Source organism: Papio anubis, chromosome 4 (assembly GCF_008728515.1).
Source record: "Papio anubis isolate 15944 chromosome 4, Panubis1.0, whole genome shotgun sequence".
In the NCBI taxonomy this organism is placed as follows: Eukaryota; Metazoa; Chordata; class Mammalia; order Primates; family Cercopithecidae; genus Papio; species Papio anubis.
In genome coordinates, this window is record NC_044979.1 from 181,935,857 (window position 1) to 182,079,477 (window position 143,621).

Here is a 143,621-nt window from a genome sequence, read left to right on the forward strand (position 1 = left end):
GTTCATGTGTATGTATTTTTTCCTAAACAAATATCACACGAATATGATTGTTTTGAGACACAAAATGTAGTTGACAGCAGGTAGCTGCCTGGTCATACAAGAGATAGTTTTCTAGATTGGATCATATTAACACCAAAGAGTTATTGCCTGTGTATGTCCTTATAGACTTCTCCCCAGAATCAGATGTTGGCTCCAGTCCCAAATCTGTGTGTCTGTGTGGGGTGTGTGTGTGAGTGCATGTATGGAGTGCTGTGAGTGTGGGGTGTGTGTATATGTGTGGTGTGATGTATGGTAAGGGTGTGTGTGTGTGTGTAGTGTGGTGTGGGGTTTGTGTGTGAGTGTGGTGTGTGTGTGCTGTGATGAGTGTGGTGTGGGTGTGTGTGATGTGTGATTTGTGGGGTGATTTGTGTCTTGTCCCCGACTGACTTCTCGGGTGCCTGACTTTCACCCCACACCTGACAGCTCCCAGCCCCAGTCGACCTGTACTTTCTCATCTTTTTTCTAGCCTCTGTCCCTTTTGGATTGTGATGTCTTCCTTCAATCCAAATCCTATTTGCATCTGATATTTTAGGAATTCTAAAGGAGTTATGGACCTATTTATTGGAAGTTTTAAAAGGAAAATCTTCAGTTGAATTAAATGTAAGACTTTCATTGAGCAAAGAATGATTCGGGGATCAGGCGACCTCCCAAGCCAGAGCAGGCTCAGAGACTCCAGTGCAGGCACGTGGTGGGAGAAGATTTACAGACAGAAAGAGGAAAGTGACATACAGAAAACAGAAGTGAGGTGCAGAAACGGCTCAGTTGGTTTGCGACCAGCCTGGCCAACATGGTGAAACCCCGTTTCACTAAAAATACAAAAAGTAGGCAGGCGCGGTGGTGTGCGCCTGTAATCCCAGCTACTCAGGAGACTGAGGTACGAGAATCACTGCAGAGGTGGCAGTGAGTGGAGATCCAGCTACCGCACTCCAGCCTGGGTGAAGGGAGTGAGACTCCATCTCAAAACAACAACAACAACAACAACAACAACGACAACCACCACACAGCTGGACTGGTGATAGCTTGGCGTTTGCCTTATTTGAACATGGTTCAAACAGTTGGCCACATTTGATTGGTCAAAACTAGGTGACTGGCACAAGAGTAGGCCACGGTCTCTTTACACCTCCACTTGTTATAGTTCACAACGTACAGAAAAACCTTTAGGTCTAACTTAAAATATGTTAGGAGGCAGCGTTAGGCTGAACTTGATTTAACAAAAGCATACCTTTTCTGTCATTTGCAAGGATTTGGCCGTGAGGAGGTGGCTGCCATGCTGGCTTGTGGAGGCTCATCTATGGAGGGTTCAACTTAACAGGATATGAAATACGGCACGGACAAGGTGCTCTTCAGTACCCTGCGAGCCTGGGTTCCCCTGGGACCTCACACACGACCATGGCACTGGCAGCTCCTGGGTCTCACCCATGCCACTGCCCGGACCCTCCACCCCTAGAGCCGCATAGTGCTGCAGTCCCCTTTGAGTTTTGTGGACATTGGTGAGTCTGCCCTGTGTCTTCCGCTGAGAGCCCTGCTGAAATCTCTGCTGTGAGTCCTCCCCTCCAGGGAATGGCCACGTCCAATGTCCATGTAAGCCTCTTCCCCAGACCTGGCAAACCCTCTGTGTGAATTGCCCAAACATACCTTGAAACATGAAGTGATATTATATTGTTGAGTGAGATGATTTTTTGGATTTGAACCAACTGTAACTTTATGCTATATGCCTGAAAGTGATTTTTCTACTGAAACTCAGGCACTCTGTCATCTGCCTGTTGATTCTTGGCTTTCCTGTTTTCTCTAAACATTGCTTTTTTGTGTCTTTCCATGTCCTTGATTTCTTAAAACACAAGGCTTTTGTGTGTGCATTGGGCCTTCCTGCAGACTCGGGGCAGCAGAGGTGGCTGTCAGAGCAGCCCCTGCCACCACTGCCAGGTTTGCAGAAGCCCTCCATGCGCTCTTAGTGGGGCTCCCCTCTGTTCCTCCACTGGCTTCTCCCATTCCAAGATCATGGATATTTCTCAGACAAAGTCATTCACATCTGTTTCTCTGATTCCTTCCAACCCTCGGGAGCCACAGCTTTCACATCCAGATTAGATTATCAAATGCTTTTTTGAGACGAGTCTGTTTGTCGCCTCAGGCTGGGAGTGCAGTGGCTTATCTCGCTCACTGCAAGCTCAGCCCGGTTCACTTATTCTCCTGCCTCAGCCTCCCGGTAGCTGGGACTACAGGCGCCTGCTAATTTTTTTTCTTTATTTTAGTAGAGACGGAGTTTCACCATGGTTCCCGGGATTCTGACCTTGTGGGATCCGGCCCTGCCTTGGCCTCCCAAAGTGCTGGGATACAGGCGCAGCCACCGCCTGGCCCAAATGTTTTTATGGTTTTGTTTTTGTTGTTGTTTAGTAGGAGCAGACTAAGACGACAGCCACCTCCATGGAAGTCAAGTTTTCTTTTCTGCATACGCACACACACACACGACACACACACACACACGCACACACACACACGACACACACACATACGCACACACACACGACACACACACACATACGCACACACATACACGACACACACACACATACACACACGCACACACGACACACACATACGGTTAGAAATCAGTATCTGAGGGCCAGGTGCAGTGGCTCATACCTGTAATTCAAGTGCTTTGGGAGGCCAAGGGAAGAGGATCATTTGAGGCCAAGAGTTTGAGACCTGCCTGGGCAACTGAGCTAGACCCTGTATCTAAAAACATTTAAACAATTAGCCAGCCATGGTGATATGCACCTGTAGTCCCAGCTACTCAGGAGGCTGAGGTGGGAGGATGGCTTTAGCCCAGGAGGTGGAGGCTGCACAGTAAGCTGTGATCACACCACTACACTCCAGCCTGGGCAACAGAGAAATACACTGTCTCTGAAAAAAAACCCGATATCTGAGGCTACATCTTCACAAATGTGCAGTAACATATGCACAAAGTTATTAATTGACACCTTATTTTGTAATAGCAAAGCACTGGAGTAAGCTCGATGACCAGCCATAGGAGAATGGTTGAACTAATAGGTTCATCCCCACAATGGAGCACTATGTAGCTGTAAGGAAGCAGGAGCATTGTTATAACCTGAGAAGGCACGATTCCCAGGATACATTGTTAGGTGAAAACAGCACAGTGCAACAGAGTATACAGAAAATATGAATAAACACAGATATGGATTTTTTTAATCTTCCAAAAGAAACACATGAAGGATGCCCCAGAAACTAATGAAAATGGTCATCTGCAGAGGTGCTGGGGACAGGGTGCCCCTCGGAGCTCTGCAACTGTGGCTCCTGCGGAGGATGCGAATATAAGGGCCCATGAGGCAGACGTCACGGCACTGCCTGCACCGAATGGGCTTCTGGTTGACAGCGAAAAATATACAGGTGACCCAAATTCATAAATTTGCATCTTTAAAGACATTATTCCAAGTAGTCAAGCAAACCTGTGACTACAAGAAACAGAAGAAGTGGGAGTGCTCTTTTAAATTTTAAAAGGTATGTCTCGTACACAAGCATTTTTGATAGCTGGCTACCTTCTTCTCAAAACAGCTTCCTCAGATCGCCTGCTGAGTAACAAGAGTGTCACTTTATGTACAAGCAGAGGGAGGTAGGTCTCCCAGAATATACAACAGCTACGCCGTAGAAATGGACAGGGTTATTGGACCTCTTTCAGATTTCATTTTCCTCACTGGAATTCCCTTGAATGGAGCAATAAAATTTGAGCCATGGAGCTTAATGGGGAGCAGCAGGGGTGTTCAGCAATTCTCCAAGCTTTCTCATCATGCGAAACCTCTTTTGCCAAAAGCACAGAAGTGTATGACTGCGGGAGCCAGTACCAGATGGAGGAGTGAGTCTGAAGGTGGGGAGCCCGTGTCAGAAAAGAACATTCAAAAATTGGTGGAGCACTCATTTAGTATTTTTCCCTGTTGAGATTGTTAAATAAAAAGTTTTCCATGGCCAGGCGCGGTGGCTCACGCCTGTAATCCCAGTACTTTGGGAGGCCGAGGCGGGTGGATCACAAGGTCAGGAGATCGAGACCATCCTGGCTAACATGGTGAAACCCCGTCTCTACTAAAAGCACACACACACACACACACACACACACACAATTAGCTGGACGTGGTGGCGGGTGCCTGTGGTCCCAGCTACCCGGGAGGCTGAGGCAGGAGAATGGCGTGAACCCGGGAGGCAGAGCTTGCAGTGAGCCGAGATCGTGCCAGTGCACTCCAGCCTGGGCGACAGAGTGAGACTCTGTCTCAAAAAAGAAAAAAAACAGCTTTCCATTACACAGTCAAGGCATGACTTCTATAGTCTACTTGGGAAATACAGTGATGTCAGAGAGAAAAAGAAATCCCTGATGGTCCTGCCCCCAGAGACTCCTCCCCTCCACTTAGCCAGTCTCTAGGAAGTGGACTGCCCCATTTCACACACCTCTGTCGTCTTTGGGAGGCCCCCGTGCAGGGCTGCACCCCCACAGTCCACTGGGTCCCTCCAGTGCACCACATACTTGGTCCAGGCTGCCTCCCCAGACCCTCTCCTTCTTCCTTCCCTGTAGGGGATCTCCCGGCTTCTTGACAGCCAGCTCTTGAAGACTCTCCATACAGCCTCAGCAACCCCAAGGACCTCAGGCTTTCTCCTGAGCTCTAGGCCTACGAATCTGGTGGTCTCAGGACTGGTATCCCAAGTTCCCTGAGTGCTCCAGACTTCCTGGCTCAAGTCTTGACTCTGCCTTGAATGAGTGGCTTTGCTGCACCATGCCTCAGTTTCCCCATGTGTAAACTGGAGATGACGTACCTTCTCCAGGTGGGATTCACTGCAGTGCCGAGAACACCCACAGCCCCTACGCTCTCTGCAGCCCTGGATGTGTGGTGACATGCGGGCACCTTTCTGATGGCACTTACAGCTTGAGATCTACACCTGGGCTGAGAGGCGGAGGGGGTGCAGGACACAGCAGGCCAGGCATCCCCTTTACTCAGCCTGGAGCCTGGCTCAGAGTCCTGGTAAACCCAGGGCCTGGCTGCCCCTGAGCTAAGCCATCTGGTTGGGATGTGGTCACCTCTCCCAGAGCTCTTCAGGGACTGTGGCCAAGACTGAGTTTAGGGCATGGTGGACAGGGGAGGCCCAGTGATGCCCCCAGAAGTAGTGGACTGGGGCCCATGGTCTCTTGGGCTCTCAAGGCCACCCAGGGGCAGCTGCTTGGTGGGCCTGTTCCTGTCCTGGGCACAGCCAAGCTGTGAGGAGCTTCCTTTGGGAAGCTTCTGCACCAGGAGTGAGCGTGCTGGCTCCAGCTCTGCTGTGCCTCAGTTTCACCAATGAGACCTGTCGTGGGTAGTGACTATCTGGGGCTGGTAGTGTGGGCAGAAAAAGAATTTACCAAGACAGTTGTAGGTAAAGAAAGGCAGATTTATTACAGAAAGTAGAAAAATATATTTTAAGAAAGCAATGGGCAAGTCAGCAAGAGAGGAGCTGACAGCAAGGAGATGAAGGCTTGCTGGGGCTTTTACAGGATGGTGCTAGTGCTGGAGACGGCTTCATACAGCAGTGATAACGCCAAGGTTGCAGCAAGCTAACTTGCTGTTTCTATCAGCCAAGGGTCTGGTGATAACTGGGCACAGGAAGACTGTGGGTTATTTGTGCCGGAGGGCCATGTGTCCTGGACTATGAAGAAAGGCAGACTTACAGCTTATCTGCCTTCGCTTTTTGCTTTCTCCTGCTCCTCCAAGCCTGACTTGTTTTCCTTAATAAGGACTCCACAGGACCCACATATTTACTGTCTGTTTCAAATGATTGTTGTGGGAATGAAACGACATGTGAGTGGGCTTTGTCCATACCTGGAAAGATACACACGGGTCACCCCCACCCTCGGGCTGGGGCTGTGTCCATGCAAGAGGGACCGCCCCCCACGCCAGGTAAACTCCTGTGGCCAGGGGGCCATCTTCATGGCCACACACAGTTCTCAGGAAGCCACTGATGGGAAAGGCCCTGGGCCCTGGAGAGGGCACTACCTCATGTAGTAAGGAGGGAAGAGGGTCTGGGCAGCCTGTGGCTTGGTTTGGGTGGGCCAGGTGTGCGGTGCTCCTCTCACTGTGTGTACAGACTGGGCAGGGTGGGATCAGAGCCTGGGGAGCCCTCTGTCTGCTCATGAGCCCTGCTGTGGCCACGTGGCCCTTGGCGGCCCTACTCCAGTGCTGGACGTGTGTGGGTGGGCAAAGTATGTGTGGGGTGGTGGGGCCTATGACTTCTCCCACCCTGAGTCCCACCTGGATGGACCAGAGCCTGGTAGAAGTGTGGGCCCATCAGGGCTCTCCAAAGATATGAACCAATAGGAGATAGCTATATCCATCCATTCATCCATGCATCCATCATCCATCTGTTATCCATCTATCCATCCATCCACCATCCATCCATCCATCATCCACATCTATCCCTCCATCTATCCATCATTCATCCATCATCCACATCCATCCATCCGTCCATCCATCTATCATCCCTCCACCATGGTTGTGATATGTGACTGAGACGTTCTGAGCCCGGCTTTCTAACCTGGAATGACTGTGTCCCTCTGCTTTCCCGTGAAGTGTCCGTGGAAGGCCAGCTGCCCACAGACCCCAGGTTGGTGGGCTTGCTGACCTCCAGGTGGTGGACCTGCAGATGTCCCTCTGTCTTGTTATGATCTTTATGCCACAGAGCACAGGCAGATAAATGAGAGCCTTTGAGTAATTCTGGAAAAGGCAGGGCCATGTAGGAAGCTGGGTTAGAGTCAACGTCTTCCACCTCACAAGACAGACTTCCCCGCCCCTGTGTTTTAGGAAGTGCTCTAAGGAGAATGTGAAAGGGGCCCCACAATCATGAAGCTAAAGGAAAAAGTCAAGCCAGGAACTGCTTAGGGCAAACCTCCATCCCATTCTATTTAGTCACCCCTCTGCTCACTGAGATCAATGCATATCTGTGCCTCCTTTGGAGAGAAACTCGAAAGAATGCAACCATTTGTCTCTTATCTACCTACCTGGAAGCCCCTCCCTACTTCGAGTTATCCGCCTCTCCAGACTGAACCAATGTTCATCTTGCATATATTGATTGATGTTTCATGTCTCCCTGAAATGTATAAAACCAAACTGTGCTCTGACCACGGTGGGCACATGTCGTCAGTACCTCCTGAGGCTGTGTCAGGAGTGTGTGTCCTCAACCTTGGCAAAATAAACTTTCTAAATTGACTGAGACCTGTCTCAGATTTTGGGGGTTCATGAGAGGTTGGTGAGTCAACAAATACCCTCTTAAAAACATAAGGCTTCAGGGGAGGCTGAGGGCACAGCAGCCTTTTGTGCCTTTGTGGATTTCATTCAGTTAGGTGCTCACCTGCTGTCTTCTCTCCTGATTTCTCAGCCAGACATAGTGAGGGGCCTGGGCGAGGCTGTGGTCATGGCTGTGGCAGCAGGAGGGACCTGTGCTCTGAAGAAAGGGAGAGGCAAAGGAGACAGGAGATGTACAGGGGAGGGCCCCACAGCTCAGTTAAGCCCAGGTGAAGTTTCTCCTGAGGACTACCCTGTGTCTGGAGATGAGACAGAAGCTTCTCTCCCGACCCGTCTCGTGCTCCAGGAGCCCCTGTCCTCAAGGGTTAGCACTGCCACACCATGAGTTAAGTGGACCCTTGTAGCCTGGTTCCTAATGTAATACTCAACCTTGTTTTCCTATGAATCGACTCTCCCTGAGCTGAGACAGCCGGACGGACTCCATTTGCAAGACATCAAGGGCTCCTCACTCATCCGCTTCCTCAAGGACGTACAAGCTGCTCCCAGCACATCAGAGTGCAATTAACCGATAAGGTACATGGCAAGCTATGTCCGCAGTTCCCAGGAATTCGCCTGGGTGACAGTACCCTAAGTCCCCGCGTTTGTTTCTGGGACGTAGCACCCAAAGCCCTCGCACCTATCACCCTGTGATGGATTTAAAGCCCCTGCACCTGGAACTGTTTGTTTTCCTGTAGCCGTTTGTCTTTTTAACTTTTTTTTCTTTTTGCCTGTTTTACTTCTGTAAGATTGGTACAGCTAGGCTCCCCTTCCCCTCTCTAAACCGAAGTATAAAGGAAAATCTAGCCCCTTCTTCGGGGCCGAGAGAATTTTGAGCGCTAGTCGTCTCTCGGTCGCCGGCTAATAAAGGACTCCTGAATCAGTCTCAAAGTGTGGCATTTCTCTATAACTCGCTTGGTTACAATACTACAGCTCACGTTCAAATGTGTGTGATGGGCACCACTCACCTGGTAACCTGGAGACTGCTGTGCGGCTGCGAAGGAAAGCTGCTAGTGGGTCCTCATGAAGCTCACCTCCCAGTATTTATGACCCTGTGCACCACTCTCCACTTTGAGTCAGTGCTTAGCCCTGAGACTTGGCTTGGCCAATGGGGGTCAGCACATCTGCCCAAACAGAGGCCTGATAAGAACGTGTACACTGGGCTTGCCTTCTTGGAACATGCTGCAGACAAGAAATCCTGGATCTCTGTCTGCAGAAGCCACAAGCGAGATAACCAAGGGTCCCCCGCTGACACCAGGCTAACTGCTAGACATGTGAGTAAGGCCATCTTGGACCCTCTAGCCCCAGCTGAGGTGCTAAGTGACCACAGTCACATGAATGACTGGTGAGCCCAGCAGAACCACCAGCTGAGCCAAGCCCATACTGCAGCATGATGAACAAATGGATGACCGACGCTTTAATCCACCAAGTTCTGGGCGTGGTTTGTTACTCAGCAATATGAAACAGCGGACCTATTCGAAGAGCTGTGGGTTGACTCTCAGTGTTTTATTATGGTTCATGGCAGTAACCGAACAGCACAGAGAAATGACATGTGCGTATTAATTGTTACATACATGTCATGAATCCTCACTACACATGAAAGTTTTTGAGCAGTTTCATAAAGCTTGTGACCATATAAAAAATACCATAGGACAGCTTTTCACATTAAGACTGACTTCACAGTGTTCAGGCACAGGCACTGTTCTGTGATTAAACTGATTTTTTTGGACAGAGAGTGCTGTACCCGAGCCAGTTAGAGAAACGCCACACCTTGAGACAAATTTAAAAGTCCTTTATTAGCTGGCGACAGAGAGACGGCTAACGCTTGAAATTCTCTCCGCCCGGAGGAAGGGGCTTGATTTTCTTTTATACTTGGGGTTAGGAAGGGGAGGCGGAGCTCAGCTGCAACAATTTTACAGAAGTAAAAACATGCAAAAAAGTTAAAAAGACAAATGGTTACAGAGAAACAAAGTTTCCAGGTGCAGGGGCTCTAAATCTTTCATAAGATGTTTTATATATGTGGGCTCTGCCAGACACAAACTCAAGGTTTTATTGTTATCTCTTGAGTAAAATCAGGGAACTTCCTACCTTGCTTGCTTCAGTACCTTATCAGTTAATTGGATTCTGAAATGTTGAGAGTCAGCTTACACAAGTTAACTCCTTGAGGAAGGGGGTGGGTAAGGAGTCCCTGAAGCCTTGCAAATGACAGAGCTAAATGGAGTTCCTCCGTCCCGCTTTCTCAGCTAAGCGAGAGCTTATTCATGTGGAAACAAGGCTAGGTGATTAAGGGAGAAAGGGAGAGTCTACAAACAAAGTTAGTAAAAAACAAGGTTAGGTATTACAAGAGCAAGGCAGAGGAAAGCACAAACAGCACTCCAGTCAGACCTCTGCCTGTTAGGGCACAATGCTGCCCACATTCAGGTTCTATGTGAGATTAGAAATCTAACCTTACCTCACAATGGGACATTTTTTTCATTTGAGGGAGAAGGTTAAAGCATGACTGAGTACTGGTCATTGTTTCGGTGTTTATTTGCACCCCTCTGTGTCAAGTTGCAGGGCTTTGTTTGTTTGATGTCTCAGTGTTTTTTGGCTTAAGAGTCCAAGATAACAGACTTCCTGTCATAAAACAACATCATCAACTCCCAGGAATCCACAATTCTGTTGAAAAATGGGCAACAATGGCTTCCCTCTTCTTTCCCCTGCTGTGTGCAGCTCAACAGTCTCTAACGAGCAGTGGACGAGAGGGGTCCCCACCTGGGCTCTGCACTGGGTGAGTCCCTTGACCTCCTGGTCTTTAATTCTGTGGTTTCTTTGTCCACTCATCCACTCATTCCCTCATTCATTTGTTCACATACAGAACAAATATTCATGAAGCACCTACTGTGTGTCTGGTTTTTGGGTGACAGTCGTGAGCAGGACAAATGGTCCCTGGCCATCAGGTCATGCCTGTGGACCCATGCTAACTAAGGAGGTCTTACTGGTGATATTCAGGGCTCATTTTAGCTCCTAAACAATGAATTCTGTGGTTCTAAGTCACAGGAGTAAATGGAAGTACCTTTGCGGTTCTGAACCCTTTATGGAAGGAGAAGCAGTGGCTATCTGAGCCTCGCCAGGCTCTCTTCTTTTGCTCTGCAGTGGGACTGAGGCCCCACACACCCTGCATTTCAAGGTGTCCTGTGGCCTAAATGTTCCAATCAACCCCATCCCCGCACCCCCTTCAAACTGGACACCGTCTTCCTGTGGCCTAAATATTCCAATCAACCCTATCCCTGCACCCCCTTCAGACACCGCCTTCCTGCACACAGACTCCACAGACCACCCAGACTCCACAGACCAGCCCCTTGTCCTGTGTCCAGATAGTGAATTATGAGCCCCTTTCAGGTGTCCAGGCCAAAGGCTCACTCCTGCCTTCTCTGTCTGCGGCCGTCAGGTCAGTGCCCTACGGTGATCTGAGAACTGGGCATCCAGTGGCCTCTACCTGGCAGAAAGGAGGCCGTGTGGTCCCCCACTCATTCGATGCTGAGCCTCAGCCCTCAGCTTGGAAACATGGTCACCAGACACCACGGTTGTGGGGCCTCTTCCAGGTGAACGTCTGGGCATGTCTGCTGGTGCACACTCCTTGCGTCCCTTTCCTTTGAACATTTTTGTGGGTTCATAAATAACTTTTTAAGCAAAGAGAATTCTGCATGCATTTCCTTTAGTATAAAATGCATTGAATTAAATGAAGTCGAAAAGTATATCTTTGGAATCCGGAGATTAAGCTTTCAAATATGTGTAATTATACCCATAGAAATAAGTTAAATATTCACCCAGCAATCTGAGAGTTTAAGAAACTTTAATCTCAGGGAAAATGTCAGTAGTTAAGGCCCCAAATCTCTTGTGTAGACGTGCAAAGCACGACATCATCTTACGTCAGACCTGGGAGAAAAATGTCTTTGTGTTGGGCCTGGAACCCCCAGTGCCATCTTGCAGCCTTCGTTTTGGGAACACCGCTGTTAGGAAAACAGGAAACTGAGTATGAACAGATTTGCTGAAAAGAGAAGAGGGTTAGTTCAAGGAGTCTAAAATTCATACTTGCTTATTCAGGCTTTGATTAGGAATCTGTTTATTTTGGTTTCAGGAAAGTTGATCAAATCTGGTCTTCAGATTTTCTAACCTACAACGGATGAAAACAAAACAATGGGAAGAGAAGTGAGCAGGGACCCTAGAGATGGGCAGCCTGAGATCCCCGAAAGCAGAAGTGAGGGGTTGCAGTGTCCAATGAGAAGGGACAGAAAACCCAGCAAAGTTGGGGGAGGACCCAAGATGTGGCTATTTGGGGCCACTTAGGGTTCAGGGAAACAGCTCTACATCCCTGCTCAGTCCTGAGGGCATCACCCAGAAACCACGACAGGAGCTGAGGGAAGCAGCAGCACTCTCATGAGATTTCCATCCAAAGCTGCATTTCTGGGGGAAGTTAGTCACCTGAAGACTTCATGCCTACAGAGGGCCTCAGTTCCCAGCAGCGCCGGGCAAAGGAGAAGTGCCGGTCTCTGCATGGGGTGTTGGAAGCGGTGCATGCAGGGAGTTGCAAGAGGACCACATTCAAATCTCTATGACTAATTCAAGTTCTGGGGGTCCAAAGCTAGGCTACATTATGGGGAGCATCCAGGCTGCTCAGCAATGGCCCAGGAGACACCAAATGGGGCCCTCCAGGGGGCTGTGGCTGCCACCACTACTGGCTTCACGTGACCCACATGGCAGTAACCTGCTACCTTTGCAAAATCTCTCTGTGTCCCCACTCTGGACCCCACAGCATCCCAAGCCGAGGCTGGGCCAGCTCCATTGCCCCTCCTTGTACTGTCTCTCTGGGCTAAGGCCCTGACATGTCCACGTTTGCCAGCAGCTCTGTACTTGACCAGTGTGGTGGGGTGCCCTTCCCTGCCAGTCCCGGTTTTCCGAGGCCCTGTGTACCAACACCCACCCGGAGCCTAATGTCATAGCTGCCCTGCATGGACGTGGGAGGCCAGGCCAGGTCAGAGGGGCAGATAGGCTGGGCCAGGCTAGGTGGCACCTGTGGTCTGTCTTTGACTTGTCTCATAAGCTCTGCTGGGCTGCTGTAGTGGCTGCCACCTGAATGTGGGGAGCCGTTGGCAGAGTCAGGAGAAGGGAAGGGGTTCTGCTGAGGAGCCTGGGGAATGGCGTCTCTCAGGTGGCCAGCCTGGTGATGGACACGTGGTGCCCCTTCTCTCACCTGCCCACAGTGCTCCTGGCTCTGCAGCACCCCCTGCACCCACTGCTGCTGCTTGGTGGCTGGGTTGGGGCCTGCAGTGTAAGAGCCCCGCATGGCTGAGGATCCAGGCAGAAGTACTTGGGAAGGGCAGGCTGGACTCCTGGAAACCTGGTTTGGCCCCAGAGAGTGGGGTGGATGCTCCCCCTCTCCAGATTTTTCCTCTGGTGTCCCAGGTGCCCCCTGCACAGACGGGGGCTGACCTCTGTACAAGCTGGGACTGGGTGGCCGTGTCCATGGAAGGCAACGGTCAACCATCCATGGGCAGCTGAAGGGGTCAGGCTGGGCCTGCCCTGCTTTCTGCTCTGCCACCACCTCCATGGGGACTGCAACTGGGTGGCTCTGGATGGGGGAATCCCAAATGCTGCGCAAACGGTGGGTACCACATGGGTTGACACATAAAGTGGGGTCTGAGGGGATCAAGGACCCCTGGCCCTGACCAGTGTGTGTGGAGGTCCAGGGCATAGATTCCTTGCAAAAATTCAGAACACCAGGGCCTGCTGGAGCCAGGTGTCCAGGAACATTTTCTCCTAAAGAGAGAAGAGGTGTGTGGCTTGGCTGAAAACCCTGAGCAGGCTGGCTTGGGCTGGAGGCCTCAGGCAGTGGGCTGAGGTCAAATGTTGGCTTCTGACACATCTCAGAGTTCGAAGGCACTGCCTGGCTGTGCCGAGGCCACCACTGTGGGGGGCCCTGGCGGGGGTTCTGGAGTGTGGGGCCAGGGATAGAAGGACCAGTGATGAGACAATCCTGGGGATGTGCTTGAGGGTAGCTGGGCACCAAGCCCACGTTTGGAGGTGGAGTTACTTCTGTGGCTAGCTGGGCTGAGCCCTGAGAAGATGGTGGATTCAGGGTCTGTGGAGAAGTCATGCTGGCTGGTGGGGGCAAGCCCACGTTCCCAGTGTCATAAAACTGGGTCTCCTTCTCCCTGTGGAGTTTTCTTCCTTGGCTGGGTGGTGGCAGGTGGCAGTTCTGAGGTCCTGCAGGGCCCGAGTCAGCTCCTTGAAGCTTCTCTTCCCACAGACGCTGGTTGAGATTGGTGACAGCCAGGTGCTGGAGGGTGGAGCAAAGGTCAGGCTGTTCTTCCTTGTCCTTCTCCAGCAGGCTCTCGATGAGGGCCAGCAGGGAGCTGCCTTCCTCCTTCTCTTTCTCTTCCTTGTCCTCACATCTGTTATCAGACCCCTGCCTCTCGAAGGGTGGGCCCTGGAGGGTGGGAGCAATGCAGGACAAGTACACGGATTCATCTTGCTGCATCATGGCTCCAAGGAGAGATCCGGGGCACGAAGAGTCCTGGCCAGCTGGAAGACCCTTCCTAGCCCTGGTCCTCTTCCTGGCTGGGAGGGCAGTCAGGGCGCTTGGGAGGCTGCTCTCATACAGGACGGCCTCCCCCGTAGTGAAGGTGAACGGCAGCTGCAGGGCCCGTTTGCGCAGGTGCTCCTCCCCCTCCAAGTTCCTGTGGTTAAGGAAACACAAGCCCACATCCAGGAGCTGGTATATGAATGAGAAAGGGGCAGGACACCATCTTTTCTGTCTTTTCCAGCTAAAGAAGAAAGAAAAGCCACAATGGCAAGTTCACTTGCTTTTCTCTTGCAATTTTTGGAGTACAGTATTCTTCATAACTATTCTCTATCTTGTATTATGAAATAGTCTCAGAGAAAACTGCTTATGTGTGGGATGAGTATTCCAAAATTCCAGGTAGGAATTCCCTAAACTTCAAGTTTACTTTGAAAATAAATCATTACACAAAAATGATATATGAACCATTTATCACCGGGAAGAATGATTTCTCCCTTCATCGCTCCCTCCCTTCCAACAGACTCATGGGAATGGCTCTAGCCTGAGAGTCACTAACACTGTGACTGTAACATGACCAGCAAGGTTGGAACCTTCCTTCAGTGATCTGTCACTGCTTGGAGTTGCACATTTTGTTTGAAGTTCCACAAAGGAAAACTGGCTGAATTAAAATGTAATGTCTGGCAGAAGCTGACCAGAATGATATGGACACAGGACACTCTATCACTGGATGAACCTTTCAGGAGGCTGAAGCCCACTTCACCCCTTTTGTTATACCCTTTGTCTTTAAATTTGCTTTGTCTCATGTTGATATAGCTACTCTGGTGTTCTTGTGCTCACTGCTTACATCTTATGCTTCTTTACATCTAATTACTTTCAATCTTTTAGTGTCATTATTTAAAAATGTGTCTTGTTTAGAAGGCATACAGTTAGGTCCCGATTTTTAATCCATTCTGACAATCTGTGTCCTTTAATTGGAGTTGTCTTAGTCTGTTTCGTGTTGATATAATAAAATACCTGAGACTGGGTAAGAAAAGCTTATTTGGCTCACAATTCTGGAGGCTGGAAAGTCCAAAATCGGGCAGCCTACCTAGTGAGGGTCTTGTGCTGCTTCAATTCATGGTGAAAAGCAGAAAAGGCAAGTGTGCATGTGCACAAAGACCAAACACAAGGAAGAACAACCTGCTCTGTAGTAATGAATTCAGTCCTGCAAGAATGAGAACTCATTCTAGAGAGAGAATGAATCTATTCATGAGAGCTCCACCCCATGGCCCAAACACCTCCTATTAGGCCTCATCTCTCAGCACCACCACATTGGGAATCAAATTTCAACATGAATTTTGGCAGGGACAAACCACGTCCAAACAATAGCAGAAGTCTTTTGTCTATTAACCTGTAGATGTAATTATTGATATGGTTGAATTTGGGGCTTCTGTTTTACTGTTTGCTTTCTGTTTGTCACCTCTGCTTTTTATTCCTCTGTTCTGCAGAAAAAGTCCTGCCTAGAGAGAGGATTTTTTTTTTTTTTTAAAGAAACTCATCTCAACTTACCTACTTTTTGGCTACACCTTTTGCATTATATTTTTATGGCTGTTCTAGGAATCACTTTTCACTATTGACTTTTCATTGTCTACTTAGAATTAATACTGTGACACTTTACATAAAACATATGCACTTTGCAACTGTATAGTACACACACCCCTAATGCCTGTTCTTTATGTTAGAGTTGGCAGATTTACCACATCCACATGTTATAAATCCTGCAATATGCTATTTTTTTTTTGCTTTAAGCAGTCATTTGTACTTTAAAATAAAGGGGAAAATCATCTTTTATGTTTATCCACCTGTTTCCCAGACTCTCCATTCCTGTCTCAAGTCTCCATGTTCCACCAGGTATTCTTTCCCTTCATCTCGACAAATTTCTGTTAGCGTTTCTTGTCTATTTTTGGCAACAAATTATTAGCTTTTAAAATTCAAATGATACTGTCATTCATTACAAAATTCAGAGTTGACCATTTTTAGGCACTTTAAATCTATTGTTCTAATGTCTTCTGATCTCCATTGTTTCTGATGAGAATTCTATAATAATTGTAATCAGTGTTCCCTATGTATAATGTACTTTTCTCTCTGATTGCTTTCAAAGCTTTTCTCTTTATTTTTGGTATTTGACGGTCTGACTAGATATGCCTTTGTATAGTTTTCTTTGTATTTATCTTGTTTGGAATTTGATGATTGTTCTGATCCATAAAGTTACAACGTTCACTAAATTGGGAAAGTTTCCAGCCATTATTTCTTTAAATCTTTCTTTTCTCAGCTCCGTTTGATCTCTGCTCTTCTGGGACTCTATTTGCCCATATATTAGACCTTTTATTATTGTCCGCAGATCCCTGAAGCTGTTTATTTCTTTTTTGAATCTCTTAAAATCTTTGTTCTTCAGACTGGATAATTCTATTGCTCTATCTTCAAGTTCACAAACTCTCCTGCCATCTTCAATCTGTTATGTACACCCAGTGAATTATTTATTTGTAGATATTGTTCCAAATATTCTGTTTCTATTTTTTTCTGCTGAGATTTCTTATCTTTTCATTCATCATAAGTACATTTTCCTTTATGTCCATGAGCATAATTATAATAATTGCTATCAAATTCTTACCCAGCTGGGTGCGGTGGCTCACACCTGTAATCCCAGCACTTTGGGAGGCTGAGGCGGGTGGATCACGAGGTCAGGAGATCAAGACCCTCCTGGCTAACACAGTGAAACCCTGTCTGTACTAAAAATACAAAAAACTAGCCAGGCGTGGTGGCGGGTGCCTGTAGTCCCAGCTACTTGGGAGGCTGAGGCAGGAGAATGGCGTGAACCCAGGAGGTGGAGGTTGCAGTGAGCCGAGATTGAGCCACTCCACTCCAGCCTGGGTGACAAAGTGAGACTCTCTCTCAAAAAAAAAAAAAAAAAATTCTTATCCAATACTTGGGTCATCTTAGGATTGGTGTCTATTGGTTGCATTTTCTTTTGAGATTTTCTTTCCTGTTTCCTCATATGTCAAGTAATTTTGGATTATATCCTGGATATCATGATGACACACTGTAGATTTTGGATTCTACTCTATCCTTCCAAAGAGTATTGAATTTTTTGTTTTGTTTTGTTTAACTGGATGACTTAAAATGCAAATGCAAACTATGTTTCCCTTGTGGTGGGCAACAGTAGAAATCTCTGTTCAGTTCTTTTGATCTTAAGTTGGTTGCTGTAAGTCTATCTCAATGCTTGCATGATTCAGGGGTCAGCAGAAATTTAGATTGAGTTAATTCATAAAATATAAAGGCTCCTCTTTTTTGGATCATTCATTTCTAGCTTTGCTTCTTCATTTGCAGCTGCTGCAGTTACCATAATCTATGTTCTCTGGTTCTTGAGACATTAAGATGATGAGTCAACATTTCAGTTTTTAACTGCCCAGCACCAAGTAGAGTTTTTCTTAGACAAAAAGCAGTAAAAAGCAGGAAACTCAACAAGGGCCATTCCTTTCTTTCAAGCATTGACTCTCCAGTGCCTCGTTTTTTTTTTTTTTTTTTTTTTTTTTTTTTTTTTTGAGACGGAGTCTCGCTCTGTTGCCCAGGCTGGAGTGCAGTGGCCGGATCTCAGCTCACTGCAAGCTCCGCCTCCCGGGTTCACGCCATTCTCCGGCCTCAGCCTCCCGAGTAGCTGGGACTACAGGCGCCCGCCACCTCGCCCGGCTAGTTTTTTGTATTTCTTAATAGAGACGGGGTTTCACCGTGTTAGCCAGAATGGTCTCGATCTCCTGACCTCATGATCCGCCCGTCTCGGCCTCCCAAAGTGCTGGGATTACAGGCTTGAGCCACCGCGCCCGGCCAGTGCCTCGTTTTAAAACAATATTTTGGCCAGCCATTTCAGCTATAGTTGTTATGGCTATTACTTATGAGAGGGTTGATGCAAAAAGAGCAACTTCAACATTACCAGTAGTGGAACTGTTCCAGAAGAGTTTAACAAAAAGAGTACCATATCTGGATACATTTTTGTGGTAAAAGGCATGAGGTGGGGATTTAACTTTCCTCCCCCAACTCCCTGTAAATGGCTAAACTGTTGTCCCAACCTTACTTACAACTTTGTCCTGTCCTCATGGGTTTAAGATACTTCTTTAACAATTCAATCTTCATACTTCCACCTAGATCTGCTTCTTGACAACCTGCCTCTTCATCACTCTGTCTATCTGATGCTAGGATGATTCTGTGCTAAACCTGTATTGCATTAAGCCTGGCCAGAGAATAATTTGGTGTAGGCTCTCTGGAGAACAATTTGACAAATAGTATCAAAGAATTTTGAAATGCTTAAATCATTTGACCTAAAAGTTCCACTCCTGAGATTCTAAGGAAACTGGAATACCAGCCAGCTATTTACATATAAAATTTCCATTTATCACAATATCTTCATAGTAATTTAAAAAACCCAACCCTAAATTTCAATGTTTAATGAAAGGCCATCATGTATCTGTATGGGAGCATATGAAACAACAATAAAGGTATTTATAGATAATTTTGATATGAAAATTGCTTTCAATTTATTCTCATGTGGAAAAAGTAGGATATGAAACATACTGTATAATTTCAAATATAAAATTTAAATGTGTCAAAACTTACTTGAAGTAAATGTATTAATATACTGACAACATTTTTTTCTCTGACTAGTAGCATAATAGCTATTTCACTGTTGCAGTGTTTTCATTTTCTAAATTTTCTACAATGAGCATGTATTATTTTTGCACTTGATGAAATAAACACTATTTAACAAAACTATTGATTTATGAACTTCTTGCTTAGTAAATCCAAAGAATAGTAGAGCTGATAAGAGCCATAGAAAATGCACACACTAAAGCTCTCTCAGTTTTGCATGGCAGGAAAGTGAGGCACATTTATAAGGTGGTTTTCTGAGACCAGAGTGGAATCAAGCTCAGAATCCAAGTTATTTGACACAGTTCTGTGATTTTCCCTTGATCTAAATATTTTTCAGCAAGGTTTCTGGCTCCAAAAGCAGAAAAGTTTGTTACCTATGGCATATTTTCACATTACTGGATCTCTGATCACTGTTCATAACGTGGCACTAATGGGAATGGTCCAGATAGCTTCTCTCGGCTCACTTGTTTATACAGTTTGAATATTTTTCCCCTCCAAAGCTCATGTTGAAACAATCCCCAGTGTGGCAGTATTGAGAGGTGGGGCCTTTAAGAGGGGATTGGATCATGAGAGCTCTGTCCTTATGAATGGATTAATCCACTAATGGATTAGTGAACTGATAGGTTATCATGGTAGGGGGGCTTGGTGGCCACACTGGAACTCTACAGAGTCCCTACCAGCAAGAAGGCTGTCATCAGATGCGGCCCCTGGACCTTGGACTTCTCAGCCTCCATAAACTGTAAGAAATAAACTCCTTCTCTTTATAAATTACCGAGTTTCAGGAATTCTGTTAAAAGAAACACAAAATGGACTAAGACATTCATCATCCCCTACATTTCCCATTTTGACCATCCATTTTATAAAGACATGCCACAGATCCATACGGGGGCTGGGCCACGCTAGTTCACTAGTTGGAAGATAACATTGTGTGGTCTGATATCCTGGCAATGTAAAAATAAATAACAACAATGAAACGTTTTCTGTTAGTATGCACATTATAGTTTACAATGTTGTAGATTGACAAGACTTCAACGTTGAATCTTGGTCTTCTGGAAGTTAATGACAGACACTCTGCATCACCCAGAAAGTGTCATGGAAGCTGTTATTAGCCTGCCCTGCCCTGAGATGCGTCTACAGAGTGACAGCTTTGATTCCTTTCCTCTTAAAAGACCACATGGCACAGAATTACAGCAGAAGTGAGGAGGGTAGGTTGAAGGAATGCCATTTCTGAGGAGGCACATTTTTAGTGTAAACCAAAGAGTATATGAGACAGGTCTCAATCAGTTTAGAAGTTTATTGTGCCAAGGTTAAGGACATGCACCTAGGAGACAAGTCTCTTCTCCAAAGATGATTTTGAGGGTGTCAGTATTTAAAGGGGAAAAGCAGGCTGGAGGGGAAAGAGGGAGGGTATGGTCATATTACTGAATCCACATGTTGCAAGAGAAAGGGAGCAAGTAGGGCAATAGTCAATATATATTCGTCTCCCACTCAGTAAGATAAGGTGAACTTAGAGTAGCTACTTGTGGAGATATTTAACTTTTTATCTGTAACTATCTACTCAGGAACAAAAGGAAATGCAGCTTCTTGCATGACTCAGCTTTCAGCTTAATTTTTCCTTTGGCAGAGTGAATTGGGATCCCAAGTTTTTATTTTCATTCACATTTCATTTCTGTAGCATGCAATGGAAGACAGCAACTTCTGCTGAATATGGTTGATGGAAGATTCTAGATTAAGAGTTTGAATTCTGGGCAAATGGAGTCTTGAATTCTTTGCAGTTAGTATTCAGGGCCTCAATACTTGTAGCCATTTTGGTATAGGCCTAAGAATTTGGCATATTAGTGTCACTGAGTAATAGAGCTTCAAAATACATTAAAAATATTTTTCTTCTTTCTCCTTTTTCTCCTTTTGTTCCCCCCAGTTTCAAGGTGTAACCTTGAAGCAAATTACAGAAGCCTTTTCCTTAGTCTTAAAATATGGCCGTGAAATGCACTTTAAAACTCCACTCCCTTCTCTTTCCCACCTTACACTCCCTTGCCTTGTGCACATTTATCTAACTGAATGCTTGTTAAACTCACACCATGCACACTTATCTACCTATATGTTTGTTAAAAAGTACCAGAGGCTAATTTAAAAAGAAACAAGCATAAACACCCAGCTGTTGAATTCTCTCCTTCTTACAGACTCTCTCAAGATGAATAAACTACCGCCCAGTCACTGTCAAGACGGCATCAGCCTGAAGCTCCAGGTGGACCATAACTCAAGACAGGCACTGGGGCAAGACACACATCCACTGAATCCTGCACAACTCCTGCATGCCTCCCATATCAAGGTTCCCTTTTTAAAATCGCTTCCCTCAGCCCAAACTTTTGAAGTGGTTTCTAGAGGCATACACCAGTTGCCTCCCCACTGCTAGCTTTGGAAAATAAAGTCACTTTCCTTTCACTGCACTTGGTCCTTGTTGTTGGCTTTGCAAGCAGTGAGCAGCCGAGCCTGCAGTACAGGAGGAAGAGAATCAGTGAACTCAGAGAATGAAGTTTCCCATTCTGGATGTCAGAGGCATTCGAACCAGAGTGACTCTATCATGAGTGAGGGCGAGGAAAAATGAGGCTTGGACTTGCTGGGCTGCATTTCCAGGAGGTTAGGCATTCCTAGCCTCTATATGTTTATGGTTAAGGGAACAGATTCATAATGTTTACTAAACAGACCCAGACTCAGGAATGTCCCAATATCCCAATATCTTGAGAACAAAGACGTTCCTAATTTTGCTTTAAAGATAATAGTATTGATTCTTGCAAAATATAGTAATTAAAAAATCAATCCTTTATCACAAACCCTTGTATTAATGGTAGAGCACATCCCCACATTTTGTTATCCTATATGTAAACAAATATTGTACCTAGGGTGGGCATGTTCCTCCTCTTACTTTCAGGAATGCCCTACTCTTTCTATACAGTAGCTTTTCTTTCACCACTCCACTTTCTTAATAAATTTGCTTTCGTTTTGCACTGTGAACTCTCACTGAATTCTTTCTTGTGCGAGACTCAAGAACCCTCTCTTGGGGTCTGGATTGGGAACGCTTTCCTGGCAAACCCCATGGGGATTCTACCGAAGAGACCCTCCACCCAAAGGAAAGTCATCTGCTTGCAACATCAATTGGCCAACTTTGGGTAAGTGGGGTGCCTTTACTTGGGTAGAGGATGGGATTGGGTTAGAGGCTCAATTAGGGGAGTTAGAGTCTCTCCTAAGACAGAGAGGGTTAAAGGCCCCTCTTTAAAAAAGGTAAGTACGCTTGACTGAACCGGCATTTGAGGCCCAATGTAGGAGGTTAGAGTCCTTCCTAAGATTTAGGGGGTTGGAGTAAAGTCCCTCTCAGCTAAGAGAGGGTTTGGTATCACAGGATGTTAACTGTTATGCTCTTAGTATGAATCTGCCTTTCCCTCTTTGCTGCATGAATCAATTTCTTGGTTGGTATCTCTGTTTCACCATCATTTTCAGAAGTTTTCATTTAACTGGTCTTAGGGATTTTAACCTTTCTCTTCTCCTGTGTACCTCCTGATTTCTGCCTGTTGGCTTGTGAAACACTGGGGGAAAAAAGGCACTGCAGGATTTGGTTTTCTTTGGGTTATTTTAAGACTCTAGCTGCTTAGGCTTCACCCCTAAAATTGCTGATTGAGATCTGGTATTTAACAGCTATGAGCAATACGATTACATAGGTGCGGTTGTGTTTTGTTGGAAATCAGGGGACTTTTCTCCTTGCTGTTTTGTTCCATTTGCACACTAAAAAACTTCTTTCCTTTCCTGGATCCGGGCAAATTGTCTTCGCTTGTCCAGCCCACGCTGGCACTACTGGCCAGAGGCTGCTTGCTCTGGTCATCCCCATCTAAGTTCTCTTCATTTCCTTTGCCTTATTCAACATTTATTTTGTCAGATCCATGTTGTGGTTAATCTAAGATTCATGGCTCAGCTCATTTATGTTATTTGGATAGTGTGAATAAGAGAATTTGATTTTCAGCAGGGATCCCCTCATTAATGCAGCCGGCCTTAAAAACCTCTCTTATCCTTTTTAGTGGAACTCGGCCAGTAACAATACAATCTCGTAGGTTTGGAACTTTTCTATCAACGTCACCTGCCTCCTTCTCAGGAACCATGACATTGATCCCAAAGGACTCACTGCTGGGATGTATTCTTGAACACTGGAACTGTTTAAACTAAATGGGCTTAAGAAGAGAACACTGATATTTCTATGTAATACTTTTTGGCCTCAGTATTAGCTGGAAAAATAAGAGAAATGGCCTCCCACTGGAACTATGGCCTTTAATACTATACTTCCATTTGATTTGTTTTGTAAGAGAGACGAAAATGAGATAAAATACCATATGTTCGAATATTTTGGCTGTTCAGTCGGGATAAAACCCTGCAACAGGCATGTGCATGTTTAATGAGAGGAAATGAAGAAAATGAACTAGACATACTAGATATTAGATGATCCCTTGATACAAGCCCCCAGAGTTCAGTAAGCATTTCTGAATGGAGCAGAACCTCCTTCTGTCATCTCTGAAGGTTCAGGTGCGTTGACCCTTTCTCCCTCTAGTTGACCTGGAAGTTCTATTGAGACCTCTTTGTCCCCACCTCCTTACCCACCTAGTCCCACTCTATACCCACCACTCCCTGAGGAACCTAGCCTTGTGAGGACTACTCATAGTGGAGCCTCTTATTAACCTCCAAAGGGAAATCTTTGTCCACTTAGAGAGGTGGCAAATGGGGAAGAAGGCACTGTGAAAGTACATATCTCCGACTGGGTGCAGAGGCTCGCACCTGTAATCCCAGCACTTTGGGAGGCCGGGGCAGGTGGATCACAAGGTCAGGAGATTGAGACCATCCTGGCTAACATGGTGAAATCCCGTCTATACTAAAAATACAAAAAATTAGCTGGGCGTGGCGACGTGTGCCTGTAGTCCCAGCTGCTGGGCAGGTTGAGGCAGGAGAATGGTGTAAACCTGGGAGGTGGAGCTTGCAGTGAGCCAAGATTGTGCCATTGCACTCCAGCCTGGGCGACAGAGGGAGACTCTGTCTCAAAACAAAGCAAAACAAAACAAAACAAAACAGAGAAAACAGAAAACCAAAAAACAAACAAACAAACAAACAAAAAAGAGTACATATCCCCTTTTCTATGTCTGATTTGACTCTATGTAAAAAGAAGTTTGGTCATTTCTCTGAAGATCCAGGAAAACTCATAGACAAGTTTGAGAAATTAACTCTGACTTATAGTTTAACTTGGAAGGATCTGCATGTTCTGTTGTCTCTGTGTTGTACAGTGAAAGAGAAACAATGCATCCTGGGGACAGCTAGGATCCATGCTGCTGAGTGAGGACTTAGGGAGGAGAGATCATATGGTCACTTGTTTGTTGGAAGGGATGAAGAAGTGTATGACAAAGCCTGTTAACTATGAAAAGGTTAAGGAAGTTCCTCAGGGTAAAGATAAGAATCCAGCTTTGTTCCAACAATGTTTAGTTGGGGCTACTAGGAAATATATTAACACAGATCCTGACTCAAGGGAAGGACAGACCCTTTGGGGAGTACATTTTATAACCCAGTCTGCCTCTGATAACTGTAAGAAACTACAAAGCACAGCTATGGGTCCCCAGACACCTACAAATCAGCTTTTGAATATGGCATTTTTTGTTTTTAATAACAGGGACAGAACAGGGGAAGCAGAAAGAGCAAAAAGAACCTCCTACAAGGTGTAGCTCTTGGCTGCAGCCTTAAGCTCACCTCCAACATGAGGTTACCCTTTTGGCTCTTGACCTGAACTAGTGAAGCAAAAAGGTGGAAAGCCCAGAGCTGGGCATCTGAGTTACCATGCCTTGGATATTCATCAGTGTGTATACTGTAAGAAAACTGGCCATTGGAAAAGGGAATGCCCAGCATTCCGAAGGGAGCCATTGGCACCCAAACCAATGATGGCCAAAATAGCCAAGCAAGCCCAAGAGTGGTGGCGCCCAAGACGTTCTTACACACCTCCTGTTGGACAACTAGCCACATCTTCAGAGGAGCCTCAGGTAACCCCTGAAGTGAAGGTAAGAATATTAACTTCCTTCTGGATACAGGAGCTGCTTACTCTGTTTTGACCATTATAATGAGCTTCTGTCACCCCAAAAGTGTATGGTCATGGGGTTAGATGGACAAGCTCACCGATGCCACTTTACCTATCCTGTAAGCTGCCCATCAGGGACTTTGGTTTTCTCAGTTGCCTTTCTTATAATGCCTGACTCTTCCACCCCTTTATTGGGAAGGGATTTGTTGATCAGCTGCAAACAGTGGTACCTTTTGGAAATAACAAGGCAGAGGAAAGATTGTTCTTTCTCCTTTTCTGTGATAAGAGAGGAAAGTTAATAGGTGACTTATCTAGCTTACCTATTGAAGTAACCCCCCAAGTAAATCCTATAGTATGGGACACTGAGGTTCCAGGCAAAGCATTAAACAGTCCCCTGGTTTGCATCCAACTTAAGCCTGGTGTCCTGTACCCCTGGAAGAGACAATACCCTTTAAAGCTCGAGGCACAAAGAGGGATTGGACCATTAATAGCCAAGTTTTTGCAATTCTGGTTGTTAAGGCCCTGTGAGTCTGCTTGTAATACTCTAGTCTTGCCAGTTGGAAAGCCAAACCGTGACTATAGATTTGTTCAATAGCTTCAGGCTTTCAATGATGCTGTCATTCCCATATATCCTATAGTGCCCAATCCCTATGTGCTGTTAGCCCAGGTCCCTGGGGATGCTGACTGATTTACAATCTTAGATCTTAAAGATGCCACTTTTTTGGCATTCCATTACACCCTGATTCATAATTCATCTTTGCGTTTGAACAGACAGATCCCAAGTTAATTGAGTCATTTGGTTTCTCAGTTAACTTGGACGGTTCTTCCCAGGGAAGGCTCTCAGGCAGAGCCTTCATCTGTTTGGAAATGCATTGGCTAGAAAATTAAGGCTATTACAATTGAATAAGGTCACTATTATCCAATATGTGGACGATTTGTTGGTTGCTAGCACAACCAAAAGAGACTCGGAAGAAAACACCATTAAGTTGGTAAATTTTCTGGGAGCTAACGGGTATAGGACCTTGCTGCATAAGGTCCAGGTTTCCTCTCAAGAGGTTAAACACTTAGGATATATATCAACCCCTGGCACCTGGGCAATAGCCCCAGCATGAAGGGAAGCTATCCTGGGCATTCCAGAACCCAAAACCAGAAAGCAGCTGCAGGCTTTCCTAGGGCTGGCAGGATTCTGCTGTTTATGGGTGCCTGGATTTGAGCGTATGGCCAAGCCATTATATGAGGCCCTGAAAGGAGCAGATGTAGATCCTCTTGAATGGGATAGCAATTGTAAACAAGCTTTTAATCCTTTCAAGGAGAAATTCAGATCAGCTCCAGCCCTGGAGATCCCTAATCTTGATAAGCCATTTTTCCTTTATGTGGCTGAAAAACAAGGAACTGCTTTGGGTATCCTTGTCCAGAAGCTGGGAGATATCTCCTTACAAGTGGCATATTTTTCTACAATTAGACCAGGAAGCTTCAGGATGGCCTGGATGCCTCAGGGCAGTTGCAGCAGCTGCTCTTTTGGTAGATGAAGCCAATAAACTGATTTTAAGACAACATGTGGAGGTTTTTAACCCCACATCAAGTACAAGGAATCCTAGAAGCTGAAGGACACCACTGGATGACAGGGGGGTACTTAGTGAAATATTAGGCTTTGTTGCTAGACACTCCTGCTGTAACTCTTAAAGAATGCCAGATTTTGAATCCAGCTACCTATGTGCCTGATCCCACAGGCACTCTAGATCATTCTTGTATACGAGTTATGGAGCAAGTTTATTCCAGCTGGCCAGATTTAAAGGATGAACCTCTAGATAATCCGGAGCTAGAATGGTTTACAGATGGAAGTTGCTTTATGCACCAGGTAAGCAGAAAAGGTGGGCATGCAGTTGTCAGTCAACACGAGGTAATTGAATCTTAGGCCTTACCGGCTTCTATCTTGGCTCAAAAGGTGGAATTAATAGCTCTTATTAGAGCCTTGTAATTGGGAAGGGACTTAAGAATTAACATTTACACTGATTTTAGTTATGCCTTTCTTCATGCTCAAGCTGCTATCTGGAAGGAATGGGGACTCTGTCTCAAAAAAAAAAAAAAAAAAGCCACAGACACTTTCTCCAGCGGCACTCGGCCTCCAAGGCTCTGCACGCCAAGCCTGGAAAAAGGGACCCATCCCGCTGGCTCCACATCGGGAAACCCCCCGGAGGGTGCACTCTCCCTAGTCTACAGGAGTACCCGAGGCCGTGAGGGGTTCAGCCTTCCCTCCAAGGTCAAACAACTAGACAAGAGGGGCCCCGCGGCCATCGGCTCAGGCCTGGAGGCCACTGAGGGACTTCTGGGGTGGCGGTCTCACGGTGCTCGCCGCCATCAGCCCGCCTTACGTCCGGCTCTCATTTCCGACCCTCAGGACAAGGCCCGGACTAACAGCGCGGCCTGCGGGGCTTCACTTACATCCCGCCTGGCAACGGCCCTTACATCGGAACCTCACTTCCGACGGCGACCAGGCCAAGGGATCTTCCTGTACTACCGGCCGGCGGAAGCTCACTGGGGACCCGGCTCTCACAGGGAGCCGCCAGGGGGCTCCGCTTCCGCCAGGGGGCTCCGCTTCCGCCAGGGGCTCCACTTCCGCCAGGGGCTCCACTTCCGTCAGGGTGTGCCTGGGAGATGCTACCGTGGCTTCCGCCAGGGCGCGCTGGCCACTTACGTGAGGGCCCGCTGTCGGGCGACGATGCACTCGGGCCGGCCGCCGCGGAACACCAGGCGCGCGTTGGACTGCACCCACAGCCAGCGCCCCTGCTTGGTGAGCAGCCGGAACACCGTGAGCCCGCTCTCGCCCGTCCTCATCACTGCAGGAAGAGAGACGAGGCTCGTGTCCGACGCCGCCGCCCACCACCCCGCTCGGAGCCCTCAGGAGCCGGCCCCGCGGGAGGTGGGGAGGAGCCCCGGGCAGGGTGCAAGGGTCTAGCCCGCCTCCCACAGGGCAGTGTGAGGCCCGCAGGGCGCCTCTGGAACTCACTTCGCACGTGGTTCTCGGCGCAGTACATCATGTCTGCCGCGTGGATGAACTGGTAGCCAGATCCCCTTCTGCAGAGCTCGCTGTCCGTGTAGCCCAGAATCACCTTCCCTCTGTGTAGAGGAGACATCGCACATGCTTTTATTTCAGCCCGGAAGCGGAATGCCAGAAGGAATGAAGAGTCACTGGCCCACCCCACGCTTTGCACAGCTCCCCCCAGTTCTCATGCACAGTTCTCACCGAGCCAAGGAGGAACCTTAGGGCCCCCTCTGGAAACCCAGGTCTGGGAAGGGCACCCCTCCCCCCATCAGCACGGCTGGGGCGAGAACTTTAAGGGGCTGCCACACTGAAAAGATTGTGGTGTCGTCTCGGACACTTCTGCCACACATGCAGTTTCAGAATTCTGCTTTAAGCCTGTTTTTATTTGCCTGTGGTGTAGAGCAAGTGTTCTTGTCCTGGAGTAAAGAGAATCCCTGAAACTGTACACAAAAGTGTGCTTGTGGGAGAAAAATTGGAATTCTTGTTTAGAAGTTCCACAGCTTTCATCAAACGGGTGAACATTATCTTAGCAGAAAAGGTAAACCTTGCAAGTCATACTACTTGCTCTTAAGCCAGTGTTTTCTAGACTATGTTCTAAGAAACACTGATATTGTTGCATGTTAGTTGATGTTCGCCCAAGAAGGCTTCCATTGTTAAGTAAGTTTGAAAAAAAAAAAAATGAATCGAACTAATTAGATTTCTTCCTAGTGGGACTTCTTGGGGCTTTGCTATGATCTGTTAATGGAAGTCTCCAAGAAGGAGATAAACTTTTCCGAAGATTTACTCTCCGTATCACACTCTCACTCAAATGCCGTATCTTACATGGAAGATTTGGTACATTGTCTCTATAAACACAGCATATTTTCTACTGACTCATTTCACGAAACCTATTTGGACAGGACTAGCTAATTATTCGTGCTTTGCTTTGGTTCTAGGCTCAGGATTTGCGCCATAACTAGTCTTGAAGCACTACTCTAAGAGTCATGATTTTCAGTCAGAGGGATATACCTGGAATCACAGGCTATAGGTGTGAAATCCAATTTGTGTTTTGTTTGGAAAATAAATGTTTTGTTTTGGAGCTCCAGGATGGTGAGAGGCTGACGAGGTGTTGCAGTGGCAAACAGGGTAAGGTGAGGAGACAAGAAGGTGCCGTCTTCTGACTTAGTGTTCTGCCCAGGGAGGAATTTGAGATGGCCCTGGAAATTCAATTCCTGGAAAAAGAAAACCACAAACATAATGAGCAGAGAAGGTAAGAGGATGTTAAGTAGCTAAAACTGTATAGAACTTGCCCCCTTATGGAATTCAGAGGAGTCCAGTATCCTGCTGGGAGCCAAACAGGCAGAGCTCTCCTTGAACCCCCAACATAGCACAGGTGTTTACAGGCCTAGAATCTAATTCTTCTGGCCTGCCCAGCAGGCACTCATCATTTTTCATGGCTCCTCAGCCCTCCCTCAGGGCCCTGCCCCATACAGCCCTTTTCCCAAAGCTGCAGAGCATAGTGTTAGTTACACTGTGAGGGGATATACAATTCCAGGTGATGGTGAAGAAGATGAATGTTTACATCCTAAGTTCACCAGGGACTCCCCATGTAGGGCTGTACCAGAGGTAACAGGTGTATCTGAATCCTAAGTAAACATATCCCAAGTCTTAACTAGGCAGAGGAAGTTTCAAAAGACAACTGCATCTTCAACAGGCTGACCCTCTGAAATGTTAGTGAGCCGAAGGCCTGCAGACCCTTCCTGGGGTGGTGAGGAGGCTAGGCCCAACCCTTGGGCAGTGTTCCACCTGAGCAGACTTACATACTGGTTTTGCGAGTCCTGACCCTGTAAAGACAATATGTTTACCAGAAACCCAGAAGAATTGTCCAGCAGGCAGCGGAACCGACAGACAAAGCTTCTCTCCAGGTAGGAAGGGTCTTCCAAGGGCAGATGCTGAACGCTGGCAGGAGGGGTGCCACTAAGTGGGAGGGAACTCTCTCTAGGCAGAGCTGGAAGGACAGAGACACACACTGAGGAGACTCCACCAGTGCAGCCATCGTCACAGAGGTGAAATACTATAGCTATGGAAGCAGCTGGTGGGTCAAAAAATGGGTCACAAGCCCTGTGGCCAAGTGAACTGTGACCTTCACTTGGCTGGATAACTTTGATCAGCCACTCAGGCTGGATTTCTCACACATCACATGATGCTAGTAGTCCTTCCTGCCTGCCTTCCTTCGCCATGTCATGAGGACCAAGATAAAAATGGGATGATGCACTGTAACATATATATCCATCCATTGGTTACCCTGTTGGCTCCACTGTTGAGCTATAGCATAGAGCCAACCACTTGTCATCCCCTTCACCTCTACTGTGCTGGTCAGTTTCCTTGTCATGAGACGAGCAGAACATTATGGTGAACCTGGACCCAGACTGGAGCCTCACTTGTTTTGTGACTCTGGTTAGGTTATTTAACCTCTCTATGGGCCTCAGTTTTCTCATCTGACTTAATAAGGTTGCTAGGAGAATTAGACAACTTTACATACGTAAAGCACTTGGAATAGTACCTAGTACATTATAACCTCTATAAGACTTGGCTGTTACTATCATTTTTTTTCTTGTCTTAACTTTGCCATTGCATTCTAACTGGTATCCCTGCATCCAGCCTTGCACCCTACCATCTGTCCTTCACTCAGCTGCCATAGCGACATAAAATATGTCACATCATGTCATTTATCTGCTTAGAACTCTCCAGTTACTTCCCACCTGAGAGTCTTCATAGTGGCCTGAGAGGCTAACCTAATATGCACTCTCAACCCTGCAATCTCTTACCAGTCTTCCCTTCACTTTGTGACCTCCCTGCACTCCTTGGTATTCCATAGCTATGCTAAGTGCACTTCTGCCTTAGGGCCTTTGCGCCCTTGCCAGTCCTTCCACCTGCATTGCTCTCCCCCAATTTATCCATACCTCTTTATTTTTAATTGACAAGTAAAATATGTATATATTTATGGTGTAAAACTTTTGATATATATACACATTGTAGAATGGCTAAAGGAAGCTATTTAACATATGCATTACCTCACATACCTATTTTTGTGGCTATCCATACCTCTTCAAATGATAGTGTGCCCATCCGGTAACTTTTCTCTTTCCTTAATTTAGTTTCTTCTTGGCACTTCCCCACCAGAAACATTACATATTTATTCATGTCTTTATTTTTGGCCCCCTTACCCCATTGAAATTTAAGATCCATCAGAATAGGCACTTGGTCTATTTTTCTCTCTACACTGTGCCTAGAACATAACCTGGCACATAATAGGTGCTCAGTAAACATTAAATGGAAAACTGAACCAAGTGTGGTAGAAGTGATAATTTTCTCCTCCTCATTTTCTAGAGTGAATGTCAGTTACTGCTACTTCAGCAGGAAAAGAAAACATTAGGCACAGAAAAGTGACTGGATAGTCTCTCTTACCAGGAAAAAAACACTTTTGTGGAGAATGCTACTTTCATCTTTTTTGGAGTGCTGGTTCAGCCTCCTCTCTTTCCCATCCGAGGAATTTGTAGAGAAGTCCTCTCAGAGAGTAATAAGAGGAAAGTCAAATTCTTGGGGTTAAAAATGAAAGTCTCATTTATGCCTCATTAGAAAGTCAAGGACTCAAAACCCAAATTGTTTTGCTACAATTCTCAATGTGACAAGTCTGATTATATGTACACCGATGGTTCTCCCTGTGTCACATAAAAATTTAATTCATCTAGACTCAAGTTTTGTGGAAGAATAAGATGAAAGCAAGCTTGTAATAGATTAGCAATCCTAAATGTTTTCATGGGAGGGATGAAGGGAAGAATTTAATCAGAGTCTGGTAAGTTTTACTACTGTTTCTTCTTAATCTGATTTAATAAGGCCCCTAGCACAGTGCCTGGCATGTGGTAGACCCTCAGTAAATGTTGGAACATATACACGTGTGCATAAAGTGTACATCAACTGGAATTTGGGTTAGATGGAGTGGTCTTTAGATGTTTTCTGGCATGTTTATAGCACTGTGATGAAGGTTTTACTTGTATTTCGAGGACTTGTTTATAGCACTGTGATGAAGGTTTTACTTGTATTTCAAGGACTTGTCATGCACACATAGACATGGAGGTAGATTACTGCGTAGTTTCTACGACTGTGGCAGCATAAGGGTATAAAAGGAATTAAAAATGTGAAATTCTATGTAAAATTTCAGAATATTCACTGTTAAGGACGTAATTCAAACTTGCTGTTGTCAGGATGTGTGCAAATTGTGACATTCACAAATGTATTTTGACTATGGTTTAAAATCCAGGAAACTCTTCTTAAATGGGGATGAAAATTCCAATTAATATTTGGGGTGGAAAAAAGAATGAAAGATTCCAGAGAAGTGAAATCAAGGATTATAATGGTACATTGTAAATTTACCTTAGGGCTTGCTGCCTCAGAGTATATTTATACCTTACATATAAAATAAGGCATAAACAAAAGTGATAGTATTTCGTACTTGACTTCAAAGTGCTAGGAATGAAGTGAGATAATTTGGAGTATTGTTGACCTCACTATCTTTTGAACAAATGCCAGAACTCTTAGGGCATAGCTATTCAATTTATTTAACAGAAAACCTGTTGAGTTATTACTAACAGGTTTTACTATAAGGAACCACTAAGTTAGACACAGTAACAATGTAGGACCTAGTGAGGGGTGAGGATACTGGACTGTTGGTGTTGTGTCTTGGCCTTAGACTACTTGGGTGGCAAAGATCCCCACTCTGCTCCGATGTTTTGTTTCTAGAACTCTAACACAGAGGAGTTGGAGTAGGTGCCCACTCCACTCCCACAGCCCAGGCTGGACTTCAGACCTCTGTTCCTTCCCCTCAGACCCCTGACCAGTCAATGTGGACAGGGTGGGACACAGAATGAGTCATCACACAGAGGTGCAAAGCTCAATGCTGAGGATAAGGATCCTGACTGACTTCAAGGAGCTGAAAATCTGATGGGGGGTGAGGAGGAAGAAAGTAAAGATCTATTTTGTGATAAGTAACCACCCAGTTGACCTTAGGCTGGTTGAGAGAGTCTTGTGTGGAACTTCTAGAGAGGAAGCGGCTTTGGAGAAAGATGGATTAAAATTTTCACAGTAGCCAAAGTTGATCTGAATTAAAGCCAAGTCTCCAGAAGTCACACAACTATACTTATAGGGAGCGTTGTAAGTTCATTTTTGTTTAATATTTTAGACTCCCTACCATGAAAAGGACATCGTTAGTGTGCAGATATTGGCCCATGGCTTCATTATCTTTCTTCATCAAACCTCCAGTTTTGAGTATTCTTTTCTGATTATCATTCGCAACAAAACAGCGAAGAGCCTTTCCTTCCGTCCGTGTGGGTGCATTAAATGCACTCTAAATCCCTGGAGAAGGGACCTGTGTCTGTGCTTACAAAATGGCATTTACCTGTAAATAACAATATTGCCTGTTGGTGAGTGTCTGTGGTTTCCCACCAGCCAACGGAGTAACACACATCTAGGGCATAATGGCCACCCACCTGTGTGCTCATCAGATACACAGATGTGAGACTCTTGGCCACTTGAATGCGATTTAGGGGATGCAGGGCATTTCCTCCAGTGCGAGTCCTGCCAGATGGACCCATATGGGCAGCCTCAATCTCCTCATCTGCACATTCATTCATTCAAGCAACTAATATTTACTGAGTCACTGTGTGTCAGGTACCCTGCTAGGCACTGAGGATCTATCAGTAAACAAGACATCAAAAATCCCTTCCTGCATCCTATTGGTAGTAAAAACAACAGAAATTCATGCCACATGTATGTTTTCCAGTTAACAGAGGACCAGATGAGTTCAGAGATATGAGAGATTCTAAAAGATGCAGAGTCCTGTGTCAGCACATACTACATTCTTGGTTCATCTCGTCATCAAGGACATGGAACTGAGCCAGTGTTGTTACGCTTTCTGAAATAGACCCTCCAGCTGAGAATGTCCAGCTCCCTAGTCTACTTTCCTTCTCATGGACTTCAAAGGTTGAAACATAGGTACACGGTTGATTTCATTTCCACCCCCGTTTCCTCTGAGATGGTGACTTACGGCTGGTGTCCGGATCTGCTTCTCTGCTGACTGATGCTGTGTCTGGAGGCCAGCGTAACTGGCTCTGGAACATGGCTCTGTCCTCCTTGTGGATCAGCTCGAACACACTCTGGTAGATGACATCTGACTACAAAGACCAAGGGGCAGAGTCATACTCCTAAAGATTTCTTTCTTTCTTTTTTGTTTTTTTAATTTTTTAATTTTTTGAGACGGAGTCTCGCTCTGTCGCCCGGGCTGGGGTGCAGTGGCCGGATCTCAGCTCACTGCAAGCTCCGCCCCCTGGGTTCCCGCCATTCTCCTGCCTCAGCCTCCCGAGTAGCTGGGACTACAGGTGCCCGCCACCTCGCCCAGCTAGTTTTTTGTATTTTTTAGTAGAGACGGGGTTTCACCGTGTTAGCCAGGATGGTCTCGATTTCCTGACCTCGTGATCCGCCCATCTCGGCCTCCCAAAGTGTTGGGATTACAGGCTTGAGCCACCGCGCCTGGCCTCACTGAGTTTCTTTAAGATCATTATTTTGAAATCCATTTTAGACATTTCTAGATTTACTTTTCTTCAAGCTCTATTACTGGAGAATTATTGTGTGTCTTTGGAGGGGTCAGTTTTCTTGCTTTTTAATGCATCTTGTGTCCCTACATTGATATCTGTGCATCTGGTATAACAGTTGCTTCTTCGAATTTTATAGAGTAGCTTGGGGGAAGACTTTTTTCTGTAGATGTATCTATAGTATCATTTGGGTAGGACACATTGGCTTTGGTTCTGGTTGGGCACGGTAGCATAATCTCTATATTTCTTTGGCTGCAATCAATGTCAGTGGTGTCTATGAGTTCCTCAGTGGCTTACAAAGGTTGTTTCTGAAGGCTGTGGCAAGGCTTTACTGGTGGTGGGGATGCTAGTGTCCAGACCTCTGGGTCCTGGTGGGCACTGGTAGTGGTAGTGGTCAACTTTGGGTGGGCCATTCCTTGGGCTCCTGGGTGATGAGTGCAGGCACATGGCAGCTCCACTGTTAGAGTGGACAGGATTGCTGGTGGTGGTGATAGTGGGCCCCAGAAAGACCAGTTCTGGGCCCCCCAGGTGGTGCATGTGGGTGCCAATTGTCGTGGTGGTGGTGGGCCCTGAGCAGGTTGGTTTTCTGGCCCCCAGCAGCCCATGTGGACACCAGCTATGGTGGCAGCTGGCCCTAGGCAGGCTAGTCCTTGGGCCCCTTGGCTGTTGCACAGGTGGTGGCTATGGTGGCAGTGAGCCCCGGAAGGGGTGGTCCTTGAACCCCAGATAGTGTGCATGGGGAGCTGGTGGTGGCAGTGGTGGGCCTGGATGAGTCAGTTCTTGGGCCCCCTGGTGCCCATGCTGGCACCAGTGGTTCTGACAGCAGGCCCTAGGTGGTCCAGTCCTCAGCCCCCAGGTGGTACGCATGGGTGTGCAGTAGGCCCACTGCTGGACATTGTGGGATGGCTGCTGGTGGCAGCAGCCTTGAGCAGATGGCTCCCAGGCTTTGGGGATTGCCTTTTTGGCTGTGTATGAACTGAGAGTAGCCCTTCTGATGTGCTGGACTGCCTGTTCCCCAGTGTGTAGGGTGCTGATAGGTTCAGGTGCCAGGGATGTGGCCCACCTCTGCGTCTAGCTAGTATTGCAACACTGCAGCCCTCTGGGTGGATACAGGGGGAAGTTAGTGGGGCCTGTGATGTGGAGATGCAGAGGCAACTGGGCCCCAGGGCAGGATGTGGTCTGGTAGTGGCTCTGCTCTCAAAATGGTGCTGGGTTATAGCAGCTTGGGTTCCAGGGGTAGGTGGGACCCAGAATGAATTCCTTCTCTGGAACGATGCGGTTGTGTGGACTCCAAGCAGCTCCCTATACTAGGCTAAGGGCCTGTGAGGGTTGAGGGGCTTTCCTGTAGCTAGGATTGCCAATATCTGTGGTGGGAATGCAGACTGCTGTGGATCTCCTGCTTACCTTTTCCTGGCAATGGAGAATCCCCCCTTTGTCTGAGACCATCCCAGCTGGGTGCTTTACTTACCTCTCCGTGCTGCTGTTTTGAGTTTCTGCGCTTCAGAGGGTCACTGTCACTTTCCTGCTGAATTCCATTGTTCTCCCTTAGGTATTTTATTCAGTATGTGATTATCTTCTTGCTGTTTTGGTCTTTCTTTGTGGAGGAGGTGAGTGGTGAGTGCCTCTAGTCAGCCAACTTGATGATATCTCCTATTGCTATAGAATTTTAATAAATCCTTTCCACTGCATGGCATTCTTGGTGTATAAGGTGCTTGCATATGCCTTGCTGTTATTCAGTCTGCACAACAGTACTGTGAGGTATGGAATATCTTCCCTCAGTGGTGGTAGTTAAAATGCAGATTTCCAGCTGCAGGGAGTATAACTAAGTCACGCCCTCAGCTGCTGCACTCTGAAATGCTGTGGCTTTAAGACAAGCATGGTCCTGGTAGACACAGGACTTCTCTATGGGAACTCTGGCTTGAGGGCTCCCCTTTGGCCTTGTCAAACTTCCTTAGAGCTGTACTACAGTCTAAGACTTTCCCATGTAACCTTCCTCTTCCATCCCTCCTTCCTTCACAAGGGCCAGATCTGCACTTCTCAGGACTCAGGATTTCACACCCTAGTGAGGACCCCAGAAAATGGGGCAAACTCATTGCTGGGGTAGCTGCTAGAGTTCTGGGAAAAGCCAACGGTTGGCAACATGGTAGTACCTGAGTTGTCCTGGCAGATGGCAGAAGAAGGAATAAAGGGGCTGAGAGAAAGGTGTGTGCTGGAATAAATGCATTTTATGACTCCAGAAGACCCATCAGAAATTATGTTCCATGGAAAGGCCCAGGAGCCACACCACTCTCCAAGGCCGTCAGGAGTGCAACGGGAAGGATACCAGCGTCACTGTGAGGTCTGGTGGCAGGCAGCTCTTCTGTGCAGCTCAGCACTTTGGCACGAGAAGAAGCCACAGAGTTGGGCTCATTAATATCCATAGAGACAGTGGAGCCCTAAAGTAATAGAGGCCAGGTGGTGGCACTTGCCCAGCAGAAGCCAGCAGCTGCAATTACAGTGACAACTGGCAAGGCTGAGGCACAGCCAAGAGGCTTGGCCCATAGGGAGTGGTGGAGCTGGTTAACAGAGAGCGGGGCCCCTAGGGGCAGAAGAGATGGCAGCCAGCAATAATGCTGCTTAACAGAAAAAGAGCCAGCATGGACGTTAGAAGGCTGAGGGCTTTTGCCTCAGTGAAAAGTGGTAATCTCTTGCTCAGTTTTGAATCTGAGACAATTTCCAGACCTGTAATTCATTGACTGAAGATCTGGCAGGGTCCCTAGGAGTAAGAGCACTGGCATGGCAAGACATTCACTCAGGTGACCACACCTTCTGTCCAATAGATGAAAATGTCTGGATATTCTCCTTCCCCCCACTGTACGGTCACCTGAGTAATATCTGCAGGTGCATTTAGGGAATCCTCACAGTACATAGCTGCCACTGTAGCTACTCTGCCTACTGTCCATCGTGCTAGTTCTGGGGCAGCCAGTGATGGAGGTGGGCTCATGCCACGTGGCCCAGTCATCCTGTCTGCTTGGCTGAGTAGTGCCTTTTCTACGGGGGCTTCTTTCTGTGAACACTGATGAGTGAAACAAAAATCTTCACCCTTGGCACCCACTCTCATACATTCAGCAACATGCTCTATTTCAGACATCGTTGTCTCTGATCTTCCTGCTTTTTCCTTCCAGGCCCCAACATGACAGACAGACCACTGGCCACTGCTGAAGAATCTAGATACATTTGCATTGTGGCTCACATCTCCCTCCACATGAGGCTGACGGCCAGGTGCTCTCACCTCTGTCCCTTCAAAGCCGGCAGCCTTCTTTCACTTTGGAGGAGACCTGACCACTGGACCCTGAAAAACTTCCCCAAAGTGCAGCTCTCTGCATTTTAATAGGCTCATCTCCCTCCCACAGGGGCAACCATGTCTCAAGGCCTGCCCTCCCTAATCTCCTCTTGCTCCTCCTGCCCAATCAGCATATCATTGTCACTGTAAATGGTCAGTGTCATTCATATGGTATGTCCAGGTCTCCTCAGATTGTGTGAGAACACAGGGGAAGGGTTAACATGGCCTTGAAGCAAATGTTTAAATGAATATTTTCTGTCCCACATGAACATGGTTTTTTTCGGATTTCTCTTTAACTGTAATGGGAAAGAATACATTTGCCAAATCACTGGCCACATACCATGCACCTGAGGGCCTGTTAATCTGTTTGAGCAGTGATAGTATGTTCTGCTCACAGCTGAAATCAGGCCCACGGTTTGGTTACATCTAAGCAGTCTAAAGTAATCACTGGGAACCTTCCGTTTCTTTAGGGCCCACACGGGGGAATCCAATGGAAACACTATGGGTCCAGGAACTCTGCGTTGTTTAGGCTTTCATGATGGCCTGCTTTCTGCCACCTCCCTGGGCATGACTTACTATCTTGGTTTCAGAGATTCCCCTTGGCTTTGTCCACTATGATGCTTCTGACTCCACAGGCCAAGGATCCAGTGTGGAAGTCAGTCCAACTGTCAGTCAACTATATTGATCCCAATGATAAGTGCAGGGAATAGGTCGGTGACCACTGGGTGGGTCCAGGGACTCTGTGGGTTTGTGTTGGCCAGACTGTAGCTGGCATTTCATTTATTTTCTGGCCCCCAGCAGCCCCCACCCTGATGTGGGGGCCACAATGACGCTTTGAGTGTCTGTGCTCAGACCCACAGGAATGAACATTTGGGTCACACCCAGGGGAGCCATCAGCACATGCTGACGTGAGGCTGAGGGTAGGTGGGTTCAGAACAGGGGTTGGGGAGGGAAAGTTTGCTACCCCGAGATCAACTGCACTGACTGGGGGCTGCAGTTTGCCCCACTAACCTCTCCTTTTTGGGCTTCCCTCAGGAAGAGAGACTCACGGGAACCAAGGAGGGAGGAGCTGCTCCGCACACCCACAGGGAGAACTCGCTCTCAGTCGCGGAAATGTGCCCTAGGCTCTGACTGCGGGGCTCGTGCCTACTACACCTCATGGCTCCACCACCGTGTTCAGGGCCATGATCCTGCAGTGTCCCCAGCCAGTGACTGAGTGTGGCAGGGACACCAAGGCCGGCCTGTTCTCAGGGGACTCTGATCGCCTCTGATGGGCAATTCGGGATTAAGAACTTCCCATCAGCCTTGCCGAATTCTCTTAGAACTTCCAGCCGTACACATTTCTCCTCTGTCTCCTGCCCAAGGGCCAGACCTGCGTGGAAGTGTGGCAGCCCCCCTGTCCACAGCTGCCTTCCCATGTTCTGCTCCTTGGAAGATGCTCCCTGAGGAATCTCGCTCATCTCATCCTGTGCGGCATCTGCTTCTTAAAGGACCTGGCCTAACATGCCCTCCAACAGGTGAGGAAGCCGGCACGTCGGGAAGGTTCATTTCCAAGACATACAGAGTGTGTGCAGGAGGGACTGAGACTTCCGTTATAGCCCCTCAGAGACCAGGCTGCATATGGCCCATGGCCCTGTCCCATCCCCAACTCACTCACTTCCCTGAAATGAAACAAAACTGCTCACTTGATGAAATCCCAGGTAGTCCTGGACTGTGGGAGAGACGTAAAAGATGTAGCCATCCTCTGTGACTGCCATGAGGAAGCCGTTGAGGGCCTGGGGAGAGGCAGAGAAGAAAGTGCGTTCAGACTGGTTCATTAATTTGTCTCGCTTCTGGGCATGTGGAGCTCCTGAAGGCCCCGGTCCAGGCCCTGGGTGTTTCTGTGGAACTACTTTGGCATTGACTGCCACCATATCCTGGGCTGTCCCTTCCAAAAGCAGGGCCCAGGGCACCCTCAGAAAACTGGGGAGGGTGGGGAGTGAAGGCTGTCCATCTCTTACAGAGGATGACAGGAAGCCTTACTTTACCTCAGATGGGTTTGAGGGAGCCCCGAACTGAGAGCATCTGAGGTTCTGTGAGGCGGTAGAGAAAAAAAGGTTTGTGTTTCTGTATGGTTAGGAATTCTGGGAAAATCAGAGTGAAACTTGGGACCTGGGCTAAAAGAGCAGCAAGCTGCAGAAGTTAATTCACAACTATAGCTTGTGAGAACTCCAAAGAGATTTCTGGCTCTGGTGGTATTTGTTATTTCATTTTTTTTTTCTTTTTTAAGAGATGGGGTCTGGCTCTGCTGCCCAGGCTGGAGTGCAGGGGCATGATCCTAGCTCACTGTACCCTCAAACTCCTGGCCTCAGGGATCGTCCTGCCTTGGTCTCCCAAAGTGCTGGGACTACAGGGTTGTTTACATTTCAAGGGAGGCTGAGACCCAGGAACATGGAGATATCCTGGGTTATAAATCTGGAGACAGACGGTCTTATCTTTTCCTTGGGAAGATCTATTTACATTCTAAATGGTTAAAGTAATAACTCAGGATCCTTTTCAAGGTTTTTCTCCCTCCTTTCAGTAGGGGAGGGAGAAAATATGTATATGAATGCCCAAATTTATATTTCTGCATTTCCTGCAGGCTTGATGAGTAGGATAACCTCTGCTTTCATTGCACTGTCTAGAGGTAAGGAATTGGGGCACAAGAGAACCAAACAGTTCTTGTTTGGTTATAAGTAAATAATCCTTGTTTGCTTGTCAGTAAATAATAATCCTCTCTCCTCTTATGTGTACGTTCAGGGTTATGGAAACAAATGAAGATCAACCAAATGAAAAAAGCAAAGGCTATTTCTTCAGAGCTTTCTAGAGTAAGGGAGTCAGCCACTGTCACTTTTTGCATTTTGGCAAAGACTTCAATGTAGGCAGAGGAGTGGGAAGTTTTATAGAGTAAAAAAAGGGAAGGTTTCAGGGGTGCACTGATTACAGGCTGCTCGCCGGGGAAGCTGTGGAATCATGAGCTCACTGGAAATGGGCTTCCTGTGTAGCAGCATAGGCTGCACATTTGGCTTTCTCTGGTTGGTTCTAAGTTGGAAGCAGGGGCAAAAATCAGGGAAGCTGTCAGTTATTAATGAAGTCCTGGCCATTTGGGGCCAGTTGTTGTAGAAGTTATTGTTTAGCTTCCTGGTTTGTTATTGGAGATGGTCTTACCTCCTGTAAATGACTTACAGCAGGCTGGCCTTCTGGGCTGTTTGTTCATTGTAGACAAGGGACTGGTTTCCTGTGCAGGCTGTGGGTCAGAGTTCTGTTTTTATATATGGTCTAGCCATTGTTTGTTTGTGTATTCAGTCTCTCAGAGTAATATTAATGAAGATAGATATTTAAAGCTTAGCCATTTTCCTTCCCTGGTAGGATTTAAGAAGTGATTTCCTGATGAGTCTTGGCAGAGGGTGCCTGGGACATATCAGAGTGCTACCCCAGCCTAGAATGGGCAGGAGAGCTTGATGACCCTGGGCCTTGAGGATACTAGTGCTCAGGAACAAGGGAAGTTATCAGGGTCTGCATGGATGCACATCCAGAGAACAGGAAGGGAACATGAAGCCTGCAGAAATTGCCAGCACCCTGATCAGGTGCCTTCCAGTTCCCAAACCTTGGCGCTATGCAAGTCTTCATGAACTTAGATCAGTTTCAAGAAAGAGGGTAGGAACTCATGAATTGATAGAAATTTATGTTTCCACTTGGAAAAATAAAGTCTTAAAATGTTAAGTTATAGAAGAACAGAGAAAACTATGGTTCTTGCATGCCTCAGTGTGTGACTTGAGATGGTCACACTGCCTTAATTATAATAATGATAACAACAATAATAAAAACAGTAATGATAGTCATGTTGAAACACATTACATTCTCCTTTAGTATTATAGTTTTACTATATATCTATCATTGTAATGATTCCTTTGTGTACATCCTCAAATCCTATGTTCTCTTGATTCACTGAACTCAATTAGGATTTGTGACTGTGTACCTCAAATGGCCCCTAATGCCACCCATAAATCCTGATACATTTCCCTGGTGCATTCACTTTCCCATTCTCTTAGATGACTGTTTCACATCATTTTCTCTGAAACCATCAATACCTCCTGCTTTCTCCTTATACTCAACTTTGCTTACTATTTCTTTGAAAAGAAAATGCAGTCCGAACTTCTACATACTCCCACTGATATGGTTTGGATCTGTGTCCTTCAACCAAAAATAAAACTGTAAGCCCTCCAACCATCTAAATGGACCTCTCCTCTTGGCCAAGGGTATTCCAAAGTTAACCTGTAAAACTAGTTTAGGCCATGATCGGAACGGGAGGTTGGACATACCTCCTTACCGTTAATATCAACACAGACCTTAAGACTGATAGAACAGACTCTTTAAGTCTGATAGGAAACATTTACCATCTATTCTCTTTGAAGCCTGCTACCTGGAGGCTTCCTCTACATGATAAAACCTTGGTCTCCACAACCCCTTATTATAACCCAGACATTCCTTTCTTTTGATTCCAGGTCTTTGGATGATAACTCAACCAACTGCCAATCAGAAAATTTTTGAATCCGTCTATGACCCAGAAGCCCCCAGTTCCAGTGGTCCCGCCTTTCTGGATTGGATTGATTGATGTCTTAAGTCTCCCTAAAATGTATAAAACCAAGTTGTAGGCTGACCACCTTGGGCCCATGTCATCAGGACCTCCTGAGGCTGTGTCACAGGCGTGTCCTTAACTTCGGTTAAATACACTCCTACATTACTTGAGACTTGTTTCAGATACTCTTTGGTTTACAGTCTCCACCCAAATCTCAGGTGAACTGTAATCCCCAGTGTTGGAGGTGGGGCCCCATGGGAGGTGACTGGATCATGGGGGCAAATTTCTCATGAATGGTATAACATCATCCCCTTGGGGCTGTCCTCACAAGAATGAGTGAGTTCTTAGGAGATCTGGTTATTTAAAAGTATGTGTGGCACCTCCCTCCTTGCCCTCTTGCTCCTGCTCTGGCCATGTGACATGTCTGCTCCCCCTTTGCCTTCTGCCATGATTGTAAATTTCTTCAGGCTTCCCAAGAAGCTGAGCGAATGCCAGAATGTTGCTTCCTGTACAGCCTGCAGAACTGTGAGCCAATTAGATCTCTTTTCTTTATAAATTACTCGATCTTGACTGTTCCATTATAGCAATGAGAGAATGGAGTAATACAGCCACCACTCTCTCCTACCTATTTTATAGGCTCTGCCTCACCTCTTGTTACAATGCGTGAACTCTCCATGCTTCAAGCCAAGCCCAACCCCTACATCCCAGTTGTGTAGGCAGTTATAAGCAATGTAAATATATATCTTAATACTGTTATTCCTAGTTATATGGAATGGTAGAAGGAGAATTTAAACAATTAAGCAGTTCTTACATAGGAAATATGAGAACAATGCAGAATAACAAATAAGTAAAACTGATATTTAAAAGTAACTACAGGCTGCGTACGGTGGCTCACGCCTGTAATCCCAGCACTTTAGGAGGCCGAGGCAGGCAGATCACCTGAGGTTAGGAGTTTGAGGCCAGCCTAGTGAACATGGTGGAACCTCGTCTCTACTGAAAATACAAAAATTAGCTGGGTGAGGTGGCGCATGCCTGTAGTCCCAGCTACTTGGAAGACTGAGGCATGAGAATCACCTGAACCCAGAAGGCAGAGGTTACAGTGAGCCGAGATTGCACCACTGCACTCTAGCCTGGATGACAGAGCAAGACTTGTATAAAAAAAAGTAAATAAAATATAACTGTAGGCATTTTTCAACTAAATCAAGGATGACAATTTTGGTAAAATAAAATACCTCAATCCAAGCTTATAGGACACAGATACAAAAATGAGCAAAGAACTGCCTTGATTTAAGGACTTTTAAAAAGAAACTTCTGAACATTCTCTCTCTTCAAGGGGGTGGTATTAAGTGACACCAATCTGCATATAATACTTCTGTTTTCTAAATTGATTGATACATAGTTTACATACATCGAATTGCACATTTCCTAAGTGTACAACCTGATAGATTTTTGACAAATACATTCACTTTCCCTACCAAGATATAGAGTATTTTCCAGAAAGTTCCATCATGACCCTTCCTAGCCAACCTCTACCTCTCTCCACTCTTGATGACATACCCAATACTTTATTTTATTTTTTATTATACTTTAAGTTCTAGGGTACACGTGCACAATGTGCAGGTTTGTTACATATGTATCCATGTGCCATGTTGGTGTGCTGCACCCATTAACTCGTCATTTACATTAGGTATATCTCTAAAGCTATCCCTCCCTGCTCCTACCACCCCACGACAGGCCCCGGTGTGTGATGTTCCCCAGCCTGTGTCCAAGTGATCTCATTGTTCAATTCCCACCTATGAGTGAGAACATGTGGTGTTTGGTTTTCTGTCCTTGCAATAGTTTGCTAAGAATGATGGTTTCCAGCTTCATCCATGTCTCTACAAAGGACATGAACTCATCCTTTTTTATGGCTGCATAGTATTCCATGGTGTATATGTGCCACATTTTCTTAATCCTATCTATCACTGATGGACATTTGGGTTGGTTCCAAGTCTTTGCTATTGTGAATAATGCCACAATAAACATACGACACACCCAATACTTTAAATTAATTTTGCCTGTTGTAGAATTTCGTACACATGAATTTAGTATACATCCTTGTGTTTGGCTTTAATTCAGCACAAAGGCTTTAAGGCTTATGTATCTTGCTGCATGTACTAATGATTCATTACTTTTTATTGTTGAGCCCATTACACAAACACACCAAAAATTGTTTACTCTCCTGTTTTCAGAAATTAGACTAGAATAGTTTGGTTTCCTCTGTATTTATCTTGCTTCAAGGTCATTGAGCTTTATGGCTCCATGGGCTAATATTTTTCATCAAAGTTGGAAAAATTTCAGCCATTATCTATTGATATCCTTTCTTCTGCCCAATCTCTCTCTGCATTCCTTTTGTGACTCAATTACATGTATGTTAGGCTGCATGATAACGTACCACAGACCACCGAGACTATTTTAATTTTTTTCATTTTTCTGTTTGTGATTTTATTTGGATAGTTGCCATTGACCTATCTTCAAATTCAACCACCTGTTTTCTTCCACTGAATCTGATCTGCTGTGAAGCATATGAAGTCCTTTTTTTCTAGTCAGATGTTCTGTTTTTCAGTTCTAGGATCTCCATTTAGTTCTTTTTATAGTTTCCATTTCTCTTTTGAGACTTCTCATCTGTTACTTATTAGGCCCATCTTTTTCTTTAAATCATGGAGCATATGTACAATAACTGTTTCAAAGTATTGATCTGTTAATTCCAGCTTTGGTATCACTTCTGGGTCTTTTTCTTATGTCTTAGTTTTTATTCTTTTTCTTTTTAACTGAATATGGGCCAAGCAGAAATAACAAGCTAATCAGCTGTAGTCCTGGCCTCACAGAGATCACTTACCAGAAGAGACAGACAATAGTCCAAGGATAATACAAACACATGTTTTTAACAGTAAGCAAAAATACAAGGTGCTATGAGTGTGTAGAATAGGAGGACCTGACAGAACTTAAGATTGGGACTCAGTCAGGGAAGATTTCCCTAAGTAAGTGACTTTAGAGCTCAGATTTGAAATAAGTAGCTGGTACTAGGCAGAAAAAACGAGGGGATGGGGTGAAAGAGTTACTAGAGTGAGAAAAATCATTATATGATTGAGAAATTAAAAGAAGGTCAGTATGTCTTGCTTCAGTAGTAAGGTGTGTTCATAGACAAGAACCAGATCATATAGGATTTTGTAGGGTATGTCAAGGTCTTTAGTCTGTCTCAGAAGCAACGGAAAAGCATTCTAAGTTTTTCATTTACTGTGGGATCAGAGCAATTTAGCCTTTCTGTGCCTCAGTTTCTTCTTTTTTTTTTTAACTTTTAGGTTCAGGGATACATGTGCAGGTTTGTTATATAGGTTAAATTGTGTGTCATAGGGCTTCGGTGTACAGATTATTTCATTGTTTATTGTGTAAGAAATTAGTCCAACCTCCTTCTTTCGTATGAATTAGTCCAACCTCCTTCTTTCGTATGCAGATATATAGTTGCCCCATACCATTTGTTGAGAAGACTATCCTTTCTCCACTGAATTTTCTTGGCAAAAGCCAACTGACCATAAGTAAGGGTTTATTCCTTGATTCTAAATTCTATTCTATTGATCTATGTTTCTATCCATATATCAGTACCACAATGTTTTTGTTTTCATTTTGAGACAGTCTCGCTCTGTCACCCAGGCTGAAGTGCAATGGCACAATCTCGGCTCACTGCAATCTCTGCCTCGTGGGTTCAAGTGATTCTCATGCCTCAGACTCTGAAGTAGCTGGGACTACAGACATGCACCACCATGCCTGGCTAATTTTTGTATTTTTAGTAGAGGTGGGGTTTTACCATGTTGGTCAGGCTGGTCTTGAACTCCTGGCCTCAACTGATCCACCCACTTTGGCCTCCCAAAGTGCTGGGATTACAGGCCTGAGCCACCGTGCCCCACCAGTACCATAATGTTTTGATAATGGTGGCTTCTGCAGTAGATTTTGAAGCTGGGAGTGTGAATTCTCTAATTTTGTTCTTTTTCAAGTTTATTTTGGCTATTCCAGGTTACTTGCATTTCCATCTAGATTTGAGAATCAGCTTGACAATTTTTTCAAAACAAAACAAAACAAAACTCAGCTGCGATTCCGATAGATTTTGTGTTGAATTATGTAGGACGATTTGGAGAATATTGCTATCTTAACAATATTAAGACTTCTGACCCATAACATAGGATTTCTTTCCATTTTTTATGTCTTCTTTAATTTCTTTCTACAATGTTTTAGTTTTTAGTGTGCAAGACTAGCTTAGTCAGCCAAATTTATTCCCAAGTATTTTATTATTTTTAATGCTATTGTAAATGGAATTGTTTTATTAGTTTCATTTTTAAATTGTTCACAGTAATGTATACAAATGTAGCTGGTTTTTGCTTATGATCTTGTATCCTGCAACTTTGCTAAACTCTTAGTTTCAATAGTTTTGTAATATATTCTCTAATATTTTCTATACATGATATGACATCATCTGCAAATAGAGATAACTTTATTTCTTCATTTCCAGTATGGAAACTTTAAATCTAATTTTTCTTGCCTAATTTCCCTAGAACCTCTAGTACTATGTTATGTTAAGTGTACCAATATACATGTAATGGGAACACCAAAAGAAAAGAAGGGAGAAAAGGAGCAGAAAAGATATTTAAGGTAATAATGGCTTAATATTTTTTCAAGAGTAATCCTAGGTATACATTTTTCAGGCTCTGTTCCAAATAATATCAGTCCCCTTAGAGAGAACTGAACAGATCTCTGTTCTTACGACCTATCTTTCTCCAGTGCCACTGCATTGGAACTGGGATCACGGGTGGCAGTTGCTTCTCTCAGTTATAGCTTCGCTCTATGGTTGGGGTCCTGGGCATGGACAGTAACCCCTGATCATCTTGGCTTGCCTCTTCTGGTTTGGATTCTCCCTGCTACACGTAAGCTGAGTTGGAGAAATTTGGGGCCAGTATTTTCAGCCTGCTGTGCCTGGGATAGAGTTTCTACCCTATGAGTTGGGGCTAGGTGGAGAAAGGGAGCTGCAGTCTTCTCAGCCATGTTTTCCTGGAGAGGAACTTCAGCAACACAAGGGAGGAGTGATGAAACGTGTCGGCCTTTCCTGGATAAAACCATAATCCTAGACTGGGAACTTGGAAAAAGAGAGTCCCATTTTCTTGGCTCTTGGCTGCACCCATCACACTGAGCTGGGGGTAGGGGCCATCTGTCAAGCTTCTCACATTGCCAGTCCAGAAACCCCACCTCTCCACATCCTTTTATTTATTTACTTATTTTGAGACAGGGTTTTGCTCTGATACTCAGGCTGGAGTACAGTAGTATGAACTTAGTTCACTGCAGCCTTGACCTCCCGGGCTCAAGTGATCCTTTCACTTCAGCATCCCCAGTAGCTGGAAATACAAGGTGTACACCACCACACCCAGCTATTTTTTTTTCTTTGTAGAGATGGGGTTTTGCCACATTGCCCAGGCTGGTCTTGAACTCCTGGGCTCAAGCAGTCTGCCCGCCTCCGCCTCCCAAAGTGCTGGGATTACAGGTTTGAGCCGCTGTGCTGGCCTCCATATCATTATTACAACCAAACAAATAGAACAGCAATAGATATTCTATTTGGATTGCAAATCATTCCTATTTTTTCTGTTTTTTAAAATTCCTTTATACTTTATGTCTGGTCTTTGTTCACAGTATCTGTGTCTGATGTACTTTTAGAAAAAATAGAATAATTTAAATTTGATTTGATTTTAAATCCTAAATATCTGAATGTGTTCCCACAGAACAAAGTTGAATATTTCTTTATCAGTTTAAACAAGATTTTTGTCTCTAGCAACTGAAACTAATTCTTGTTAACAGCCACTTAGGAAACACCTAAATATAAAGCTGTGATGGTTAATTTTATGTGTCAATTTGGTTGGACTGTGATGTCCAAATGTGTGATCAAATATTAGTCTAGATGTTTCTGCAAAGGTATTTTTTGATTAACATTTGTCTTAGTCCATCTGTATTGCTATAACGAAATACCTACGACTGGGTAATTTATAAATATTATAAATTTATTTGTGTCTTAGTCCATCTGTATTGCTATAACGAAATACCTATGACTGGGTAATTTATAAATAATATAAATTTGTTTGTCATAGTTATAGAGTCAGAGAAGTTCAAGATCAAAGCACCGGGAGGTTCAGTGTCTGGTGAGGGCCCCATTCCCTGCTTCCAAAATGATGCCTTGTTGCTGCATCCTCCAGAGGAGACCAATGCAATTGCGTCTCCAGAGAGGGGACCCGATGCTGTCGCGTCTCAGAGGGGCCGGGATGCTGAAATGTCGCGTCCTCCAAGAGAGGGGGGCCGGATGCTGAAATGCTTGCGTCCTCCAGAGGGGCCGGATGCTGTCGCGTCTCAGGGGAGCCAGGATGCTGTCGTCTCAGGGGACCCGATGCTGTGTGTTCATATGGCAGAAGGCAGAAGGGCAAAAGGGCCTCAGCCTGTTCCTCCATCCCTTTTATAAGGCACTAATCCATTCATGAGGGCAGAGCTCTCATGTCTTAATTACTCCCCAAACGTCCCCACCTCTTAATATCAGCACAATGGGATTAATTTCCAACATGGATTTTGGGGGACACATTGAAACATTTAAATAAGCAAACTTTGAGTAAAACAGATTCACCTTTATAATGCCGGTGGGTCAAATCCAATCAATCAATTGAATCCCTTAAGAGAAACAGATTGAGATCCCCCAAAGAAGAAAAATTCTGCCTCCAGATAGCTTTTCGACTTAAGACTGAAACATCAACTCTGCCCTGGGTCTCCAGGCTGCTGACCTCTCCTGCAAATTTTGGACTTATCCCACAATCACATGATCCAATTCCTTAAAATTTATCTCTCTCTTTCTACACACACAAACACACACATCTTATTGGTTCTGTTACTCTGGAGAATCCAGATTAATACAGAAGCCCTATAATAATTCTTAGGAATTCCATTTCAAGAGATTTTGTTGTGCTAAATTTCTATTTTAAAGGAGAAATACAAAAGATTTCAAACTTACAAAAAAGTGAAGAGAACAATATAGCCTATGCTTAGATATCTTAACATATACTAACATGTTGACAGGGTCTTTGTAGCAGATCTTTTTTGAGTTTTTAAAAAGATCCCTCACCTTGTGGTCGGGCACATGAAACTACAGACTTATAAGACAGAGTATGCTGAGACTAAACCCGCAGCCAGAGAAGAGCCTAATGATTTGCCAATAGATAAATAAGCCTGAACCAGATAAATGAAGATGGAGCGTTCTTTCATGCCACCTTCTCTTACCTAAAGAAGAGACCCACCTGCTTGTAATCATAATCCTTGAGGGAGTTCACAGGGGATGACCAATCAACCAGTGGTTATGTATGTTCTTTGTGGACTGTCTGCTGAAGTTTCATACTTCTGGTGTGTAAGGTAAAAAATCTGCTATATTTATGACACCCAGAATGTGGATTCCTTGGTGAGGTAGCAGGAATATATCGTATTTAGATACAAAATTAAAGAGAAAGAAATGTTTCAAATGCTCAAAGTAGTAAAAATGAAATATGGTATGGTAATGTTTTTCATCTACACACAATTCTTCCTTTGTACAGTTGTTTCATGACTCAGGACATGATGGCTTACAGCATGATTTTCACATATATTCCTACATCTGAGTCTCACAGCCCCTGAGGTATATAGAGAAGATGGAGTATCACTTTTGGCAGGTAGTGACTACCACTCTACTAGCAGGTGACCCTCAGGGACTGATATCTAGAGTTTCTGACTCTTACTACCCCATGTATGATTCCCACCCACATTGCACCATGAGTAGAGATTTGTCCAAAAATGGAAAATTAGATATAGAGTACTCGATTCAACCAGAAATTTAACATGATAATTAAATATATATTGAGCAAAAGTTGAAGCAAAATATTTTCTAGAAAACTCCGAGGCCTGATTCTGCTATAGTTATAACCACTGACATGGAGTAGAGATGGTCAATATTGTACAGTACCTGAAGAAGCAAGTCCCCTTCAGAAAACAAATCTACATTGATTTGTGGAAAGGTCTGTTCACTTCTTCCTGGGTTCATGGGTGGGTCAGCTGAGCAGCCTGCATTGTTGTCCTTTAGGGTTGCTGAGAAAGAAAAATGGTGTTATTGTGAACATGTGCCATCCCACAGGGATGAAAAGGAGAATCCAGGTGACCCTGGTTCTCAGTTTCAGGATAGCCAGTGTCACTCTGTGTACTGGCACCTTGAGTTCTTCCAAGGTTCCAGTAAGAGCAGTCACATCTGATTGAACACTTACCTCCTCTAGCTGGGAAAAGAGCCCCATTTTAACTTTTGTCTGAGCTGTTCTTACTGTGGCTTCTCTACAGGCAAAATATTAATTCAGTTCAAATTCTGCTTCCTCTGAGGTGCCCTTGCTCTTTCTCCTGAGGAAAATTTGCTGCGCCTCCTTCGACTCCCTTAGCATTAGAGTCACTGCCATTAACATTGACTTGGTGTATGATGATTTCATTTTTGCCTTATCTATCAGATCAGGTATAAGTGCATGACATGACCTGTTACAAAAAAATTGCAGATCCAGACCCTCACCTGTTTCACCACCTCTACCACTACCATCCTGGTCTGAGACATTATCAACTCTTGCTGACCTTCCTACTTCTACTTCTGCCCCGTGTAATCAATTCCCTGAACAGAAGTGTGCATGACATTTCTGAAAAATTATATAACATATAGCATCACCCTTCTGCTCCAAAGGCCTCATATATTCACAAAACCCTCCAATGGCTTCATATACACACAAATCTTATGTCCTGACCATGACCATTAGTTAAGATTCACTTTTTTGTAACTAAAATCCCCCAAATAACAATAGCTTACAAGATAAAAGCATATCTCATGCTCATACTGTATCAGAATAGTGCAGTCAGGGATGTGTGCAGCCCTGTCCCATGAGGCTCCATGGGACCAGCTCCTTGGAGCTCATCCTCTGCCTTCCTGGACTCAGCCTCAAGGCCTCACCCCTTTTGCTCCCAGGAGGAGGGATCTGCAGAAGAAAGGGTGGCACCATCTCTCTCAAGGAAGCTGCCACCTGACTCCTTTGCCAATAACCTATTGGTCAGAACCCTGTCACATGACCACACTGGTGCAAGGGAGCCTGGGAGGTTGGCCTTTTCCTGATGCCATGTTTTCTCCTGAAACTGCCCGGCTCCCACCAACCTGGCCATGTCAGTCACACAGCCTCCTTCTGACTCCTAGCTGTTTCCCAGAAAAGACAGGCCCTTCCTGATCTTTGCTAGGAACTTTGCAGGTGCTGTTTTCTCTTCCTGGAAGTCCCCTCTTGCCATTTTTCACGTGGCTTCTCTGTCACTTCCTTGTTGCTCAGATACCTTCAGAATGGCCTCATCAGCAGTGTCTGCTGTTCTCACCTCTTGCCCTATTTTCCCCCCTCAGAGGCTTTACCCTATTTTCTATTGTACACTTGTCTCCTGACACAGGGGCTGTGTCGTCCACTTGGATGTAACTGTTGTGCCGATAAGGTTTTGTTCCCTCCTGTGTCTCCAGCACCTGAAGCAAAGTCAAAGGCCCAGGGGTATTCAGCAAGGGCGGCGATGCAGATAGGCAGGTGCGCCTGCTGGACCTTCCTCCAGGTGCTGCCCGCGGCCGGGGGCATCATCACATTTGTATACAAGCAAGTTAACAGGGCTTTGGTTGTGGGGTCACAGACAAAGGACTAACAAGCGAAGGAGGAGCTTATGGAACAAGGTACAGGGCCCTGGGTCCCTAAGTAAGCATCCAGTTTTTCCTCTGTCCTCATCCTCTGTTCCATAATCCAGGGAATTCCAAACTCTATTTCTGTAGAAATGAAGGGAATGTGGCCCCCACAGGTGCTCACAGCTCTTTTCTATATACAAATCATCCCTAGAGGGTTCCGGCAGAGGGAGCCTGAAAAATAAGCCAAGAAGTCTTTGCCATTTCACATTTCTAAATGTTATTTTAAGCATGAATAAGTTTGTACAAGTCTGAAGAATATTTAGCTGGGTAAGCAAAATTTATCACTAGTAAAGAAATAAGCTGAGCGCGGTGGCTCACGCCTGTAATCCCAGCACTTTGGGAGGCTGAGGTGGGTGGATCACGAGGTCAGGAGATCGAGACCATCCTGGCTAACATGGTGAAACCCTGTCTCTACTGAAAATACAAAAAAATTAGGTGGGCGTGGTGGCGGGCGCCCATAGTCCCAGCTACTCAGGAGGCTGAGGCAGGAGAATGGCGGGAACCCGGGAGGCAGAGCTTGCAGTGAGCCGAGAGTGCACCACTGCACTCCAGCCTGGGCGACAAAGTGAGACTCTGTCTCAAAAAAAAAAAAAAGAAAAAGAAATAATTGTATAGTTTGCTTGACAGTGAATGACATTCCAGTGCATACTCAGGAAATACCTCCCCACAAAATTATCAGCGATATTGGTGGATCTATTTTCTTCTAAGTTGAAGATTAAAAAACAAGAAAGAAAGCTCATCTAAAAAATCCTATTTAACCGTAACGTGCATAACTTGGGGATAAGATGTTCCACATGAAAAACAAGCCCGGGTAGCAGACATTTTCTTCTAATCAAGTCCTCAGTTACACAGAAAACAGCACCATTAACTGCATCGCAAAAGTCATTAGGGAAAGCTCGTGGCAAAGACCCACTAGTAAGCTTGTTAAAAATCACTGGAAACAGTGGCTTTCTTGTTATCACAGGGACTCGGCAGTAAGTGCGAAGCATGGCCATCGGGGCATCATCCTCCCTGTCACAGGCGGGACCAAGGGGACCGGGTGAGTACTGCTTTCTAACCTTCTTATGATTGGCTGTCTGATTCCCTAAATTCTGAAGGAATTTTTGTAATAAAGGGATTTAAGGCTCAAAATACCCGCTAATTCAGGCATCATTTTATTATCATTTTGTGTATAGCATGTATTACCCCTTCTAATACAAGCTTCCCAAAAGAGGAAAAGAACAGGTTACCCATGGGCAAACCCCTCTCTACCCTTGTTTTTCCTTTGTTATTCGCTTTTGGTCTCTCTCAGCCAAAAAATGGTCAGATTTCTCTTTGTCCATAAACTTGACGCTTTGCCAAATGATTTTTTTTTTACCTCCTAAACTTCATGAAGGAAAAGCATTTGAAATTTGACAAATAGACAAACTACTGTTTGTTTTCTGGCTTTTCATTAAACCGATATTTCACTTAGGTCCCCAAATATTTTCTTCACATTCCACTTAAATGCTAGGGGAGGCCAGGCGCAGTGGCTCACGCCTGTAATCCCGCACATTGGGAGGCTGAGGCGGGTGGATCACGAGGTCAGGAGTTTGAGACCAGCCTGGCCAACAGGGTGAAACCTTGTCTCTACTAAAAATACAAAAATTAGCCAGGCGTGGTGGCGGCGACTGTAATCCCAGCTAACCAGGAGGCTGAGGCAGGAGAACGCTTGAACCTGGGAGGTGGAGATTGCAGTGAGCCAAGGTCACGCCACTGCCCTCCAGCCTGGGCGACAGAGCAAGACTCTGTCTCAAAAAACAAAACAAAAACAAAAAATGCTAGGGGCAAAGTCCCCTACGAGAGCAGAACTCCCCTGAAGGATGCTCCAAGCCTGTTTTCCTCTTTTAAAAAGTGGACAACTGAACTGTGTATCCGTAATAATGTATAACTCTCCATAAGTCCTAGATAAGAAAAAAAGATCCAAAGATCAAAGTGAAATAAGCAAAGCAGATATTTAATCTTGTTGACAAAGTTCTATTTGAGAAAAGTAGTGTATGGCCACACAAAAAAATACTTAGTAAGTGATCCGTCTCTGATTCTTAGAAAGAAAACCAAGGGGTATTGGAGCTGCTTATGCTTGTCCAAGCCAGCATCAAAGACAGAACAGCTGAGAGAAACTGCTGAGGCTGGCTGGAAATCAGGTAAGAGTCATTTGTGCAAAGAAGTCTGAGTCATTTTACTGTTTAGTAACTTACAGCAAACAAGCACCCTGCTCTGTCATCACAGAGCCCAGTGGAAACCGGGGGCATTTCCACTTCCACGTCCTGGAGTGGCCCTGGGTCAGCTGCGGCTGGAGCCCTGGCTGGTTGTCAGGGAAGAAAAAAGGTGGGAGAAAGGGGAGGAGGGGGCTGGGGAAGGAATTCAATCCGAGATCAGCCTCACACTGATATTCTGAGAAACAGGACCTTCCTCTCCTCAGATCCAGAACCATCACCCCAACGGCAACGTTCCACCTCTTCTTAGGCTCCTGTGCTTCCTTTGCCACACTGAGCATTCATGTGCTCATTCACCAGACAGGGCAGCCCCAGCTGTTCATCCACTGCAGTTCCCAAAGGAATAGGAGCAGTGGGTTCCTGTTCAGCTGGTGGTCTCTGTCTTTGGTGACAAGATGTGACAATGTGTTTTTCCCCCCCGCCATCTCTCTAAAAGAATCTCCTCATCTACATTTTCTACAAGATAACGAGGCCCAGGAAGCCTGAGACCCAAGTGATGGACCATCCAGACTCCTCCAGCTCAAGCTCATGGCTTCAAACTACCTCATTCCAAACAGAAAGAGGCTCCGCCCAGTGCAGCAGGTGCAGGTTCGGTCCTGGCTCGGTCTCACTGCTATTCCGCCTTCAGAGAGCCCTTGACTCCACTGAACCTCTTTTATCTTGTCTATGCTGGGAGATGATGAAAACTCACTGAGTGAAATAACTGAATAAAAAGTCTGGCTCATAGAAAATGTTCAATAGATGGCAATTCTTTCTCACGAAGAATAAATTACATTGGTGTAAACGTTAATTAATGCCGGCTGGGCGAGGCGGGTGGATCGTGAAGTCAGGAGATCGAGACCATCCTGGCTAACACGGTGAAACCCCGTCTCTACTAAAAATACAAAAAAAAAAAAAAAAAAAAAAAAAAAGCCAGTCGTGGTAGTGGGCGCCTGTAGTCCCAGCTACTCGGGAGGCTGAGGCAGGAGAATGGCATGAACCCGGGAGGCGGAGCTTGCAGTGAGCCGAGGTCATGCCACTGCACTCCAGCCTGGGCAACAGAGCGAGACTCTGTCTCAAAAAATATATATACATATATTACGTAGTGCCAAGTTACAAAGAAAGGGGGCAATGGGATCACCAGACTATGGTGAGTATAGGTCAGATGAACATGGGTTAACAATTTAGTTTTAGTTGGTTTTTTTTTTTTTTTTTTTTTTTGATCATTCTGTCACTCAGGCTGGAGTGCAGTGGTGCAATCATGGCTCACTGCAGCCTCTATCTCTTGGGCTCGAGTGATCCTCACACCTCAGCCTCCCCAGTAGCTGGGACTACAGGCGTGTGCCACCACACCTGGCTAATGCTTTTGTATTTTTTGTAGAGATGGGGTTTTGCCACATTGCCCAGGCTGGTCTTGAACTCCTGGGCTCAAGTGATCCTCCCGCCTTGGCCTCTCAGAGTGCTGGGATCATAGGTGTGAGCCACTGCGCCTAGCCAGCAATTTAGTTATGAAGCTGTTGACACATGGCACCTGTCTTGCTTCCTATCAGTGGGTGGGGGCAGGGAGATGCTCCCCAGAAGCAGCTGCACCTATCTGTCCCATTTACTGACCCTCTGGGGCCTAGATAGGAAAATGGCACTAGGAGAGGTGACTTCGAGGGTTGGGGAGAAGGATCCTGTTGACACGCACATGGCTGGAACATACAAAATCAGAAGATGCTGGAGAATATTCCCACGGCATACACAGATCTTGGTTCAAGGCCCATTTAGGTCAACTTTACACACAGAAAGACCCCGTTTGTTTCAGTGATTTTCAGTTACAGTGGGTCAGAAGAAGCAATGCACAGGTAACGGGGAGCAGCAGGGGCAGGGATGAGGGTGGCCAGCTGGTCTGTTCACTGTTTGGGCCGACTCACTAAGACAGATTATTCCAGCATGTTCTGCTTAAGGATGCAAAGCCTTTTCAGGACATATTAGAAGAAAGTCCCCTTAGAAATGATCAAACACTTAAGTTCACATGTAGAGAGTGATAAGCCATAGATTTAGGTTTTCCTAAATATAGTTTCTCCCACTCCAGACCCTAAATATCTACTACATGCACATCTCCGGGAACAAATGAGGCACCACCTGAGGGATACAGAAAAGCAGGCACCAGTGTGCGTGTCCCAGTGGGGGCAGGAGGCCACAGCAACCTTGGACTGTGTGACCACGGGCTGAGCAAGAGGAACTGAGCCTGACATGTTTGGCTCCAAAAAGGCGAGTTCTTCAGAGTGAACAAACCATGTCTGTCCTCTGATGCCTTTGTCGCTCAGTCCACAGGTCTGCATGTTTCTGCTCTCACGTTTCTACTCTGAGTGAGGCCACCTGAAGAGACCCTCATCTCCACCCACCTCCAACTTGTTAGCTTTGCTCCTCACAGGAAGAAATAACCCAGCAGTCCAGTGAATGCCAGCACTCGAGGGAGGTGGCCAGGAGCAGCGACCTGGCCGGTGGGGAGGCTGAGACTGGCAGTTAGCAAATGGCATTTCAGGACACAGTGCATCTCCTGGCACCCGCTGGCTCTGCTCTGCAGGAAAGCCATTTGCCCTGTGTCTCAGTGTCAGTGTGCAGATGCTCTCAACTTCTTAGAAGGATATCACTGTTCCTTTTGCTGGCAATAATACTAACTGCCCTGCTGTGGATCTACTTCCTCTCAGGGAAAGCTCGCCTCCCTTGCCGCCCCTCAGCAGCTGTGCTCTGTGCTCAGGGCAGAGCCCGGCCCCCTCGAGCTAGAAGGCGCAGGCGAAGCTCAGAAAAGGTGAAGGCGGTGGGGGATTTGCTGATGAGGGTCCTAGGTTCAGGGGCTGGGGAAACTGGGAGTGGGATCTGGGATGGGGATGCTAAGAGCCCTGTGGTGAGGGGTGGCAGGGGTCCTGGGTCTGGCTGTCAGCAGAGAAGAAGCCGTGAGTGTGGGAGGGAAGGAGGGATGGGGTCTCAGGCAAGCAACATACTGAGTCCGACACACACCTGTGGACAGAGGCCTGGGGTCCTGCCAAGGGCTAGGATGGGGTTGGGGATGTGAGGTGGGTCCCTCCTGACTTTGCCCTGACTGAGGGGTCCAGGCTGGCAGGGCCTCGGCGTTCTCTGGGCTCTTTAACGTTGATGCAGGGAGACAGAAGCAGGAACCCAGACAGCTTTTTGCCTGGAGAGACCCAAATGAGGTGCCTTCTCTGCAGCCACTCTCCTGACACAGCGAGATTCTCCAGAAATGCCCAAATATATATTTAACTGTATGTTTATGTGATTTAACCATTGACTTGCAAAATTCCTGAAAATATAACAGTTGATTCTAGAGAGCTGGTTCAAGCCAGTTGCAGCACATCACCGCCCCGCAGCCACAGCCAATCCCTGCTCCAGCCCCCACATCTGAGCTGAATAAACAAAGACTGCAGCCCCGGGTGTAAATGGGAAAAAGCCTCAGCCAGTGGCGGCTGTGCCCTCCAGACACACTGAATTTTGCACACAGGTTCTCTATCTCCTACCTGCCTAAGATGGACTCTGTGATGGAAGCTTGGCCGTGGTGGCTGGATGGCTCCCAGTCACCCTCTTTTGCTCCTATTATAGAGATATTGCTTCTCACCACACCCCACACGTCATTCTTGCAGATATTAACCACCTCAGGTGGCCAGGTCTTTGATTATAAGCTTCCCACAGGTCAGGTGAGAACCTCACCAAGAGAGGAAGGAGGTATGGAAGCTCTAACTGCAGATCCGTGGGTGAAATTTCACGTCCTCCCTCCCTTGAACCTTCGAGAAGTTCAGGACTTTAAAAATGAATGCACAGTGCTGTGGACTGAAATCTGTGCCCACCTCGTGATCACACGCTGATGCCCTAATGCTCAAGGTAATGGTGTCAGGAGGTGGGGCCTTGGGGAGGTAATCAGATCGTGAGGGTGGAGCTTCATGAACGGGATTAGGGCCCTTGGAAGAAGAGACATGAGAGAAATGAACTCTCTCTGCTGTGTGAGGACAGAACAAGAAGGTGGCCAGTCCATGAAGACAGCCCTCACCAGGAGCTGAACCCGTTGGCACCTTTATCGCAGACTTCTGGCCTCCAGAACTATGAGAAATAAATTTCTTTTGTCCACTCCCCCCAGGTCTGTGGGATTTCTGTTATAGCAGCCAGAGCTGACTAAAACACACCTCAGTTCTTCCAGTGGTTATTCTGTGCTTCCCAAGTTCCTGTCACTGAACTGGGGTGTCCAAGATGAACAAGCCACACCCCTTCCCTTGAGGAACGTGCTGCCTGGACCAGCATCCACACTCGCAGCATCTGTGGGCCACATGTGGACTCCAGCTCAAGGTGAATTAAAAACAAATCAAAGACTCATCACAATTTAAAACAATGCAAATTAAATGTGATTTAAAATAATAGCTTTATACAAATGAAGGGGTGATACTGTTTACAAACTTTCGCCACTATGACAAAGATCCAATGAGGCATTTTTTTCTTACTCTTTGTTTTTATTACTTTAGAATATTCAGTACATTAGAAATGGCAGCAAGTTTTCGGTGGTACTACCAGACACTTTAGATATTCAGCTTAAATATGTGCTCAGAAAGGACGGAGAGCTTTCTTTGTGCGGACTGTTTTCAGCACCCCACCAGCGGCTACAACTGGCCTGAGAGCTGGGACGCTGGACCTTCCAGCCCACGAGGCAGGGATGCAGGGGTTCCTACAACACTCAGTTCTGCTTGATTCAGCAAAGGATTTCTTCTTGTCCTCTTAAAGAATTTCGGTGTGGTCTGCAAAACAGGCCTAATAATAATTTTCAGTTCCGTCTTGATCACTGAAGAAAATCAATAAATTATCAAGAGTCAGGAAAGACACGAACGTCCAGTGACCATACCGGTTGTGTCACAACGTGGATTTAAGGAATCTTGGAACTGTAGCCTCCACCTTGTGAGTCTTCAAAGTTACCTACGGACTCACTGAGATGCAATGAGGAAGCCGCCTGGCATCACGGAACAGTCTGTATGAATGATGCCAGTGTCAGAGGCAATGTTTTAAAATCTTTCTCATTTTAGAAGCCCCTGTGAGTCGGCAGCACTGCAGTGACCTCCAGCTTCCAGCCTGTGAGGTTTACTCCCCGGATGTACGTGTCCAGTTGGAGCTGGATACATCAAATTATCATGATTATCTCTGAGTGACTGGGTTATAGGCGAGTTCTTAATGTTTGTTTTTTCTTTTGTCTTTTTATACATTCTGAGATTTCAGCATTAAACCTGCATGGCTCTGTAAATGCAGGAACCCCACACTAAGGAAAAGAGAGCGTGGCCCACAGGCAGACGTTGCTGGACTTCCTTCCCATCCTCTCCAGCAGCCCTCCCCTCCTCTGCCTTGCAGTGGCTGTGCTGGATGCGCACGACCAGACCCCTTGCCAATGCCTGCCTGCAAATGGACACGTGGAAGGGAGCTGCTGGGAGCGTCCAGGAGGACATGGGCAAAGAGCAAAGGGGCCCCCACTGCCTCCAGTCCCCTGGTGCCTGCACGCGATACCTGGAGTAGAAGCAGCCTCCTTGGGGACACACAAGGGGAGGAGCCAAAGCTGGCAGCGCAGATGGTGGGAAAGGACTCGGACCTCTGTGTCACCGTAGGCCGACTTCTGCCTCATCTTGGGAGATAATGCACTTTTATTATGGTTAAAGTTGTTTCCTAAAACAAGACAGGCTTCTTTCCAGTACCTGGTAGCTGAGAGCTTCCCAACTGAGCTATACCAAGGAGAAATAGACTGAACCCCCTGGGCTCATTTCTTCAGTGAGAAGCCACCTCAGCAGGTCTGGGTCAGCCCAGAGGAGAGACCAGAGACACCTTCCTCTCCGTGGCACCATCCCCACCCTCCCGCTCCCCAGCCTGGACAACGCTTCCATTGTTGCAGCGTTGCATTGGAAGATTCTCAGCAACAAAATTTCAAATCTATGAAGAGAAAAATACTATCTAAAAAGTTATTTTTATACCCAAATCGGAAAAACTACATTTCTAAGACTCTCTTGAAACTAGATGGCTGTGTGATGCCAACTGACCAATGAGAGGTAAGCAGATGCCAACCAGGGGGTGCCAGAGATTGGCATCACCACTTATTTCTTGTTTCTTTTCTCCTGCCTGGAACACCAACCTAATGGGAGGGGCCGCGAAGCCACCTGGCAACCAAGAGGGAAAGGCCAGGGACCTGCAGGCCTGGCCCTGGCACCCTTGAGCTCAGAGTTGATGCCAGGCTGCGCCTGCCTAGAAAGACCTTGCATCAGTGTGTGGCAATGTGGTTACACAGCAGGGCTGGCCCCTGACAGAGACAGCCAGTCAGGTCTAGAGAGACAAACTGGTCAAGAAGTACCTCCTGAAGAAAATATGGATTTATATTTGAATCTTCCATTCTAACTTTTAGTCATTTTTTTTTTTAAGTATGTTCCTGTTTAGATCAAAAATTCTAGAGAAAGAACAGAAGCCTGTCCTCTGAATTCTGGGCAGGCAGGCAACCTTCTGAGATGGCCACAGGTTACCCTGCCCTGACAACACCGTCTTCATGTTCACTCTGGGCCTCCGGACGCGACCTGCTTGCCCTTTCCTGGCAGAGCCCAGATCACCTGCTGGTCCTGGCTTTTCCTTTGCTAAGTTGTATTGTGATTTTGGATGCTAAATTTGACTGCACAGCTTTCTGTGCCAGATGGAGATGCACAGCATGACTGGAGCCTGCGGTCTAACCCAAGGGAGTTGCCCCAACAGAGCGAGTCTGTGGGTCTGGCACCCTCGTCCTTCGGGCTCAGCAGTGAATCAGAGCAGGTTCTGCCTGGCTGTAAGAGACAAGTGTTTCTCCCCTCGGGTAGGGCGCAGGCACGGTCAGCTCCCAGGAGTGGACTCAGCTGCCCTGACCTCTCTTCTCAGCACACAGGCAATCGGTCACTTGTCAGGCCTGCCCATCCCCCAGACCAACCTGGCCCCAGTGTGGGGCTGCACTCAGGGCTTGGGGGCAGTGTCAGCTGTAGCGCCAGGCACGGGTGCTGAGCCAGCCTAGGGTGAGGGGCTACCACCTGGAGGTAACCCCCAGCAGCAAATGCCCTCTCATCCACCTCAGTGCTTGGTCTGCCTGGTGGACTCCCTGCCTCACCTAGCACCACCTCTGATGGACAGAGGACGGCTAAGGCAGGTGCCAGCCCCTACTTCCAGCCTTTCTCCACTGTTCACGGGCACTGAATGGTCAAGACAGACAGGCCCCTGCCTTTACAGCTGCCTAGAAGGAAAAGCAGCGTCACACACAGACACTTTGGGCCAAGGAAAGCCAGGCCACCTCCAGAGCCTAGCAGGAGCTGAATGGCCAGAGCCCCAAGGGGTGTCCTGGAGGTGGAGAGGAAGGCAGGGAGGGTGGTAGGGTACCCAGCGGGAGGTGCGTGGACAAGGACACGTGGGGAGCCTGAAGGGGATGAGTCCCCCTCTGCCCCCATAAGTTGGGCTCAGAGACCACCTGCACCCAGCCCCGTGAGAGCAGCTCGATGCTGCATGTCTCCTTTGAGTCAGCGGCTCACTGAGGAGGGATGAGGCCTCATCAGGAACACCAAGCCTGGTGCTCAGCGGTGGAATGAGAGAACCAGATCACTAAGAAGGATGGGCTGGGCCGGGCGCGGTGGCTCACGCCTGTAATCCCAGCACTTTGGGAGGCCGAGGCGGGCGGATCACAAGGTCAGGAGATCGAGACCATCCTGGCTAACACGGTGAAACCCCGTCTCTACTAAAAATACAAAAAATTAGCCGGGCACGGTTGCGGGCGCCTGTAGTCCCAGCTACTCAGGAGGCTGAGGCAGGAGAATGGCGTGAACCCGGGAGGCGGAGCTTGCAGTGAGCTGAGATGGCGCCACTCACTCCAGCCTGGGCGACAGAGCGAGTCTCAGTCTCAAAAAAAAAAAAAAAAAAAAAAGGAAAAAAAAAAAAAAAAAAAAAAAAGAAAAAGAAGGATGGGCTGTGACAGTAACCTCCCGGGGAGTGGAAGGGGAGGAGGCCAGCCTGTGACTTCCCTGCTCACAGCTGGAGGCTGGAGAATGTCCAGTCTTACTCCAGGAGAATCGGCTGGACCCACATCTAAATGTCTTCAACTTCTCTCCAGGGTGCTGACATCACTGCCCAGGTCATTAACAGATGGGCAGACGCCTGTCGCCTCATCCCTGAAGGCGCAGGACATCCACACGGCCAGCAGAGCTGACCAGGGCGGGCCCCCTGGCAACACCCTGGGCTCGTCTGGACTCTAATAAGCTTCTAAGGTCCCCTCCAAGGGTGTTAGAAGGGAAAAGACTTTGAATGTGCATTTTTAAAAATTGAGGTGAACTTCACATAAGAGTAACCATTTAAAAATAAGCAATTCAGTGGCATTTAGTACAGTCACAATGTTGTGCAACCACCACCTCGTTCTAGTTCCCAAACGCTGTCATCACCCCAAATAAAACCCTAGTCCTCTTCCCTACAGCCTGGGCCACCACCTGGAGTGTGTTTGGTCCTTGGAGGACATTCCATATTGTTGTTGGGAATGATTAAATAATTGCTGCTTTTCTGCAGTTACCATTGTACTTTGAGCAAAAGTTTCATAAGTTTTCAGAGTATATCATCTGGGTTGACTGGATCCAATTTTAGTTTTTGAGTTTCTTTTTTGAACAACTGTAACAATTTTAAAGATTAATATGTCCTGACTTTTGTTCTTTATTAGAGGTCTTCCAAAGAACAAAGATACATGTATTTTAAAAATAGAATAAAATTTATCCTGTCTTACAGTGATCATATGAGTCCATTTAACCCATATATAAATCTAAGATACATTCATCTTAGTGATTTTATTTAGTTTTTTAAATCTTGGAACATTTTGCTATTTTATCATCCTAAAAACGATTTCAAAGTTCATCATTAAGGATTCTCAGCTTTGCCACGAAGACTAAAATAATATGAAAACAGAAGGATGATGGAACACAGAGAAAGATAACGTGATGCAGAAATCAGCCTTCTTTGGTATTACCCTCCGGTTTTCTTGTTGCCAAAGTTCTATTCAAGAAGATGCATCTGAAGAAATGGAGATAGTGAGGGCTGTTTTGTCTTTAATTAAATACAGTGGGGGGTTCAGAAGTTTCCATCTTCTTTCCATAGTGGCAAAGAGAAGACAACTGACAGAGAAAGAGGTTTCACAATTTTAGATGAGTTGGAAGATAATTTCCAGGGAAGATCAGTGCCTTCCCCTGTGATAATGGAAATGGCTTCATATCTGCTGTCCCAGCCACATGTGGCTACTGAGCTCTGAAAATGTGGTTGGTGTGACCAATAAGCTAAGATTTTAATTTTACTTAATTTTAATTGATATAAGTTTAAATTTAAATAACTATATATGGTTAATAGCTACCATACTGAATAGCAAAATTCTTGACTCTAATACTTAAAGTGAAAATGATCATATAAATGAAAGCTCAGCAGAGAAATGGAACTATAAAAAGAACCAAAGAGAAACGTTTGATCTGCAAAATATAATACCGGAAATAAAAAATACATTTAATAGGCTTAATAGCAAAATGAACGCTCGCAGAGAAAAGGACTGATAAGCTTAGAGACTGGTCAGCGGAAATTATCCAAAATGAAGCAGCAATGAGAAAACTGAACAAAGGACCAACGGCCTGTGGTACAGCATCAAGCAGTCTAAAATACATGCAATTTGAGTTCTACCCAGAGAGGAGAGAGAGAAGACTCAGAGAAAGTATTTGAAGAAATAATGGCCAAAACTTTATCAAATTTGATGAAAACGATGAATCCACATTTGTTCTTGTTGGAGTAGAGCTGGGGGGAGTTTATAAAAAACTTCAGAGATGATGCTTACTTGGGAGATGACTTTTCTAAGTTGATGGTCTCATTATAAATCAACTTAGATATAAATTTAAATTTCCCCCAGATTTTCTCCCAAATTTCCAGCAATTCTAAAAAAGCTTTTTAAAAACAAAATAAATTTCATGAGAGGATTGTGACCATTTTTTAACCTTTTGTTCAGGCCCAGAGTCTGCCTCCCTTGTCCATCTTCCCAGGACATGTCTCTGAGCTACAAAGGGGACACATTCTCCCTCATGAGAGGTGATGCTGCAGGGAAGACTGGAGGCCACAGACTCACCCGTGTTCGTTCAGCGTCACTGAATACAAGTTCCACTTGCGGGAATGGGTTAGAACATCTGTCTTTAAGTAGCAACACAGTTAATGAGCAAGCAGGACAAGGAAGAATAGATTGTGCCCTCTGTGTAATAGAGAATTTTAGGAGGAAAAGTTTTCAAGAAAACAAGAAGAAATAATCTCCTAGATCCTATGTTATATTCAGAGAAAGAGGACCTTTGTTCTGAACCAAAGTTCTATCAGGTAGAGGAACACTTGGATCCTCACAAGAAATGACAAAGCAAAGGGAGGCAGGAGCATGGTGGTCGCGTTAAGGACTCTCCCTGGAGAATAACAGAGCCAGGCAAGGGGACTGGTGCCATCTCTTTCCACAAGCAGCCTGGGACAACAAGGAGCCAGGGTTTGCACCTCGGACAGGCACACTCCCAGGTGAGCACCTGGCTCACCTAATGCACCTGTGTCGAGCAGGTGCCTCTCGCCTCTGCCTGAGGTCTGAAGGCAATGGTGCAGCTTTCACCAGGACAAAGGGTTAACCCAAGTTACCCCTTTTCCTCTTGTGGCCACAGCCTCCACCAGGGTCCCAGCAGGTGCCAGGGGGCCTCTCACCCTCGCTTTGTAACAGCAGCCACCACTTGCCTGCAAAGTAGTCCTTCACCTTCAGGTAGCCCACGATCAGCCTGAGGACGGACAGCTTGTCCAGCCGTGCACGCACGTCCTCGGGGAAGGGTAACAGGTTGGTGAGTCGGCTCAGCTCTTGATTCAGTCGGTCCCGGTGCCTTTTGGAAGGGTTGGTCTTGGCTCCCTCTGGAGGCAGTGGCTTAGGACTTGGGGGAGAGAGAAGAATGATCATGGCCCCACTTTCCACTGCCATTTCACTCCTGCATCACCCCAGGGGTTCCAACACCATGCCCCGCACTGTGCAGCCCAAATCCCTGGTGTTCAGAGGCAGAATCCCTCATCCTGTAGTCTCAGGTTCTGCTCATCCACGATGCCCCACCACTCCTCTGCCCTCACCCCTTTCCTCATCTGTTGGCTGGGGCCCCACTGGGCCCTGGGCACCTAGAAGGCTCCTTCACACCCAAGCACGAGGGTTAGACCTGGCAGCCCTCAAAGTATCAGGGCCGGCCCACTTTCCCTCCCATTTGCCCCTGGCCCAGTGCATTTGCATCCACATGTAGTTTTTAAATGAGAAAATCTCTGTATCACAATTAACACTGACCAAACTGAAACTCCATTTAGGAAAGTATAATTTATTGGGAATTGAGCATATGCACATGCACACACAGAGAGAGAGATACTTAACATGTACCTATGTGTGTGCTTTCTCTTTTCTTCTCTGTGTATAAAATACACACACATACACATGCTTATGGACACAGAGACATAATCTCTTTCCATATATACATACGTATGCACATATAAATTCTCTGTGTGTGTGTCCATCCATCTCTACAATCTTCCATCATCAACATGCAGGGAAGAATGATTCCTGGGAGGCTGTAGTCACCACTCATCTATCTTTATTCTTACAGGCTTCTCCTCTGGGTTTCACATTCAAAAGTTTCCACATTTCCCACGGATGAAACCAAAGTTTTCATGTGTAGCTTTGGAAGAATATCTGGAGGCTCTGTGTTCTCAGTGCCCCGACCCTCATCCCTCAAAGCCCAGCACTGGCCCACAGGACCGGGTCCACCAGCCATGATTTCAGAGACATTCATGAGCAGTTAGTTCACCCAAGTAGCACGACTGAAGCTATTTCTACTACATCACCTCCAAAGCAAAACACAGTAGCACTCCCTAGAGGACAGAAGGAAGTTTAAAACATGATAAGCAGCAAAATATAATTTTTTAGAAGGCCAGGTCGGATGTGGTGGTTCACGCCTGTAATCCCAGCACTTTGGGAGGCAGGAGTTCACCTGAGATCAGGAATTCAAGACCAGCCTGACCAACATGCTGAAATCCTGTCTCTACTAAAAATACAAAAATTAGCTGGGTGTGGTGGCACATGCCTGTAACCCCAGCTACTCTGGAGGCTGAGGGAGGAGAATCGTCTGAGCCTGGGAAGCGGAGGTTGCAGGGAGCTGAGATCTTGCCACTGCACTTAAGCCTGGGTGACAGAGCAAGACTCTACCACAAAAAAAAAAAAAAAAAAAAAAAAAAGAAAAGAAAAGAAAAGAAAAGAAAAAAGAAGCCAAACATAAAGAATACAGATGCTGGCCGGGCGCGGTGGCTCAAGCCTGTAATCCCAGCACTTTGGGAGGCCGAGACGGGCGGATCACGAGGTCAGGAGATCGAGACCATCCTGGCTAACATGGTGAAACCTCATCTCTACCAAAAATATAAAAAATTAGCTGAGCTTGGTGGCAGGCGCCTGTAGTCCCAGCTACTCGGGAGGCTGAGGCAGGAGAATGGCGTGAACCCGGGAGGCGGAGCTTGCAGTGAGCTGAGATCCGGCCACTGCACTCCAGCCTGGGCGACAGAGCGAGACTCCGTCTCAAAAAAAAAAAAAAAAAAAAAAAAAGAATACAGATGCTGTACTCGACTTTATCTAGATAGATAGATAGTAAGCAAAAATAGATAGTAAGCAAAAATAATAAATGAAGTTGTTTCTGCCTCATTTATAAAACACACTGACAGCCTCTGTCTCTCAGGGCTGCTACGCAAGAAACATCCAGCCTGGCTCAGGACACAGTACCTCAATGCCTGTACACCTTTGGTAACAGGATGTTAAAATAGGGGTCTCCAACTGAGCTGACAAAACTCCTGGGTATGAGTGTAACAAAAGGAATTTCAAGAACCAATTTGCCAACTCTAGACCCCATACTCAGGAGGATACAGAAAGGGGTGGGAAAGGATTTTGTGAAGAAATTTCCTTGGAAAAGAGCTGTACTTTTATTCCATCTCTACTACTGCTCCCCGCAAAAGGAGCTGGAGAGTCACAGAGCCCTGGGATCTGACTTCGTCCTAGCAGAGGGATAGGCTCTTCTGACAGTAGATCACAGGGACAGACCTTGTTGGTGAGAGAGCCCTGCAGAGCTATCTTAGGTCCTACCCAGAAGGGTGTGAGGAGACATCCAACATTCCTGTGACAAGAAAGAGGCATCCTCGTACTTTCCTGGAGACCTGTGTGTGTGTCTGTGTGTGTGTGTGTGTGTGTGTGAGAGAGAAAATGTCCAATGCTCTTTCAAAGAAGGTAACAAAATCCAGACAGTGTAACATTGCCAGTGTTCATCATCCAACCCAAAAGCACTAGACATGACAAGAAGCCAGAAAATGTGACTTGTAATGAAAAAAAAAATCAATCAAATCAAACTCAGAAATGACAGAGGTGATGCAATAGACAAACACTTCAAAGCACTTTTTACAACTATGCTGAAGAATTTAAAGCAACACATGAACATAGTGAGGAGAGAAAAGAAAGTTATTAATCAAATTGAACTTATGGAGATAAAAAACACAATATCTGAAAATAAAAGTTTGTGAAATGAGCTTAATAACAGACTAGACTCTACAGAAGGAGAGATTAGTCAACTTGAAGACTAGCATGGAAATTATCCAAACTGAAGCACAGGAACAGAAAAGGCTTATAAAAGGTAAATAGAGCCTCAACGACCTTTGAACTATATTAAGCTGTCTAATATACATGTAATTTAAGTTGCAGAAAGGCGAAGGGGCAAAAAATTTTCCACAAAGTAATGGCTGAAAAATTTCCAAATTTGACTAAGCCCAAATTACGAGGAAGGAAGTAAATAATAAAAACAAAAGCAGAGCAATAAAATATAATGGGCAAACATAAAAGAAATCAGCCAAACTAAGGTTTGAAAATATCAATAAAATCAATAATCATTTAGCTGGAATAATCAGTCCTGTCCCGCCAAAAAAGAAAGTGCAAATTACCAATAGAAATTAAAGAAGAGAAATAACTAAATCCTATAGGTATTAACAGAGAAAATTTCACATACTTGGAACATGGCAAGATTTCTTATGTCACAAAAGCACCAAGTATAACAGAAAAAAAATTGGTAAGCTGGACTTCAAACAAATTAAGAGACTGAAAACACAAGCCATGGTCTGGGAGAAAATATCTGCTGTTTCTCTCTCTCTCTCTCTCTCTCTCTCTCTCTATCTATCTACCTACCTACCTATCTATATTTGACAAAGGAATTGTATCCAGACTATATAAAATACTTTTACAAACCAATTATAAATGGGCAAATAATTTGAACAGACACTTTGCTAAAGAAGATATACTAATGGCCAAAAAGCACATGATATCATAGTCAACATCATAATTCATTAGAGAAATGTGAATTAAAATAAGATACCTGTACACACATATTAGAATGGCTAAAGTGAAAAAGATGGACACCACAAATGTTGGAGGGGATCTGGAGTGACTGGAACTCTCATCCATTGGAAGACTATTTCACAGGTTTTAAAAATGTTAACCTTGATCAGCTCTTCCACTCCTAGGTACAGTAGTCCCTCCTCATATGTCCCAAGACCCTCAGTAGATGTCTGAACTTTGGATAGTAACAAACTCTATATGCACTATGTTTTTTCCTATATAGTTGCATTGTATAGGGCAATATACATAGTATATTAGTGTATACATAGTATACATAGTACAATATACATAGTACAATAGTATATACAGCGTGGAGACGCCGGATAAAGAGACGAGTCACATCCTGGGTAGGACACAGCAGGACAGCACGAAATTTCATCATGCTACTCAGAACGGTGCACAATGTAAAACTTATGAATTGATTTTTCATTTCATATTTTTGGACTGTGGTTGATGGAGGGTAACTGAAACTGTGGAAAGTGAAATCTTAAATAAGGAGAGACTAGTGTACTTATTGGAATGAAACGAAAACATACGTGTACAAAAAGCCTTATACAGAAGTATAGTCTTTTATTCACAATAACCAAAACCTGGAATCCACCCCAATATCTGCCTACAGAAGAACAGCTAAAGGAAAAAAACCCTGTATATTCATAAAACATACTACTATTTGGCCATGAAAAGAACCAAACTACTGAAACATGCAACAACATGGATGTCTCTTAATCGTGAAAGAAGCCAGACACAAAAAGTACACACTGTACGATTCCACTTAAGGTAAATTCTAGATTAGGCAAAACTAACCTATGGTGCTAGAAATCAGACCACAGGCAATGATGGCAGGGCAGGAAACAACAAATGTTCTACGTCTTTGTATCTTTTCATTAAATTGACCAAATGGTTTACTTAAGATCTGACCATTTCTCTCTATGTAAATTATATCTGAAAAATGATAAACAAGAAAAAAATTAAAAAATTCTTCCCACAAAGAATACCCTAGGCTCAGATTTTTTTTTTATTTTTATTTTTTTTGAGATGGAGTCTCGGTCTGGTCTGTCGCCCAGGCTGGAGTGCAGTGATGGGATCTCAAGCAATTCTCCTGTCTCAGCTTCCTGAGTAGCTGGAATTACAGGCACCAATCACCACGCCCAGCTAATTTTTGTATTTTTGGTAGAGACGGGGTTTCACTATGCTGGCCAGGCTGGTCTCAAACTCCTCACCTCAAATGATCCACCAGTCTCAGCCTCCCAAAGTGCTGGGACCAGCAGCTCAGAGGTTTTAAAGATGACTTCTGTTGACTACGCAAGGAATACAGATTTCCAAGCTTTACATGAAGAAGAAGAGAAAAAGCAAAAGATCTCCAAATCATTTTTTTCTGTTGTTTTTTTTTTTTTTTTCTTGAGACAAGGTCTTGCTCTGTCACCCAGGCTGGAGTGCAGTGGTGTGATCACAGCTCACTGCAGCCTCAAACTCTTGGTCTCAAGCAAGTTCTTGTCTCAGCCTCTGAGTAGCTGGGACTACAGGTGTGCATCACCACCCCTGGATAATTTTTACAATTGTTTTGTAGAGACTTGCTATGTTTTCTTTTTTTTTTTTTTTTTTGAGGCGGAGTCTTCACTCTGTCGCCCAGGCTGGAGTGCAGTGGCGCGATCTCGGCTCACTGCAAGCTCCGCCTCCCGGGTCCGCGCCATTCTCCTGCCTCAGCCTCCCAAGTAGCTGGGACTACAGGCGCCCGCCACCGCGCCCGGCTAATTTTTTGTGTTTTAGTAGAGACGGGGTTTCACCGTGTTAGCCAGGATGGTCTCGATCTCCTGACCTCGTGATCCGCCCGCCTCGGCCTCCCAAAGTGCTGGGATTACAGGCGTGAGCCACCGCGCCCGGCCAAGACTTGCTATGTTTTCTGTAGGTCTTGCTATGTTGCCCAGGCTTGTCTTAAACTCCTTGGCTCAAGCCATCCTCTCACCTCAGCCTCCCAAAGTGCTAGGATTACATGTGGCAGCCACCACACCCAGCTCCAAATCATTTTTATGGGGCCAGCATAACCTCAAACTCCAATCTAGTAAGGATAGTTCCGTCAATAAAAAGTACAGGCCAGTCTCACTCACTAACAAAGATGCTGAATCCTAAATTTAAAAATAAACCAAACGCGCCGATGAAGGGACTGCATAGTACATTGTGATCAGGTAGAGCTTATCTCAAGATTCAATTTTAGTTTAACGCTAGAAAATCACTAACGTAACTCACTATATTAAAAGACTAAAGGAAAAAATGTGATAATCTCAGTAGATGAAGAAAAGCATTTGATAAAATGTGGCGTTCTTTAATGATTGTTTTTTCAAAAGTCTTAGCAACTTGGAATAGAAGGAAATCCCCTAACCTGCAAAGGTCACTTGCAAAAACCAAAAAAACAAAAAACAGAAACTCACCGCAAAAAGCACAGTTGATAGTAAACCATTGGAAACGTACTCTTTGAAACCAAGAGCACAAGAATGCCCACCATTACCACTTGTTTCAACATTAGACTGAAGGACCTAGCCAGTCCGTTAAGGGAAGAAAAATAAGTGCTACGGTCTGAATGTCACCCAGAATTCATGTGTTGAAACTGAGCATGAGTCTGTGATAGTATTAAGAGGTGGGGCCTTTAGAAGGCAGTGAAGTTATAGATGGGATGAGAGCCCTTGTGAAAGGTCTTGAGGGAATGGGTTTGCCTTCTTCTGCTCTTCCTGAGCGTGAAGATGCAGGAAGAAGGCCCTTGCCAGACACCAAGTGGCCGCGCCTTGATCTTGGACTTTCTCTTCCTTATAAATTACCCAGTCTGTGATATTTTGTTAAAGCAGCACAAACAAATTAGGACATAAAGGCTGAAATGGAAAAGGAAAAGAAGCCATTAATAGAAGATTGTGGCCGGGCGCGGTGGCTCAAGCCTGTAATCCCAGCACTTTGGGAGGCCGAGACGGGCGGATCACGAGGTCAGGAGATCGAGACCATCCTGGCTAACACGGTGAAACCCCGTCTCTACTAAAAAATACAAAAAAACTAGCCGGGCGAGGTGGCGGGCGCCTGTAGTCCCAGCTACTCCGGAGGCTGAGGCAGGAGAATGGCGTAAACCCGGGAGGCGGAGCTTGCAGTGAGCTGAGATCCGGCCACTGCACTCCAGCCTGGGCGACAGAGCCAGACTCCATCTCAAAAAAAAAAAAAAAAAAGAAGATTGTAAGAGTGTACCTGGGAGGCTCACAAACTTTCAGCCTGTCAGTCACCCCCTGTAGGGCTTGTGGCCCTGCCCGCACAGCTCAGGAAGTCTGGGGTGAGGCAGGACAGTCTACACGTCTAATGAGCTCCCAGGTTACCTAGTTCTGCTGTTCTGGATCCACACGTTAAGAACCACTGCTCTAAATAGAAGATCTGTAGGTTATTATGGGCTGCATTTTGCAAAATTCATATGTTAAAACCCTGAAGTACCTCATAATGTGACTATATTTGGAGACGCATTAAAGAGGTGGTTAATTTAAAATGAGGCCTTGGAGTGGGCCCTGCTCCAATCTAACTGGTGTCTTTATAAGAAGAGAAGATTTGGATACACAGGGACAGACATGCACACACAGAGGGAAGACCACTGGAGCTCACAGGAAGAAGACAGCTATCTGTAAGCCAAGGAGAGAGGCGGTGGAAGAAACCAACCCTGCTGACACCCTAACCTTGGACTTCCAGCATCCACAACTGTGAGAAACAAATTTCTGCTGTTTAAGCCACCTGGTCTGTGGTGCTTTATTATTGCAGGCTTAGCAAATTTATGCAAAGATATGTTGTTAGAATTAATAATAGGGTTTAATAAAGTTGGTAGATAAGAATCAAGATTCTGAAAACCATTACATTCTTATATAGCAGCAACAATGAATTGGAAAAGGAATTTTTAAAAATACATCCTTTACAATTTCATAAAATTTAAAATGTTTAGAGATAAATATATTGTAAGGTATGCAAGGCCTAGAGAAAGACATTTATACAATATAAAGGAAGCCACTTTAAAAGACCTGACTATGTGTAGAGACAGATGATGCTTCAACAGGGCAAAGATGTTGATTTTCCCCAAAGACATTCGCAGATTTAATTCAGTTTCACTCAGCATCTCTAGAGGCTTTGTTTTTGTTTATTTTTCTTTTTTTCTGAGGGAACTTAATAAGCTGATTCTATCTCATGATTGTTCTAAAGTTAATATGGGTGTGCAGAGATCACAAAAGAGTCAGTCAGGCTTTCCTGAAGATGAAGAAACGTGTTGGGGCCATTAAAACTTATTGCAAAGTGGTGAACTTGGTCTGGACTGGGATCCAGGACCCAGGAACTCAGCCATGCACACAGAGAACCGGATTTAGGACAGGGTGGGAACTGACAAGCCCAGTCAAAGGCTGGACTTATTGATGACTGTGTTGGCACAATTGGCTTTTCATATTGGAAAAAAAATTGAAATGGGATTCTGATCACACCACATCAAAAAATTACTTAAGGTGGACCATGGGCTTAAAATGTAAACAGCCAAACTATGAAACATTTGGAAGATAGTAGAGGAGGCTTTTTATGACATCATAGAAGGGAAGGACTTGTAAGCAAGACAAGAAAGTTCCAACCATGAAGGAACAGATTGATACATTTAAATGATTTGAAATTAAGAACTTCTGCTAATCAAAAATACCATGAAGAGAGTGAAAAGACAAGCCACCAACCATGAGAAGATATTTTAAACACATAGGGTTGCTTTACTTGGTCCACACATGTTTAAAGAGAAATATTATATTCTTCTCTCTTCTCACTTCTTCAGCCATCCATGTGTCCAGTAGCCCTTGCAGGCTTCTCAGTCTGAATCCCAGATGCTTTGCTACTATTTAGATCACTGTTCACATGTTTTTTAATTATAGCTAAGCTGCCACAATGTTCTCGTAAGTAAATATGACTGCACATCCTTAGGTAATCCTCTGAGGATACATTCTTAGAAGTGGATATGCTGAGTGAAAGCAAAAAGACATTTTTAAGGCATTTGATAATTATTGACTAATTTTTTCCATAAAGGCTGCAGTAAGTTATGCTCTCATTAGCAATTTGAAAATGCTAGCTTCTTCCTAATCTAGAAAATTAGGTGCTATCAATATAAAAAGTCATTTTAAAATGCACAAAATATAAATGTTCACATTAACACATTCATGTCACCAGGATCCTAGACAGTCTCCTCCTCAAAGGTCACTGCCATTCTGGTTTTTAATACCATAGATTAATCTTGCCATTTGTGAGCCCTGTGGAAAGGAAGCTGCACAGCTGGTGTCTGGTTCCTGTCACCCAACGTTATGTCCAAGAAAGTCACTCACGTTTTATGTGTAGCCTAGTTCATGTTTGTTGCTGAGTAGTATTCTACTGTGGAAACAGATGTTGCTTGATGTGTCCATCCTACTGTTGAAAGAAGTCTGGTGGCCTCCATCGTGACATTTTCGTACTTATGTACACATTTCTGTTCTCTCCAAATGGAAAGCGAATTTGCAGGGTCAACTTTAGTAGGCACTGCTAAATAGTTTTCCACAGTACAAGGTGCCTTCCTACTGGTTGTGCACGGTGGCTTCTGTTATTAATGTAAAAAATGTATCTCATATTTGCCTGTTTTATTTATTTAATTACTAATAATGCCTTTCATATGCTCATTGGCCATTGGTTTGTAAATTGTTAATGCTTTTGCCTATTTTTCATAGTTCTTTCATCATTTTGTATGAGCTAATTTTCTACTAAGCATATTAATCTTATACATGTTGCAAATTTTGCATCTTGATTTTGTTGATGGTGTTTGTGTATGTATTTTAATATCACCTCCATTTTTCTGTTTATCTTTCTTTTTAAAGAGTATCTATCACCGGGCGCGGTGGCTCAACCCTGTAATCCCAGCACTTTGGGAGGCTGAGACGGGCGGATCACGAGGTCAGGAGATCGAGACCATCCTGGCTAACACGGTGAAACCCCGTCTCTACTAAAAATACAAAAAAATAAGCCAGGCGAGGTGGTGGCGCCTGTAGTCCCAGCTGCTGGGGAGGCTGAGGCAGGAGAATTGCGCGAACCCGGGAGGCGGAGCTTGCAGTGAGCGGAGATCTGGCCACTGCACTCCAGCCTGGGCGACAGAGCGAGACTCCGTCTCAAAAAAAAAAAACAAAAACAACAACAAAAAAGAGTATCTATCGCCTGATCATTGTAAGAAAAATTTAAAATTCAAACACAATCACTGGAAGTGGTGGCTGTTGATCTTTTGGTGCACACTCTCCCAACCTTGTCCCATGTGAACATAGAAATATGTCACTGCCTATTGAGTGCCTGATAGAGGCCAGGCAGAGTGGATGTGGGAAAGCAACAGAGTCATGGAGGAGGCAGGCGGCAGGAAGGAAGGTGTGGACCTTGAAGCCCTCTGGAGCAGAGCTCTGCAGCTGAGCGGGGCCTCAAGGGTTCTGGCCAGAGGGAAAGAGAGGCCTTGCATCAAGAAAGTGCTCCAACTAACCTCCTGAGGGGGCTGAGGAAAGGAAAGAAATGAAGGGAGGACCCAGGGAGCCGGAGAAGCTTCCATTTCTTTCCTAGGTGGAATGAGGAACTGCTGATGGGAGGTACTGCTTTCATCTTTTACAAGATCCTTTGGGAATGGGAGGAGACTGCTAATGGGTATGGGATTTCCAAAAATTTGGGGGTGGTTAAAATATTCTGGAACTAGATAGTAGGGATGGTTGCACATTGTGAATGTACTGATGTACTTGTACATTGTAAGATGGTTAAAAAGGTAAACTTTATATCACGTGATTTAACACAATGAAAGAAAAAAGACCCAATCTGCTACAGTATGATCAAACCAGAAGAGGTGAGAGCAGGAGATGCAGAACTTCCCAGGAGCTGCTATAAGGGCCACAGGGGATGACGGTAGCCCTGAGCACAGAAACGGGCAGACTGGATATCCTGGGGTGGAATTAGCAGCATTTGGAATGGTTTTCCAGAGAGGGGAAGGACAACTCCAGGTTTCTCCACGGGAGGATGGTGACAGGTAGGACAGGCCAGTTCAGATGGGCTAAGCTTGAGTTGAGATGAAAGAGGGTAGATGTCACCTCAGTGAATTTGCCCAGGCCAAACCCTGACTACCATTCAGACTCCCCTCTGTCTTATACCCATATATAATTACTCACCAAATCCTATCTGCATTTTCTTCAACCTATGTGCAGATCCCAGCCACTTCTCACCCTCCATGATTCCCTGTCAAAAAGGCCACCAGGGCCTCTGTCTGGAGTCCCAGGTAGTCCCCCACTGTCCTCTTGACTTCTACCCTCCACCTGTCTCTCTCCCTAAAGCAACCAGAACCATCCAACACACCATTCCCCTACCAGAACCTTCGGTGACTTTTCCTGAGCCTTCATCTCTCTGCTGTTTCTACCACTCAGCTCCAGTTTTGCCCCAAGCGAAGCCCACCTCAGGGAATTCGCATTCACACTCTCCCCTAGATGGCTTGTATCACGTCCTGATGTGTATTTATTATGTTTAGGATGTAGGCTACAGAAGGGAAGGTTTTGTTCTTTGCTGGATTCCTCATGCCTAGGACAGGGTCTGGCAGAGTCAATGTTCAGAATGAATCTGTCAAATGAGTGAGTAAGTGAAGTTTCTGACTCCTCCCCTTTCCTTATGCTCTGACATTCTTAACATGTTGACTCTTATCTTCCTGCCTTATGGCCACTATGTGGCTGGAGCTATGGTATTGCGTCTGCATCCCAGGCAGAAGTTGGCCATGCCCATTGCCTTGGATCAGGAGAGCAGAAGCCTTCCCAGAACTCCCAGAAGACTTCCACTTGGGTCCCATTGGCCAGAATGAGGTCACATGTCTACCCTCAGCTGCAAGGGAGCCTGGGAAATGGGCCTTGATATGTTCCGCCCATCCTGGTCCATTGCCTGGGCCAGTTGCTCTGCTGCCGAAACCTTGTGCAGATTTGACCCTGGGGAGAATGGGGTTGGAGGTGTTTTGATGGCAGAGGCACACGTTTTGCATGACATCCTTGCACCTTCACTGAGGTCCTCTGTTCCTAGACAGATATGAGTGTCTTTTGCACCAGAGGGTTGCAGGGCTAAGTGCCAGCTTCCATGTTAAGAAAGAAACATCCCCCAAGGTCACGCTAGTTACAACTTGTTCTCTATGTGGTATGAGTAAAGAAACCTGCCAAGCTGGAAGGCTTAGTGGATGCTGAGAGACCTCACAGCCTCTCTGACTCCCCAACCAACACACACACTAAACCTGCTCTGGACTTGACTTTACCTTGCCAAGGAAGACCAAACCTGTGAGAATAGGCAGCCAAGTCTGCAGGTCTGCACTCCAGCCCCTGATCTCTCCTGGTTCAGAATCTCACCCAGGGGAAGATAGTCTTCCCCTAGCACAAGCCTCACACTTCTTCTGTGGAAGAAGACGTCATGGTTGTTCTGATGACCAAGTCCAACTCCCATGAATACATGTACAGATTCTGAGGGTCTGATGGGAAAATATTTTCCAAGAATGAATCACCTGCTATGAAAAAAAAAAGTTGTTTTAATCCCACTCAAAGGGGAACTGCTGCAGAGATGCTTCTATTACAAAAATAATATTTAACAAGAAAACGAATAAGAAAAGAGTCATGAAATACTTTTTCTGCCTTAAGGAAAAAAATAATGAGGGCACTTCATGTAGAGAGAGTTTGATAGAAGGCAGCGGCCTTCCATGTGACACAGCAGTTCAAAGCCAAGGCAGGAACCAGAGCTTGAGGCTGGACGGAGCTTACCCCTAGCCCTGGGCTCTTCAACTGAGCAGAGCAGCGAATTCTTTTAAGACAGCTTTGCAAGACTTGAATTCTAAGTATAAAGTATTACTTTGCAAGATTTGTGGCTTTAGAATTAGGCTAATTTTCAACCACATGCACAGCCTGATTTCAGCGGTGGACAGAGGAGGTCGCCACACCTCAGCTACATCTCCAGGTTCATAACATGAGCGACAGAAGTCTTCAAGAAAGCATTTTGAAAAGACAGTGATGTGTGCAGGTGCTAGAAGCCCAATGTCTGCCTTACAAACTTCCCCCAGGCTCTGTTTCAAAGCATTTTATGCAGATTTTACAAATGATTCTACCCAAAGTCCTTAAAAGTGGGTTACATCTTCCAGTGCCCTAAACCTTTCAAATGCACAATGGCATCCACATTTCAACGTTATGCAGTGACCCAACACAAGGGTGAAAATTGTTGGCAAACCACCACAAAGCTGGTGCAAGCTTCTACACTGTGGTGTTTACAGCAGATCAGGGGAGAGCCATACAGGAGGGAAGGCAGCTTGGCAGGTGCCACGTGGGCTCCCAATCAGCTGCCACTAGCTTCAGAGGAGGATGCACGACTAAGTTGGGAGGGGCTTTGAATCACTGTCCCCATTTCCCCACCCCATCCTGAGCCCAAGGAGCCCCTGGAGCCCTGGCTTTAGCATCCCTGATGCTGTCCCACGTGGCCTGCCCATCCTTGCCAGCAGGACCAGAGTCTCTTCCACACGGCCATGGGGAGTGGTGGGGAAGAGGCCTAGCTGGGAAGCTAAGACCCAGGTCCAAGCCAGAAGGCCATGTGGCCACCCTACCACCCAGCGAGTCACAGAAATCCCTAAAGCAATGCACTTGGAGCAACTCAGGAAACAAGACAGCACAGTGTTTGCAAATGAGGCCAGTTTTTACACTAGATCACTGTTAACCAACCGCTTAGCTCAGTCCCCCATCAACTGGTTGCAAACCTAAGACGTCCACAGTTCACCATGGTTGGACTCCCCAGACACCTGGAACTCTGTTCCCATCAGGTAAGCTGTGTACTAACCCAAAATCACTGCTAAATGTCCCCACGCCTTTTAATTTCAGCTCTTTCTGTTATGATTGCTAATGAAATGAGAGCAAAGAGAAAGTGTTGTTTCTTAGTGAACTATGCTGGATGCTTTGGAAAGACTCACAGTATGGCTGCAGAAAAAAAAAGTTGCTGGTGAATTAGTCTACACGTCAGGATCCTATTGAGATGCAAGTGTCTTTAAACTGAAGACAGTACCTTGTGGGTGCGATTTATGCACACACACACACACACGCGCACACACACACACGCACACACACACACAAAAGAAGAAGAAGAGGACCCCAACCAGCATCAGAGGATTAGCAAATTGATAGCCATTGATATTTTCAGTTAAAATAAAATATTTAAGGTATTTGTAACACTCTTAAAAATTTCCCATTTTGAACATCTTTTTCAGTTATCCAATGATTACTGGTTCTACTGCCCTGGAAAATAAACTTCTCCTGAGGAGTGTGGTTCTGAGATATCTGTGCCCCTGCTGAAAAGTTTCATGAGCTTTTGTTTATTGTGGTAAAACACACAGACACATTTTACACATTTAAAGGCAGTAGATGCAATCACAATGCTGTGTAACCATCACCTATAGCGAGTTCCAGAACACGCTTAGGAAACCCCTCTCCCCTTAGCAGCCACTTCCCTCTCCCCGATATCCTCCACCCCCCACCCCCGTCTGCTTTCATACTCCCTGGATGTCCGTTCTTCTGGACATTTCATATTAACACTTGTGTGACATTTCATATCTGCACTTTTTTATCGGGCTCCTCTCCTGGCATTCTGTGTGTTTTTAAATCACACGGAATGAGAATTGGTATCTTGAGATCTTTCGGAAGTTTTTCGGACGCGGACCAGCCTTCTGCATTTGGAAGCTCGCTCGGGGCAGCAGGGCTCCCCCCGGGGTCGCCACGTCCCTCGGGAAGGTTCCAGGACCCGAGCTCTGAGGCCGGCGGGGTCTCCGCAGCCACCGCGGCCAAGTCTCGCACAACCTCTCCCAGGCCCCAACCCAGCCTCTGGGCACTGGACGAAGACTCGGGGATTCGTGTCCTACACCGGATTTCCGATTTACTGTTCCTTTCAGAGCGTCTGCCCAACCCCGGGGCCGCAGCGAACTCGGCGGGGCCGCCGTCCCCATCTCCCCGCAGCTCGCTCGGGCCTGACCCGCCGGCGTCCTCCACCCCGCAGGGCCTCGCACCCCCGTCCCTGTGCCTGCGGTGGGGGCTGCCCGCCTGGCCTCTCCGTCCACCTCCACCTCCGTGACTCGGAGACCTCCCTCCCTGCTGCGCACCCGGTAAACCCAGCCCTGGTTCGAGGCGCAGGGTCTTGGAGGGCGCAGGTCACAGCACGCGGGAGACCCCAGCACGCCCCTTCCAGAAAGCGAGCGACCCCGGCCGACTCGTGCCCGAACGAGGTGTTGAACTTACTGTCAAGGTTCCAAATCCCCAGCGGCAGGTTCGGGGGTGGGGGTGTCTTTAAAACGAAATCCTTTCTCCCCAGGCTGCCCAGGAGCTCCGCGCCAGCGCCGCGGGGGCCTCAGAACCCGCCGCCAGAGCCGCAGGGCAGGGCCGCGGACGGGGGGACACGCCCGGCTCGGGGACCGCGGGAGGACGCAGGGCTGCCCCCCGTCCTCTCCGCACCCCGGGCCCGGCCGCCCCCAGTGCCCGACGCGGTCCCGGTCCCAGGCTCGGTCCCCAGAGGCGCCGCTCGCGCCCCCTCGGCCCCGCGTACCTCCTGCGCGCCGGCTTTCTCCTCCTCTTGACGGCGTACTTGGCCCCGGTGCACAGCATGGTGTCTGCAGGCGGCTGCTCCCCTCCCGGCCGCACAAAGGGGACGCGGTGGCCGCCGGCTCGGGCCGGGGGAGCGGCTGCCGGGCGCCCGGGAAGGTGCGCCCACCCTCACGCGGAAGGCGGCCAGCGGGTCCCGGTGCGCGCGGCTCCCAGCCCGGGGTCCCCAGCTCTGGGGTCCCAGCGCCCCGCCTCTTCCTGGAGCGACCAGCGGGACCTGCCGTCCCCCGCGGCCGCCGGGCCGGGACGCCCCGAGGGATCTGCGCGCGCCTCCTTCCGAGACGGGAAGGCGCTGGGGGCTCGGCCGCCAGAGGGACGGGTTCGGGGAGCGTCCGGGGAGCCTAGGACGCGCCTTCGCCGGGGTCGCCGGGTGTCGGCCTCTCACTTAGGTCTTCGGAACCGTGGCACAAATCTCGGTTTTCCTCTGGGGGTGGGCGGAGGCTCAAACCTGGACGGCGTTCCCCGGAGGACTCTGATCAGACAAGCAGTGGTTTCCTCACCCCCAGGTGTGCGCGAAGGGTGCAGGCGGCCAGCAGGGACAGCACGGGGCGAATTCGGAAAGCCGGTGCGTCCGCGGACGACCCACTTGGAAGGAGTTGGGAGAAGTCCTTGTTCCCACGCGCGGACGCTTCCCTCCGTGTGTCCTTCGAGCCACAAAAAGCCCAAACCCTAACCCGCTCCTTTCTCCCGCCGCGCCAGTGCAGAACCCCGCGGTCCCCGGGCGGGGAAGTCCGCAGGCGTCGGAGGAGACACGTCCCCTGGGAGCACAGAGCCCCTCCGAGCGGGCAGCGGGGACGCTGGGCAGACGGGGGACCGCGGGGTCCGGGTGGAGAGGACCCGCCCTCGAGGCGGCCCAGCCCTGAAGCTCAGGACCGCCTCCGGCGGGAGGTCTGCGCCTTCTTTAGACCCTTCTCGGGAGAGCTCATTGCCGCTGTTTTGCAAATACCCGCTGCGCTTGGACGGAGGAAGCGCCCACGCGTCGACCCCTGGAAACGAAGGCCTCCCTGATGGGAACGTCAGCGTCCAGGAGCCTTTATTTACTCTTTATTCTGCCCGATGCGTGCACGTGTGTTAAATGCTTCGGATGCTTTTGGGAGGGAGGTGTTACACAAATAATGGAAATGCCTCCTGGTCTCGCCACACTGGGTGACAGCCGAGGTGCGGCTTCTCCAGGGTGGAGCCTCCTCCTTTTCCAGAGCTGCTTGTTGAAGTCTTCCCAGGGCCCCTGACTTTGACATGGAAACTGCTCACCTTGGCACCGGCATGTGGAACAAGAAATGCTTCTGTTTTCATTCGTCCTAGTGTTCATAAAATGGGAAACAATGAAGGACATACAAAAACATTAATAAAATAAATTCATGGAACTAGATTCTTCAGAAAGTACAACAAACACAAAATCCAAGTATTGCCATGTCAACAACACATTCCTACTTTAAGTTGTATGAAGTTAATTGGAATAGTGAAGAACAAAAGTGGATGTGGGGCAGATCTGCGTCCTGCATGCGTCTTGCAGCCAGACTGTTCCAGCTGTTCCAGACCTCAAAATAGAGAGGACCCAGGTTTTCTAAGATCAAGTCGCTTCGCTCTTAACTGCAGTGGGTGGAGTTTGGGGATGAACCTCTCCTCAGCTCCCTGCCACCCCTCTCCAGCGTCCCTGGGTGCAGCCCCTCCGCCGCCACAGCTGGAGACTCCCAAAGGAGGCAAGCAAGCCTCAGCGATCCCACGGAGGTCCCATCGGCCCTTTCCAGGCTTTTCTCTCTTAAAGCTCCTCCTCCTTCTTCTTTGCTCTCTTCATAATCGAATCTAGGCAAGGATTTCAGTCTGAGCTTTGACCAAGGACAATAACTGGGTCCAGGGATGGAAAACTTTGCTTCTAGGTCCCGTTTTGCTACAGCCTGGCAAGAGGACTGTGATCAGGCCTCAGTTTCCATCTCTCTAAACTGAGGAGTGCTGTGCGGGGATCTCTGCCTCCTTTACAGTATTTCCTCCAGTTATGTCTTCGTTATTAGAGCCGCTGACTTCAAATGACGTTTCATAATGATGACCATCTCTTTTGTGTCATCCAGAGTCCTTTTTCTTCTTATATCTCGAAAATAGATAAGTAAGATAATATGAATATCAAACTGAGCCCTTTTCTTTGGACTTTGTAACGAGGAAAATTCCTAGTAATGATAAAGTACGATCTAGTAATGATCAATGAATCTGGATGTGAGCTTTATTTTATGATTCGATTAGGGTATATCCATGAGTCTTGGACTTATCTAAAACTTTAATTTATCTAAAAGTATGCAGTGTTCATTACTTAGCAAAGGTGTCATGGCTTGGTGTCTAGCATTCTCGGTAGAAAGCCATCGCTGTGTTAGGGAGTGTTGGCTGTTTATTGAGGCTATCGGTGAGGCAATGCAAGACAGACAAATGTGGCTTCGGTCCTAATATGACAGCAGACAGCCACCAGCTGGAAAGGTGTATTGAGATTGTAAAGATGTGCTCACTTCCTGAGGCCAGGGACCAGGGCCACTTACAGCCCCATCATCATCTTTTTGAACTGTAAATCTGAATTCCTTTCCCCAAGACAAAGTTGGGCAGGGAACCATCAAACTGGGATTCTGGAAGTCAGGATGGGGGAGCAGAGAATCCTGCACCCTCACAAACCCCTTTTGCTGTGTTTGCTCCTGGTGCAAGTTCTCACTTCTCCATGGCTTGGGGGCTGAGCAGAGTTCCTGGGGCTGTTGGTGCTACCTCAGCTCTCTGTTCCCACTCCTTGGAGCCAGAGAGGAGGCAGGGACAGAAGTCATGGACTAAAGGCCTAGAGACAGGGCATGAAGAATGGCAAGATTCAGAGGAAAATGTTTGTTTACAGCCAGAATCAATGGATAGGCATCAACACAATGTTGGAGAGCATGTTGCAGCACAGTGCCCTGGCCTGGCATGCAGGAGCCTGTGACCGTTCTGTCCCCTGGGCCACCTCAGGCTCCTCACCCCCACCCTCAGAGTGTGGGCTTTCATGGCTGCTCTATGCTGGGCCACAGCCCTTCATGAGGCTCCTCTCTGGCAGGGCCACAGAGAATAAAAGGGAGCAGAAACCACATCCTCCACACAGACAGAACCTGCATCAGCCAAATTGTCCATCTGACCAAGGGTCTCCCTTCCTCATTGCCCAGGTGGCTACAACATGTTGTTTGGACCACCAGTTACTGTATCAGACTCTCTTTAATTTTTTGGCTCAAATTGTTTTCTCTCCTTGATTAGATGAGGTACCTTGGTAATAGTTAAATTTGTCTGGAGCCTAGAGGTTCCAAGATCATGAAACTGCAGTTATACCTTCCCAGAGGGGTGGATGGCATCCTCAGATCCTTGACTTGCAGAATGACCTGTGTGGATCTGACTCTAGGCCATCTCCCATTGGAAGAAGAGGAGGGTTTTTATGGTTGAAAGAAGGACCATTGCATTATAATAGGTGCAGTCATTTTGGAATTCTCGGTATGGGAAGAGGCATGTGCTTGTGTATGTGCACATAGGCATGCTTGTTCAGGAACCAAGGGGGTGGACTGCAGTGACATATGTCATTATTTTTGTTTATTCTGCTGCTGTATTCATTTTCAATTGCTGTTGTAACAAATTACTACAAACTTTGTTCCTCAAAAGAACACAAATTTATATTTTTACAGTTCTGCAGATCAGAAGTCCAGTAGTGTCTAAAATCAAGGTACCAGCAGTGCTGTGTTTGTTCCTGGAGGTTCTAGGGGAGAATCATTTCCTGCCCATTTGGGCTGTGGGCAGAATTTAATTCCTTGTGGTTGTAGGACTGAGGTTCCCATTTTCCTGCTGGATTAGGGCCATTCCCAGCTTCTAGAAGCCACCCGCATGCCTTGGCTTGAGGCCCCTTCCACTATTTTCAAAACCAGCAAGGGTAGGTCAAACCCCTCTCACAGGTTCTTCTTCCTTCCTTTTTATGAACTCATCTCATTAGGTTTGCAGCCACTTGAATAATCCCAGATCATTTCTCTATTTTAAGGTCAGATGATCAGGTCAACTGAATTCTACCTATATAACCTTAATTCTTTTTTGCCATATACTGTAACATATGCATAGATTCTGGGGATTAGTCTGGAGACATTACATTGTAGCTAGATATTTATGTTGGGGGGGAGCATTATTCTGTACCTAGAAGAGAGGGGACTTGTGGGGATGTAGGGTGTGCATATGTTCAGTGTTAACTGATTCTGCTAAGTGGTTTTCCAAAGAGGTATGCTCACTAAAACTATTCTCTTTCATTGGTCTGTTTATTTATTCTCATGTCCATATCATACTGTTTGAATTACTGTCTTGATATCTAGTATTATAAACATTCTTTGTTATTCTTTGAAATTATATTTGCTTTTTTAGCTTTTTGCATTTCCATATACATTTTAGAATCAACTGGTTAATTTCCATAAAAATACCTGCTGGGATGTGGAATAGTATTGCTTAGATTCTATAGATTATTTGAGGAATAATTTATATTTTACAGTATAAAGACTTTCAGCCCATGAACATGGAATATCTCTTTATTTATTTGGAGATACTCTTCTTTAATTTATGTCATTTTAAAAATAGTTTTCTTGCACACATTTCACTAGTTCCTAAGTGTTTGATATTTTTAATGCAATTGTAAATGATGTCATTTAAAAATTAAATTTCAGGCCAGGTACAGTGGCTCACTCCTGTAATCCCAGCACTATGGGACGCTGAGGCAGGAGGATCACTTGAGGCCAGGAGTTCAAGACTAGCCTAGGCAACATAGGAAGATTCCATCTCTACCAAAAAAAAAGAAAATTAGCCAAGCATGGTAGTACCTGCCTGTAATCCTTATTACTGGGGAGGCTGAGGTGGGAGGAAGCTGAGGTGGGAGGAGGCTGAGGTGGGAGGAGGCTGAGGTGGGAGGAAGCTGAGGTGGGAGGAGGCTGAGGTGGGAGGAGGAGGCTGAGGTGGGAGGAAGCTGAGGTGGGAGGAGGCTGAGGTGGGAGGAGGCTGACGTGGGAGGAAGCTGAGGTGGGAGGAGGCTGAAGTGGGAGGAGGCTGAGGTGGGAGGAGGCTGAGGTGGGAGGAGGAGGCTGAGGTGGGAGGAGGCTGAGGTGGGAGGAGGCTGAGGTGGGAGGAGGCTGACGTGGGAGGAGGAGGCTGAGGTGGGAGGAGGCTGACGTGGGAGGACTCTGCTGGAGCCCAGGAGTTCAAGGCTGCAGTGAGTTTGTGCCACTGCACTCCAGCCTGGGTGACAGAGTAAGATACTGCCTCAAAAAATGATTTTCTAATTGTTGCTATTGTTTCAAAATACATTTGATTTGTGTATACTATCTTGTATCTAATTACTTTGCTTGTTAATTATAGATTTCTTTGGATTTTTCATGTACACATCCTATCTATCCAAAGGAATAGAAATCAATACATAAAAGATATACTTAAACTTGGAATGTTTATTGCAGTACTATTCACAATAGCAAAGATATAGAATCAACCCGTTTTTATCAACAAATGAATGAATAAAGAAAATGTCATAAATATATGCAAGGGAATTCTATTCAGTCATAAAAAGAAGAAAAGCATGTCATTTGTGGCAACATGGATGGAACTGGAGAGAATTATCTTAAGTGAAGTAATTCAAGCACAAAGAAATAAATATCACCTGTTCTCACTTATATGTGGGAACTAAAATATTTGATCACATGGAGGTCAAGAGGGGAAAAATAAATAACAGAGATTGGGAAGTGTGGGAGAAAAGGGAGGAAGAGGAGGACTGGGTTAAAGGGTACAAACATATGGTAAGACAGAAGGAATTAATTCCATATTTGATAGTGGAGTAGGGGGACTGTACTTAACCAAAATCGATTGTACTTGGGTGATGGCCATGCTCAATACCTTGACTTGACTGCTGTGCATTATATACATGTAACAAAATTTCTTATGTTCCCCATAAATTTATATAAATAATAAACAGCAAAAATTGTATAAATAATGTTCAGTTATCTATTTGTATTTAATTTAGAAGCAATCATCTAGGTAAAAGACCAGTGGGAACAACCCTAACATACCTAGTTATAGCATGCCTACTCTGATACAGAAACCTGGCTAAGTGTAGGTCAGGCAAAATCTCACTTCATCCTACCAATGACCGTATAAGATCGGTATTATTATTATCCCTATATTTTAAATATGTAAAGGTAGTAGTAGCCTGACCAATGTAATGCCAAATGGCAGAATTGGGACTTAGGCCTAATGTACCTAACTCAAGAAGTAGCAATTTAATCTGTATCTCCACATCTGTATATGGACCAAGGAGAAGTAAATTTTGTGTTTGCGAGTACACTTAATTCTTTTTTTTTTTTTTATTTTTGTTTGAGGCGGGGTCCCCCCTGTCGCCCAGGCTGGAGTGCAGTGGCGCGATCTCGGCTCACTGCAAGCTCCGCCTCCCGGGTTCCCGCCATTCTCCTGCCTCAGCCTCCAGTATAGCTGGGACTACAGGCGCCGCCACCACGCCCGGCTAATTTTTGTATTTTTTTTAGTAGAGACTGGGTTTCACCGTGTTAGCCAGGATGGTCTCGATCTCCTGACTTCCTGATCCGCCTGTCTCGGCCTCCCAAAGTGCTGGGATTACAGGCGTGAGCCACCGCGCCCGGCCGAGTACACTTAATTCTTTCTGTCCATCCTAAATATTCTAATCCCCAACCTCATGCCATGAGTGGTTTTTCAGGGAAAGAATTAAGACCATGTTGTAAAATCTTGTAAGCTGCAGTTTGCAGGATTAGTATTGGACCAACAATGTCCTCCCACTCAAGTGGCATAATGGTAGAAAACACTGTTACTAGCTAGAGATGGAATCTCAGGGGAGAAACCCATAGTCTAAACTACAGAACCCAGATTAAAATAGAAAAATTCTGTACTTTTCCTTAAAATAATTTGACTAAATTTTGAAAAAATTATTTCTGAAAATAAACAGTATTATAAAGTGGTATATTTAAACAAATAAATATCTAGCTACTATGTAATTCTTTTTTATCTAATCTTGAACTAGTGGTTCTGGCTCCGTCTTACCTTGTCATAGTCTTTGGAACTCTTCTTGAATGCTTTTTTGGAGTTGCACCTGTTCCTTGGTTTATATATGCTCCAGGGATTTCTTGTTAGCTGGCCATAAGACATGATCTGGCAATTTGTCATTCCATTGACTGTATTCATTTAGCTGCTTAAAATGGACACTTACGGATACTTTAGTTTGAAGAATCCTCCTTATAGCAGTGGGCTTTCACAGTCTCCTTCCTATGCCATGCAGAAATAATCCTCCACAAAATAAGCACAGACGAAAAATCAGGTTGGTGGAGAACAAGTAAAGAAAAGGAGGAGAGGGTAGGTGAGGTGGGGAGGAGGAAAGGGAGGACCTGAGAAAAGCGAAGATGAGAAAAGCCTCTGCTGCCCTCCAGCCCGGCTTGGCCTCCTCCAGCCCCAGCCAGCAGTGCAGAGGCCACCACAGGGAGTCCCCAAGTGTCCGCACCCCTGGGCCTGCCAGGGGCCGCCGCCTGCTGGGCTGCCCTCCCTGTGCGCAAGGTGTGACGACATGTGCGCAAGGTGTGAGGAGATTCTTGGAGAGGGAGTTCCCCTGGGTTGCAGAGTCCTGATGAAATCTCACAGGAAAATTGCAAGGCCCCCAGTGTCCTAGGTGTAGCGTTCATTTCAGTTTTTCCAATAGAAATATTTCCCTGAAGGCTCATATCTGTGCCCTGAGAAAAGAGAAGGCCACCGTCACAATAACCCTCCGTTCTGACCAGGATGGAGTTGGAGTTGCTATTGCTCAAAAGCTTCCAGAACCTTCTGCTCCCACTCAGAGTAAACCCAGAACCCTTGCCTGACCCAGAAGCCCCTTGGGGATCTGCCTCACAGCCCACCACCTCACCGATGGCTCTTCTCCCACCCAGGCCCTTGCTAATGGCCCTCTCACTGCACAGCCATGTACTCTTCAGACCTGCCCATCCCTCCTGTCTCAGAGCCTCCAATCTTCTGTTCCCTCTGTCAGAAATCACCACACACAACTTTGTCTTGTCTCTCTCTCTCTCTTTTTTTTTTTTGAGACAGAGTCTTGCTCTGTCACCCAGGCTGCCAGGCTGTAGTGCAAGTAGTGTGATCTCGGCTCACTGCAGCCTCCACCGCCTGGGTTCAAGCTACCCTCCTGCCTTAGTCTCCTGAGCAGCTGGGACTACAGGCACCCACCACCATGCCCAGCTAGTTTTTGTTTGTTTGTTTGTTTGTTCGTTTTAAGTAGAGACAGGGTTTCACTATGTTTGCCAGACTGGTCTTGAACTCTTGACCTCAAGTGATCCGCCCACCTTGGCCTTGTCTTGTCTCTTTTTGTAAGTCTCTGTTCAAATGGAGTCTCATCCCAGTGGCCTTTTCTAACTACTCTACCTAAAACAGCAGCTTAGACCATCAGTATCTGTTGCTTACTCTACTTGATTCCTGCCCTGTACTCTATGCTGACAGTGCTGTGTGTCTATTTTCTGTCTTCCCTCCATGGAAGTGAGCCTCGTGCTTGTAAGGGCTTTATCTTGGTTTGCTTGGTGTGGTGTCCCCGCGCCTGTGGCAGTTCCTAATACAGAAAGGACGCACATCAAGCACTTCATGAATAACTATAGAAATTACTGGACTAACATGTGTGTTTGGTTTTTGTTTGTGTTTTCCACTCAGAATGATTCCTTCCTGGGGGCTTCTGAGTCTCCTCCCTGCCCCATTGTCTAGCCCTTTAAATACATTTGACAATAAAGTTCTGTCTGTTCACCAGACATATTTGGACATGTCTGAATCCCAGCAAGAGAAGCAGTTTGTTTTTACCCCTGAAGGCTTCCAGCTGTGTGCAAGCAGACTTCCAAAGATGCCACATCATCTCCTTAGCAGATGTGTTTTGATATTTCTAAATCCACCTAACTGTAAGCTGAAAATCCTCCATTGTGTTAAAAAATTTTTTAATTTGTAACTATTTTTTATTTCCAATGTAGTTAACATTTCACTCTACTTTTAAGCAATATTCTTTTGCACTAGATTTCCAATTGAAAGTTGTGAAGAATTAGTTGACATCCTAAACTTTTATTTTTATTTTTTGTTTTTTGTTTTTTTTACAAAAATTTTGATTTTTAAAAAATAATTTGTTTTACTTGGACTCGGGAAGGGGAACATCATACACCGGGGCCTATCATGGGGAGGGGGGAGGGATTGCATTGGGAGTTAGACCTGATGTAAATGACGAATTGATGGGTGCTGACGAGTTGATGGGTGCAGCACACCAACATGGCACAAGTATACATATGTAACAAACCTGCACGTTATGCACATGTACCCTAGAACTTAAAGTATAATAATAATTAAAAAAAAAAAAAAGAAAAGAAAATGATCTGTTCTGCTGCTTCTTTTTTTTTTTTCTGTCTTTCTTATACTTTAATTTCTGGGGTACATGTGCAGAACATGCAGGTTTGTTACACAGGTATACACATGCCATCGTGGTTTGCTCCACCCATCAACCCATCATCTACATTAAGTATTTCTCCTAACGCTATCCCTCCCCTAGCCCCCCATCCCCCAACAGGCCCTGGTGTGTGATGTTCCCCTCCCTGTGCCCATGTGTTCTCATTGTTCACCTCCCACTTACGAGAGAGAACATGCAGTGTTTGGTTTTCTGTTCTTAGGTTGCTGAGAATACGGTTTCTAGCTTCACCTATGTCCCTGCAAAGGACAGGAACTCATCCTTTTATATGGTGCATAGTATTCTGTGGTGTATATACGCCACATTTTCTTTATCCAGTATATCACTGGTGGGCATTTGGGTTGGTTCCAAGTCTTTGCTATTGTGAACAGTACTGCAATAAACATATGTGTGCATGTGTCTTTGTAGTAGAATGATTTATAATCCTTTGGGTATATACCCAGTAATGGGATTGCTGGATCAAATGGTATTTCTGGTTCTAGATCCTAGAGGAATCACCACACTGTCTTCCACAATGATTGAACTAATTTACACTCCCACCAACAGTGTAAAAGCGTTCTTGTTTCTCCACATCCTCTCCAGCATCTGTTGTTTCCTGACTTTTTAACGATCGCCATTCTAACTGGCGTGAGGTGATATCTCATTGTGGTTTTGATTTGAATTTATCTAATGACCAGTGATGAGAGCTTTTTTTCATATGTTCATTGGCTGCATAAATGTCTTCTTTTGAGAAGTGTCTGTTCATATCCTTTGCCCACTTTTTGATGAGGTTTTTTTGGCTTTTTCTTCTAAATTTGTTTAAGTTTCTTGTAGATTCTGGATATTAGCCCTTTGTCAGATGGATAGATGCAAAAATTTTCTCCCATTCTGTAAGTTACCTGTTCACTCTGATGAGAGTTTCTTTTGCTGTGCAGAAGCTCTTTAATTAGATCCCATTTGTCAATTCTGGCTTTTGCTGCCATTGCTTTTGGTGTTTTAGTCAATGAAGTCTCTGCACATGCCTATGTCCTGAATGGTATTGCCCAGGTTTTCTTCTAGGGTTTTTTTTAAGGTTTTAGGTCTTACGTTTAACCCTTTCATCCATCTTGAGTTAATTTTTGTATAAGGTGTAAGGAAGGAGTCCAGTTTCAGTTTTCTGCGTAGGGCTAGCCAGTTTTCCCAGCACCATTTATTAAATAGGGAATCCTTTCCCCATTGCTTGTTTTTGTCAGGGTTGTCAGACATCCTAAACTTTTAAATTTAAGAATTTGCATTTTTTTTCATCTTGCGAGGCTCCGTTTCCTCTACAAGTATGGAGAAGGCAAAAGGCAAGGACACTTCCACAGAGGAGTCCAGGGAAGAGGATCAGCAGGCTTCTAATCAACCAAACATGATTGCTTTGCCAGGGACATCAGCAAAGGGAACCAAAGAAAAAATGTGTCAAAGGCGATAAAGTGCTCTGCCCTGAGAAGAAGGCAGAGTACACTGACAACCCTGGACCTCAGAAGAAGATACCAATTCCTCCATTACCCTCTAAACTGCCACCTGTTAATCTGATTAACCGCGGCATCCTGCGGGCCTGATGTCAACACTTGAAGCTGAGTTCCAAAGGTCAGAAGTCGGATGCATATAAGCGCCTGTGTGCCTTTGCCTACCCGAATCAAAAGGATTTTCCGAGCACAGCAAAAGAGGCCAAAATCCGGAAATCATTGCAAAAAAAAAATTAAAGGTGGGAAAAAGGGAAATGTCGCTGCAAAGTTCTGAGACACATCCTCCTGAAGTGGCCCTTCCCCCTACGGAGGGGCCGTCTGCCCTGGAAGATTCCACTGCCCTCCTTGATGGAGTTAATACAGTTGTGGTGACAACTTCTGCCCCAGAGGATTTGCTGGCCTCCTGGGTGAGAATTTCAGCCAGGGCGAAGATGCCAGAGGCAGTGGAATCTCCACAAGAGGCCTGTGGTGTCCAGTGGCTTGTGGTCCATGGGAAAAGTCTCCACAAGAGGCCTGTGGTGTCCGGTGGCGTGTGGTCCATGGGAAAAGTCTCCACAAGAGGCCTGTGGTGTCCGGTGGCGTGTGGTCCGTGGGAAAAGTCTCCCTGGAGTCACAGATGGTTGGGTTCACCTGCAGTTTCATGCTGGTCAAGCCTGGGTTCCAGAAAAGCAAGAAGGATAAAGTAGAAATCATTTAAATGGCTAACAGTATAAGGAGGGTTAAATCAAGCATCCAGGTGTGGAAATAGCTGATTTACATATGTAGTTTATGCCATGTGAAACGTTTATGATTTAATATTGGATGAAAAAACAGATACAACATTTTATGTACAGTATAATCTAAAATATCTACGTTTAGTTAAAAATGCAGGAATATAATTATCAAAATTTGAGTGATAAAATTATAAATAATTTTTCTTTCTTTTATAACTCATTTTGTATTTAGTAAAGATCTTCCAAAGAGATTATACACTTTTTTAATTAGGAAAAAAGTTCTTTGTTAAGGAGATCATAAATGATATAATATTTTAAATAATTTAAAAGTTGAGATTGTGAGGATTTCCAGGGACTCCTGCCCCCAGCCCAGCTTGCATCATTGTTTACATGGAAATGTTGGGACTGAGGTGACCTCATGCCTCTCAATTCCCAACCAGCTTTCTCTCCCTCTGGCTCTTAGCCAGCCTGTTAAACAGAAAATAATCAGTGAGACAAACAAACTACACCCTAGTGTTCTAACAAGTTACACATAATTCTTTGCTTGCCAATTGTCTCCCTCAGAATTTCCTCATAGAGTCCATATAATCATCTATTTTAAATTCAGCTTTTGCCATTTTACAATCTGAGATGCAGGACTTTGCATAGGGCATGGATGGGTTTCCACAATCTGCACGAGGATGGGAGGAGAACAGGGCAGATCCAGCCCCGCTCACTGAGTTCTGGCTGGAGTTACTTGGCTGGACCTCACTCCAGAGAGAGGAGACCTTCCTCTGGTCCAGCTACCAAGACAGCCCCTAGTTGGAAAATCTTTTCTTCTAAGGTGAGATGCAGCCCCCACTGGAGAGGAAAACACCAGAGAGTTTTAAAAAGGAAAAACCAAGGGAAGTTGAGGAGCTTCTTGATAGGGGACACAGCAGAGTCCGCCCAGCTGGGGTGAATCGCCACAGTTCCCCAACAGGACGGCAGGCGGGAGGAGCAGCATGAGCCATCTGCAGTGACATTGTCTCCTCCAGCAGCAGCCTCCATCCAGAAATCCATCTCAGGGTCTGTCCTCACAGGAACCTGATGCCGGAGCTGTGCACTGAAAGGATTTGGACACAGGTATTTTGTGGAACTGGGCATTTTCCATGTCTTACTGGAGGTCATGGTGTGTGAACTTGATGGAGCTCTTTCTCATGGGCTTTTTTTCTAAGTGTGGGAGAGCATGGCCTGCATGACTGCTGGCTTCCAGCACGAGGCTTGTAAACCCAAGCCAGGGTGTGTAATTCACTGTAGCCCTTGACAGAATAGCAGGGGATAAAAGGTCGTTTTTTAATCTTCTGTTTATTACCCTCAGCCAATTAACTTCTATCTACAGTAGAAGATATTTTGCCATTTTTTTCAAAATGGAAAAATATCTTGCTCTTTAAAAAGTCTTTTACAGGCACAGACTTCTCAATTTCATTACTTTAAAATCACTAAAAGATAGAAAAAAGTGAAATTCACGTATCAAAGACATTTTCTTTTGGCAAAATATTCTATTTTGTGTGTTTGTGTTTGTGAATTTTCCATGCATGTGTCCAGATGCATAAGGAGTTTATTCATTCAATTAAGTTACAACATTAGATAACATGGTACATTCAAAAAGTAGTGAGGACACATTTTGTTTCTGTCTCTTTAACTGAGAAAACTGGCTGATGCCTCCTGTGTGCGAGCACTGTGTAGCTGATGCAGATACGGAAACCGAGGTTTTCTTACTTGCTGCCGCTGGCCTGGGCACTGGAAGTTGACTCCAGGAGGGCAGGGTGTCTGTTTTTATTACCACTCAGCAAGTGTCACAAATACACACGGGTGTGTCTGCCCTATAGTGGATCCTGGCAGGCACTGTTCTTATTACCACTCAGCAAGCACCACACAAATACACACGGGTGTGTGTGCCCTCTAGTGGATCCTGGCGGGAACTGTTATTACCACTCAGCAAGTGCCACACAAATACACACAGGTGTGTCTGCCCTCTAGTGGATCCTGGCAGGCACTGTTCCTATTACCACTCAGCCAGCACCACACAAATACACCCTGGTGTGTCTGCCCTCTAGTGGATCCTGGCAGGAACTGTTATTACCACTCAGCAAGTGTCACACAAATACATACGGGTGTGTGTGCCCTCTAGTGGATGCTGGCAGGCACTGTTCTTATTACCACTCAGCAAGTGCCACACAAATACACAGGGGTGTGTCTGCCCTCTAGTGGATGCTGGCAGGAACTGGGAGCAAATGTGACCATAAAAAAATGAACGATTTAAAAAACACCCATTATCTCCAGAGGGGATTTAACTCTAACAAGAGGCTTTTTTTTTTCTTTTTTCAAATGGACTGATGGGTAAAAATAATAACTTCATGAACCAAAAACAAAGTAATATACTTTAGAAAGGAAGCAGGCTAGAAAACCCACAGTTGCAAAGCGAATAAAATTTCCAATTGCCTCTTTGAGTCCCTTCCTGGAAGTAGTCACAGCCGACTTCCTCCTCTGTTTTTTGTTTGTTTGTTATTTGCTTTTCTGTGGGGTTTTTGTTGTTGTTTGCTTTTTTTTTTTAAAAAAAAAAAAATCCCTTTCCGTGCTTTTTTGTCACAGAAGCCTTTGTCACTTCAAACACTGCAAGTGTTCTTTTAAAAAAATTATATCAACCTTTCAATTAAAATGCAACATGTCTGCAACCTGGTATCTAGAGAGGTGAGACGGACAAAGGAGCCCTTGTTACTGTATGTTTTCTTGCCCCAGCCTTCACCTTGCACACAGCAACAGACAATGCACAAAGCCACTTCCTTATGGACTGAAATTCTGATCCTTTTATGACTGGCCTTTCCATCCTTCACCTTCCCCTCTCCCACTCTGTGAATGATTGTATTGGACATTTTTGTTTTAATCTCAGTGACAGGGGAACACAGGTAGCTCTAATATAACTGTGACCCAGATGCTTCTGTTTCTAGCATGTATTTATTTTGTAGCAAACATTTACATGCATCATTTTTCACTGTCTTTTGAAAGTAATTAGGCAATATCTCATCTGAGGTAGAATGTTTCTAGTGGTTGTGTTCTGAGGGAAAAAAACTAATCTGTTCTCTTTCCACTGCATTCCAGGAACAGTAAGAGGACCTTTTGCTTGAATAATTTTTATCCACACTACAGAGTGGGTAATGAGCAGATTATGTAAAAACAATTCAGCTTCACTTCAGTAACAGCCTCCTCAACTCATTTTTTCTCAACAAACTTATTTTTCCAGCAGAAGAATCCCAGGCTTCTTAGAGAACCTGGTGACTTTTTGCACCTTAAATCAGTGAAATCATCATGTTTTCTTCTGCCGTATCCATAGTTCAAACAACGATGCGGCAAAGCCAGATTCATTCCTGAAGGAACCCAAGAAATTCCTCCTTTCTCTCTCTGGAATGAAATGAATTCTCTAGACCATCAGTTCTAACCTTCAAAAACCAAATCTGTTTGTGAGATCTCCTTCAAATACTACTGTAGACCCCAGTGTTTATTCATCAAATTTTTTGAATATTTGTGTTATTTGGAATCAATTTATTTGTAAGTTTAGTATTTGTATTAATATAAGGGAGAAATGTTTAAATCTGTCTATACCATATGTGCCTCTGGCTTATTGCCCAATTAATTTTAGCCTCAGGCTAAACTTTGGTTTCTGTCTTTAATTTTTGTCAGAACAAATATAAGTGATCTCAAAACATCTGCTTTTATTGTAGGGACTCATGCTGCCATCGCCATTCCTCTCTCTTTTCTTGTAATCTGGGTGGAAATTCTTTAATATGAACATTTCAACCACCTTCACTCTCCCATATCCGCTATCAGCATAGTCAAACTTATCCAGCCAAGGCTGTCATCTTAGGCCAGGGATTTTTTTAGGAATCTATTTTGCTGTGATATGGCTGGCAACCCTTTGACTCACTTTATCACCCCAGGGTTCTTTTCATTTTAGGAGCCCAAGAGGGCAGAAAAAGAAGTAGGCGAGCAATTAAACCCTCTGAGTCAGGAGCGTCTTCCCTTGTGTTAAGCAGCATTGTAGAATATTGTATTTAGTAAGCTCCTAGCAGATGAGCCATGTGACTGCCGAGCACACATGCCTGCTTGCTGCTGTGAGCTCAGACACCATCATCATTACTCCTTTCCACCTCTGGAGGGAATTATAAGGGCCACTTAATAACCTGTAAATCATAGAGAGTTAAAGGTGTTTCCCCAAAATGCTGATGACAGAATGAAAGGTGAGGAGTGTTAGCCACAGGTCAAAAGTGCAGGAAAGTCTCTCAATGTGGGTTGTTGAAGAAATGTAGGTCTTTTTTCTTTTGGAAGTCTCACTAGAATGGGGTCAAGGACTCTGCCCATTCTAGGATGAAAAATTGGGATATTAGACACCCTCAGATATTTATCCCAAGTCTTCATTTAGGGCTTTTAATTAGTTTGTTCAACCATCACAATCTCAAATGCTAAGCAGGGCATTTGAATCTCTCCACAGTCCAAATCAGCACCGTCTTTTAAAGTTGAGTTTCTCATTATTCTGACCTGATATACCTTATTTATCCTACAACCACCCAATAACATATCATGCTGTTATCTTTGAGACAACACTTGAATTTTACTCAACCTGGAGTGTTCTTCACATGTCTTGTCCAGATCCAGTTTGGACTCATTCTTCAGCCTTGTATCAGTCAATGGGAGCTAGGTTAAACTGTGGTGACAGACAACCTTCAAATTTCAGTGGCTCAAAAATCTTCTTCCTCATTTATATACATCTCATCGTGGGTCAGGTGAGAGGTAGCTCTGTGCTGTATCATCCTAACACAGGAATCCAGACGGAAGGAGGGACCATCTATAAGATCCCCATTGCTACAGAAAAGAGAAAAAAGCATGTGGAATAGAACTCTGTGTCTTGGAAATTTCTCCTGAAAAAGTCACATGTTATTTTCTTCTCACCTCCATTGGCAAAGAAAAAAAAAAAAAAACTGTCATGTGGCCATGTGAAAATTTAAGTAGGTGGGATGGAAGAGTCAGAATACTTTCATAAAAAGTGAACTGAAAATATTTGGAGAACAGCACCAATGACTATCATGAATGCCAACATGCATCCCAAACAACCCAGTGCTGTCATTCTCCAAACTTTTTATGTCTTGCAAAGTATTAGAAATTATCTGAAGCCTTACCACTCAGAGGGACTGCAAAATACATAATGATATCTCCTTTAGGATGTCCTTAGAGAATTCAAAGAAAAGAAGTTAAATAATTTAAAAGTGCATTTGGGTACAGATATTTACCACTAGAGGGTAAGACTAGAGATAGATGACAGTCTCGTTTAAAAAAGGGCGAGAAACGGGAAGGTATGTATGCTAATCTCCAGAGACTTATAAAAGAAACTGTGCCACCTACTGCGCCTTTAGGGGAAGGTCTGGAATGGCCACCCCCAGGCCAGCCTCGTGAATATTTGAAAGGGGAGACTGAGACCCGCCCCTTGCCGCTCCCATTGTTGCAGGCCCCGCCAGTAACTATGGCGAAGGGAAGCTTCAGGCTTGTCCAACAGCCAATTAGGATGAGGGAATGATCCAGGCTTGCCCACCTGTTAGTTATGGTAGAGGAGTGCTGCGAGCGGGTCCAAATACAAATATGGCACAGGGACAATCCAGTTATCCATTCGCCAGGCACAAGAAATGGGAGATTTGAATGCTTGGCAGTTTCTGGTAATTATTTCACCAGCTGAGGAGGCCAGAGAACTTACTCAAGCATGCTGGGAGCCATTTCCTTTTAAAATATTAAAAGACTTAAAGCAAGCAATTGGACAATATGGGCCAAATTCCCCTTATGTTCGTTCCTTGTTACAATGTGTGGCTTATAACAGACGCTGAATACCTATGGATTGGGAGGCACTAGCCCTTCCACTTTCCACCATGAGGTGAAAAAGACTGAGACTCCACCAGATGCAACTGCCCAATCTCAGACATTCCAGCCACCAATATTGTGAGCCAAAAGGACCTTTTTTACTTATAAATTACCCAGCCTCAGGTATTCTGTTACAGAAGCACAAAACAGACTAAGACACAAATGTAGGAAAAAACTCACTGAAGGTGTAGGGAAAATGGTGTTGACCTAAGTCACTTTGAAAATGAATAGAATCCGTATGCTGAAGGCAAATGAACTATACTTCATCACTGGATTCCATTTTATAAAGTTCTTTCCAACAGAAGCAATTGTGAACAATTGTAAAACCACAGTATCTGTATCTGGAATAAAGCAATGACTTACATAAGTCACAGATGGTAGGAACCAGGTTTCTCACTGTTGAAGTGGGAGGTTACAAATTAGCAAGGGGAGAAGGCTAGAATGATTCATGTGCTAGTAGATCAGAGGTGGAGACATGAATGTAAACTTATGTTTAGTTTAATATAGATACACACAGTTCTACATAGAAAACTTTATGATTAGGTGTGTATAGGTAGGTTAGACATACACATATACTTCCTAGCATTGCTAATGAAGAACAAGTGCTATTCAACAATGTGCTCATTCGGCAGCCAGCTGTAAGTTTTCCTACCAGTCTGAAAGGAATCAGGCTCTTTGAAGAAATGTCTGATACTAGAACTGGGACAGTAAATATAGGAGTCAGGATAATCTTGAAGTATCAGAAAGTAAGTAAGTACTAAAAAAAATTAAAATATATCAAAGAAAAATAATAGCCAATAAAAACAGCTACTGATGGCCAACACAGGAATGAATTGTAGTGTTGAATAATAACTAAAGCCGAAAGTAATTATCTAGGTGTCTGTATTTGTATACACAGGTGAATAAGAAAATGGAGTTGCATAGAAATCTCCCTTGCAAAAGAATTCCAAACAATTGATGTAGACACTCAGCCATCAAGAATGGAGCCAACACCTCACTCCGTAGGTGTGGGCTCCGCACAGTGACTTGCTCCAAAAGAACCAAAACACATGCAGTATGGGCAAGGAGGAAAAATAACTTCACAGTGGAGAAACCTGACAAACAGTAGCTCTGCCAAATGATCCAAGTGAACATCAAAGGTGACAGTTCACCTTGAGAACATGCAGTGACAATGGGGGACATTCTACAAAATTCCTGACCAATCCTCCTCAGTAATGTCAAGGTCATCATGACACGGAAAGCCTGACACATTGTCACAGCCAGGAAGAGCCCACAGGGACATGATGACTACATGTCTTGCGGGATCTTGGATGGGATCCTCGGTCAGAGTAAGACAGAACCAAGGGCATCCAAATGAAATATGAACTTTAGTTAATAATAGTCTATCAGTATTGGTTCATAAACTATGACAAATTATGTAAGATATAATAAGCCATGTGAGATACACTGATTGAAGATGTTAATAAGAGATGAAACTAGGTTGCAGCTACATGGGAAATCTCTGCATTTTTGGGGGGGCAATTTCTGAGTAAGTAAAAAAATGATGTAAAATAAAACTTTATTTAAAACAGTTATATTTTTTAACACTTCCTTGTTTAATTATTTATACCATGAATTACTAGTAATTGACACTGTTAACTAGTCCTGTTTTTTAAAATAAGAGCATTTATGACACAAAAAATTAAACAGAGCAGATTGATATATAAATCAAAACAAAGGCTCTTTACATGCTTTCCGTTAGAGTAGTCACACATATGTGTAAACTTAATTATCATATTTTTTTCTTGTGTTGTGGTTGTGTCCCAGGTTCATTCTCTAAAATGCTGTTCACCTTAGACCAGGAAAAAAAATAACCTTATAGGCTCTGTTTCAATTCATGGCTAAATATTTTCAAAAGAGTGACTTTGTAAAAATATGTTCCAATGGAAAATTGATTCATTATGATGGGATCACTTATTCCAAAGACTTCTTGTCTTTATTTTGTGCCCATGCCTACCTTTTAGGCATAATACAACAGAATCAAATATTAGCCACTGGGAAAAAATATTCAAAGAAAGAAAGAATGTGGAGAGAACTTATGACATTGATGATTCAATGTTTTACCACAATGCTTTCTAAAACAGAAGAGTGTAAAAGGATATTCAAAGTCAATTTCCTCAGTGAGGCTTTGCAGAAAATGAGGAAACTAAGGAAACAAAAATGGCAGGACATTCTACAGGTGATTTTAGATGTAGCTATGTTTTACGGGAAAAAAATACTTTTACCTTTTAAAGAATCACAAAGAATTATTGGAAACCCAAACTCTGGAGTGTTTGCAAATTTAGTTGAGCTTCTGTGTAATTATGTCTATATAGCTAGCCACAAAGTTGACGATTTTTTAAAAATCTGTGCCTTATTTGTGTAATAAAATATGCAATGAATAATTAATGCTCATAGGAAAACATGTTAGACCTTGTGAAAGGAAAATCAATCTTGGGGACCCAAAATCACTAAACTAAAGGGAGAAGTCAAGCTGGGAACTGCTAAGGGCAAATCTGCCTCCCATTCTATGCAAACTCACCCATCTGCTCACTGAGAGAAATGCATATCTGATTGCCTCATTTGAGGAGACTAATCAGCAACGCAAAAGGATGAAACCATTTGTCTCTTACCTACCTATGACCTGGAAGCCCCCTGTCTGGCCTTCTCAATTTTCTAGACTGAACCAATGTACGTCTTACACATATTGATTGATGTGTCATGTCTCCCTAAAATGTATACAACCAAGCTGAGCCCCTGCCACCTTGGGCCCGTGTTGTCAGGACCTCCTGAGGATGCATCACAGGCATGCATCCTCAAGCTTGGCAAAATACACTTTCTAAAAAATCTGAGAGTTGTCTCAGATTTTCAGGGTTCACACATGTAATGTAGGATGTCAATGTTTATAAAACAGACATTGTTCTATCTACTATTACAAATATACTGCCAATTAACCTTAGACTTTCTCAACAAAATAAAAAATGTTGATGAGGTACAAATAATGTATTTAAACTTAAATAATATTGCAAGTTTTAATATGGCTACTTTTCAATTTTTCAATACTATTTTTTACTACTTTAACACTGTAAGAAAAATTAGTAATTAAAACATGAATAAAAGTGTTTACAGCGGGGTGCACATGTTTCCTCCAGCCTCTGCCCATCCCCAGCTTTCATCCCAACTGTCCTGATGGTGGCTCTAAGCATTTCTGCTTTCTCTGTACCAAGACCTCTCCCCAGAAACAAGCCCAAATCTTACCATATGTTACGGCAGGCTGTGATGATGAACAGCAGCAGCCAAAGCCTCAAGGCAGGGAGGCTTTTGTAAAACAAGACTTGTAGAATGTAACATGTGAAAGTAAAGCCCATAGCAGAGCTCCCTCCTCAGCACATGGGGAGCAGACAGGGAGCTTTTGCCTCACCTTCCTCAATGGCCTGCAGCCACATCTCCCCAGGTCAGTCTTAAGGACAACGAAACTCTGGTCTTCAAGGTGGACACGCTACTAGGTGCTCCAAAGCCATGGTGACCCACTCTCAGGTGGGTCCCGAGGAAAGCAAAGCTCTGGTTCTAGTCCTAACCCTAACCCTGTCCCAAGACTTTGACCCTGAACCTAAACCCTGATCCCTACCCTGGTCCCTAATTCTGATCCTTACTTTGACCCTGACATTGATCTTGACCCTGACCATGACCCCACCTCAAACTATACTTTTGGCCCTGACTCTGAGCATAATCCCTGTTTTTATATTTACGATCTATCTCTAGTCTTTTCTTTAGTACGGCGGTGCCATAGCCCAGAGCTTCTCCCTCCATATCTGCTCCCCAGGAGGCTCCCTAGGAATGGGCGCTGGAGATCCAGCCCCTCTCCGTGTGTGGTTTTCTTTGAGTCCAAGGTAGGTTTGGCTCAGAGAAGAAAACAGGCATCCGGGTTAGGTGCCTCTGACTGCTTGCTTGTGAAATGTTTAATGATAAGGTGCCTTCCAAACTAATTTTACACATTGATAGTTGTAGCCTGAAGTATCGCTGCAGTCATAAGAACAAGAAACACTCCCATCAAGTAGATAGGCAGAAGAAAGCCATAAAAGTTTAATAAAGCACAAATAAAATGGTGTTGTAAGAATGTACAGTGGGAAATGCTCTCAGTCCAGCCAGATTGGCTGTGGCATCCTCCTGTAAATACATTTAGCCACGTGTGGCCCTGATCGCAATCACTACTGTGAATTGCCATCCAGAATGTTCTTGGGGGTCGATGCCTGGACTGTGCCAGCAGATGAGTCTGATTTGACGTCACGGTGGTGATGTGCTTAACACAGCCAGCTGAACTGAAGGGTGGCCACCCGTGCACTCGCCACGTGCAGCCATTATTCTTGTGATGGAGTTGCACGGGGTGCAGCTTGTCCACCTGGGCTACTTAAAGTACCGGGAACCCAACCACGGGTGGGTGCCTCCCGACATGAAAGCTGACTTTTTCATCCAGGGCCCTCTGGCGCTGCAGACTCTGAGTCCACCGGGAGGCACCGGAGTGCTCTGCTGGGCCATGGAGGTCCCCGAGCAGGTGGTCACTCATTGCTTGTGGAGTGGTCCATGGCCTGTGAGTTTATTCCCCGGGTCTGTGTGGGTGAGATTAACCAGTTCACAGCTGGGCACGTACCCCTTACACAGGTGACACTAGTTAAAGTGGAATCTATATTAACTCACACGGGAGTGTGTGAGGAACCGGGAGGGTGGGGAGGTTTGGCCCTAGCACTAGAGCCTGGGCTCCTGACATTCTGCGTCTTCCTGTTGGGGGGCCGTCAGGGTCACTGTGGGTCCTGAAGACAGTAGGTGCCATATGGACCAGGGGATGCAGAAGCCTCTAGAGGCTGCGGGAGGCAAGGAGACGGTCGCTTCCCCAGAGCCAGCCCTGCCGACACCTCGACGTTAGCTGGTGGGACCTGTTTTGGACTCCAGCTTCCAGAAATGTGAGAAAATAAGTCAGTGTTTAGGGCGCTAAATTTGGGGTGATTTAGTGGAGAAATAGAAAACTAGCCCACAAAGGTGCATGCATTGAAATGTGCTCTGTCCAGGTGTTCACAGTGGCGTGAGGGGGATGGCATCAGGGTTCTGGGAACTGTGCAGTTTTACTGAAGGAAGGGGGCTCGCCACGCCTTTCCTCATGTAACTGAAGGTATGTATGCCTGCCACACTGCCCAGGAGACAGGGACTAGAATTCTGACTTTATTTCTTATGGGAACCAAGCCACAGTCAGAACACGGTGAGGGCTGAAATGAGCTTCCTACAGCCTGAACTGGGAAGAGGAATCGCAAGTAGCTTGTTTTTTTCTACACAGACCTGTCCTTTCAGGTTTTGTTAAGTTCTGGAAAAAGGGAGAAGCCAGGCACACCTCGGCGAGGGACGGTGTTTCTGGAGGTGGTGCGGCTTCAGCCTGAACGTGGCCGTGTGGTTGGGAGGCTCAGAAACTGCCCTCCAAGGGCACTCATCTGTTCCTTATTGCACTAATACCTCGTTTACAGAAATCCACAGAAATTACAGTGCGGGAGGCCTCTGGTCTGGATGGGTTTGTGTGGACCGAGGTCACGGGGTGTTGTCCCAAGTGCTTATCCTGATCTGGCAGAGGCTCTGTTCCCAAATAATTATTCCACAGTTTCAGAGCCTATATCTGAGTGATAGTCTTTTAACTTTGTTGCATAAAAGTAAACAAAGTATGTCTTGAGGGTCTAAAAATCTATTTAGTAGTCATGGCTTTAAACTCATACATGGGGCTTTGGGATGGAGTGAAAACCACCGTCACCTGCGTGGACGCTGCGTGGTATTTTTAGCGTGGTGGCCTGCTCATGCCTTGAGCTCCATCTGCAGTGTGAGCAACAGCTGTGCATTTGAGAAATGTAGGCAGGTCAGCTTGCTCCTCCAGGGGCCTGCGGGCATCCGGGTGAGGGGCCTGGGATGAGGCCACATCAGTGGGAAGGAGCTTGATTGTGTCAGCAGATATGTCTGCCTCTACAGGCCCGCAAGCCAGCCAGAACCCAGTTTTCCTTTGGTCATCTAATGCCAGAAAAAAACCTGTTTCTTGGAGATTCTCGTAATTTATATTAATGAATCATTTGACCATAAATAAAATGTTATAAATGCATGAGGCTTTACAATTTGGCAGATGTGTAACTCACATGTCATTATATCAAACTGTTGAAGATATTTGTTTCACTTGAAGATTTTTAGCATTTTATGTGCAAAGCAAATGCCAGTAGCATTTTGAAGGAGTATTTTGGAATTTTAAACACAGTGGGATAGTGCTGGGTCTCTGGGATACTGGTGAGGTGGACGTGACCTCAAGCTCTTGTAGCTTGCAAGCAGGATTGCTAAATTGTCACACCTGCAGTGCTGGAAAGTCAAAGTGGATTTCTGTAAATGAGGTATTAGTGCAATAAGGAACAGATGAGTGCCCTTGGAGGGCAGTTTCTGAGCCTCCCAGACACCCCAGGAGGAAGCGGGGTGGGAGGCAGTTACCCACCAGAACCTGGACGGTGGACCGGGTTTGCTGGTGGCCCTGCTTGGCAGGTCATTACGTGCAATAAGAAACAGGTGAGTGCCCTTGAGAGCGGTTTCTCGGCCCCCTTCAGAACCGCAAGTGGAAGACGCTCCAAGGTTGGGGGGTGGGGGTTCGGTTATCCACAGGAGCCTGGATGGTGGAGCTGGGTTTGCTGGTGGTCCTGCGTGGCAGGTCATTACATGCAATAAGGAACAGGTGACTGCCCTTGAGGGCGGTTTCTCGGCCTGCTTCGGAACTGCAAGTGGAAGACGCCCCAAAGTGAGGGGGCGCTGGTGGTCGGTTATCCAGTGGGGCCGGATTTGCTGGTGGCCGCTGCGTGGCAGGTCACTGCGTGGAGCGATGGGAGGTGAGTGGAGTGGGAATAGAGGATGCACCCTCCACAGCTACTGCTGGGAGTTGGCTCTGGTAGCAGAAGGGGCATAGATAGAGGGATTCCCATCAGGGGCAACACGACTGGGGTCCCACGTGTGCTGGACGCCGAGGTGTGGCTATATGTAATCTCAGTCTGCACAGCCGTCCTGGTGAGTGGGTTCAGTTACCTTCCCATCTCACATTTGAGAAATCTCGGGGGCTCACATCACAGCTAGGTGGGTTGGAACTAATGTCTCAGGCAGGACGTTGGCCCCAGAGCCCAGATCTTACCCCCACTCTTTTGAGTCCACCAAGCTTGTAGAGAGGGTTGTGTGGTGGTGGGTGGCGGCTGAGAAACCAACACAGTAGAAGAGGGGGAGGAAATAAACCAGGCAGGAGACACAGGCAGTGCTTGGGAGGTCTGCACGGGGTCTGGGTGTGGGGGACACCTCTGGGCCTGTGAACCCCGTTCTGTGCTCCTGGCTTGCCCAACCTTGGCCCTCAGCCACATGCTGCGTGCTTTAGGTGAAATCTCAGTCCCTCGTGTGGTGCGGGCATCTTTTCTCCCTGGCTTTGCCTCTCTTTAAATCACGGAGTCTCAGTGGGGATGGCGGGGTGGTTGGTGGTCCATGGAATTTGCCCTCCACCTCCCCATCCTTGTCCTGTCCTGTCTGGCCTGTTACCTGAATCTGTGTCTCTTCAGAGCCTGCAAATGAGTGGAGGCCACGGCAGCCTCTCGCTGACCGACCTCTCAAATTTTTTATTCATCAGAATCGTGTTAAATGCTGATTCCTAGGCACCCCATTAGACTCTACGCCTGCCTGGCATGGGTACTTTGGGGAAGGTACAGAGGGTTGCTGGGCTGTTCCAGGAGGGAATTTGCATTTGTAGAATGTCCACTGTGGTCTTTCCAGCACTCTACTTTCCACGCACACATGGCATTAAACCTGGAAGACCTCTGGGTGCTGTGCTGGTGAGGAAGCCCCGGCTGGACGAGGGGCTGCTGGGGCTCGGACTTGATTCCTGGGCTGGGGGCTGCGGGCTTATTCTCTTCAGTGGGCCTGCTGATGGGATGCCCTGAGAAGTCCTGCTGTGCACTCAGGGGAAGGTGCAGAGACAGGCTCAGAAAAGACAGACCATGGATTTAAAAATTGCTACTGGAAAATCTTTTATGAGCAAAGTAATTTGCATCTAACTGTAGACAATCATTGCTTGAATAATTGGTTTGTTTACAAAGTTGGTCCTATGAACAGATTAAAGTTTTCATTCATGCCTTGTCTATAATGTAAATAGGAGCTATTACCGCAACCTAAATTAGCTTTAAATTTCGTATCAGATTGCAGTCCAGATTACAAATGGCTGCTTGATAATCTAATTGATAAAACGGAGGAATTTAGTGCTTGGAACCCAGAGTGAAGGGAACAGAATTGCTTTGGTTTCTCAAAAGCGTGTTGACTGAGTGGTGACCTGGGGTGAAGAGAAGTGGCTAGAGTCATTACACTCGAGATGATCTGCCCCAGCCTTTCTCAGCTGTCTTCTGGATAAAACAAAAGGGCGATAAATGGAAAAATTCAGCACTGAGTTCGTCTATGCCCTGAGCTTCTCATATGGTCATTAATGTGACCGGGCTGTATCTGTGAAGCCTCCATACAGGCACAAAGGAATTAGGCTAGAGTAAGGCGGCCGGCGACCTCTGGCGTCTGGACCGCGTGTCATTTCCTAAAGCCCTTTTGGGTGAAATGACAATCACAATGTCTGTTCGGAGAAGTGTAATCTCACGTATGAGATGCAGATTTTAAATGATGCAGATTTTAAACACCAAAGTCAGGAAGCTTGGTGGGAGTGGCTGTCTTCCAAGTGGTTTTCTGTGCTGCCATGGATGAGGCGTGGATGTGTCATCTGTTGGTGAGATCCACTGGTGAAGGGGCTAAGCAAACCATAGCGAGGTTGGGCGGGGGGGGCATGGTGTGTGAAGCTGCATCTCTTCTGGCATCCCAAGTAAATACATTTTGTAAAACTTGTGAATTTGACCCTGACCCTAACCCTGAGTGTTGAAGTCTGGTGCAGTGTCTTGAGCCCTCTTCTGCATTGAGGGTGAGTGACTGTAAATGACCGATTCCTCAGTGATGAAAGTTCAAATTTAGCTTCCCTGAGGAAGCCAGACCTCAGTCACACGTATCTCCATTGTAAGCACTGCGGCCTCTATGCAGGTGGCTGCAAGTTTCCAAGTCCTTCCTTGGAGAAGCAGCTGTGAGGTGCTTGGTGATTTGAAAACATCAGCCACCTTCTGTCTAATCACGGTACAAATGATTCTCCTACAAGGAAATGGATCTGGTTTCTTCCCTGATCGTTGGAAGAAGCAGCCCGCCTAGGGACTGCACCGTCCTCTGCACTTTCACAGCGAAGCCTGTATCTGTCTCCGAGGAGTGTCATGTGTGTTGTGGGAATAGCGGGAATTGTCTCCTTAATTCTTTCTGCTTTTGAGGGCTCGGACAGCTCTGCCTGTTTCACCCGGGATGAGCAGCGGGTGGTCTCTGGCTGCTGTGGGACCAGGGCTTGGGGTGCCTCTTCACATCCGGTGACGAGTCAGCAGGTGGTCATCTGGCTGTCTGTGGGACTAGTTGGCTTGGGGGTAGCTATCATGCACATCCGGTGGTCCTGTCCAGTGTCAGGGCCAACCCAGTTCTTCCCCAGCACACCTCTGCTGCTGTCTTTATGGAGTGCCTGTCCTTATGATGACGTGTTGAATTAGCGTGGAGAATGGAGAGAGGCTCTGGGCCTCCTTCCCATTCTTACTCCCTGGAGCTGTGATGCCCGACAAGGGAGCCCATAGCCTGAGACTCCTTTAATTAGAATAAAGATTTGATTACATAGCTAGACACAGTGGAAAGAACTTCACAGGTTAAATTCCAGATTCAGACCTTCAGGTCTAATGGCCATGTTTCGGGGCTCAGCAGCTGTAGATGGCTGTTGCGTTTGAGTTGGCTGAGCAGATTGGGACGTTTCCAGTTTAGCAGGCAGTTCTCTTGCATGGCTCTGCCTGTGGTGAGGGCACCTCGGCTGGAGACCCTTGTGGGGATCCCTTAGACCTCTAGCTGCAGCCAGGCTGCACGGTTCCTGTGTCCCGGGTCCTCTGCAGGCCCAGATGGATCCCACCACAGAGCCAGCAATGCTAGACCTGTGGTACTGCGTGCAGACAGCAGAGGGCAGGTCTGGGCCTTGCAGGGGCTGGGGTGACTGGCCTCCTTGGCCAGGCTCCCGTCTCCGAGTCTTCAGGGGAAATGCATCCACCATCCACACTGTGCACCGGAGGAAAACTGCAGGCTTTTCTGTGGATGGTGAAGTGAGATCATACAGAGTGATTAGGCTTGGGCTCCTGACCCGCGTGGAACCTGATGATACCTTTAGGTGGAACCTGACATACCTCTGTGTGTACATGGCAGAGAATGCAGCATTGCCAGCTTGAATCCAGACGTAATCCCGTTTTGAGGTGGAAGGTTCTGGGAGTATTGACCGTTGGTGATTGTCCTCTGTGGAGGACTTTGAATGCAGGCACTGGTTTAGGATAACCCTGGTTTCCTGGTCCTGTATGTGGGTATCCCTGAATATCACAGGCTGGAGGAAGGCAGGGCAGATGGGAGGGTGACAAGCGGTCAGGTGTTTCCAGCTGTGGGGAGTGATGCCATCAGATGGCCGAGATCAGGAGGGTGGTGGCCGGGGGACCGAAGCAGGGGTGCATGGAAATACTATGTTTCCCTGGGCGTGGGGAGGACCTGTTGAACTCTATTCCTGGGCAACAGTTCTTCCATTCTCAGGAATCGGTGCCATTGTAAATGAGTAGCAATTTCTGTAATTGCTCTAATTACTTACTGTTAAGTCCCCATCCCAATTAGCAACAGTGATAAGTTTGCCTGGTCAAGCCTTGCCAAGAAAAACAGGGTAACTGGTTTTAGTTGCCTTGAGTTCCCTCCAAATCAGATTCCTTAGCGACTTGTGTCCCCACAGATGCTTCAGTTCCTCCTGGGCCTGGCAGGCACATTCCAGACATTCACATCTCAGTTCAGATGCAGGCATGCACGTTATTTATAGAAAATCACACTACGCTGTGATCGGCTTGAGCTGACATTTTCTAGGCGGGAGGTGGAGGCCGAGGACCTGTGAGGGACTGTCCAAGTGTCCTCTCATTGACTTGGAGCAGGTGCACATCTGTTCTTCAAAAGCTCTAATGGGATGAAATTAGAAATATGAATTTTAAAAATTCACGTGTTATGAACTCTCTTCAGTGATTTCCTCTGAAATGAGAGACTATTTGCGGACAAGGCACTTAGCCTGCAGCTCTCCTTAGAACTGTCCTAGACCTCGATGCTATCCTATGGCCTCTTCCTGGGTGTGGGGTGCTCTGCTTGAAGCAAAACCAAAGGAAAGAACGTGGTCAGTGTGCATCACTACTGCAGCCAGCTCAACGCACACACCCACTGGGGGGGGGGGGGGTGGTCGGACCACTTAACATTTTAAATGCATTTAACATTAAATCAGCAAGTCAGCCAGTGCGTTCTGTAACCAAGCTGCCTGGCTCATGGGAACCTGATACTTTTTGGAAGAGAATACCTGTGTCTGTGGAGTGTCAATATTTGTCTCATTTTTTGAAACTGTTCAAAGTGATGAACGTGTGTAAATTAGGACATTTTTGTGTAAATTAGGCCACAGAGATCTCTAGGCACAGGCAGGAGAGTAAACGGCTGTGAAAGATGCCGCCTGATGTGAACCATGGCCAGGCACTTTGGAACCTGGGATCCCATCTCCAGCCTTTCAAAGGACATAGAGGAATATAAAATGCAGATGGGAGAGTTCATATTTTGGGTATCTCTGTTCTTTTAAAATCAAAGTGCAAAGAAAAAGTTTTGCCTTGAGGTCTTACCCCATATTTGTTTTTCCCCGAGGTTTTAAAATTTTTTTAACTGTACTTTTTTCTCCCCCGATTCTTGGGGAGCTTCTATCTTCATATCTTCTTAAAAGATATGGTTAAATTCAACACTGAAATTTAAAAACATGCTTTCATATTTTTCTTTTAACCGATGTATCTCACATTCGCGAAGAACTAAGTGGGCATCTTGGTTTATTTTTATTTTTTTGAGAGAATCTTGCTGTGTTGCCCAGGCTGGAATGCAGTGGCGTGATCTTGGCTCACTGCAGCCTCACCTCCTGGTTCACGCCATTCTCCTGCCTCAGCCTCCTGAGTAGCTGGGATTGTAAGTGCCTGCCACCATGGCTGGTTCACTTTTGTATTAGTAAAGATGGGGTTTCAGCATGTTGCTCAGGCTGGTCTTGAACACCTGACCTCAGGTGATTCGCTCACCTTGGCCTCCCAAAGTGCTGGGATTACAGGCATGAGCCACCACACTCGGCCTGGGATATTCTTGATTGTAACTATAACAGATCCCTTTAATAAAAACAAAACAGAACAAAAAAAAAACCCCAGCTGTCTGAAAAGTCCGAAAATTAAAGAGCTCACTTGGACACGGATTTGGAAACCCGTGGAGTGGCCTAGCACAAACCATAGTTACGTGGGCCATTCGGCCTGTTAGATCCTTAGAGTATTTGAAGTCGTGGGGATATTTGCGTTTCTGCCTCTGGATATCGTGCTAGTATGAATTCTACTAGTGTTTGAAGGCCAGGCACAGATCTGGGAAAACAAGAGCCCCTGCCCTCATGGCTCTTCTCTTCTGTGTGTGTGTGTGTGTGTGTCTTAGGAAAATAGCATATAAGATTTTTTTCAATGAGCTGGGAAGATGGAAAAACACGCTTCAGATGTTTATTGTTCAAAAGAAGGGAAGTGCAAGGAATACTCAGCTTTGCTGCTGCTGAAGGAGGCCCCTGGCGGAGGCTGTTTCAGAGGTGGGGTCTCTCTGAGAAAGGTGGTAAGAGGCAAATAGGATGCCCCATCTGGTTTGTAACATGGGGAAAGTTAGTATCCCCAAAACAGCCTCAGCATTCTGGAAAAGGCTGCGGAAAACCAGCTAGGGTGTGGGAGCTCGTTGGCCACGGGGTAGAAGGAAAACATTGCTGGTCCTGAGGACTGTACTGTTTTCCACTGCTATAAAGAGCTACTTGAGGCTGGGTAATAAGGAAAAAAAGGTTTAATCGCCATACAGTTCTGTGGGCTGTACAGGCTTCTACATCTGGGGAAACTTACAATCAGGGTGGAAGGTGAAGGTGAGGCAGGTATGTCTTCACATGGCTGGAAGGGGACAGAGTGAAGGGGAAGGTGCCATGCACCTCCAAACAACCAGATCTCAGGAGAACTATCATGAGGACAGCACGTGGAGGATTGTGCTAAACCATTAGAAACTACCCCCATAAGTCAATCACCTCCCGCCAGGGCCCACCTCCAACACAGGATTACAGTTCAGCATGAGATTTGAGTGGGGACACAGAGCCACACCATGTCAGGCTTCCCATTCTTCTGTACGTGCTTGGCAAATGGTTCTGTCACTTGGTTTTTGTTGACACATAGTATATGTACATATTTTCAGAGTGCGTGTGATATCTTGATTCATCCCTATATTGATCAAATCTGGGTACTTGGGATGTCTTTCACTTGGAATACTTACTTTTCCTTGTGCTGGTAATGTTCAAGTTATTCTCTCCTAGCTGTTTTGAAATACACAGTACATGACCCACTGCCATCCCCCTGCTGATTTATCAATAGTAGGTCTTGTGCTCCCATTAGGCTGTGTGTTTGTGCGCGTTACCAGCCTCTGCCCATCCTGCTTATGAGTGGGCTCTGCTGGACCCTGTTGGCCACCTACTCTTGGCCTCCATGAGATCTGCTCTCAGCTCCTGCTTATGAGTGAGAATATGCATCGTTTCTTTGCTTGGCTCGTTGGCTTAACGTAATGTCCTCCAGCTCCATCCATGCTGTCGCGGATGACAGGGCTCTCCGCTGTGTGGTGGAGTATTGCTCCTGTGCATGTTCGGGCCACGTTCCCTTCATCCCCTGTTGATGGGCACTCAGGTGATTGTGGACCTTGGCTGCTGTGGATGGTGCTGCATTTAAGCCGGGAGCAGTCACTGGCTTTATACTCGGGGGAAGTGAGCCACTTTGATGTTCTCAAGCAGCCTATCCCCAAAATCCTCCGTGAAATGCCGCATTCCTTTGTGCCCATGGCTTCCACTAGAATGAACGGCTGTGGAAGGGGCTTTGAGTGAACACTTGGGTTTCTCTCTTTAACTGGTACCTGGCTGCACTGACCAAGCGGAGATCCCAGAGACCCTGGACACTGCCTCACATAAGGTCCAAAGATGCAGTTAGATTCTTTTTTTAACTTTAAAAAAAAAAAAAGCTTTTGACCTGGTTAAGCTATAGCATTATCAGTGTTTTTCATATTGGAAAGGTGTATATTTTCTAAGAAGGAAAAAAATCCTGTTAAATATTCTAACCACAGATTAAATCATGTCAAGGAAAGAGGTACTATTTTGGGGGAAAATCGTCCCTTCATGTCAAAGATGAAGGAGATGACTTACATAGTTTGAGTTAATTATGAAATCTTAAATGGTTTTGAGAAGACAAAACTGTGAATGCTGCAAGACATGACACTGAGCCTGATTTAATGTTAGTCAGCCCTGATAAAATGTGGCTATTATTTAAAGCTTGCTCCAGTATTGCTTGATAGATTGTAAGTTAATGTGAAGATCTGTTTGATGCTTTTATTTTACAAAATATTATTGAGAAAAAGTTTGACGGCCAAGGAACAGCCTTCAACCAATTTCTTCCTAATTTCTATCACCAGAAAAATTTGTCCTGTTAATTCCAGAATTTACTTTTGGAAAGTTCCTGTAAGGAGAGCAGAGGTATTGGTTGTTGAATGGTGACTTGAATTTAGGTGAAGATCATTAAATATTTCATAGTCATGTTTGTCTTGGTGGTTTTAGCAATTTTATATTAAATTTAGAACTGCGAGTCAAACCAAATGTGTTCTTTTGCTTTTGTGATACTCCTTTGTTTGTGTGACTATATGGTAAAGAATAAAATGTGTATAGGTTATTTTTTCTGTGTAGATATTAGGATTTTTAGGGGAACAAATTATTCTAATAGTCATTGTGCTGTATGTTGGGTCCTTTGTATCTTGAATCAGTATAATGAGGACCACTTGAAAGTATGTTTCTATACAAGATCTTTTACATGCTGACTTGTGTTATGCAAAATCCTTCATCCTCTAAGAAGACTAAGCAATGGGTTGGAGGAGAGGTTTAATTCCCCATTAGGTCTATTCAAAATGCCCAGAATTGCATACAAGTAACAATTATGTTTTTGAGTTGGGGGGTGGTGTGTGTGGTGGACTCCTTTTTAGGTCATGGGACAGAGGTAAAGCAAAGATCTGATTTGCTGATGAACATTTGTGCATATTCAAGTGGGGAAGTCATATGACTTGACTGCACCTGCGTACTCTGATTTTGGTTTCGTTAGTGTCCATAGCGACAAGCCTCAGCCACCTCTGGGAACCACACTGAGGGGCTGTGGTGAGGGTGATTACAGAGTCGTGTGTCTTAGTGCATGGCACAAATGGCCTTGTGGGCCTACTTTGGGTTTGCTTGAACCTGTAGATTGTTAAACTAATTTTAGTTTAACATTTTGAGGATTATAAATTGTGATTCTTGTCTAAGAAGATGTTTCTATTGTCTCTGAAGACAGGAACCACAATACACATGGTCCCTGGCTCACAATGGTTACATTTGTGATTTTTTTTTTTTCAACCTTGTGAACTAGTCACACTCAGTGAATTGTTTGGCCCGAGATGGGCTGCCTCTGGATGAACCCATTGTAAGTCGAAACTATTATGTCAAATGCACTTTCTATTTAGGATATTTTCAGCTTACGCTGGGTTTATTGGAACAGTTTCATCCCATGGTAAGTCAGGGAGCATATGTGCTCATAAAAGTAGAGACGATCTCATAGATACCGTGAGATATAATGTCTCTGATATTATAGAGATACGATGAAATGAAGTGGGACTTGGAAGCCTTGGCGGGACTCACATGGGCGGCTCCTGGAATGCAAACGTGAGCGCCACTGGCTTGTGGATGTGAGGTCTGTACCTTCTGCTTAGCCCAGTGGGTTATCGACTGCTCTCCAGGGCAGAGAGGTCCAGCGTTCCTGTGTTTACGTGTTTGAGCTGCCTTAAGAGGCTAGGTCAATTCTCACTGGTGTCTTCAGGGCTTTAGGCTTTCGGAACAAGCAGGAGGAAGCACGACTTTTGGAGAGCTTTGGAAATCCCAACGGACTTCAGGGCCATCCCTTTGGCAGGAGAGAGCCCCACTGGAGGCGAGCAGGGGGCCCTGCAGGCCTGTGCAGGGCCCAGGAATGTACGGACGTTGTGAGGGCCACAGGACACAGAGAGGTCTTGGTTCACAACTGGTGTGATGGCCACGCAGCATTTCTGGCAGGTACATGAGTGCAGGGACTTGGGTTTTGGGGTGTGTGTCCTGGTTGCCTAGTTGCTTGGAAGACCCCTATTCAGACCCCAGCCTGAGTCACCGTGACAGACCTCCCGTTTCACAGGCCACAAGGAAGCCGTGGCGGCAGTCATCGACGCCCACCAGATGTCAGATGTGCATGTGTATCTTTCCTGGTCTCGGGATGGGTCTTGTTTTGAGGTTATAGTAAACGTTCTTTAAGAGCGGTTTTGGATTTATGTTTGCAAGGAGGCAGCAGGGAGAGCTTGAGCAGTGAGATCCCCTTCCCAACCAATGCGATTTCAGATCAGAGTAGGTAATTACGGCAGCAGAGCTGTGACATCACCTTCCCAACCAATGAGAATTCAGATCACAGCAGGTAATTAGGGCAGCGGGGCAGGTGGCAGATCCCTGAACTGTGGCTGTTTCTGGTGTCTTGCCCCCAGGGACAGAGCGTGCTGGGGCCTCCCTAGTCCTCTGTGGGGTGGGTGGAGCGCATGAGCTGGGCGCTACTGCGCCATGGCTGGCTCCCCAGCCCGGGGTTTCTGCAGGACTCGTTCTGAAGACAATTTCGAACCCAGAAAGCAGCACTGAGGAGAACGGGTTTGTGCGTTTCTGGATTCTTGGTGCTTCCCAGTCTCAGACGCTGCACAGGCTCTGAGAGGTCTTGCCAGGAACACTCCACAGTTGGCCCCTGGGTGGAGTGGGTCTGCAGCGGGTCTTGTAGGAGTTGGAAGGTGGGGGTGAGTGTCTCACAAGCGAGACCTTTCAAATGGGCCCAGCAGGATACATCCGTGGAAATGGTGCCACCTAACACAGGGCTGTGGCCAGCAGGACCTGAAAGGCTACAGCGGGCTGTGTTTCTGCTCTCGAGAGAGAGTCTCTGCAGAGTTTTCCTTGGTTTTTGTCTGTTTGGAGGATGCTTCCCCCTTTCTTAGGCTTACCTAGCCTTCTGAGCTTCCTTGTTAAGCATGACAAAACCCTGAGAAGGCATTTTTATGACATAATTATGTTATCCTGGTGACTGGGTAAATGACCTGCAAATGCGGGTGACTCAGTAGCTCTGAGGGTGTTCAATATCCAAGACAGAGGTGGGAAGGAAATGTTCACGCAGGCGTCAGAGGATCTCTTCTCTGCTTCACACTGGGGCCCTGGTTCCCTGACAGTCTTCACACTCCATCCAAAATGGGGATAATGAAGTCTCACGGATTCGGCTTCAGCTGAGAGCTGCCTCCAGCACAGTCTTGTGTGAGTAACAGTTTCTATGTTTGGTGCGAAGGGCGGGCGTCATTTGATCTTATTTGTGGTGGTGCTTATTGGTGGCTTTTCCGTAAGGAATTTAGACTTTATTAGCTTTGGCAAGGGAATCCTGAGTGATAAATTGGAAGAATGTTTCAGGAAATTCTGGAACCTGCAGTGAATCTGGATGAAATTGAGATTTGGATTCTCATGATTTCCTAATGCAACCCCGGAACCCAGTAGTTGAGACAGTCGTAGAGCTTCAGTTGTGCTGCCCCAGGTCCCCATTTTAAAAGGAACACGTTGCTTTCATCTAGAATGTTCTGAGCTCTGAGTACTGCCGGCGGAGTGACCAACTCTCTGCATCACAGGGGAAGCCAGGGCTGCGCTCACGACGTCACAGCAGCTGGGAGGTGACCCTGGGCCTCAGGCATGTGTGCTGCTGACCATTTTCTGTAAACTCCAAGGGTGTAGTGGTCTCCTTGGCGCTTTACAGTCTTCTGAAGCTTTTGATGTGTCTGCACGTTATAGATTTTTCCGAAGTAGACGGCCTTTTCCCACACCCTTGTGCTGAGTTTTGTCAGAGGCTGGTGTGTGGGAAGCACCACACCCACATTGACAGGGAAGACTCTGGTGCCCAACTGACGTCAGAGTGGAAATTTGTTTTTCCTTCCCTCCAGTCTGGTCCAGCTGCTCCCTGCTTGGCCAGAAGAAAATCATGCTTATCCAAGTCGTAGGCAAACCCCCGAAGTCAAACATTTGTCTTTTTTCTTTAATATACATGTTTAGTTTATATGGAATGATAGATAGAGAAATGTCTTTTTAGGGGAAAATTAATTTCTTTAATCACAGAGAACTTTTTGGATTAAAAACTGCAATAAAGAGGCTATTTTGTAATAAGATCTAGTCAAATACTACAGTTGAAAGTTCCTTGTATTTGATCTTAAACTTGGGCCCGGTGTGTGTGTCAGCACGCTTGTCCTCATGAGGCCAGGCTCAGCTGTGAACTACAGGCACGGTACATACTTTCTGGTTGCTTTTTTGAAAGTCTTACTGCTTGGCCTCCGACTCAAATGTTGAGTTACATTGATTCTGTTCAGAATGATTATCCTTCTATCTAGGGTCCAGTCGTCTTCCTCATCTTTGTCTCCTACAGTACTGTGTATTTAATGGTCACATATTTTATAGGTTACATGGGTGACCGATCTGTTCATTAGCAAAACAATGCCAATTTTTACATCATTATAATAGACTTATTAAATGATTATGTTAGTATAATGAAGTTTACATGGCAAAAGAGGCTTTGCAGATGTGACTGTAATGGACAGTGAGATGGGGGAGGACCCTGGGTAGTCCGGGTGGGGTCCAGTGTCCTCACATGTGCCTTGATAAGAGGGAGTACAAGGGTCTGCCTCAGGAGGAGACCTGAAGATGAGATAGGGGCCAGAGGGCTGTGGGGCAGGGGCTGGAGGGGCATGGGGACAAGGGTGGGGCAGGGGCCGGAGGGGTGCAGGGCTGAGGCCGGGGCAGTGGTCGGACGGGGTGTGGGGCTGTGAGCCAAGCTGCATGGTGGCCTCTATGAATTGGGAAACTCCAGGCAGGAACACAACCTACTGACCCCTTGGATTCAGCCCTGGGACTCCTGACTTCCTGGGCTGAGAGGAGGTTTGCATTTGTGGTAATTTGTTGCAGCAGCAATAGGAAGTTAATGCATTGCATGTATTCTTCACCTCCAAACCTTTGAAAAGTAACCCTGTTGTATTGGCCTTTTGTGTGCCCTAAAGTCTAATGAGACGATTTCTAGGAAATAATGAACACAAACGATGGCAGAACAGAAAGTTGGACAGAAGCAGTGTCTTCTGTGGTTCTGTAGTTTGGGTCTGTGAAGTTAGATTTCGGTCAGAGTGTGTGGTCTTGTTCACCGTATACCTGGAGTACTTGTTCAGAGCTCCTGGGGGAGTGGTCTTTAACACTGTTAGCATTAAAACTTCAAGCACATCAGGGACAGAGTTCCTGAGTCAGTGTTAAGTGACCTTCGAATAACAGGTGGCATGTAGAGTCTGCCCACTTGTATGCAGCAGCAAATTTTTTTTTTTTTTTTTTGAGATGTAGTCTCATTCTGTCACCCAGCCGGGAGTACAGTGGTGCGGTCTCGGCTCACTGCAACCTCCGCCGCCTGTGCTCAAGTGATTCTCCTGCCTCAGCCTCCAAATTGCATGATTTATTTTCCTGTTTTATATACTTAGTATATGAAAACTCTGCAAACTTTATTAATACAAATGACATTCCAGAACTTATGAGAATCCAGCATTTTCCCATGCAAATTAGTAGTGATGTGGAATTCTGGACTGGTTTGGTTTTATAAGACGTAGTGGTAGATTCTTTGCCTAATTTCTGCAGAGCTAACAATTGTTAATCACCCAGCACTCTTACCTCTCCCAACAGCTCAGGTGAGGGGTGCTACCCCCGCTGTCGTGTTGACAGGTGGGAGACTGAGGCTTAGATGAGCAAGTGACATGTTACTGTGCAGACCCAGCCACCCTGCAGTTTCCTGCCATGGCTCAGTTATCTTCCTGCAAGAAAGGATAGATGCCCTGATACTGGGTAGAATTCCTTGGGAACCCCTTTCCATCCTCCAGGGAGTTCTTGCTTTATGGTGGTGGCTCACGGGGAGGCCTCTGGCCCACTGAGAATGTGATTCATGTTGTAACATCACCGTCTGTCTGGCTGCTGTCGATTGGGTGATTTGTAAGCAGACATTTATTGCTCACAGTTCTGGAGGCTGGGAGCTGGGTCTTGCGTGGCAGCAGGCGTCTCATCGGGCCTCACGTGGTGGAGGAGCAGGAGGGACTCCTTCAGGCCTCCCAACAAGGACACCAACCCCAGTTCTGAGAGCGGGGCCTCCCAAAGACCCTCCCCACCTCTTAGTTTCCCATTGGAGATGGTTTCAGCATGAGGTTTTGGGGACATTCAGGCCAGAGCCATTGTTCTGCTGTGGTGTCAGGGCTGCCATGGCATCGCTACTGCAGCAGACCCACATCTGCGTTTGCTGCAGGAGGAAGACGCAGATGCCTGTGCAAGTTGGGGTTCGGTGCAAGAAGTGGAGACCCTCTGGGAATCTTAGCAGGAGGAACTTAAGGCCTTTGAGAACTGACACCTTAGGACTGTAGTTTTCTTCAGACTTTTAAAACCTTGGTGTGTTACAATACTGAACATTGCCTGAGCCTAGTGATCCTGTAAAACAGTGATGGTTAAGACATTCTCCCTCCCCACAACTGCACCCCTTTGTTTACTGCAAGAAGCCCCTTCCCATGTGGCTTAGGCTGACTTTTGGATGACCATTGACCGAGGACAAGGCCAGACACAGGCCTTCAAATCCCCCTTCTCTGCCTTATAAGTGATTAGCTACACTGTCTGTTCCCACTAATCAATCAGAACAAAACACTTGTTAGCCAAATCTTGGTTCCTCCTCTTTTCTCCTTACCTGAGCCTGAGGCCCCTCTGAGGAAACCTCTGATCCCCGATCAGCCACCCCTTTGCTTCCCCAAGCGCTTCCTCCTGGCCTTGTTTCCCCTTCCCTGTGAAGGAGGGAGCAGTTCTGGCTGCTCTGAGATGCCCGCAGGCCTGCCGTTGGAGCAGTGGGCACCTCCCACTTTGAAATGGTTCTTCGTGGTGCGGTTGCGCCTAGGGGGGTGGACTTGTCTTTGACTGTTGCCTTCCACAGAGGACGGTTAGGATGGGCAGGAAAGAATTCTCTGCTACAAGTCTGCATTCCAGGCTGTTTCCAGAAGTGGGAATTCTCATGCCCTGCAGTCTGGGAATGGATTTCGTTTCCCAGCTTCAGGTGGAGTTGAAATTGAGTGAGGCACCCCAGCACACATCTGCAGGCAGGAACTAGAGCCATTTTTAAAGTGGCAGTTTCTCCGTAAGATTACCAAAAAAATGCACTCGGCATGTTTCTCCTATGCATTTGGCCTTCTAAAATGGGAATGGTGGTTTTTTGAAGCATGGATATAGTTTTAAATTTTGAGTATTGTAAACCTTAATGTAGCTTCTTAAAATATTTGCCTGATTATCTGGAGATTTACTAAACCTTTGGAGTGATAATAATGAGTTGATCTATATTACTCTGCTTTCTATGATGCAAAGAAAGTACTATAATTAAAACCTCTGCAGTTGGGTACAGCAGGCGATTGGCCAAAACAAATTCTGACTTTTGGTTTTCCTGAACCAAACAAGGGAGTGTAGAGTGTAGGCTGAAGTGGCAAATTCATTTCAGAGCACGCCAGAGCCCTCAACCATTGAGCAGCCTTCTCAAGTGAATGTGTAACGTGCTGTGAGTCTTGACAAGCCTGGCTACTGATGTGTGCACGTGACACCACGGAGCCACACCTAGGAAGATGTGGTTTCTGTAAGAATCTTTGGAAATCCAAAGTTCAACTTAATTATCTGACTTTGTTACAGAAAAAACTTTGACCAAATGGCCAAAGACCTGATTGTCTCATGGTCGAGAAGTGGTTGTAAAATTGCCCTTACTTGGTGCCAATCAGTGTTGGTCCACAATGATACTCCTCCAACCTCATTGAATAGTTTGGAGACTGAAATGAGACTGTGAACATCTCCTTAAGGTGAAAAGGGCTCTGGGGAACCCGGGAATATCCGCACACCCGTGGCCATTCCCCTTTAAGGTGGAAAGGATGGCTGGGTCACGCGGGAGCATCCGCACAGCTGTGGCTGTCCTCTTTAAGGTGGAAAGGGCTGCTGGGGTGCCCAGCAATATCTGCACACCCGTGGCCATTGTGGCTGTCCCCCTTTCTGCTCAGTCACCTCTGGGTTCCCGCATTCAGGCTTTGGGACACTCATACAGCTCATCCCCCTGGGCTGGTGAGGAAGGAGGGGGAGGCTGTTCTGAGGCTCTGTCACCCTGTGCCCTGTCATGAGCTGGGCAAGGCAGCGGCAGTGACCCCGGAGGAGTCTGGTCAGTGAGGGCTCTGGCAGGAAGTGCCGAGGCTTGAGGTGGCTCTGCCAGTCGTAACCAAATGTCTTCCCTCTTACTTCCACGATTCCTTCTAGTTCTGCGCCTTGCACTGCAGAGTGTATGTGTCTATAAATACACATTAATTACCATACAGGTGTCTCTTTCCCCTCTGGGGCTGGGCCTAGGTAGTGAAGTGCAAGACCCCCTTACTGCTGGATGCCCACCAGCACGAGACACTGCCTGCCCTGCTCACTAATGCCTACAGCGAATCCTGGAAGCCGCCTCCTGAGCACCTGGCCTGTAGACGGTGTACACGGGAGACAGATGAGCTCCCCTTGCCCCACCCTGAGCAGAGACTGGGGAGGCGGAGGCAGCAATGTCCCCCATGGTGCATCCTGGGTGCATGGAGGAAAAGTCTGTTCATGCTTAAAACAGCCCATCCTCTCAAAAGCAGGGTGATAACCACATTTACATCTGGAATCTTATAAAAGGGCCCGTCTCTTTGAGAGAAGAACGTGGCATGTATGTGTGTACCTCATTTTTTTTTGTTTTGTTTTTTTTAGACAGTCTCCCTCTGTCGCCCAGGCTGGAGTGCGGTGGCGTGATCTCAGTTCACTGCAAGCTCCGCCTCCCGGGTTCACACCATTCTCCTGCCTCAGCCTCCCTCCCGGGTAGCTGGGACTACAGGCGCCCGCCACTATGCCTGGCTAATTTTTTGTACTTTTAGTAGAGACGGGATTTCACTGTGTTAGCCAGGATGGTCTTGATCTCCTGACCTCGTGATCCGCCCGCCTCGGCCTCCCAAAGTGCTGGGATTACAGGTGTGAGCCACTGCCCCGGGCCATATGTGTGTACTTCTTTACAAGTCTTGCCCGACCTTTGCATTTAAAAATTATTGAAAAACTTAAGAATGTAACTGACAAGAACTTTATAGGTTTCTCCAAGTAAAAATTTGGAAAAGTTAAGTGAACCCATAATGGGTTTATTTCTATGAGTCCCACACTTGGATTTTAAAGGTGGGCAAAACATCTGTCAGTTCTTCAGCCTGATTTTCGTGGAATCATGAAGGAAACGTGCTGAAGTTGCCGCGCGGATTTTGTTATGTGGTGGTGACAAGTGGGGCTGGTCATGAAAAAACTGGAGGGATCCCTGTCCTTTCTGTGCTCCTGTTGGACACTAGGCACGTGCTTGGGTGTTTTCTGTGTGTGTGGAGAAGATGAGGACAGAATTTCCGGATGATCCACACGGTGGTTTGGTGGTATCTTCTCCCTTTTCTGTTAAAACGTGTCTTCTGCTGCTTCTACATAGACCAAGTGTTTCTCTCTCTTGCCTGTCTACATAAACGCTGTTTAACAAAAACTGTATTATAGACATGTGAAGCAGAATTCCACATTATAAAGCAGATAGAGATGACTGAGTATACTGTCTTGTGGAAGGAAGGTTTAAAATGATTTTTAGCTTTTTCCCTGAAATAGGGAATAATTTTAAGTTTTTCCCTGAAATGGGGAATAATGAAATGGGAAAATAAATTTTCCCATTTAATTGTTAGATTATATTTATTTGTTAGATTATTCATGTATTGCAAGGGAAAAAGGAACTAGATCACCCCATGTACCCAAATGAAAATTTAAAGGGTATGGGCGAATTCATTTGAACTCCTTTAATTTTTTTTTTTTTTTTTGGACAGTCTCACTCTGTTTCCCAGGCTGGGTGTAGTAGTGCAATGACAGCTCACTGCAACCCCAACCTTCAAACCCAGGCTCAAGTGATTCTCCTGCCTCAGCCTCCCCAACTGCTGGGATTTACAGGCATTAACCACCACACACAGCTTATCACCTCTTGGAGACTAGCTTTGAGTTTGGGCATTCAGTGAACTGTATTTTGGTTAATTCTCAAAGTTTCTCACTGTTTATCTTTAATTTGCTAAAAATCTAAATGTATTGTGAAATGGATTAGATTTCCTTAGCATTCACGGATTCCCTGTTAATGGGGTAGGGACGCAGAAGGCGTTCGGACATCATCAGGGTTGCGGTTGAGTGCTTGCCCTGTGCACACTGGAGCTCTGGGCTCTGTGGCCCCACGGGGGTCCTCTGTCCACTGAGGGGTCTGGGTTACCTGGAAAGTCCCTCCAGCCTCTGTGATTTTGCCCTTTTCAGGTTAACATCTCCTCATTGTCCTGGACAGCATTGCCTTTCGTTCACTGACCCACTAGTGAACAGCTGGTCACTGGCCAGGGCTGCTTCCTTCAGCTAGGAGGTGGTGATGTGATTTCACTTCCGTGGAGCTTGGTTCTTGGTGTATTAAGGGTTCAGTTGTATCTTGATTTTTAATCTGCACCTCTGAATTGCTCTTTTGATTGCAAAGAGATTGCTTGCTGGATTTGTTTCTGAATATTTCGTGGATAACAGGAGAACTTCGCTTATCTGTGTGTTCCTTTAATGTGTTTTTCCTGGGCATGTAAACGGGTGTCTTAGCCCTTAGCCCACTTTCTGTGTGTGGTGATTCATTCTAATCATTTATGTGAAGTCTCTTGTATTAAGGCCAGAGGACGTGGGGTGCTGTCTCCCTAAACTAGGGGGAAATGGCATTGTTCTCCCATCCCCCCGGGAAAGCTGGGGTTTCCAGGTGTTTGGACTTGGCTCCCACTCTGGGAGAGTGGCTGTGGCTTCTGGAGCCTGCTTTGTGCGGGACCGACTCCTTCACTTGCTTTATTCCCCACCGTCTTTGCTGCTTTATGACTCAGGGATGAGGGAGTTGGGCCCGGGGGCCAGGCCTGTGCCTGAAAGGCTCGATGCAGAAACTCCTCGTGGGAAGGATGTTCCTTGAGGGCAGCTTGGAGTCTTTTCCTACTTTTAACAGAGAAGTAACTATTCACATGGTTCTATTCTGCTAGTGATGTTTCAAAATAATTGCTGTAGAGTTACGAAGATGTCCGAGACACCCATGATCCACTCCGGGCCAGTGCCGGGCATTGTGCTCAGATGCCTTCAGACCACATTCAGATGCCAAAGATTCTTGCTTGGTTATTCTCAAACTTATGAGAATCTAAAACACGAGCCACGGTGTGGATTTTCTCTTGAGCCCCCGTGCCTTTGCTTTGCAGTTTGGGAATGAATGACTTCATCAAGGGGAAAGAATTTGAGGAAGGAGCCTCTGAAGCTAGGAATGGGTGGGGCGGGGGGGGGGCAGAGGGAAAAGGAGCTGTAGGAGGAGGAGCCAGGCTGGAGCTGGGCGTCTCCCCTTGATGCTCCCCCACCCCTGGCGCGAGGCCCCAGGGACTGACTGATTTTCCCACAGGAAATGTGTATGATTGCGTGTCTGTTTTGTGGGCTGGCCATTTGGATTGAGGGAATGTCCGTGTTGTGATTCCTTATTGATTCGAAGGTTGAAAAGGTTTGTGCTCAATACAGGGGTTTCTTGGTGCGATGGGAAATGTGATCACAGCCACCTTCGGGGTGGGAAGGGCCCTCAGTGGTGGCCGGTGCCGGCCTTAGCCTCCCTGGGTGAGCTGCCCTCAGGGTGGGAAGGGAGGTCCTCGGTGGTGGCCGGTGTTGGCCTTCACCTCCCTGGGTGAGCTGCCTTCAGGGTGGGAAGGGAGGTCCTCCGTGGTGGCTGGTGCCAGCAGGCCTTAGCCTCCCTGGGTGAACTACCCTCAGGGTGGGAAAGGAGGTCCTCGGTGGTGGCCGCTGCCGGCCTTCGCCTCCCCGGGTGTGTGCTGCCCCATCCCTGGCGTCTCCGACTCCTTGCCTGGCACCTTCCTCATTGGAGGCCGTAATCCATCAACCTTGTCCACGTGTGTCCTGCAGACTAGTGCTGACTGCAGGTCCAGGGGTGGTCAGAGGAGGCCAGAGGAGGCCCTCATGATGTGAAGCTAAACGTTGAATGAATGCGCTGCTGAGTGCATGAACCGGGTCAGCCCAAGAGGTCCGGGTAGGTGGGAACCGCAGGGTGGAGGGAAGACTGGACAGATGGATGCTTTCCTCGGCCCCTGGGGGCATGGCCAGGTCCATGCTCAGACCCTCCTGGTTTCTCCCATATTTCCGTAAATAGCAAGGGAAGGACTCGGGGCACCCAGGGACCTCGTGGGTATAAGCTGTGTCCTCGCGTGGCCCCAGCTGTGGCCAGTAACGTTATTCTCTTTCACCTCAGGCTTATTTTGTATAAAAACACAAAGGGACAGAAGTAGTTCAAGGGCCTCTAAAGACTTACATAATTGTTAATAGGCCTACTTTTATGATTTCTTATGTATTAAGAGCAAATCATGAAACAAAGTCATTTCTGTTTGAAGAAATCTTTAGTGTTCTCATTTTTGTGGAAAGCAACATTCTTTGCTTAGTGAGAGCGTTAGTGCCCTCCTGCCCAGCGCCGTGGCCTGGCGTGTCCTCGGCACACACCTCTGTCCACTGGTCTCCGTTCATCTTTCCATTTAGAATTGTAGGAGGGGCGCTGGGATCTTAGGGCTAGAAAGAAACTCTGAAGACCACTTGTAGGGGCAGCTTTTAGTCAGGGCTCTCCAGAGACACAGCCACGTGTGCGTGTGTCTCCAGGGGGAGGCTTGCTGCAGGGGCTACGGAGTCCAAGAAGTCCCAGGACCCACAGCCTGCAAGCTAGAGTCCTGGGAGGGTGTGGCTTGAAGACTTGAGAAGCGGCGGGTGCAGATCCCACCCGGGTCTGAGGAGCTGAGACCCAGGAGCACGGGCGGCAGAAGACGGATGTCACTGGCCCATCAGCCAGACAGGTGGAGTGAGTCCAGTCTCCCAGTCCTGGCTGTTTTACTCGAGCCCTGGGTGGATAGTGGTGACCCCCACACTGGCGAGGATGGGTCTCCACTCAGTCCAGAGGCAAACAGGCATCTCATACAGAAATAATGCAGAACCAGCCATCTGGGCACCCCGGGCACGCTCAGGTCGATGCACAAAACCAACGCCGCACATGGCCCTGACGTCTGTGTGTTCGCATCACTCCACGCACATTGCTCGGTCATCGCCTCGGTGAGTTTGTAAGCTTGTTTTGTGGTTCTGGGGGTCTTTGCCCCGGGTGGTGGTGGTGACAGGCTCCCCACTGCCCCAGCTCAGGTGTGGAAGGTGATGCCACCAATGGCACCTTATTTTGCAGACACTTGAGCGGGTGTTCTGTGCAGCCAGTTCCACAGATGCAGCAGCAGCTGTTCCCTACACTGATTCCATTCGGAGTGTGTGCCTGCCTTCTGTTGGGGTGCAGCCTTCCTTCAGGGAGGAACTGTGTCCTGTTCGCCTATGTCTCCTGTGGTGTATCTCATGGCTGAATAAGTAGCTATAGGATACCGTGGTGGCTGAATAATAGGTTCATTGGAAGGAAAACCTGAAACTTTTTTTTCTTTTTGAGATGGAGTTTCACACTCAACGCCCAGGCTGAAGTGCAATGGCATGATCTTGGCTCATTGCAACCTCTCCCTCCTGGGTTCAAGTGATTCTCCTCCCTCAGCCTCCCAAGTAGCTGGGGTTACAGGTGTCTCCCATCATGCCTGGCTAATTTTAGTATTTTCATTAGAGAGGGGGTTTCACCATGATGGCCAGGCTGGTCTTAAACTCTTGACCTCAGGTGATGCACCCACCTCGGCCACCCAAAGTGCTGGGATTACGGCCATGAGCCGCTGCACCCAGCAACTTAATACCGTTTTATTGTTTTTTTGTTTTTTGTTTTTTTAATCATAATGGGCTTGTTAAATGCTTACGTCAATGTTTATTTTTTAAAATGTTATCTGTGACCTTTCAGCTTTTCATAGCACTTCTCGTGTGAATATTTTAAAAAGGCCCTTTCATCGTGGGGGAGAGGGGGTTATCCCTTTCAGCAGAGGGAGATGGAGGAACAGGCCCTGGTGGGTCTGAGCACAGGCAGTCACCCCAGCCTTGGTGCTTGCTTAGGTCTGTTCGTTCACCGTAGCAGCATCCACTCTCATTGTCAGCTTAAAAATAAGCTTTTTCCTCTTTCTAACCAGAACAGTTAGTTAACCGTCACGTTAAGGTATCGAGAATGATGGCTTTCAGGCCTCAGATATGACACAAGTAGTAAATGCAGCTGACCCTGAACGACATGGGTTTTGAGCTTCGAAGGATCACTTCTGTTAATTTTTTTCCAACCTAACCCTTATTGAGAAAACCTGGCTTTGTGGAGGGCCGACGTTTCCTACATGCGGTTCCATAGGGTGGCTGCGGGGTCCTGTGGATACGTAGATTTGGGTAAACTCGGGGGGTGTTCTGGAATCCATGTCCCTGTGTATACAGAGGGACAACTGCAGCTTTTTAAAAGTTTGTGTCCTGCCTTGTCCTAAAAAGGCTCCAAGGTGGATGCAAAGTTATTTCATTCTTTTGGTTTCCTTGGTGGGATATTGATGTTTATTCTTCAGTGTCTAAAATCCTGAGTGAAAAGAGTTGGTGCTTCAGGAACAAAGCCAGTCTGGAAACACATACTGAGATATCCACCTTTTCTTCATGGTTTCACAAAAGGTCATGATCATATTTTATTCGGTTGAACCGTAGCAAACTGCCAATATTTGCTGGTTTTGGCCTACAAAATGGCAAGTTCGTACAATATTAAAAACAAAGGCTTCCTGGATGGGGAGAATAGGAATCGGTAAAAACCTGAAGTTGTCTGTCATGGCCTGTGAGTCACAGGTAAATAAACCTGCGTGAGGGGACGTTGGCTGTACAGTATTTTCCTTCTGTTTTGAGACTGTCAGAAAAAAGTCAGTTCTATTCCGTTGGGTCCCTGCGCCTCAGCTTTGCTGCAGAGGGGACTTGCCATTACACTTCGTGTCCCCAGTGCCCAGGAGGCTGATGCCACATAGAAGACCTGTAGGTCGGTGAACGTGAACATGCATTGGACACGCTGTGGACCTTGGGATGCATCTGAGAAGTGCATCCTTGCAACAGGTCTGGGGTGAGGGCGTGTTCCATCTCCTCTCTCTTCTCTGACTTTGCAGGCCTTTGAAGTTGGTCCTGGAAAGTGCAATTAGTTAATGCTGATGAGCTCGAGGTCAAAGCCGGAATCAGGCTCATCATTTCCTGCAGTGTTCACAGCAGCAGGTCTTAAACTCGACATGACTTGAACCCAGAGAGTCGAGGTTCCGCCCTGCTTTGTGACTCGGTTGTGTGTGGTCTTGAGAAAGTGAACATGGGTTTTCTTGATTCTGAGGGGGCCAAAGAGATCCGATCTTCACTAGGGGTGTGAAGCATTGGGCCTTCCCATCAGGAGGCAGCAGGGACTCGAGAAAGCCCCACATGCCCTCCAGTTCCTTTATGTTGAAATGGTTTCTACTGGGCCACGCCGGGTTATTTTGGGAGGTAAGTGGGGCGTTCACATGGGGGTATACACTATTCTTGGTGTCAGGTGCGAGAGTTGAATTTGTAGAAGCTGTACAGATAGGAAAGGGCCTGGCAGGGAGTGCTGTTTACACGGAGCCGATTTAACGCGAGGTCTGCGCTCTCCCTGGGTCCTCGTCTGACCAGTGTCTCCCAGTCTGCAACGGGATGTTCACGTGACTCGGCGCCATTGTCCCACTCTGTAGATGTCTGAGGATCTGTGCGCAGCTGCTCTGTTAGAGTGAGTTGTGATAATGAACTGAAACAGTGAACAAACCCTGAATTGGTTAGCACTGGTTTCATGGCCACTTCTGCCGTGGTTGGAGTCATTCATATTAAAGTGTGCTGGACTCCTACGCAGAGCTCTGAATTTCAGAGACCCTTTAACTCGGCAGCTAACCAGCTGCTTCCTTCAGAAGACATTTGAGTCCCCTTTACCTGCCAGGGTGACCCTGGGAGTTTCAAGATGAGTCAGACAAGCAATCCCCGTCTTGTGGATTTTACTGTCCAGAGGGGGAGACAGATGTGGATGGTGAAGGAGGCCCTATCAGAGGTCAGCGAACATCGGTTTTATTTCTTCAGCACTTACTGTGTTCAGGCGGTGTCCCGGGCCATGTGTAGAGCATCTGGGGACCCTGCCTATGGCATCCCATGCACAGTTAGCATCTGTGCCATCTTCATACTTGGCCTGAGTTTTGGGGGAAGTACCGAGGACGGCTTCTGCCTTTGCCGGAGAGGGTTGCAAGTCGGGGCAGCCCTCCACAAGGAGATGATCGCCAGCTGATTCCTCAAGAAAGAGAGGTGGTCCCCACATGGGCGGAGCAGGGCAGCATGCACAGACCTGGCTGTGGGGTCTGGGGCAGGTGCATCTGAGTGGGGTCTGCTGGGAGACAGCAGGGGTCAGGTGTGAAGGCAGTTGGAATTTACAGGATAACTTATCACTAAGGCGATGCTGGGTAAACAGATAAAATCGGGACTCTCTGGGGTAAACTTGGACTTAAGGTTACCCTGGGCATGGGTGTCTTCAGGCTCTGAAGGCAGAGATTTAGGAAATTGGGGCAGAGCTGAGCCCCAGACGAGGATGAAGACCACCCTTGGGGGGATGTTGAATGAGACAGGGGTGGAAACCCAGTGAATGTCTTGGGGTCAGTCCAGCAGGAAGGCAGCAGAGGACACCGGTGCCCTCTAATGCCCTGTGGGGCCTGCCTCTCAAAGTGCTGGGATTTTACAGGCATGAGCCGCTGCTCCCTGATGATACTGGTAAAATTTCTAAGCAGCTCTCTCTCATACCCACTCCTGTATTTTTTTGTTTTTAAACCAGGTTTATGGCTGTATTTTTTCCAAGAAAACTAAACAGTTACCTGTTTGAAGTACAAATAACACCTGTTTAAAAACCAAAAATGTTAATTTGCACAGAAGTTTCCAAATACCCAGCTGGTTTGAGCCTTGCATTGCAGTGTCACTACCTGCTCTTAAATTTCTACACGATGTATAGATAGCGAGGCAGGGACAGCTCATACATCTTCAGGTTTCGATTCTACTATCATGGGCTATATTTTCATTTATTTTGGCACACCTGTGGGTGTGGTGAGCAATGCCAGGTATTTATTTGGAAGCTTGTCAAAGGAACAGTTGGGAAGATGTTCACATTTTTAGAATTTTCATAGTAATAGTTATAATTTACAAACTATTTAAAATTGTGTAGTCATTATTTTGCTTTTTGCTAGATGTGCCCCTAAACAGGGTTGCTAGCTATCATTCTACATCACAGGATTCAGAACAGTACCCTTTTGGAGCAGATGCCTGTAATCGAGGAATTCTGCCTAGTCAGTTCACTTTAAGCGTATTTAAAAGATTTTCTTTATCCTAGTTGGCACCTGTGGCTATAGTTTGTTTTCACTGCTGTGGAATATTCCATGATGGAAACAGTAATTCATCTGTTTTTGATATCGGTGGACATCCAGATTATTTTGGGAGTGTGTGTATGTCTATTCAGCCTTCATTTTTTCAGGATTTTTTGTAGAAGATAATGTAACAGTGTAACATCCTCTGCTACGGAGCCAAACGAACCCTGATTACAGCCACACAGACTCTCACAGCGACTCTCATGCCTTGTTACCAGTACACAGAACCAGTTTCTTAAGTTGAAACCCAGTAGCAGATCCTGAAGTCATGTGAACGTGTCCTCCGATCTTACACTTGGAGTTCACTTTTTATTACTATGTCTGCTAATTAGGAAGCATATCAATTATACAGAAATCTGAGAATGTATAATTTTACATTTATAACAGAAAAAAGCTTATTTAATACCCCGGAACACATGGCTATGTTTTTCCCTCATGCCCCACCACTGTTTTCTTTGCTTGAAATGTGAAATGACACTTGAATACAGTTTTCCAGTGACTGTTAGACTGACATAGTTTTTCAGAGACAGCGCATGTAAAGCACATGGAGAATTTCTGTTTGTGGAATGTGATTTCCCGGTGGCCTCATTCAGGCTGCCGCTGCCTTTCCCTCTGGCCCCCTGCACCGTGGGACGTCTGAGAAGTTCCCTGTTTCATCCTCTGGAAGTTCTGAAAAGGAAGGAGGAGAGGAGGGCGTCTCAAGCTTAAAGTGAACTGACCAGGCGGAATTCCTGGATTACAGGCATCTGCTCCAAAAGGGTACAGTTCTGAATCCTGTGATGTAGAATTACAGCTAGCAACCCTGTTGAGGGGCACATCTAGAAAAAAGCAAAATAATGACTACACAATTTTAAATTCTTTGTAAATTATAACTATTACTATGAAAATTCTAAAAATGTGAACATCTTCCCAACTGTTCCTTTGACAAGCTTCAAAATAATATCCCCTTTGTGTTGGTCCTTCAAGTTTTTATTTGGAGTCTCGGCTGCCTTAGTGGTTCCTGCCTTTATGTCCCTAGCTCGTGGCTTCGTCCTTGTGTCTAACTCACAGGCAGACAGATGGATAGGAAAGTTGTGTTCAGCCAACAGCTTGATCTTACTCTCAAGGCTCAAATCGACTGGGTATTTGGAGACTTCTGTGCAAATTGGCATTTTTGGTTTTTAAATATGGTGTCTTATTTGTACTTCAAATGGGTAACTGGTTCTCTTGGAAAAGATATAGCCATAAAGCTGGTTTAAAAAAAAAAAAATGGGAGTGGGTGTGAGAGAGTGGCTTAGAAATTACACCAGTAATGGCAGGGCATGGTTGTCTTACACCTGTAATTCCAGCACTTTGAGAGGATGAGGCAGGTGGCTCACCTGAGATCAGGAGTTGGAGACCAGCCTGGTTAACATGGTGAAACCCCGTCTGTACTGAAAATATGAAAATTAGCCAGGCACGGTGACGGGGACCTGTAATCCCAGCTACTTGGGAGGCTGAGGCAGGAGAATCACTTGTACCTGGTAGGCAGAGGTTACAGTGAGCCGAGATCGCGCCACTGCACTCCACCCTGGGGCGACAGAGCACAAACTCTATCTCAAAAAAAAGAAAAGAAAAGAAAAACACCCCGGTAATGGAAACCTGACTGCGTCATCTGTGATGTGATGGAGATGGCGCATTGTTTCACTTTTAGTGACGGGATGAACTGGATATGTTTGCAGTATTGATCTTGACAAGTGAAATGGTCAGAACCAAATGTGCCCCCCAGCTTGGGCCTCACGGTTGGCAGAAGACTCATGGCGGGCAACAGACTTGGAGACTCGGAGACCCAGGGGAGAATTCTCACGCCCTGACGCTGTTGCAGTCACTGCTTCTGGACTCCTGCTGCAGTGAGCGGCCCCTTCGCCTTGCAGGTTTTGGAGACCTTAGGACCTGCCCCTCCTGGCACACCTGTGGGTGTGGTGAGCAGTGCCAGGGCTGAGGCACAGGTGCTGAGCCCGGAACGTGGGACGGGAGAGGCTGCACACACCGGGTGGCAGGCATCTGCTCCAGCAGCCGGGGGTTTCCGCAAAGGGGCGGGGCGATGGTTTTCTTCCTTGAATTTGGGTGGGGAGGGTGTCCTGGGGTGCGGTGTCTGCACTTGTGTTGCTCTGAGGTCAAGGTGTGGCCCTGAGTCCCTGTCCCTCTGCCAAAGTGAGGGTTTGCCCATTTTCAGGTCAGATTTCCCTTGGGTCCGGGCTCTCTAGGAGTGGGGGGCATTCGAAGGGGGCGTGAGCATAGTGGACGCGCGTCGGCCTCTTCCTCTCCCCCTCCCCCCAGCTCCTGGGCTGTGTGTGAAGAGATGCCCAGCGGAATTGCCCTGCTGCCTGGTGTCTCATTCACCAGAAATCCATCTCACTGTGGACTCTTGAGTCAAATGTAATCCAGGAATGGAACGTGCTGTTGCTAGATGCCACACACAGCATCAGGAGCTTAGTTGGAGATTATATGATCTGACCCCACACCTTAAAAGTAAAGACTATAGTTGTCAGGCCTCTGAGCTCAAGCCAAGCCATCGCGTCCCCTGTGACTTGCACGCATATACGCCCAGATGGCCTGAAGTAACTGAAGAATCACAAAAGTGCAAATGCCCTGCCTGGACTTAACTGATAACATTCTACCAGAAATAAGTGAAAATGGCCGGTCCTTGCCTTAAGCGATGATTTTTTTTTTTTTTTTTTTTTTTTTTTTTTTGTGAAATTCCTTTTCCTGGCTCATCCTGGCTCCAAAAGCTCCCCCACTGAGCACCTTGTGACCCCCACTCCTGCCCGCCAGAGAACAAGCCCCCTTTGACTGTAATTTTCCTTTACCTATCCAAATCCTATAAAACGGCCCCACACTTACCTCCCTTCCCTGACTCTTAGGACTCAGCCCGACTGCACCCAGGTGAAATAAACAGACATGTTGTACTCACAAAGCCTGTTTGGTGGTCTCTTCACACGGGCGTGCATGACAATAGTTAAGGGTATACTGAAGTCTTTGGCAGCTCCAAGAGCTTTTTCAGTTTGTGTCAGGACATTTTAGGCAGAAGGAAAACTTGCTAAGAGAATCTTACAGAAATGTTCGGTGCAGTGCCATTAACTCGTGGAATAAATGTGTAACTTTCCGTGGCGGCCCTCTGGAAAGAGATGCACTTTGAGTGCACCCTGGCCTGCTCGCTACAAGAATCGGCCGTGTCACCCCACTTTCCGTGGGTCTGCAGGTGTGCGTGGTCCCTTGCCCTGCACTGTGGCCATGGAAGGGAAGATGATCTGGAATGCTGGCGACAGTTATCGGTGTATGTTGATGTGTGCTGCTTTCTACAGGGGAGAACATTTCTGTTTAATAAACATCTCATCACGATGATGACTGCAAGATATTTGAGTCTCATTCAATAGTGTTTCTGGGTTCCTTCTGTTTTTAATCTGCTTTCTAGCACTAGGCAAGTGAAGACATGGAAAGTAAAAACCCATCGAACTTGTAGAGACATGGTGTTGTGGAGGAGCAGACTGTAGCCTCTGGCTCTGTTTAAAGATTGTAGTAAACCTCTTACCTGGCATGGTCAGGGTGTAAATTATCTTGTTTAATTGAAATGTGTATGAGTCAAAGCTGGCGCCTGCATTGTTGATGAAATACCAGATTTTAAGGGAATATGTCAATGTGCTGTAAGATACCAACAAAGTTCCTCACTGAGGTTCGGCGAGGGTTCGGAGGAGCTGGGCCTTAGGTCACCAGGGTCGTCTCTGGGAGCAGATGCTCAGTGTGGGCATTAGTCACTTAGCCTTTCCAGAGCCGAGGAACAGCTCTCTGTGATGGTTTTTGGAACCTGTATTTTGAGTCAGTTTGTCCCACTTGACTCGAAGTTGCCGCGCGATTTCAGACCTTTGCCTCCACCGTGCGCTCGTTTTCTTGTCCCCTGATAACTGCCTCGGTTGCCCCGGCCTGACATTTGAGCCTCGTCGTTCATGGACACAGGCTCCGTGGTGGGGCAAAGGCCGCGACTCCGGCTTGCACAGTTCCATGCCTCTCACCATGGTTTATCACATCACTCCCGGGATCTCCCGTTTAGAGGAAGAGTGTCCCTTTCCTGCAGGCCCTGTGTGGTGTGGAAACCACCCCTACCTACCTTTCTCCTGTTTGAACTGTACCGTGAAGCTATTTCTGTTCTAGTCAACCATCAGAATTTAAGGAACAGTGATTTATGTAACTTATCACACGCTTCTCAGCAGTTCTTTATGAATTTCATTCTGTTGTGAAATTATTGCAGTTTTCATGGCTATGCTGGTCTCACGTTGTGGCCCTTGAAATGAATTCCCTTCCCCATTGTGTGTTAAGGTTGTGCCTGGGAGCTGTTGAGGCCTCACCTCTGCTTAGGGCAGTGGCTTTGCTCTCCTGACAACAGGAAGAATCTTATTTAGAGCATTTCTAATGTGGTTTTTGCTTCCAGACAGAATTACTTTTTTCACAGAGACAGCCACTAAAGTCATAAATTATGCTCAGGATGGACACATGGGTCAGCTGACAGAGTGGAGTCCAGAACAGATCCAAAGATGCAAAAGCAGTTCAGTGGAATTTGAGTCTTTTCAACAAATGGTGCTGGAATTATGGGACAGCCGTATGCAAAAGAGTGAAAACAGGGAGAAATTTCTGTATGAAAATTAAGGTGGACCATAGCCCTGAATGTAAAATACCAATCTACAAAACCTGTGGAAGAAACGGAAATTGTGGAGACCTAGGGTGAGAGCTCTTGGCCATACCATGATCCATAATCAAGAAAACAAGTAGGTAAGACTCATCAAAATTAAACTTCTAATATAAAAGACACCCCTAGGGAATTGAAGAGACACATTTTCGATAGATGGGGAGCAGATGTCTATGAACCATGCAGCTGGCAAAGGACTCGTATCCAGAATGCACAGGACTCCCACAGCTCATGACAGAGAACAAACCACCTGACTTAAAAGTGGGAACAGACCTGAATAGATGTTTCACTGAGAAGGACGGGAGGATGGCCCGAAAGCATCTGAAATGACCTTCCGCGTGACTGGTCGCACCGAGATGTGCACCAAAGCCGCAGTGAATTTGTTTACACCCCTGCTGGAGCGCCTGACTACGGTCTTTCGACAGCCCCAGGTGCTGGTGAGGACAGGCAGTCGGGACTCCTGTGCGATGCTGGGGTTCAGCATGGTGCAGACAGCTTGGTGGTTTCTTAAAAAACTGAACTCACACAAGTGTGGGGCCCGGTGACCCCACTCCTGGGTATTTACCCTAGAGAAACAGAAGCTGATGTTTAAGAAAAAGTGTGCCCAGATGTGAATAGCGGTGTCTATAGTTGCCCAAAACAGGTTACAATGTGCCACAGCCATACATGGAATAATAAACACCCAGCAGCCCTGAGGCCTGGCTGTTGATCACAGGACACCCTGGGTGCACCTCCAAGCACAATGCCCAGGAAATCATGATTTTGTGAGTGTTTTGCGACAATGCTCGCAAAAGACAGACCCGGGGGATGGGAGAACATGGAGATGGTGGTTGCTGGGAATGAGAGGGTATGCTTATGAGGCCCTGTGAGTGGGTTTGGGGCTGGTGGACTGTTCTGCTTGTGTGATGATGATTATGGGAATATTTGTGCCGAAATTCACAGAACTGAACACTGTCCACTTTACAGTCATTTTAAAAAAGTGGTAATATGCTCATTTTCAGTACTGTTTTTAATGGAAGATGGAGTTTGCAGACGATTCATTAGGGCAAGCCTGTCTCAGGAGTTTGTAGACGATTCGCTAGGGGCCTGTCTCAGGGCCCTTGGGTTGGGTTGGGATGGGTTGGGTTGGAAAAGCCTTCCCTGTTGCAGGCAGTAGTGAAAGAAATCAGGCACATTCCTCAGCCCCGGGCTAAACATAAAGCACATTCCTCAGCCCCGGGCTCAACTTCCCGAGCCCAGTACAAACACATCCCACCATATATCTCTCAACTTCCCGAGCCCAGTACAAACACATCCCACCACATATCTCTCAACTTCCTGAGCCCAGTACAAACACATCCCACCATATATCTCTCAACTTCCTGAGCCCAGTACAAACACATCCCACCATATATCTCTCAATTTCCTGAGCTCAGTACAAACACCACCTGGAAAAGTCCCCAATAAGGACACAGCCGTTTGTGGTTTTACTGAAAGTGCGGGAACCAATAGAAAACTGCTAAATGTATAACTTAAAATGTAAACCAATTGTAATGCTGTAACCAAAAAAATTCCCTTGTTCCTCTGTAACTTTACATATCTTATTTACATTGGGCTATAAAAAGCAAGCACGTGCATTGTTTGGGGCCCTCTTGTATGCTGTGGAGTGGAGGGACCAAGTTCGAACTTGCAGTAAAAGATCCTTGCCGCTTGGCTTTGACTCTGGACTCTGGTGGTCTTCTTTGGGGAACAAACGGTCTGGGCATAACATCTGGGGGCCCGTCCGGGATTCCCCCAAGCCCACCAGACCCCTGGTCAATGGATCTACCAGGATCGATCTGCTGATAGGTGAGCCGGCTCGTCTCTATTTGTCTGTCTGTGTCTGTTCTGAACCTGAATCTGTGACTCGTGAGGTGTGAAACTGAAGCTGGTGCAGTCCTGGCGGATGCGCTATAGGACGGCCAGTGGAGACCGGTGGGAGACGTCCCCTGGCTCTCGTCTGATCTAGATTTTTATCTGAACTGATTCTGACCCAGGCTTCCGGAGCGCGCTTGTGACTAGATATTATTAATATGCCAGATTTCCTTTACAGGAATTCTAACCCATATTCTTTTACAGGAAGAGACTACAAATTATTACAGGATAGGTAATACCCAGAGCACTCCCCTATCTCTCCTTACAAGTAATTTCAAGGATGTTAGAGCAAGGGGCCATAATCTTAGTATGGAAATCAGGAAGGGAAAGCTAATTACTCTGTGCCACTCTGAATGGCCTGCCTTTGATGTGGGGTGGCCACCTGAAGGGACGTTCTGACTTCCTGTCATCACTAGAGTAAAGTCCAAGATTTTCCTACCTGGGCGTGCAGGCCACTTTGATCAAATCCCATATACCCTCCTATGGCAGGACCTTGTTGAGAACCCGCCTCCCTGGCTGTCCCCTTTCCAATCAGCCCCTGAACCCTGTAAGGCGCTGGTTGCTCGGCCGCTAAAATTCAAGCAACTGACTGCCCCCCCATCCTGTTCTACCTGATAGCGGGGACCCACTGTCCACAGAACCCCCTCCGTACCCCTCCGGGCCCCAGGCCCCAGCACCCCGGGCTGAGCCGCGGGAGGGAGCAGGCGGACGGGAGGCAGCCGGCGCACCCGGACGCGCTGAAAGTGGAAGTAACTCTGAAGGGCTGGCGGGGTAGATGCGAGGGCGCACTTTGCGGGCTAGCCCCCCCTCCAGCCACCTGACTCCACAGTGGCTCTACCCCTTTGGGAAATAGGACCCCTAGATGACACGGGAATCCCCAGGCTCCAGTACTGGCCGTTCTCCACCAGTGATCTGTATAACTGGAAGACTCAGAGTGCTCGGTTTTCAGACAACCCCAAAGATTTAATGGCTTTACTGGATAGTGTCATGTTCACCCACCAGCCCACTTAGGATGATTATCAGCAGCTCCTCCGAATCTTGTTCACAACGGAATAGTGAGAGAAAATACAGGTAGAAGTTAGAAAGCTGGTCCCGGGGGACGATGGTCAACTGACTGCCAACCCCGACCTCATAAATGCGACCTTTCCTCTGACCAGGCCAGCGTGGGACTACAACATGGCAGAAGGTAGGGGATGGCTACACCTTTATCGCCAGACTCTAATGGCGGGTCTCCGGGCAGCTGCTTGCAAGCCCACTAATTTGGCTAAAGTATACTCTGTTCTACAGGGAAAGACAGAAAGCCCAGCTACCTACTTAGAAAGATTAATGGAAGCTTTTAGACAATACACCCCCATAGACCCAGAGGCTCCGGGAAGTCAGGCAGCTGTTGTAATGTCTTTTGTAAATCAGGCGGCCCCAGACATTAAAAGGCAGGACCTCCTTCAGATAGCCCAGCGGGTTTACAATAACAGAGCAAACACCCTGAAATAACCTTACTACAGTATGTTAATGACCTCCTGATTTCTGCTAAGACCCAAGAAGCTTGTATTCAAAGGACCAAGGGTCTCTTACAAGCTCTAGGGAATGTAGGCTACTGAGCCTCGGCGAACAAAGCTCAAATCTGTAAATCAGAAGTAACATATCTAGGGTACCTGCTAAAAGGAGGGCAGCGCTGGTTAACAGACGCCCGGAAGCAGACTGTTCTGCAGATCCCCAGGCCACAATCCACCCGACAAATAAGAGAATTCCTGGGGTCGGCGGGATTTTGTAGACTATGGATACCTGGGTTCGCAGAGCTGGCTAAACCCTTGTATCAGGCAACACGAGGGCAGCAGCCATTTAATTGGACAGACGAAGCTGAGTCGGCTTTCCAACAGATCAAAACTGCCCTACTCTCTGCGCCTGCACTGGGACTACCTGATGTCACCAAGCCCTTCCACTTATACGTGGACGAGAGCAAGGGTGTCGCCAAGGCGGTAATAACTCAGAACTTAGGCCCCTGGCGGAGGCCGGTTGCCTACCTGTCAAAGAAATTAGACCCAGTGGCTGCCGGGTGGCCCCCTTGTCTCTGAATGATTGCGGCCATGGCCCTGATGGTACAAGATGCTGATAAACTTGTCATGGGTCAAGAATTATGGGTCGTTACCCCACATGCCATCGAAGGTGTACTCAAACAGCCACCTAATCAATGGATAAGTAATGCCCGGCTCACCCACTACCAAGGACTACTACTAAATCCCCTCAGGATAACTTTCCTGCCCCCAACAACCTTAAACCCTGCCTCGCTGATGCCCAACCTGGACCTGGACGCCCCGCTCCATGATTGCACCGAGATACTAGCTCAGGTGCACGGAGTTCGAGAGGACCTGCAGGACTGCCCACTTCCTGACGCTGACCTAGTCTGGTTCACTGATAGGAGCAGCTTTGTACACCAAGGCCAGAGGTATGCTGGAGCAGCAGTAACTTCAGAGACTGAGGTAATCTGGGTGGAACCCCTGCCCCCGGGGACTTCGGCCCAGAAGGCTGAACTGATAGCGCTCACCCAAGCTCTTACCTTAAGGGCAGGGAAGAAACTGACAGTATACACAGACAGCCGGTATGCTACATGAGGCCATTTACAGGTGAAGGTCACTAACCAAGGAAGGAAAGGAGATAAAAACAAGCAAGAAATCCTAGCCCCGTTAACAGCCCTGTGGAGACCAGAAAATTGGCTATTGCACAAGGCTCCAGGGCATCAGAAACCAACCACTCAATTGCTTCAAGGCAACTTTCAGAAGCTCAAACGCAAGGAGTGTGGCAAAGGCTCCCAGCCAACACCTTGCACTCCAGCTCCTTGATCTGGGGCCCCGGACTTGCCATATCTCCCTGATATTGAGAACAAGATCTCCAGTGGATCGAATGTTCCCGAAACAGATCCAGAATGGGTGGTGGATTGATACTCAATGACCAAACGATCCTACCAGAAAAAATTAGGACAACAGGTGTTAGGAACACATTCACCAACCACCCACCTGGGTGCCTGGCATGATAGACCTGATCAGACGCCCAAGCTCAAAAATCAGACATATAGCCGAGATGGCCAGCAACATCGTGACAAGTTGCAAAGTCTGCCAGCTTAACAAAGCCTACCCCAATCCCAGGCTGCAAAAGGCAGCCGCTCAGGGGAACCAGGTCCGGTATCTATTGAGAAGGATTTTACTAAAGTAGAGCCAGGAAAATACGGTATCGGTACTTACTTGTCTTTTTGTAGATACTTTTTTCAGGGTGGACTGGAAGCATTCCCAACCAAAAGGGAAACTGCTCAGGTCGTGAGTAAAGAAAATTCTGAAGATATCCTCCCCAGGTATGGCTCCCAATCCAGATAAGGTCAGATAATAGGCCAGCCCTTTCATCGCTAAGGTAAGTCAGGATTTAGCTTCCCATCCTTGGGGCAAATTAGAAACTACATTGGCGCTTACAGGCCCCAGAGCTCAGGACAGGTAGAGAATGAATCGGACTTTGAAAGAGACCTTAACTAAATTGATTATGTGGAGACTGGCAATTAGGTGGTCCCTCCCCACGCCTTGCCCGGAGGGGTCTGCATTACCTCTACAGACTAGGCCTTCCTACCTCACGTAAATCATGTATGGCAGACCCCACCCCTGGTTCCCAGCCTAAAAAGATGATCTGCCTGGGCCTGAAACAGAAAATGTCTCTTGAATCCTTATTTTCCCTGCAAGCCTTGGGTGAAAATTCATCAAGAGATCTGGCCCAAGCTGGAAAGAACTATGGACTGGTCCCCACCGCATACACCCCATTGCACCAGCCGGGTCCTGCTGTTTACACCAACAAGAGACCCTAGAATCCAGGTGAAAGGACCACTCCAGGTACTCCTAACCACACCCATCTTCCTAAAGGTAGAAGGCGCCGGGCCAGGATACTGCACCCACGTCAAAACCCGTGGACCCAACCTCCACCTTCTGTTAGGCCACCACGGCGTGGCTGAAGCTAACGCCATGTGGACTGTGGACAGCCATGGAGAACAACTCTGTGCCACCTCTGCTACCGCAGCATAGCTCACTGCCGGGCGAAGTCTCTGAGGTACACCAGTAACTGGACTAGTAATTGCTATTCACCTGTCCCTAGACTTAGAATTCCGCACGAGCCATATTTCTCTCCTTGTGGGAATCTCCCTCGTCTCACCTCTACGGGCGTCGGACTGGTGAGGGGAGGGGGCCCCAGGTCACACCCCTCTCATAGAAAGCAACAAGTTATACCAACAATTTTACATATTACTATGGAGGAGTTGGCTGAGTCCCTGCCTCCTCCCAGCCACAGCTCACATCCCTAGCGCTTCAGGTAACCTTGCACAACTGGAAGGCCCCAGGACCTACTCACTGCTGAAAAGGCAGTACATGTATGTTTTAAAGAAAGACTGTTGTTTCTACATAAATGAATCAGGGCTTGTAGAGAACTGGGTCCAGCAGTTATGCAAGTTAAGCACAGAAGTAAAAACACGGCAGTTTGTTTCAGCTACAGACCAATGGTGGAATTCCTCTATGTTTTCCCTGTTATCCCCCTTCCTTGGACCCCTGCTAAGTCTACTATTTCTGTTAACTGTAGGATCTTGTGTTGTTAACAGAATTTTACAGTTTGTCAGGGAAAGGTTTGACACCATACAGCTCATGGTCCTCAGAGCCCAGTACCAACCTGTAAACGCTGAAACAGAATCAGACTTATAAGACCCAAGATTGGCTCTAGAGGTACCTGAGAAAAAGGGGGAAATGAAAGAAATCAGGCACATTCCTCAGCCCCGGGCTAAACACAAAACACATTCCTCAGCCCCGGGCTCAACTTCCCGAGCCCAGTACAAACACATCCCACCATATATCTCTCAACTTCCCGAGCCCAGTACAAACACATCCCACCATATATCTCTCAACTTCCCGAGCCCAGTACAAACACATCCCACCATATATCTCTCAATTTCCTGAGCCCAGTACAAACACCACCTGGAAAAGTCCCCAATAAGGACACAGCCATTTGTGGTTTTACTGAAAGCGCGGGAACCAATAGAAAACTGCTAAATGTATAACTTAAAATGTAAACCAATTGTAATGCTGTAACCAAAAAAATTCCCTTGTTCCTCTGTAACTTTACATATCTTATTTACATTGGGCTATAAAAAGCAAGCACTCGCATTGTTCGGGGCCCTCTTGTATGCTGTGGAGTTGAGGGACCAAGTTCGAACTTGCAGTAAAAGATCCTTGCCGCTTGGCTTTGACTCTGGACTCTGGTGGTCTTCTTTGGGGAACAAACGGTCTGCATGGGGCATGGAAAGGACATCGCCAAGGAAACACGTAGAATCCTTTGAGGAAACATGTGTATTTCTAACTTGCTATAAGATAGAATTGGAATTTGTAATGGTTTTGTTTTCTAGAGTCTTCGTAGAATAGGGAAGACAGTGTAATAAAAGCTAATTTTGAAATGAAGAATTTGAAAGATTTTCAACAACAATAGCTCTAGGAAGTCACCCTGGAAACTATTTTAAAGATGTTCAGCAGCAATAGCTCTAGGAAGAGTCACCCTGGAGTTGCTTCTTGAGCATTGGTTTCCTGGCTGTGTCTTCTGACTTTCGTTTTTAAGTTTTGCTGTGAGTTGGGGATGTGTGGGAATAGCCATCCCCAGGTGTTGGGTAGCAGTGGCCCTACAGGGGGGTGCTTGTGCCCCAAGGCCTGAGGCACTGTTTCAACCTAGCTTGGAACATGGGGACTCTTGTCAGTGGCTGGAGTAAGAGTACCAGCCTGGCAGGCTGGGGGAGCCCCGGGGTGGTCTGGGCACTGTCCTCCCTGCCTGCCGGACGGCAGCTGGAGGAGCTCGAAGGCTGCCTGCCTCGTGGCTGTCAGCGCAACAGCCCCTCCTGGCCCTGGAGCAAGCTTTGGGTCCATGAGTCTCTGCGCCGGGACTTGCCTCCTGGGATCTCCGCCACTGTCCTGAGGGCCCTGGTGCCACTTTCCCGGTGGGACCCAAGTCTCAGGCAGCTGCGACCCCAGATTCTGTTGCTTTCCCTGCCGTCTCATTCCAGCACGAGTGCTCACCTCACTCAATGTAGAGCCTCAGGTTCCCTCAAGATCCCCAGAGATGGAATCTCCCAATTTAACAAGATAGTTGGTGACAAGATTTGAGCGGCACTGATTTAACTCAGCTTCCAGAGTTTAAGTTCCCAAGACACAGTCCTGCTCCTTCCCTGGCCTCATCCTGTGTGGCTGGTGTGGATGCGGGGTTTCCGGAGGGTGGGGCTGAGGCAGGTCAGCAGCAGGGGGATGGCTCATTATTGATCGCTCAATGCCTTGAGGATAACTAGGATTAATGACCTTTATAGGGTTGTAGGTTTGGGGTATATACATATATCTACGCATACACACACATATATATTTGTGTGTGTGTGTGTGTGTGTATATATATATATATTTAAACAAATTGGATTTCACGTAGGGCAACCTACAGCAGTGTGGCCTCCCCAGGTGCCCAGCAAGCCACCTGCTGACACTGTTACTGTGTGTGCTTCTGTCATCCCCCGAGGTGGACACGGTTATCACCGCATTTTTCTGACATGAAACTTGGAGAACAGAGGGTTTAGGAAACTCCTGATGCCACACTGTCCGCGGGACCCGGGTGGTCTGGCTTAGACCCTGCACTGCTCACCCCTCGCCATGCTGTCAACAGACCCAGGTGGTCTGGCCTTTGAACTCACGCTGGTCACCCCTCCCTGCCACGTTGTGGGGCTTTTCCTGCTTCTGGGGAGCATTTGATAGCTTGTGAAACAAGACCAAGACTTTCTATGAGTGGATATGCCATTATCTGAGATCCAGAACGTTTCCTGGACCTGGCGTTGCCGATGTCATGTAAGGGGAGGTAAAAACATTTTCACTGTGGTCATTGGGGCTCCTGAAATGGTGTTTTTCCCAGTGAAAATTTGCTCATAAAAATCTGTTAACTCAATACTATGTGAACAGGAAGAAGTGTGTTGGGCTCTAGTTAAATGTCTCAGAGTCACAGAAGTAAATGAGGGCACCTTCCGAACACAGCCTCCCGGAGGAGGCCAAGGACGTTTGCCTGGAGGGTTTGCCGTGAAGCAGGACTCGGGCAGGGCT

At 46.5% G+C, this 143,621-nt stretch overlaps 2 protein-coding genes, 1 long non-coding RNA gene and 1 pseudogene across 4 annotated transcripts; 2 read left to right on the top strand and 2 right to left on the bottom strand.

Annotated features, from left to right (window-relative positions):
• Positions 1–11,434: 11,434 nt before the first annotated feature.
• On the bottom strand, positions 11,435–51,627 carry LOC101003577 (aryl hydrocarbon receptor-like). Of its 2 annotated transcripts, XM_031665849.1 has the most exons (8): positions 50,318–51,627; positions 39,359–39,448; positions 33,808–33,934; positions 29,570–29,712; positions 28,734–28,936; positions 27,690–27,799; positions 27,125–27,519; positions 11,435–11,502 (listed from the first exon to the last, which is right to left on the bottom strand). In XM_031665849.1, exons 1-7 carry the CDS (start codon positions 50,393–50,395, stop codon positions 27,374–27,376), a joined length of 897 nt encoding a protein of 298 aa, XP_031521709.1. In that variant the 5' UTR covers positions 50,396–51,627; the 3' UTR covers positions 11,435–11,502; positions 27,125–27,373. The 2 variants fall into 2 exon arrangements, with proteins under 2 accessions (XP_031521709.1, XP_031521708.1); XM_031665848.1 differs by lacking the exon at positions 50,318–51,627 and having other exon boundaries at positions 39,359–42,101.
• A 376-nt stretch (positions 51,628–52,003) lies between these two features.
• On the top strand, positions 52,004–55,187 carry LOC103882528. Its single transcript, XR_644397.4, has 4 exons — positions 52,004–52,075; positions 53,049–53,123; positions 54,149–54,246; positions 54,755–55,187. It is a non-coding gene; the product is annotated as an uncharacterized LOC103882528 (long non-coding RNA).
• A 7,090-nt stretch (positions 55,188–62,277) lies between these two features.
• LOC110742751 (aryl hydrocarbon receptor-like) lies at positions 62,278–80,548 on the bottom strand. The gene is made up of 2 exons (XM_021935405.2): positions 80,411–80,548; positions 62,278–65,276 (listed from the first exon to the last, which is right to left on the bottom strand). Exons 1-2 carry the CDS (start codon positions 80,467–80,469, stop codon positions 64,982–64,984), a joined length of 354 nt encoding a protein of 117 aa, XP_021791097.1. The 5' UTR covers positions 80,470–80,548; the 3' UTR covers positions 62,278–64,981.
• A 10,646-nt stretch (positions 80,549–91,194) lies between these two features.
• Positions 91,195–92,306, top strand: LOC101003225 (annotated as a pseudogene).
• Positions 92,307–143,621: the final 51,315 nt, after the last annotated feature.

Excerpts from the sequence above, each read along its gene's own strand:
- LOC101003577 (XM_031665848.1), bottom strand. The coding sequence starts at position 39,586 with ATGGTGGCAGTCAATGCCAAAGTAGTTCCACAGAAACACCCAGGGCCT. Across the intron at positions 27,800-28,733 it reads CCTATAGCCTGTGATTCCAG|AGGGAAGGTGATTCTGGGCT; the intron begins GTATATCCCTCT and ends TCCTCTACACAG. Across the intron at positions 27,520-27,689 it reads CGCCGAGAACCACGTGCGAA|TGATGAGGACGGGCGAGAGC; the intron begins GTGAGTTCCAGA and ends CTCTTCCTGCAG.
- LOC110742751 (XM_021935405.2), bottom strand. The coding sequence starts at position 80,469 with ATGCTGTGCACCGGGGCCAAGTACGCCGTCAAGAGGAGGAGAAAGCCG. Across the intron at positions 65,277-80,410 it reads AGAAAGCCGGCGCGCAGGAG|TCCTAAGCCACTGCCTCCAG; the intron begins GTACGCGGGGCC and ends CTCTCCCCCAAG.